The 125,859-nt window shown below is 36.0% G+C and overlaps 3 protein-coding genes and 1 long non-coding RNA gene across 17 annotated transcripts; 3 read left to right on the top strand and 1 right to left on the bottom strand.

The window, feature by feature from the left end:
- Window positions 1-9,155: 9,155 nt before the first annotated feature.
- Window positions 9,156-32,356, top strand: LOC138691457 (gastrula zinc finger protein XlCGF57.1-like). Of its 11 annotated transcripts, none has more exons than XM_069813388.1 (7): window positions 9,162-9,331; window positions 9,660-9,734; window positions 10,375-10,472; window positions 12,327-12,464; window positions 13,937-14,074; window positions 26,582-26,661; window positions 31,502-32,356. In XM_069813388.1, exons 3-7 carry the CDS (start codon window positions 10,380-10,382, stop codon window positions 32,349-32,351), a joined length of 1,299 nt encoding a protein of 432 aa, XP_069669489.1. In that variant the 5' UTR covers window positions 9,162-9,331; window positions 9,660-9,734; window positions 10,375-10,379; the 3' UTR covers window positions 32,352-32,356. The 11 variants fall into 11 exon arrangements, with proteins under 11 accessions (XP_069669487.1, XP_069669495.1, XP_069669494.1 ...); XM_069813387.1 differs by having other exon boundaries at window positions 9,298-9,362; XM_069813386.1 differs by lacking the exon at window positions 10,375-10,472 and having other exon boundaries at window positions 9,156-9,362.
- Window positions 32,357-41,199: 8,843 nt separating this feature from the next.
- Window positions 41,200-59,467, top strand: LOC138691459 (zinc finger protein ZFP2-like). 3 transcript variants are annotated; one of them, XM_069813400.1, is made up of 5 exons: window positions 41,200-41,598; window positions 42,262-42,359; window positions 43,474-43,611; window positions 44,259-44,341; window positions 54,479-59,466. In XM_069813400.1, the coding sequence occupies exons 2-5, from the start codon at window positions 42,267-42,269 to the stop codon at window positions 55,515-55,517; spliced, it is 1,353 nt and encodes a 450-aa protein (XP_069669501.1). In that variant the 5' UTR covers window positions 41,200-41,598; window positions 42,262-42,266; the 3' UTR covers window positions 55,518-59,466. The 3 variants fall into 3 exon arrangements, with proteins under 3 accessions (XP_069669501.1, XP_069669502.1, XP_069669503.1); XM_069813401.1 differs by having other exon boundaries at window positions 41,200-41,361; XM_069813402.1 differs by lacking the exon at window positions 44,259-44,341 and having other exon boundaries at window positions 54,479-59,467.
- Window positions 59,468-69,514: 10,047 nt separating this feature from the next.
- On the bottom strand, window positions 69,515-75,845 carry LOC138691460 (uncharacterized). Of its 2 annotated transcripts, none has more exons than XR_011329872.1 (3): window positions 74,981-75,845; window positions 71,190-71,475; window positions 69,515-70,976 (listed from the first exon to the last, which is right to left on the bottom strand). It is a non-coding gene; the product is annotated as an uncharacterized lncRNA (long non-coding RNA). The 2 variants fall into 2 exon arrangements; XR_011329873.1 differs by lacking the exon at window positions 74,981-75,845 and adding an exon at window positions 71,652-72,469.
- Window positions 75,846-82,358: 6,513 nt separating this feature from the next.
- On the top strand, window positions 82,359-120,914 carry LOC138691461 (zinc finger protein 429-like). The gene is made up of 5 exons (XM_069813403.1): window positions 82,359-82,479; window positions 92,475-92,575; window positions 112,722-112,862; window positions 114,391-114,473; window positions 118,421-120,914. Exons 2-5 carry the CDS (start codon window positions 92,480-92,482, stop codon window positions 119,724-119,726), a joined length of 1,626 nt encoding a protein of 541 aa, XP_069669504.1. The 5' UTR covers window positions 82,359-82,479; window positions 92,475-92,479; the 3' UTR covers window positions 119,727-120,914.
- The last annotated feature ends 4,945 nt before the right edge of the window (window positions 120,915-125,859 follow it).

Raw genomic sequence — 125,859 nt, forward strand, 5'->3', positions numbered from 1 at the left:
CTTGCAGTTTCTTCTGTCTGAGAACTTGCAGGCCTCATTTTCAGAAGTTGTGAAACTACTACGCATAGCTATCACCATATCAATGGCAACTTCCGAACCAGAACGTTGCTTTTCGTGTTTGAAGAGAGTAAAATCACAGTCTACTATATACAGTCGCGAAGCTCAATATGTAGTAAAAATGCAAACATGGGTAGTTGCCCACCACTAGGATCGCTACTATCGCCTCATCATCGCAGATCTCTCGCTCCTAGTAGACGACAAAATATGTTACACTTTCGTTGTGTTCTTTTGGAAAAATTAGTACCTTCGTTCCACTATTGAAAAATTAAATGCATAAAGTTAATTTATTATTTTAATGAAGTATATTAAATTTCACCATAAACTCGAAGATACTTGCAAGAAATAGGTTAATATTATTTTTGTTTGTGCAAAACGAACTGAAATTTACTATAATCGCTTCACTCATTCAAGATTATAGCGATAATTAACTATGAAACCAAAAAATATTAATTTTCATTTTCCTTTACAACAATAATAATGGAAATATGAATTAATGGAGTAACTTACGTGTACCGGTACTTGCAGTGTAGGCTTATGTAGTTAACAAAGTGGGATGAGGTTAAGCAATAATAATCACACCAGAATTGGAAATAAAACGTGATCAATAAATTTTATTGTAACAGACTTTTTCTACGTCTCCAGTAAAGTAACAAATAAAAATAACAACAAAATTAACAGCTATAATTAAAAACATATCCTTTGAAAAAAAAAAGTAGGCCTAAGCAATAATAATCCCACCAGAATTGAAAATAAAACGTGAACAATAAATTTCATTAAAACAAACTTAATTTTTCTACGTCTCTAGTAAAATATTATTATTCCAATTATTGTACTTTAGCCATTAACATTTTCATTACAACCAATGGCGAACATTTCACAAGCATCAATGTGAAATACGCAACGAGCTAGCATTCGATGGAAATACGACAAAGTCCAAAGTCGACCGTGGACAGTCTATTGTTTCTAGTTGCTAACCGCTTGGAGAGCTTTATCACGAGAGTTGCAAAAAAAAAATCACAAGCTTCGCGACTGTATATAGTAGACTGTGGTAAAATCCTATCTTAGAAATACGATGAGAGAAGTGACCGCATTAGCTATGCTTATTGCTTTCCATTGTAAAGATTATTTTAAACGACATACCGGATTTTAATACGGAGATGATTCAAAAGTTTACAACCTACAAGACAAGGCGCATGGAACTAATCTTTAAATAAAATGTTGCTTAGTTTTTTTTTGTATGCAGCCCCCCTTAATTCAATACCCATGAGCCGCCACTGGACATTATCCTGTCGTTTTGTACTTATAAGCATTTCAGTTGTGTTGAAGACTTAATACTGCAATCCTGTGTACATTCTGTCGTCTTAACAAATGGATACAACTCCACGAAAACGGTCTAAAATTATAACATTAGCAGAGCATTCTTCTATGACACAGAGGCAAATTGCTGCAGAATGTCACATCGGTTTGGCTACTGTTAATTCGATCATAAAATGATACAGGGAGACTGGATCCATCACACCCCAGAGAAAAGGAAACTGTGGCCGGAAAAGGAAGACTTCACCTGCAGATGATCGTTTGTCAGGAAAAGTAAATTAAATCCTAGACTAACTGCTGTCGACTTAACCCGCGAGTTAATGGCTACCACTGGGGCGAATATTCACGTCACAACAGTGTGGCGTAGGCTTTTGGAAGCTGGACGAAGGGCTCGTAAGCCAATTAAGAAGTAACTTCTAACCCCTGTTATGTGCAAAAAACGCTTAATGTGGGCAAAATTACATCAACACTGGACAGTGAATGACTGGAAGAATGTACTTTTTTCCGATGAGTCTCATTTCGAAGTCCACGGCTACCGTGTTTCTTACATACGGAAAGGATCCGAAAAAGTAACAGCAGCTCATCTCCAACAAGCACCCAAATACCCCCCTAAAGTAATGTTTTGGGGTTGTTTTACACGTAAAGGGCCTGGAGCATTAATACTTATCAAGGGAATGATGAATTCTGACAAATATATTCACTTATTGGAAACCAGAATCGTACCCCAGCTGCAAAAATCATTTCCGGATGGCAGAGGTGTGTTCCAACAAGACCTGGCACCATGCCATACGTCTCGAAAAACTACAGAATTCTTCAAAAAGAAGAATATTCAGGTACACCCCTGGCCAGGAAACTCACCCGACATCAACCCCATTGAGAACTTGTGGTCAATTTGCAAAAGAAGAATGCAAAAAATGGATTGTTCTACAAAGGAGATGATTTCTGCCCTCATTGGTGTATGGTTTCGCGATGAAGAAATGAAGAATATTTGTGGGAAATTAGTGGAATCCATGCCAAATCATCTCGGAGCTGTTATTAGGAACAAGGGAGGCCACATAGATTACAGAGGTATGTTTTAGATCCTTTTTTTATCCCGTTTGAGTGTTTTTGCATAAGTAATTACGTTGTTCGGATTAATTTGCACGCTACTGTATGTGTCCGTTCCCTTGAACTCCCGACCTGCTAGATCTCTTTGATAGAGGTAGACTCATAAAGGTATTATCTATGTGTCCGTTCCCTTGGGTAGTTGCTTTGGAATCCCGACCTGCTAGAACCTGTTGATCTAGAGGCAGATTCATAAACGGATTACAGTACCTATGTGTCCGTTCCCTTGGGTAGTCCCTTGAACTCCTGACCTGCTAGATCCGTTTGATCTAGAGGCAGACTGCAGTCTCCATCCTTACTGGGGTTAACCTTCGACTTCACAGGCAACTCTAATGCCTGTATCCCTGACACTTTTTGGTTTCTTGTTCCCCATGACATCTAGTGCCCTGTGGTTTCCTTGTACAGACTCTTGCTGCATGTCCCTTTTGTTGACACCTATAACATATTACCTCATTGTTATTGACACGGTCATTACTGATTGCATGGACACCTGGTTCTTGTTTAATTTCGACTCTAGGTCGAGCACCTTGCCAGTTCCTATTGCCAAAACATTTGTTACTTGCAGTAAATTTTGATTGGTTATTAATACGTTGCTTACTGTGAAGTATACTTTCTTCCTGCATAGCAATTTCGCGAAGTGCTTAAATGATTCACCTTTACTTTTTGTTCTAACCATCATTCTTATACGTTCATCATGCACTCCTTGGATATAACATAATTTAATTCACCCAAAATTTCAGTACCACCTTCTTTTCGATCATATGTCCAATCTGATATTGTCCTTAATGCAGCTCTTTGCAAATCACCACCATTGTATCCATACGCACTGCCTATTACTTTACGTTCTCGTTTGGGTGCTGTTTACTTGAAAATAATTTCCCAACATAAAAATTTAAAGTTCTACTATACTTGTGTTTTTTAAAGATGGGACATGACAGGAGCGTTGCGATCGGAAAAACAACTGAATGTCACATAGCGTGGTACGCCTGTTGCTATGGTAACAACGGTTGAGTTGCCAAACTTACCGTTCCCACATGGTGAGTGCTTAATAGCTCTCTTGGCGACATTATTGTTAGCATTGGTACGTTTCGTCTTTGTTTCTCTGTCGATTTTTGTATTGTTTTCTTATCTTTGCGTCAATTGTCAATTAATGTTTTAACGTCAGCCATCTTAACGTCAATTGATACCTTCCATCAGCTGGCAGCGTGGTAGTCCATATTGGCAACATAGCACTGTAGTTCCAAGTTCGGCTGCTTAACTGTCATGTCCCATCTTTCAAAAAACCAAGTATAAGCAAGTAATAATCCTCCAAAATTTGTCTCACTTCAGCCAAAGAGTCATAATCTGTATTAATCAATTTTAATTTTGCATCCCCTTTAACTTTTGAAACTATGTAACTATGTACTATATTTTATTCTATCACTTTGCTAGGCTGTCCCCCGCACTCTCTCCCCTAACCTATAAATATACACACTCATCCATATCCACTGTCTAGGCACATTCTGTCCTCTCTGCCATCTCAGCCAGTTCACTTTTCAAAACTTCACTCTTATTTTTAAAAAATATTCCCCTTTTATTAGGGTGTATTACTGAATTGGCTGCTGCTACATTATCTATGAAGTCTCTTACTTCTTTTGGATCTTCTCCAAAAGAAGCAGGTACTAATTTCATAGCCTGTCCTGTAGATAAATATTCATTTTGGTCATCTTCGACATTAATCTGGTGTTAATTTTCCTGTAGAGTTGCCATAATTGAAGTTTACTGCAAGGATGATTCTTGGTTGCTGATGTAGGTACTCACCAGTTGAAGGACTGAAGGGACTAGATGCGCCCCTAGAGGCCACGCAACTCGGAAAGCCTCTACGAAGCGAATAGTTGTAGAGTTGTGGGGGATTGATCAGGCCACACTGCTTGCTCAGATGTGTCTGCTACTGCATCTAGACGAACGTCAGAATTTCAGCCAAGGATGTCCTTTTAGCCATCGACTAGAGGAAGAGTCACATACTGCAGGGATCAACAAGCTGAGATGAGAAGCCATTCAACTTCGGCCTAAGTTTTCCTGAAGACAAAGACGAAGAAGTACTTGATCTCGTCACTGCATTCCATTGTCAATCAGATTCCTGGTTATTATCCCAAAACGCTGCCTTCAAAAAGATTTTCTGTCATGTAATTGAGATCTTTCAATTACTGAGTTCGGGGATCCCTAAGGATCACTCCAGGATCTGACTGTGATTGAAGTGTAGACTCGTAGATTCCAGTAACAAAATATGAAATTTATTAAGTACAGAAATAGCGTTACAACAGAGTACACATCTGCTCAGTGCGCGTACTGATCCAAGAATCATACAGAGATGGCTTACAAGCTGTTCTTTTATACTATCAAATTGTGTGTGGTAAAAGGAAAAAGGGCTGTGATTCACAGTCACAAAATCTGATGCAATACCATAACACGTTGACATGCTTTGCGTCTATGACCTAATTTCTTTGTCTTACTGGATGACATCATTCCAGCCACCGGCGTGGCTCAGTCGGTTAAGGCGCTTGCCTGCCGGTCTGAAGTTGCGCTCGGGCGCGGGTTCGATCCCCGCTTGGGCTGATTACCTGGTTGGGTTTTTCCGAGGTTTTCCCCAACCGTAAGGTGAATGCCAGGTAATCTATGGCGAATCCTCGGCCCCATTTCGCCAAACACCATCTCGCTATCACCCATCTCATCGACGCTAAATAACCTCGTAGTTGATACAGCGTCGTTAAATAACCAACTATAAAAAAAAAGACATCATTCCATCACTCTAGACCATTGTTCTTCCCCGAACTGCACGTGTTACACATGATGTCATCAACATGTCATAAATTAATAAGAATCAAAACATTTTAGGCAGCAAGAATGAGTCATGCTTTTTAGTGCGTTGTTATCACAGCGCAAAAAATATTAAATACAAGGCGTCCGTTTGGAGCCACATAAATTATATCACACTGTGTGGCCCATGCTCCCCTTTTAACATTTCGACTTTCCTACAGTAAGCGACTCTGAAATTTTTTTGACGAAGAAAATGGGCGAAAACGGTCTAATCTTCGGTGGAATGTGAAGAATTCGTATAGTACATGAGTTGGCTTGAACACATATTAGAAGAATAGCTAAAAATTTGTGGAAAATTTCAATATACGGATTTCTCACTGACAATTATATCTTAGAATATTAAAAAGAGCAGATTTGTCTGCGTTTGTCGAATGAGCATCATCATGCTTACGAAAAGGCAATTCTCAGTGCCAATAATTTATTTTGTGTGCACAAGGTTGGAATTCTGAAGTAAGAGAAAAAGGAAGGAATCTGTGTTCTGAAATTTATCCAAAAATTGGTAAGAACTGATCGGTATACGTAACCTAAAAGTCACTATTTAACACTTCAAATAAACAGGTACCGGTACCTAAAACACATCAAAATGATCGCGAATACGAATATACGTTTGTGAAGATTAACATCTCCAGTTGAGTATGTCATTAGGTCAAACACTAATAGTTTACTATAGTGGAGTTGTATTAAAATAGGCAGCGGCAAGACACGGTACTTGGCAGGTTTGTGTACAGCGTTGCTTACGAGATTACACAAGCTGGCGCATAGAGCTTGAAAAACGAGTCTGAAGTGGTTCCCTCGTAATGCCAATTCCGCCGCTCGGAGCGCTGTTCTGCCCTATATATTCATAGCAGAACACTTAAAAGACATTGACATTTGGGACATTTAAAGGACTCACCATTGCTTATTAAATGCTTCGTACAATATTTTATGGACAATAGACGTAATTTGCAAACTTCCACTCCTCAATTATATTACAATAAAAGGCTGTCATTCTTGATATTAAAACATATTACATATAAACTGAGGGACTGTCTGCTCTGTACTTCAGTTCATACACCAAACATTTCCGGAAATAAATTAACTTGACATCTTACATATACGCACTATAGCCTACCCTTTTCACCTAATATTATTAATATTGTTATTAAATAAGACATTGCAACTAATTAAGGTACTGCATTATCTTTAATTTCCTTGAATTCATAATTAAGCATTTGCAAGAAGGCGTAACTTTTCCCTCTCTTTTAAAAAAATACGAACGTCACAATAATTGAGAAGTATAATTATTACGCGATTTTTTCTTGCAGTGGTGAAAACATTTCTATAGGCCTACTGATTAATCTATTGAGCATAGTAATAGTAAACGCTGTAGTATTCTTTTCTGAAGCCAAGATTTTCGCAAGAACTGAAGTGCGACACATGTAAAGATGAGGAAATGTCCCTCTTTGTTTTGGGAAAACTTGTGAAGCCACTACTGGACAATATTGCCAAAGATATTTCCAGTAAATACGAAGTGATTAGGAAACTTAATCAGAAGCCCCTAAATAGAAAAGTGCTGAAAGTGCAATAAACTGGGCCATTTCTTAATTACATATAGAACACTGGAACTGACTATCTACAAGGACCCTCGTGTTATAAATATTGTGATTATTTCAGATTGTGATACAGTTATAAGCGTACATTCCTAAAATTAAAAAGTAACAATGAGGATGCCCTATGTTATAGGAAAGTTTTAAACGTGTACATTTAACTTTTTTATGAATGATTTCCTGATCAAGATTTTCATTGACTATGTGCCAAACTTTTGAAGTGAAGAGTGCAGTAAGAAACTGTTGGACATCTGATCAGTATTTTAATCATGTGCTGGTTACAGTACATTAGATGTCTTCTTGAATATACCTGATGAGGTATGTATATGAAGTTTGTATCGTCAGTATTCAAGTAGCCTACTTATGTATGTAATTTTTATTATCTGTACAGAAAAAAATTAGCTTACGTGATAGTATGAAGTAATCTCTCACGAAATAACAAGGAAGAGAAAGGTGCTTAAATTTAAATATTGAAAACAGGATGATAAGAAGAAAATAATTTTTACTTCCTTTCAATTATTAATGAAACCTGGCAACTCACCATTCGCAGTTGATTTCTATGGTTACAGGTCTATTCTTCATATTCTGTAGCTTTCAAATAATTTCTAAAATAAATATTACGCCTACTTAGCTCTTGTAAAACGAAATTTTCACTTTCACTTTCAACGAAACACTCACTTATATTCAGTTCTTGTATCTTGCAGTAAATTATCCATTTGTGATCATCTTTCCAATATAACCTCCCATTGAAACGACCACTTAAAATCATGAGCTAGAATTTATTTTTTTTAAAACATTTCCACGTACATACTGTTATAATTGTTATGAACCACAATACAAAAGACAACACTGTGAAATTGGATTAATTTACCAAGATCAACATCAATACCGGTAGTATAAAATCACATATAGGCCTAGGCTATATTATTTCATTACTTTATGGTCTTAATTAGAAGAATTAATTTTGAATAATTTACAAATAAGTATGCTGAAATAATTTATGACACCTCTTGTAGAAATGTAAAAATATGTATGTATATTTTGAAACAATGGGTATAGCACCACTTGAAAATGTTGAGCACTTTAACAGTAACTTGTAAATTGTTCCATCACGTTGTCTATAGTGTTCATTTAATGTAGCACTTTTAGAATGAACGTGGTTCACATACATAAGAAGAAATGACGATGGAATGAGTCGAACACATACAGTTTTCTTTAATTTTTAGCAAATGATGAAGTTGAATATATACTGTTACTTCATATCCTAACATAAGTAGAGTTGCCACCATAGATATAACACCTCTGTAACACCTGAAATGAATATAAAATAAATTAATGTATTGGTAATGATACAAGAATAAAAAGAAATTAGGCTAGACATAACCTCACAAAATTACAAACACATGCTAAAACAAAAAACAAAAAAAAAAAAAAAAAAAAAAACTTTACGTATCCGTATATAATAAAACTAGATATTCTAGATATAATTTGATTCACACGATAACCACCTCAGCCTATTTCGCAGCAGCCATTAGTTACCAGTTTGAGGTGCATTACCTAATCTCATACTAACCTTGTTAAGTTCTCTTACCTAATTCACTGATAATTACGTAACAATACACAGGTCTAAAATACAGACAAATACACATTAATTACCTAATAAGTACAGCATGAAGATAATTCATTACTTTTGTCGGTATTTTCTAAAAGAGAAAGGGAAAACAGTAACAACATTATCTTCAATGTTTACATCACGTCGTTCACATTTTCATTAGGCCTATATCAGTAATGCTTGGTAAGTGAAACAATGCATGAAATTATTTTACATTTCGGGTCACATCATTCGAGATTCGGAAAATGCAATTCGCCACTTTTAACATAGCATTGCTTGTTATATGAGAGAACTTTGACATTTACCTTAACCTATAAATATATGACCTGTTGGTACAGAGTTCTTTACATAGCAAAACACAGACAATTTTCGAATATAACTTAGCTGAACAAACTTCAAATAACACTGTAATATGCTTGGCATATTTGTAATATTCGTACTCAATGAGTAATGCACAATTAATCGAACTATTTTCACGATGCACAATGCTTTGTAATGGTACTATTCATCATTTCATAGGGCAGAGAGGCGAACCTAGCGGCAGAAATTGTCATAACTCACAGAGACCTACTCTCGATCGTGCTATGCGCCAGCTTGTGTAATCACGTAAGCAACGGTGTACAGAATGTCATGCTGTTATCCTCTCTCTTTCTCTCTCACGGTATTTTTTTACTTAAACATATATCACGGCTTCCTTTATCACTTCATCCTGAACATGCAGTAGAGTTTACAATATAATCGCTACTACTTTATAGTAATATTGGACGTGACTAATGCTGCAGACTGTCAGCAGAAACAGGTATATCAATCCATTATATTCTTCCACGAAGGTAAGTATATTGTTGTATTATATTTTATATAAGGATAAGTTGCATGATAAATTCTTCACAAAAAGACATCAGCCCAAACTAATATAGAACTGTTGAAGTAAACAGCATCTACACACTTTCCGCCTGCATTTCAGTCCCTTTGGACAACTGAAAGATGTTTTAACATTTTAAACTTTTATGCTATGCTGTGCTATTGTTTTGAATTATCGTTGAATTGCTAATATAACATAATATTTATTTCGGCATTTAATATCTTTCTGAGAACTTCAATCTTCAAATCTCTGGGTTTGTTTATAGGCCCAAGGTAAATACTGTAACACCCCTAGCATCAACGTGCTCGTTCGTCTGTGTACTTCGGAATTTCTAATGCTAGTAAGTACAGTGGTTTTTTTTTCTTTTCTTTTCTTTTTCTCCACACTGCGGCCAGCGCACGGGGGCTCGTACGCCGGCCACAGCACCTCGGACTCTCATCGAAACTGTTATAATATCCCCGCAACCACTCCACGCTCTCATAGTTATTTATAATTACAATGACAATATCGTGAGAAGTTGGAAATGTTGGCCTCTATCCACTATCCACACATTTCTGGCAGAAAATTAAAACTTAAGACTCGTACATTTATACGCATGGAACAGGAACGAAACAAACTAGACCATGGCCTCATATACGTATGGAACAGAAACGAAACAAACTGATAACACTTGTAACTTAATTAGCACTTAAAACTCATACATTTATACGCATGGAACAGGAACGAAACAAACTAGACATGGCTTTAGTGCGACTGCGATTCACTCACACACTGTTGCGTACCGCAAACCTGCGCAAATCTTATGCACGGGCTGCGGGAGTCCAAGCTGCGGGGATATAACTGTTTCAGCGGGAGTCCAAGCTATTGTGGCCAGCGTGCGAGCTGCCATGCGCTGCCGCAGTATTAAAGAAAAGCACTGTATATCAAAATTGCTGACATGTTGCATGTCAATTTGAGTTTCTTACTATTGTCTCTTTCAGTCGTGATGGATATGATCAAGGTAGAATGTGAGATCGACCCTCTGGCAATAGAAGATAGTAATCACACAGATGTAGAAGAGCAGAAACCTTTATCTGAGGTATCCTATATTGAGAATGGTTACTAATTACTATTTATCTTATAAATTCGTCGTTAATAAGAATATAGCTTATCGTGTGTGGTAGAAAAAGCATCGTATTATGACTCTGGGCATGACAGCCTACAAGGGAGAAAGCCGATCACCCGAATGCTGGCCTCACGTCCGCATACCTCAGTGATGGTGCATTATCGTCCAACCAATACAAGGGTATCTATCTTATAGTTATCATCTGTTTCTCCTGCCAATATAGCTGGTCCGCGGAATCAGATTTTGCCACCTGTTTTAGTTGCTCAGATTCATTAGAATGCCGGGTAGATTGCAGTATCATACAGTGGTTAAAGTTTAATGACAAAATTTCTACCCCTATGACGACTCATCAGCTATTGCACCTGACAAAAATTCAGTTCTTAAACTGGAAGAATAGGTTGTTTGTTAACCCTTCGTACTAGTTTCATCAGCAAGGAGATGTTGCTACTTAAAACATCCACTCATTTATTTATTTATTTGTTTGTTTGTTGCTGTAGTAATATAATGAGAAATGTCAGAGATCGTAGATAATTGCTGCTCGAATCAATATTTAAAAGAACAACTCTGCTGTTTTCTGCCATTGATTCTCAGAAGAAACATGTAGCCTAATGCAATAACTCATTTTAAAACATGTTATGTCATTACTAGGGATGAATTAAGAATCTACTTAAAATGATCAATAAAATGCTCTTAAAATAACAGAAAAATGACATAAAATTAAAAGAAAATGACATTTAAATATTATTCACCATACTCACACCAAAACTTCTTAAAAATTAGTCACCTTGTTTCAATGACTGCCCTGCAAATGTCGGAGAGAAGAGGCAACTTCCTGGAATCAGACTAAGATAAAGGAAAAGAGCATGCAACAAATTGAAAGTTTTAAGGAAAAACTATAGATTTTATTGAGTGATTACAATGTGTTTCAATCAGGTATGTCAGTGCCTTCAATCTTCATCTCCTCCTTCCACTCTTCACTTTTGTTACTAGACCTTCCAGATGAGGAGTGTATATAACAAAATAAATTGTGGGCGCAGCATATATTCTTGCAATCTTGTGTTAAAAATACTGTCTACTGTAGTACATCCCTTCCGAACCATATTTGGGACACAACGTGCTATTGTCCAGGAAACGGTGAAAATTTCCCCCCTTCCAAACATAAATTCTGAAGACACCCTCGTACCAACAAAAGAACAATAGCAGTCAAAGCCCTCACTTAAACTAAGCTGTTGTCAAGCATTTTATATTACTTCTGTTGTGTGAAGTGAAGCCTTCAGTGAAATGAGGGAAGGACTTCAGAATTTGTTCCTAACTATAAAACTCAAACTTCACTGTTATTCATTTATTCACCAGATAATTACTAGTAGGGCCTACTACTCATCTGTTTGTTTAGAAAAAGACTTAACGGGCCTATATGTAAAGAAGGAAGTAAAATGCATTCTAAATTACCTAAAAGTTCTTCAATATATTAAAAATGATAAAAAAAAAACGAAAAAAAAAAATGTAAAATGACGTACTAGTACAAAAACGTCCAGAAATGCAAAAGATACAATACAAGAAATTAATTTTTTTACGTCGATATTAATATAGAAAGGATTTCTGTATTCATAGGTATCGTCCTAATGTGAAAAATAAAAATATGACATTTCATCAACATCCGCCCCCTAGTCATTACTGACTCTGGAGTATGTAGGTACTCCTGCGTTCGTTGATATTAGGATTTAATAATAGTGTGGAGAGACATTAGCAATAGGCACTTGTTTTTTGTGAACAACTGAACAACTACATATTATATATTTCATAATTATTATATTCTGTGTGTTGCAGGAAGGAAATGTATTAGATCTACAAGTGACTGGAATAAAGACAGAATGTGTGGACCACAGCTATGATGTAAAAACCGAGAAGACAGTTGATGAAACTGCTGTGCTAATTGACTTTCCCGTCGTGAAAAGTGAAGTTGAGGTGAGTGCAGTTATGAAGTGTGTTAGTCACTGGATCTCACTGTGTTATTTAGTGGCGGATATGGCTCCTACATTCAGATGACCAGGGGTTACTATGTTTGCTCTCATGTTGTCCATTTCTTCATACCGTATCTTTCGAGAATCTTTGCCACCCTAATTTCATCATACAAATTGCAATGCTGAACATTCACTAAATCACAGAGATTTTGATGATTTGATCACTACTGATAATTTTTATGTCTGCTTTTAATTTCATTGAGAATCCAGGATGGAATGGGGTTCGCTCTCAATTAATCCAGTGGTAGATAGCCTAACTGTTGATTTGCACCTGGTTTAGGAAATACTCTTAATTGTGTGCATTTTAATTTTTCTTTTTAATCCAGTTTATTAACCAAACTCCACATATTTGATACCTATTTCTTGGGGAGAGTTGTTTATAAATCACACAGACTACTTCATAGTTCCTTTTCTACCTTCCTCCATTCTACATTAGCATGCTCACACAGTTACTTGTAGAAGAAGAATTAAGCATGTCTTCGCGTCCAATTCCTTCAATAAAGCAACGCACAGGATTGAGACCTATAAAATCAATCTATAGTCCTGGTCAGCTTATTTCATACCCTAAGGGTGAAACCTAACCATTTTTCCCCCATATGCTAGTGGATTGTTGTGATTTTCTTGTTTGCAGGTTGAATTTTCTTTTGCCAACTTCATTTCGAATTTCGATACTGACAAATACTATAAATAGATAGATAGATAGATATAAATAGATTTTGTAACTGGTATGTTGGCAGCTGAGACTAATATCGACAATATTTGTCGGTACTGGAGTTCAATGAAATTAAAATTGTACTAGATTTCTGAGCAGGTTACTGGAAGCTAGAGAAATTTGAACATACTAATAATTAATTATTAATATCAGTATTAACATTAATATATAATAGTTATTTTATGTGTTGCATTGTGGTTAATGATTCAAGACTATAGTCAGCTAAGTTTTCGGAATTAGTATTAATAATATCATGTGGTCAAACAAAATACATTTTTAGGTTAGTTCTCGTGAGTCAATTGTTTAGTGAAAGCAATGAATTTCGTATTTCCAGACAAAATACTTGACATGTTCATCCCTTTCTCATATAGTTTGTCTATGAAAATATGTTACAAATTATTGAATTATTTAGAATAACCTTCCAACATAAAGTACGGTAAGTAAATAAGTCATTTAGTACGTAGGATCGTGTGATATCTGGTAACAGTTGGCAACACTGACAAGACGGCAATATTTGCTGTTTAGGAATTATTGTTCTTAAGTGACCCTCACTATAGATGAGACACTACAGATTATTTCACTACTGACTCTGTAGGGTATTTACGTGTATTCATTGATGTCAGGATTTAATAATAGTCACTGGTTTTTCGTGAACTCATAAGATATATTAAGTACATATAATTATTTTGATTTTTGTGTTGCAGGAAGGGAATGTATTAGATCTGCACAGGACTGAAATAAAGGCGGAATGTGTGAACCAAAGGTATGATATGAAACCAGAGATCACATTTGTGGAAATTCCTGTGCCAATTGACTGTTCCATCGTGAAAAATGAAGTTCAGGTGAGTGCAGTTTATGAAGTGTGTTGGTTGATAGTTTTCACTGTGTTATTTACTGGCTGATGTGGCTATTAATCAGATGACTAGGGGGTACGATTATTGCTGTCTATTTCTTCATCTTGTAGTCCTTCATGAATTTTCTCCACCCAATTTGTCTGGTAGAGACTGCAATGTCGAACGTTCAGAATTTCTTTGCCATCCTCGTTTGCTTGGCAGTAGCAGTCTCACATTGACTCTTACATGGAGAGGACTCGTTAATTTTGTGTCGAGTCCAAACTTCTCCAATAAACCAACAGACTGTAAATACAATGTTTCCGATTTTGAAAAGTAAACACTTAAAAGACCGTAAGTGAGGTAACAGAAGATAATGGGTGGTATGCATAACGTTAAAGTTTATGCTGTTTCTAGGGTTTTCGTAGTATATACTACGACCTTTGTGTATAAAAACTTCTAGTAAATTCTTTCCTGCGTAGCAGAAAGTTGATCTAGAAGGCCGAGTTTAGCTTATGCCAGAATTGGTAGTATAAACTACTATTTGTATGCATAACAAGATGTATATACTTTTATTTCTAAGTATAAATTAAGAAAAATCGTAGTTTGCCTTGTTTGAGACTTTGTTAGCTTAGCATAAGGGTTTGTACAGTTTAAAATGACAGAATTTATGTAAATTTGCGCTAGAAAATCCTACAAGAAAAGACGAGAACCATCAGAACGCGATTATAAGAAGTTATATCTTAGGTTTTATAAATAAAAAATGTCATATGATCAATTTTTGTAATGGACTACTCAAATAATGATTTTGAGATAACTGGAATTCTGTTGGTTGATTTTTGTTATTATTAAAAATAATATATTTTTAGCAAAATGAGTCTATGATGTAGGTATAATTATAGTACTGGTACATTTAATTTACGTGAAAAAACTCCATGTGCCTACAATATTTAGGTTACACGTCAATTTACTGAATAACATTTTGGATCCGTCCGATTTTGACTTTACTTAATTTTCATGTTACTTATTTTCTTCATAATTCGCTTTTCGTCGATTCTTTTACCACTGTAAACTTTCACCTCAATGTTCATAACCTGGATGGTTTTTTCTCTGTTACTTCTTGCGGCAGGAGTTTGCAATTTGTTGAATAATGCTGGATATTCTTTTAGTAGATTAACAACAGCAGTTGTTCTCCACATCTCTTTTTACAATTCCCATGTCGTCTTAATTGTCCATTTTCTTGTTAAATCAACTAAATTTTATGGACAACAATCAATTTCACCCACCAAAAATTTATCATAAATACATGGAAGGCTAAAACTAACGAATCTTAGTGGATAAACCCTAAGTACTGTCTATAATCAATAATAATTTAATACTGTCAATATTATACAACTGCTGAGTAATACATACTTCGTAGTAGTAGTATCAGGTTTATGTATAGAAAGCGAAGTATATACTTCTCCTTTAAGAATCTTCTACAGTAAAAGCGAAAGATAATACTATAACTTTATGCATACCACCCAATAGAAGGTGGGAGAGTCCACTTCAGTGTTCACACATAAGATAATTTCTTACTTTGTTCTTTACATGAAGCAAATTATTTTCCCTGAATTTTCAAATTATTTTAGAGTTTTACCAACCTAAATTTTTTTTTATTTAGTTGTATGCTTGTTCTAAATCGGAAAAAATATCTGAAATATTTCCAAACTACCGTACCAAAATTTTTCCACTCCTGATTTTACCGTAACAGTTTCATCAGTTGCAAACTTGGTCTTCCTCAATCCTGTACACCTGTGACCAACTCTGAATATGATTGTAGTGTCATTCTTATCATTCTTATTTATTCTTCTAATTGACTTATCATTTATGCAGTTGCCACTTAAATTGGGTTATTTCTTACAAAATGCCATAATATTTTGTTTTTGTATTTTTAAAATTAATTTTCATTCTACACAATGCTTAATTGTTTGCTGGATTAAATAGGATATAAAATCAAGTCTACTACATTTATGGGCAGTTGCAGAAACGTTGATCAAATCAGGTTGTTATCGGAGATTACTTGATATCTTGTTTACTTGACTGACAGATCGAATTGCAGGAATGTTAACATACGATCAGATGGCTGTGGTCAACAGATTGTCGATTTTACTGAGAAGTGCATATGGCAACAGCACCAAGTTAGCTTGCAATACAACCTTCAGCTGTTTCATGGCGGTAAATGAATGTTTCTTTATTATACGCTTTGAGGTTAGAAGATCAAGATGTGCGATTGCAATAAAAAAACCAAGGGGCCCAAATTTTAGCTCCACTGACAGATCTCTGCTATTAAATATAGTGGACGGATATATGCGTAACATCGAGAAAACAGATGCAGTTCGGTCAAAAAAAAAAGCGTAGACAGACATTGCTGTTGATTTTAATAGGTGTTCTTCTGAGGGCATGTGAGAATTATAAAAGAAGAATAAAAAAGGCAGCAGCACACACTAAGGTACGTATGTCTATTTATAATTTGATAAAAATGGTTGTATTGACTAACTGTATTTTCTGCTATTGTTTTCTGTACTGTAGTTATTCAGGTGTAGTAAAACAAAAATTTTATTATTGTGGTCCTAATCAGTGCTCCACTTTGGTGGAAGGATATGAGAATGGTGTATGTAGTGTTATTTGTATTTATTTATTTTCTTTATAGTTTACTGCAGATTACATAAGTCCATCAGAATTACACAAAAACATGGTACGCCCTAGATACACAAAACATTGACCTATATAAATTTACAGAGGCTTGACCTTACTTATTCTATATATTTATTTCTTTATATTTTCAGTCCCATATAAATTTATGGAAGCTTGACATTACTTATTCTGTTTGTTTATTTATTTATTTTAGTTGTTTATTTACTAATGGATTTTAGTTTAAATATTTATAGCTTAAGATGTTATACACCATAGCATATTACACGATATGAAAGAACTGAATGTATAAGACTACTTTTAAGGTTGGAAGAGGTATACTTTTTATGAGAATGCTTAGAGCATTATATAATTTGCACAGTTTCCCAGAGAGAAAACTTATATGTTTAGTACAGGATAAATTGAAATCAATCCATACTCACAAAAATTTTGTGCACTCAACTGGAATTCTGGTTGTCATGATAATGAATAAACACTGTTTTGTCAAAATTAGATCAAGTTTGTTGTCTTAGGGCTTAGAAATTCTTTTGACTATTATCTTCATTTATGTTATTCTAGAGGATATTCTCATTTCCACTTTTGGAAATCATGTTTGTATCATTTGCAAATAGAAGATCATGGAATTGTCCGAGTATTATTCTCTGCTGTGTTTTGCTTGCAGTACTGTTAATGACAGAATAAGGCATTATTAATGGATTTCATTTTTCGGAAACCAAACTGCGAGTTTGAAAATACTGGATTTTCTAGAAAAAACATCAGTCTGCTTTTTATTACTTTTTTTTTTTTTTTTAAGAATTTGGGGAGGACAATAATAGGGATATAGGTCTGCAATTATCCACTTTTGATTTATCACCCTTATTGTGTATTGGAATGATTTCAGCTACGTTAAACACATTTGGGAAGATATGTTCTAGTATACAACAGTTACATGTATCAACGATTGGTTTAACTATGTTTGACATGCAATGTTTTATTAGTGAGTCAGATATTTCATCAAGTTTATTTTTTAGCTCTCAGTTACCTTTACAATTTCATGTTCCATTATAGTGTGCCAGGTAGGCACTAAATCTGCTACCCTTTGTGCCACTCGTCAGATGTAAAGGCATTGAGTTTAGGATGTGAGCCCAGGTGGCCCGGGTTCGAATCCCAGTCGGGGCAAGTTACCTGGTTGAGGTTTTTTCCGGGATTTTCCCTCAACCCAATACGAGCAAATGCTGGGTAACTTTCGGTGCTGGACCCGGACTCATTTCACCGGCATCATCACTATCATATCATTCAGACACTAAATAACGTAGATGTTGATACAGCGTCGTAAAATAACCGAATAAAAAAAAAAGGATGTGAGCGCATTGGAAGCAATAGAATAACAAATGCAAGTTTATAAGAAACAGTGTAATTGACGAAGTGATAAATAAACAATACACAGCTGAATTGATGTGATACATTAATGATGAAGTTAATTAAGAAAATACTGTAACAAATTATAATCTAAGAATATGTGTTGCATACGATGTTCACCAATCCCAATCTGTCTCATTCACTACTCAGAATACACAAGTCCCATATAAGGACATACATGACTGAGCCCTATTCAACCTGATCCACAATTATACGTTCTAAGTTATACATTACTCTCACCATGTGTGAGTCCCATAGATACTAGTATACTATCTCCTAAGAGAAACGTTCTAGCATTGGAAAAGCAACACACGCTCAATTAATATAATAAAATATATAACTAAAAACTAACAGTAATTTCAACTCACAATGACACATCTACACAATATAGTACCCAAAGAGATAAACGCAGAGAGAGAGAGAGAGAGACAGAGACGATCACAGCACTGAAATCATCTACAGCGTATAATCCATTTAGACTGCGAAATGATAAGCCTCAATAGAGATATACTGATTCGACTATTCAATCTTTTTCTTGCGTCTACTAGCCAATTCACAATACAATATATGCTACCCAACATCTGAACAGCATAATAAATTACTTTAGTCTTCAAACCAATAAACACAAATAATGAGCGTAAGAGATAACATTAACTGTACTAATCTTCGCAAGACCAGGTTGCTCAATATACTAACAATGCAATCACTCAAACAACAAATTTTCCAAGTATACTTATTGTCACAACACCGGTCTCCCTGAATTAATTTACGAACTCATCTACCACAGCAACTGCCTAAATATAGTCTCGATATTTGCAGTGCGAGGCCGAACTCCTGAGTATATTCCGATCTTTATTGTCAGATTCCTAAGTCAGTATAATTCCAATGTTTACAGTACAACGACTGGTTCCTGAGTATGGTTCCGATCTTTACTATAAGACGACTGGTTCCTAAGTGAATATAGTTCCCATCTTTCCTATAGAACGATTGGTTCCTGAGTGAGTTATCTATCTTCTCGTGGCTACTGCGAAGCCTCGCTTTCCCTCTCTCTAGCGTATGCCATGACCTAGCCAATCAATAGAAAAATAAACAGGAATTATGGACGAAAAAGATGGCGTTGTCAGCAATATGCCGAGATGCAAACACTGTTGGTGGTGCAGCGAGCTAGTCGAACTGATTAAGACGTCGAGCTCGACTCAATAGGATGAAGGAAAATAGAGCTGCCAACCTCCATTCCATTTTTATAAATATCAGTATGTGGCAAATCTTTCTGTACCAGTACTGAAGTTGTTACATCTCCGATCACATTTATAAAGTTGTTGTTGTCTTTTGGCTATATGGGGAAATGATCCCATTTTATTTCTGACATCCCAGTAGAGCTTGTAGATGTCGATGTTAAGGCTTCTATACAGCATTGGGCACAGTAACAGGTGGCTCCCATCCATAAAAGACCCTGGAGTCTGACATAGTGAACATTCTCTGAACAGGCAGATGTTCATTTTATGGAGCTGCTAAGCAGTCATGACCAGTATTCATCCTGAATCTTGTTGCTGGTTCTTTCGATGTTTACCCTTGCTCTCCTTCCACAAGTTTCCAGTGTTATATAATTTCTTGTTTTCAGCCCGTTTTTTTTTTTTTTTTACTCTGTATCTTTTTATACTGCTTTCCGACCTATCTGTTTTCTCATTGCGCCCATCCCAATTAGTCAATCACTTGTGTGGACTGTAATATCCTTATTTCACAATGTGTTTGCGATCTCATTTCCTTCTAACCCAACATGAGAAGGAACCCACTGGAAAACCACGAATTTCTTGAAGGCACTGAGATATTGCTTGTTGTTAGCAGCTGGTTATTTGAGGATATTGTTTGTATGGTCGCTTGTGAGTCCTTAAAATATTTGCTACTTCGTGTTCGTCATCAATCTTTTTATTATATACCTCTACTGTTTTTATTTTGTCGTTGATCTTTTGTGATTCAGCCATTTCACTTTTGACTACAGTCCATAGGGCTTTCGTTTAATTTTTTAACTTTAGGACTATATTATTGGTATTATTATTATTATTATTATTATTATTATTATTATTATTATTATTATTATTATTATTATTATTATCAGGGGTGGCTCTACAATAAGAACTGTAGAGCTGCAGAACCGCCATTTAAATGGACCTGAAAAAATTATAAATATAAAACGTGCTTTTATGTAAGCTAGTTCATTGTTTCATTTATTTTTCCAATTTATTCTTCTTCGATTCGAGATTTTACTGTCTGTAGGAGCCTTGAACTGCTCGAGAATTTTAGCTGTAGTGTACTTTTCGGATCTGTGATCGGCAGTTCCTGAAGCTTAACGTAGGGTAGTCGGTAGCAGAAAACTGGTTTTCTTCACCGTCCCATAAGACTGCATTAGAGCTGCAACCGAAGCAGCTCTCTCCGAATATATAGTACAAAAGAACCGCCAACACCCTCATCTCTTTATGACCTACGTTAGAACACATAGGCTTCTCGACTACTGTATATCATTACAGTTCCAGAGTATTATAGTACTGTGGGTGGTGTGATGTGATTAGTCAGTGTGTCTAAGGAAATATTTAAAAAATGAATGAAATGAAAACCTAATCGACCAACCCTTTTCGAAATTAAAACAGAAATTGCATGTTAACTTAAGAAATTTACGTCCTTCACAAAATTTAAATATTGAAATTTCTGGAAAAAGTCGAGGAAATCATGTAGCCTACTAGTCATTTTAATACCGAAATGTGTAATGTAAACAATTGGTTTTTTGCTGCCCTCATGAAAACACTTTCTCCCCCACCCGTGTATTCTGTTTAGTGGAGAAAATACATGGACAAACACCGGAGTGAAGGATTTAGTTAATTTGACTTAAAAAACTAGGAAAGCATGTGCGGCACATCTTCACTACGTGACTAGTTGTACCAGGTGGGAGAGGTGTAGCACACGTATGGTTGGAGTACAATTTCGGGTGCACAGTCAACTTCGAGAAGGGGCTGTACTTACACGCATTATCCGATTTAGATGCAATAAACAGCATGCGTTTGCTAAATACACTATTTTTCATGCAGAACTGCCAACCTTTGTAACTGCAGGCCGCTACTTATTATTATTATTATTATTATTATTATTATTATTATTATTATTATTATCTTTTGTTGATGTCGTACAAAATTTTGTCCAACATCCTTTTGAGATGATTAACTCCATATGTAGATAAAATTATTGGGGATCATCAGTGTGGTTTTAGGTGTAATAGGTCAACTATTGATCAGATATTTTGTATTCGACAGATAATGGAGAAAAAATGATAGTATAAGGGTATAGTGCATCGGTTATTCATAGATTTCAAAAAGGCATATGACTCGGTTAAGAGAGAAGTTTTATGTGGTATTCTTATTGAATTTGGTATTCCCAAGAAACTAGTTCGATTAATTAAAACGTATCTCAGTGATACGTACAACAGAGTCCATGTAGGTCAATTTCTGTCAGATGCATTTCCAATTCACTGTGGGCTAAAGCAAGGAGATGCACTATCACCTTTACTTTTTAACTTTGCTCTAGAGTATGCCATTAGGAACGTCCAGGATAACACAGGCTTTGGAATTGAACGGGTTACATCAGCTGCTTGTCTATGCGGATGATGTGAATATATTATGAGAAAATCCACAAACGATTAGGGAAAACACAGGAATCTTACTTGAAGCAAGTAAAGAGATAGGTTTGGAAGTAAATCTCGAAAAGACAAAGTATATGATTATGTCTCGTGATGGGAATATTGTACAAAATGGAAATATAAAAATTGGAAACTTATCTTTTGAAGAGGTGGAAAAATTCAAATACCTGGGAGCAACAGTAACAAATATAAATGATACTCGGGAGGAAATTAAACACAGAATAAATATGGGAAATGCCTGTTATTATTCGGTTGAGAAGCTTTCATCATCCAGTGTGCTGTCAAAAAATCTGTCTGAAAGTTAGAATTTATAACACAGTTATATTACCGGTTGTTCTTTATGGTTGTGAAACTTGGACTCTCACTTTGACAGAGGAACAGAGATTAAGGGTGTTTGAGAATAAGGTGCTTAGGAAAATATTTGGGGCTAAGAGGGATGAAGTTACAGGAGAATGGAGAAAGTTACACAACACAGAACTGCACGCATTGTATTCTTCACCTGACATAATTAGGAACATTAAATCCAGAGTTTGAGTTGGGCAGGGTATGTAGCATGTATGGGCGAATCCAGAAATGCATATAGAGTGTTAGTTGGGAGGCCGGAGGGAAAAAGACCTTTGGGGAGGCCGAGACGTAGATGGGAAGATAATATTAAAATGGATTTGAGGGAGGTGGGATATGATCATAGAGACTGGATTAATCTTGCTCAGGATAGAGACCAATGGGGGCTTATGGATGGATTGGGTTATTTTACGACGCTGTATCAACATCTAGGTTATTTAGCGTCTGAATGATATGAAGGTGATAATGCCGGTGAAATGAGTCCGGGGTCCAACACCGAAAGTTACGTAGTATTTGCTCGTATTGGATTGAGGGAAAACCCTGGAAAAAACCTCAACCAGGTAACTTGCCCCGACCGGGATTCGAACCCGGGCCACCTGGTTTCGCAGCCAGACGCGCTGACCGTTACTCCACAGGTGTGGACATGGGGGCTTATGTGAGGGCGGCAATGAACCCCCTGGTTCCTTAAAAGCCAGTAAGTATTATTATTATTATTATTATTATTATTATTATTATTATTATTATTATTATCATCACCACCACCACCACCATGGTTTTTTTTTTGCACAATATTTCTTACAGTAGGTTTCGTTTAAAAGTCTCAACTTTTGTTGTTTCAAATACTCCGTATAAAGATTTCTTCTGTGGCAGGAGGTGAATTTGCCTTTAGTTATCCAATTAGTCCTTCCATAGTCAATTTATTAATTTTTTCAAGGGGAAAGACGGGTCAAAATGAAATGTAACAAGGCTTATAAATGAGTGTGCCTTTTTTTCAATATCACTTTTGTTTAATACTTCTCCACAATTTATTTTCGTATGACATAATTATATGTCAAAGTGAACCGACATTATTGTTAATACATTTATTTATTTGTCCAATGGCTAGTACATGATATTTACAATCATTGACTGAGGGAAAAACAAGGAAGTGATGAACAAAACTACAAATTAAATAATCAAAAACATTCCGGCTCTAGCTTCCCAGTAGTGGTCGACTACCTTGGAGGATTTCAGAGCAGGGCATTTTGCAAGATGTTGTCTATCCATGTCTTCCTGTTTGCACAAAATGCAGGCTGGTGATGGCAGGATGCCAAGATGATTGAGGTGTTTACCCAGGATGTCATGTTCAGTGTTAAGGCGAAAGCTTGCAACTGCTAGTCTTCTGGGTTCAGAAGGTATATTTTTCAATAATTTCCTACGTTGTTGCGAAATGTTTATGTCCATAGTTAAAGCCAATTTAATTAATAATAACTGGTTTGGTTGCATAATACAGTGGGGGATGGTTAAAAAAAGACAAAAATACTGTGTTTTACATAAAAAAACCAATCTTTTCATGATTTATTAAACCTCAGTATTTAAGTAATTACAATACCTATTTCCATTAGGAGTGTTTAATCAGATATGTTTTAAAAATAAATATGTCGTTTTTGAAACTGTAAACATAACAGTACAACTGACATTGTATACAGGGATTCCACTACAATATTACTACTATTTATTAAAACGTTTTTATTTTATGGTGAACTTATATGTGTTTATTGTATTTTCAGGCTGAGTTGCACAAAACAGACGGGGGATCTTTCAAGAGGAAGTTAGATGTAGATAGGCAGCGACTTATAGCCAAACTCCATCACAACTTCACACCTCTTTGTAATCCATGCGACAGCGATGGTCATTACCAGGTCATTGAAGATGTAGACGCTGATCTAGTTTCTTATGTTAAGTCAGTGAAAACGTATTTTGATGGTTCTCTGCCTGTTATGAGTGTCGAAGAGGTACAGACAGAATCTCATAAAGAGGTGGTAGCCCATGAGACTATTCTATCACCTTCGCAGTCTCCGTCTGTAAATATACCAGAAACGATTGCAACAGCAGTCCTTCAGCAGATGCAGACTACAGTAACAAATAGGCCTACTTCACGACAACACAAGAGAAACAGGATGGAAGACTACACAAGTAGTAAAGTGGACTTTAATGATTTAAGGTGCCGTCTTCTGTTGGAGAAACACAGCATGGAAATGAAGATATTGAAGACGAACCTTGAAGTCGCCAGAGTGGAATTAGAAATAAAAAAAGCTATTTTGGCTAATAAATTAAAAAAATAAAGTTGCATGTTTCAAAATAAACTTGTATTGTTTTTACTTACCTGTCTGCCATTTCTGTGAAGTGTGTATTTATTAAAGCAGTCTTGGCAACATGCCCTCCATTTCCTCTTCCTCTGAATAATGCTTGGTGCCGTTCAGCTTTGGGTAGAATCTTCGTATCAAGTCTTCATCAAGCGGTGGAGGTTCAGTTTCTCTATGCTCTAACAGTAGGTTATGTAGGACAAAACATGCCATAATATATTCGAGTGTTGTTAATTGCTGCCTTCTCAGCTTGAAGCGAAGACCCGTTGACAAGCATGGAAATCTCCTTTTAACAACTCCAATTGCTCTTTCTATACAGTTTCGTGTTCGTATGTGTTGTAGAGTTCCTCTCGTTCAGTCCTTGGGTTAGACAGAGGTGTCAGCAGAAAATTAGAGCAACAATAGCCACCATCACCTAATAGGATTCCATTTCCCACTTCCCCATTCACAAATTGAGCACGTAGCCTGTGCATGAGGAATATTGTGCTGTCATGTGTGGAACCTTGCCAACAGGCCACTACATTCCAGAACCATAATGAAAATGTGCACACAGCCTGCACCTTTACCGAATAGAAACCTTTTCTTTTCCGATAGAGTCCGGCATTATTTCCACCAGGTGATATACTCGTGGAAATTCAGATATTGCTGAAAATTCTCTTTGAATCTCAAGACGTTCTCTTTCAGAATTCGGAGGCTTTATACAGACTGTTGCAAAACTATACTCAAACTTCTGGCAATGGTACAGGAGGCCAAAACAAAGATTTTTCGTTAAATAACCATAAGTCGGAAACCAATAGTTACCTACGACAGTCGTCATCTTCGAATGCAGACAAGAGTTACGTCAGTCACTTTCGAATGCATCGCTGAGTAGAAACAAGCACCTCTGTGCATCACAAACACGTCACAATTAGCAGACTGCACATAGCTTTTACGTGACACATTTGGTGGACCTTGGATTGGCCGGGATGGGCCCATTGCTTGGCCTACTCGATCACTCACCTTACCCGAATCGATTTTTTGTGTGAGGACATTTAAAGAGTTTAGTGTATGAAACGCCAATTGTTTCAGAGGATGACCTCGTTGCTCGGATTCTTGTAGTTGCCAATCACAACATCAACATGGAGTATTTCAACGTATGATAGATGCATTATCATGTCATTGTACATCATGTATTAACGCAGGAGGCCACACATTTGAACAATATCTGTAAAGAAATTGTCACCAAAACATTGTAAATGGTACGACAGTCTCAGTGTCTCAGCAATGTCTGCGTACGACGTAATTATTGCTTTCCGATCTATGGTTATATAACAAAAAATCTTTGTTTTGGGCTCCTCCACCATCCCTAGAAGTTTGAGTATGGAGTTTTGTAACACTCTGTATAAGTATATTAATAAAGCAAGTTCATGCGTAACTTCTCTCATCACTCTGCTAATAGTAGATTTATGCACTCCTACAATATAACCCAAAACTATCTGAAAGGTTCCATTTTTGCATAATACCTTGACGTAATTAAAAGCTGATTCATTGGAGACAGAGGATAGTTTCTGTTAGTCTGTTTACATATATTTCTTTCACTTTTTGAAAATACCAAATAACAAGATTCTTTACTTAACCTAAATCGTTTTTCAAACTCTTTTTCTTCAAACACAAAAATATAACTAGTATCGTCTTTGTATGTTCCGTTGTCTGAACAATATTCCCTACTCATACCTTTCAAAAATTTCTTCATCTGAAGAATCCATAGCACAATATTTATTGGTACCAAAAGAATACCAAATTAATCTATAAATCAACGTATGAAACAAACTTGATCACAGAATCAGTATTTGACCAGCAAAAAATTGCTCATCCAATCTGGTGACAGTTTGATCGCCGATCAAATTCAGATTGTTGTTTGTGCAATAAGAATGTAACTTATTGCTGGTTAGACTCCAGTTAATCATCGATCTAAATCCGATCATAAATGATTAACATTTCTGCAACTGGCCATTACTATCCATTGATTTCTTAACTATTATCGTCCTATAGTTTTTTTTACATAATCTTTTGCAGGACGAGGCATGTGAGTTAGATAAAGTGGAGGAACTCAGACTGGAAGTAACAGCAGAAGAGGACGAAGTCTTAACTGAGGGGTAAGTGAAGAGTGTGAGGCTTTACTATTTTGTTGGTTTCACTGCTTTATTTAAATAATAATGACGAAGAATAGGAATTTGTAATTAGTTTCAACATGACTGTTGTGTAAGTGAACGACTAATATTGTTGTTGTTTTCTAATGCCAGGTGTTTGACAATAAAGTCATTTGATCTCTTGCACTCCAATATTTTTCAAAGATATTATCATGACCAGCCAATGAAGCACAGATTTTGAGGTATTCCGAATCCATTTCTTGGTTTGAGTTGCACAATGGGCAGTTAGGGAACTGATATATTCCAGTTCTATGCAGGTGTTTAGCCAAACAATCATGGCCTGTTGCCAATCTAAATGCAGCTACAGACGATTTTCGTGGTAAATCGGGAATTAAATGTGGATTTTGATGCAGAGAGTTCCATTTTTTCCCTTGGGATTGTGTTATCAAATTTTGTTTGTTGAAGTCTAAGTATGTAGATTTAATAAATCTCTTCACAGAGTAATACGTAGATTTAGTAACAGCTCTGTAAGTAGAAGTGCTGCCCTTCTTTGCTAAAGCATCCGCATTCTCGTTTCCCAGGATTCCACAATGGGATGGTATCCATTGGAATACAATTCTTTTATTGAGTGATATTAATTGAGAGAGCATTTTAGTTATTTCCGCTGTTTGAGATGAAGGTGTGTGTTTAGAGACGATTGATAGAATAGCTGCTTTGGAGTCTGACAATTTAACTGCATTCATAAATTTATTGATGTGGCATAGAAGATTCCTGAGATATTCACTTATTGCAATGATTTCACCATCAAAACTTGTTGTTCCAGATCCTAATTGCTTATTATTGTTAACTAGGCCCTAATATTGTTAATTGGTATGTCTCTGTGTGTTTGTCTATCTATGTCCCTGTGGCTATCTGTCTCTCTTTGTATCTCTCTCTCTATCCGTCCATCCGTTTATCTGTCTTTGTGTCTGTATCTCCTTGCTTCGTCCTCTCCAACAGTATATACATATATCCATCCACCCACGCATCCATCCATCTGAATATTTAAGTCCACCTATGGAAGCAATTTTTGAGAACATCAGCTTCTCTGTAAACGATATGCTCTCCTTTTTCCATTTGCAGTCTCCAAACATTAAGAGTAGATTTGAATAATCTAATTTGTCCAATCTTTACATCAAAGTTTTATAATATATTGTACAACATTATATAATGATTCCATTCCTGGAATGTCTTGGATTAATCCACACAATAAAGATAGCTGTGAAGAACCTATTAATTTGGAAAAACAGTAGTTCTCTCAGATTACAATGCTGCTATTCAAGATGTGTCCTGCCCCAAAGGCCAAGCAAAAAGTAATGCCACAAAATTATATCTATACTACTTAATAATGGTAAATCATTCACCCTTCAAAGCATCCCCTTACACTGTGGTATTTCTTGCAATGAACCTGCATAGGGTAATTGTAAATACTTTTCACTGATATTAAATATATTTCAACATTACACAACCCTCAGTAACGGTAAGCATGACAAAGAAACATTGTGTTATTTTTATATCTTTCTTTTTCCTGAAAATGGAGTCAAAATAATAATGTTGACCTTTTTCATCCCTTAGTTCTTAGTTTATATTTACCCCCCCACCTGTTCACATTTACCCCTTTCAGAGGGGGTAATTATAAATACCATTTTTGCACGAGCTATCAGACACTGAACTATTTTTTCTTCTGTTTCAGAAGAAAGGGTTGTACTTCTTCCAACTTCAATTTTGGTCACTGTTACATTTCGTCCCTTTAACTTATGATATATGGCGATATAGGAACTAGGTACCTCTCCTGAGCTTTACAATAACTGTAGTTACTATTTTTTACATGTGTGACACCCCTCTCTAAATCCTCTACTGTGTAGTTGGGTGGGGTCTCTTTCTAATATAATTTTTGGCATTTTGATTACTGAAAAGTACGAAATTGGAACCATAGTAAAACATGTTTACAATTACACCAAATTCATCTTTACAATTACCCCCAAGCAATTAAAACTATGGGGCAAATGTAAACACGGCATAACTTAATGAAATGATGTTATGAGAGATCTAAAAAACATTGTAATAAATGTTAACTACTATAAATTACTCTTAAAAATAAATATTATTAAAAATGGCAGTGTACGTTTACTTACAAAGCCAAAAATGAAGGTGAAGCAAAATTCTTTCTCAACTTTTTTTATAGACTCTTACAAAACATTCGTTCATAACTAAACAGTTCCTCCAATTTGGCGCTAAACTGCTTTGTAGGTTAGCCTACATGTTAAATTCAATATTCCCCGAATTAAAATTTTTATATTGACGTTTTTATATATTTTCATAGCATTTGTTTCCAATTACTCCCTGTTTACAATTACCCTTGTCTACTCTAAGTGTTTGCCAAAGATGGCTGTCATATTAATCAATAAAATGCAATTCATGTAACTTACATCTCAATTAATCCAGTGCTGGTCGTTAAATGAACATTTTACTAATTATCAAATTTAAATGGCAATGGCACCAAAGTGGAAATAGTTGCTAGTTTGCCCTCTATCGCTGACATTTTAAGTGTTAGCTATTACCTGCGAGAAGAAATTTTCTCTTACAATACATTGTGCTCTGGAGGGAAAATATTTGTCAGACTTATGATGGAATAATTACTCTCATGTTTTTGTAAAGTCAATCGACTTCTAATTCTATTCTCGTTTATTATTTCCATATAAAAATTAGGGAAAAATTGTTCTGGGACCTGTGGCTAAGCATGCCAATGCTCTACTATTGCGCTATCCAGAAACTATACAAGACTCTGGGCCAATTCTTCGCTTCATATATTATCATTCAAATTAGTTTAGAGGAAGCTAAACCTGGAAGCCAGATTCGCATAATATATGTATACCCCTGTTTTTTTAACATGAAACCACAATTGCAAAAAGTCTCACAGTATAGTGTGCACTCTATGTTGGTTCTTTGATGTTTGTCAACCCATTTGAGGTATGTGGACAAAAGGGAAGAATTGGCCTGGGGTATTGTATAGTTCCTGGATAGCTCAGTGGTAGAGAGTTAGCGAGCTTACCCAAAGGTCCTGGGTTCGATACCCGGTTCCGGAACAATTTTTCTCTTTAAAATTATTCAAATCAGCTTAACAGGCAGCTAAACCTAGAAGCCAGATTTTCATTCCTAGACCTTTCCCTGAATGCAGACATTTAGACAGACACCTTCTGTTTTCGTAAAAAAAAAAAAAAAAAAAAAAAAAAAAAAAAAAAAAAAAAAAAAAACTAAATATACCTTTCAATTAGTAAAACCAGTTTAGAAAATAGTTCTGACAAATATTAAAATAGGTATAGACATTCTTTCCTAAGAAACCGCATGTCTTAAGATAAAACATATTATCACTTCAAATCTCCATATCAGATTTCTCAAAAGTTTAACAGCAAGAACCTAATGTTGTGTACCTCACGAAAAATACTGGTTATGCGACCACAGACATCTATATTTAAGACAAAGGGATATCCACCGACAATCTAAAATCACCTAATATAAAGTTATTATTAAGCCAGTAATATCCTATGGCAGTGAAACCTGGACTGTAAATAAACGAGCCGCCAATATAATAAACGCCTTCGAAAGAAATTCTTAAGGAGAATTTATGGCCCAGTTCAAAACAATGGGATTTGGAGAATACGATATAATAATGAATTATATAGTCTATATAAAGTTCAGGACTTTGCCATTACCATCCGACTACAAAGACTACAATGGACAGGGGACGTAAGTAGGATGGGAGACAACCAAATACCCTAGAAAACACTTCAGTAAAATCGAAGGTAGAAGACCTATTGGGAGACCCTGAGATCTCAGGATTGATGTAGTGGCAAAGAATGCCAACAAGTTTCTTGAAACCAGATGGTGGATATCAGCTGCAAAGGATAGGACTATATGGAGGCAGATGTTTAAGGAAGCTAAGGCCGTGTCTCAAAGCTCAAGTCCATACTACACACTAGTGACTAGCAACAAGGTGACTTGTAAACGACACACTAGGAAGCTTTGGGCATGTATGCTTGAAACAGGCCTTCATCATAGATTATTTTTCTAAAAACCATGACATCACGGTGCAGCACTAAATTAATGCAGTTTAATTACGAATTATGTGGAAAAAGATAAAGACTTAATATATTACAATAATGTTTAAAACATTGTACAGGAGGTACTAACAATGCCAATGTTCAAAGTTAACGTGTTATTCTATATTATATTTACATTATTTCACTTCCAAAGCATTTTCAGATTTAATAACCCCAATTGCTGATGAGGTATCCATGTTTGTTTAGTGAACAAGTCAGCAATCGAGCAAGCATTTTCGTTTACTAGCTACTGCGGACTTGATTGCTATGCATTATGTAGCTTTGGATCACAACTTCTGACGTCTTGTCCGGCTATTTTGTCAAAAATCTAGTTCACTTCAGCTGAAAATGTAGCTTTGAGACACGGCCTAATGTTCGATCCCGAACTGTGACACCATGGAAGAAGAAGAAGAAGAAGAAAGTACATATTCTAAACAAAAATAAAACATGAGCATAAATGTAGTAGCCATTCCTCATAACTCAAATGCGTCAGAAATATAGTGTTATGATTTCAGTGTAAGAAGTCATAGAATTTTAACACTATTTATGAGATTCAACTTCAGTAGATTTAAGTACATAGAAATATTTCTCAGGATTGCTTACTATTTACTAAATATAATGCATTTCTGTTGATCGTAGTGTTATTTTTGGTGATTTATTCTGTTCTAGTCTTTATTGCTCAAACTCAAAGCACATTTTCTTCACAGCATTGGATTGTCCGCTTCCTGCAACAGTATTACAAAAGATGAGTGCCTGCAGACATGCGAGAAGACGTATAAATGTGATGTTTGTGGAATGTGCTTTTTCGACTCCACAAGGCTCGAAAGCCATGCTCTTTTACACACGCACCAGAGCCCGTTCATTTGTGATGTTTGTGGAAAGGATTGTTTCCAATTGGATGAACTGAAAAGACACTCGCGCTTACACACAGGGGAGAAGCCATTCAGTTGTGATATATGTGGAAAGAAATTTTCTGAATCGTGTAATCTCAAAAGGCATGTACGCGGACATGCTAGAGAGAAGCAATTCAGTTGTGATGTATGTGGAAAGAAATTTTTGGTTTCCGGTAATTTGAAACAGCATGCAGTCGTACATACAGGCGAAAGGCTATTCCCTTGTGCTATATGTGGAAAGAGATTGTCGCATTCTGGTAGTCTAAAAAAGCATGAACGCGTACACACAGGGGAGAAGCCATTCAGTTGTGATATATGTGGAAAGAAATTTTCGCAATCTGGTAGTCTTAAAATTCATACACTCGTACACACAGGGGAGAAGGCATTCAGTTGTGATATATGTGGAAAGAAATTTTCACAGTCCGGTACTCTTAAAACTCATGCACTCGTGCATACAGGAGAGAAGGCATTTAGTTGTGATGTATGTGGAAAAAAATTTTCGAAATCGAATAATTTAAAAAAGCATGGACTCGTTCACACAGGCGAGAAGCCTTTCAGTTGTAGTATATGTGGAAAGAACTTTACGCAATCACGTCATCTTAAAAGGCACGCTTTCGTACACTCAGGTGTGAAGCCTTTCAGTTCTGATGTATTTGGACAATAAATTTTCGCACTGTACTCACGAGAAGAATCACGAACGCGTGCACACAGGTGAGGAGGTAATCAGTTGTGATATATGTGGAATTTAATATTTCGGAGTCGAGTTCTCCTGGTTTCTGCTCTCCCCTCCCCTCTCTCATACTATCCTCTCCCCCTCCCCCTCAGCTATCCTTTCCTCTTCTCTTTATCCATTTAACCTCTCCCTTTGTGTGTCTTATTAGAGGTGTCCAAAGAGGTGGGATAATTCTGGGGATCACACACAAGACATAGACAATGGAGTAACTCCCCTAGTTAGCGATCATTCGACGCACCAAACGTTTCTAAAGACAACTGTGTCACATAAATGGACAACGGACAGAACATTCAGGATATATTGGAAAATAAATTCTAATCCTGCTATCGCCTTTGAGTATGGGGAAATCCTCGAAATAACTACTCAGTTTGGCCGGCCTCGGAATTTGAACAGGGCTTTCTGAATGCGAGTCTAAGTCGATACTGCCTCGACCACCCTGCTCAGTTCAACAGTTGGACAGTATTAATTATTTCCACTTTAACTTCGCCTTTATTTCCTCATGATGGACAACAAATTAGCAGTTTAATAACGTCATATGAGTTAGCTGTACATTAGACAAAATTGTGTACTAGCATAGGTTATTTGTGAAGGTTTGGTCTATCATGTGGTAATTTAAATGAAGAGTGATGTATGTACGCATCTAAATATGTGCCAATTAAGTAAGTTTGTTGTCCACTTCTGTGGAGTAACGGTTAGCGCGTCTGACCGCTAAACCAGGTGGCCCGGGTTCGATTCCTGGTCGAGGCAGGTTACCTGACTGAGTTTCTTCTGGGGTTTCTCCTAAACCCAATATGAGCAAGTGCTGGGTAACTTTTGGTGCTGGACCCCGGACTCACTTCACCGGCATTATCATCTTTATCTCATTCAGACGCTAAATAACCTAAAATGTTGATAAAGCGTCGTAAAAGTAACCTATTAAAAAGTAAATAAGTTTGTTCATTACTTTTGGTATCGCCTTCGTATGTTCAGCTGGTACATAAATGGAATGAGAAGGAAAATAATGCTCGATTTACTTGTATTTTGTAAGTATGAACCACATGTAGTTATTATTTCTGCAAAACATTTAAACGGAACAAAGGACTTAATTTATGTGTAGCGACAGAGAAATTTAATACCCTTTGCTGGTTAGGTGGGGTTTGTCGAACCCCAACGAAAATACAAACCGTCACTACTTCTTAAAAATGTTACATTTAAGACCTAGAATTAACTGAGCTACCCAGGAACTCCACCCGACAGTTGAGATGGTGTCGGGTGGAGTTCCCGGGTAGCTCAGTTGGGAGAGCGCTGGTATGTTAAACTAGAGGTCCCGGGATCAATACCCGGCCTCGGAACAATTTTTCCCTTGAAATTATTCAAATCTACTTTACAGGAAGCTTCACCTGAATGACTAGATTTGCAAATGGGATAAAGTTAGCCATCAGGAAAAAGGTGGCCATTCGCGCGCACTTATTTAAAAAAATTGAATAATTTCGCGGGCAGGGTGCTTTCTGAAATCACACAGGTTTACGAACTTCGATTTAAGTTAGTCATTTGTTATGAAATGTTTGGCTGGTGAAAATTGCAGGTAATTATCCTCTTAAATTGTATTTGTTTATGTACAAAAAATAAAAGATTTTTTACAGTAATTCGATTATTGAAATAAACAAACTATTAGTACTACTACAATGTGCTACTTAGCAAACATTTCTGTGTTTTAAAATAATTTTTGTAATCTACTTATGAATTTTTTGAGGTTATGTCACACTTTGTTAAGTTCATATTAATTTGTAAATGCTCTAAACAAATAATTAACCCTTTCAGGGAAAAGTTGGCCATGGTTCGTGTTTACAAAAAACAGCAAGGATCATCAGCTCTCTTTAAATATTCAACAACTGCTATGGAATGTGCTGTAGCAGAAGCAAAGAAGGGAATTTTTTCTAATAGGGCTGTTGCAGAAAAATGTCAAGTTCCAAGAGCCATCCTTCAAAATAAAATAAAAGGAAAGCACGTTTTGTTACATGGACATCCAACGGCTCTAAGCCAAGAAGAAGAAAATTCTTTGATTGAGGGACTTTTAGGTTTCAGCTAAGTGGGGTTTCCCACTCACAACAAGAGATGCTTGTGAGATTGTGAAATCATTTTTGGATAGATCTGGGAGAGTGGAGAAACGCTTCAAGGATAACCGCCCAGGATATGACTGGATGTCAGGTTTGTTGAAGAGTCCACCCCGAACTGACACAAAGACTAAGTGCAAATGTAAAGCGAGCAAGGGCCAAAGTTACCAGTGAGATAATTAATTCCTATATCACCAATTTGGAAGAGACCACTAGAGGAGTTCCTGAGACCAATATCATAAACTATGATGAAACCAATTTTACAGATGATCTTGGTAGTATCAAGGTTCTTGTCAGAAGAGGAACACGTCACCCAGAAGGAATCATTGATACATCCAAGACATCTATCAGTGTAATGTTTGCCGTTGCTGGAAATGGCACCATGCTACCTCCATACACTGTGTATAAGGCAAGTCATATCTACCCAACTTGGATAGAAAGAGCGATACAGGGATCCAGATACAACAGAAATACCTCTGGATGGTTTCATATGGAGATCTTCGAAGATTGGTTTCTTAACATTTGTTTCCCATACTGCAAGAAACTTCCAGGAAGGAAGGTAATGATAGGAGACAACCTTGCTAGCCATGTGTCACTTGAAGTCTTGCGTTTATGTGAGCAGAACAATATTGCATTTGTTCTTCCAAGCAACTCCACACATTTAACACAGCCACTTGATGTTGCTGTGTTCCGACCCTTGAAGCTAGCATGGAAATCAGTTCTGGCTGACTGGAAGAAGACGAATCGTGGTGTCTTGCCTAAGGCACAATTTCCGTACATGCTAAAGAAAGCAGTAGAAAAAGTTGGTGACAATCTATCCACAAATATCAAGGCTGGTTTCAGGGCTTGTGGTATCATCCCCTTGGATTGCAGTCAAGTGCTGAAAAAAATTCCACAAATCCAGCGTTCTGAATCCACACAGGAGGCAACATGGACTACAACATTCATTGAGAATCTACAAGCTACAAGAAGAGATGAAGTTGTCACCACTTCTCGTGGCCGCAGGAAGAAAATCAACATCCAACCGGTTAAGAGTGTAGCTGCTAGTGATTTAGTTGAAGAACTGGAAAATGAGGATACAACTCCACCACCAGTTACAGAATCTGCTCCTATGAATCAAGAAAATATCTCCAGGGAAAATTATTTCATTCTCGTCAGAATCCATACTCAAATAGAGCACAAGGAGAAGCTTTACATAGGTAAAATTGTCAATGAACTTGAAGATGATGATTTTGAAGTTAGGTTTTTAAGGAAACAACTGAGCAAGGAAGAACATTACTTTGTTTTCCCATGTGTACCTGACGTAGCAAATGTTGAGAAGAAGAATATTATAAGGACATTATTGGTTAAGGATCTAAGAAGAGGAAGATTTGCTTTTCCGCAATTGGATGTAAAAGATGTGTGCTAAAATGGTCAGAAGAATGTTAATTTGGTCATTTCCTATTTCATACATATCTTATGTCTTTTTTATTGATATTTCACTTTATAGTCTTTTTAAACCTGGCCACAATGTAAAGCCAATAGTGGCCAGCTTTACCCCAGACTATAGGGTAAAGCTAGCCACAGTAAATTAAATAATATCTTTAAATGTATTACTTTAATAATTATGACCTCTACGTAACATGTATGTGAAATAGGTATCAATATATATATATAAATTTTCAAGTGTGAAAGTAAATTATTTCCTATGAAAATACAAAAATATTGGCCAACTTTACCTCAACTGACGGTATTTTACTGATGTCATAATCAGAAGCGTACCGTAGTATAAAATACACAAGAAATGTGGTACAAGTTCTAAAATTTGTCCCTTAGACTTTTTTGAGCAGTGTATTATCTTTATGTATAAATGAGGTGAACTTACGAAATAAATTGTGTATATTGATAAATTATAATGAGAAGGAAACTTAATGTTCGGCTAGGATAATATAATGTACTCAGCACACAGCGTGAGGTTCATTACCACTCTCACATAAGACAACACATCTGTAAAAAAACCTAAAATCTACAATTTCCAACTATTTTTTTTTTTTCAAATTTTTGACCACATATTCAGGTATTACTCGACATACAACATGCAAATTTTTATAACCAAAATCTGAATAGTTTGGGAGATATTTATATTTTTAATTAATTTTAAAAATATTATTATTATCGAACATTCAAAGCACTCCACATAATGGTTATGAATTTTACCTCAGTTTTTTTCTAACTCCGGGATTTTATTATCTAAAAAATATTGTTGGGGTTTTAAAGTATATGAATTATAAAAGTTAAAGAAAATATATGTATGTTTTTACGTGTATGTTCTTTTTCTAATTTTTTTAAAATTGAAGTAAAAATATTTAATTTGGGGAAAACCATTACACACACAAGACCAAGCAGACAAGAAATTGTTGATACACTATTTATGAACACCCAGTGAAATTTGTACTGAGACTGAATAATAATTGTGACATGTGGAGCACTTTGAAGACAAAGAAATGCTGGAAAAATATATTTGACAAAAGTTTTAAAGTTTAACTCTATTGTAATCTACTTTACCAACATCTGATAGAATTAAAACTCTCCAGCTCCATACATTGGGCTTTCTGCTTCTTTCTTCTTGGATTCTTTCACTGGTTTTTTTTTTTTATTTTAAGCATCGTCGTGGTTGTTCCATGACTGTTTTTTTTTTATCCCGACAATGCACTGTGGTACAAGCGATGTTTATCTATTACTACTATTACTACACCAATTTTCTGGCTTGAGTCACTCAGTGTTAATCCTGACACATTTTCTTTCAATTTTCCACTGGTTTCACACTCCATATTGTATTCAGACATGGCTGATTTGACTGTGATTTCCAGTTTATTGTTTTTATATAAACATTTACTTTGGGTATTTGCACCAGATTATACTGTGGAGACACTCAGTTGAATTTTGGATCTTAGCCAAAGTGCATCTCTTCAATAATTCATTGCATGCAAGCCCCTAATAAACTGGCATGATCTTACACACCACTTCTGGAGTGAGTATGGTTGTCATGGTGTTGTTATCATGTTTAAGTATGTCACCTCCAGCAGAAATAGCTCTGTTATAAAAGCACCATGAATTTTCACTACCAGGACATTTGTGATGTTGAGGCCTTTCTTCAGAGGACATACAGTGGTACAGTGAAGCATATATAGCAGATTTCATCTGCTGTACGTTAGGTATGTTTTGTTTTATTGTCTTGCGGTAATAACATAGGTCAACACAGATTTTCCTTTTTTGATTTTGACACTTGTTTCATATTCACTTTGTTCACCTGACTCCAGAAATGTCAACGGTTTTGTCCTATCACATACCAATTTTTAATAATCTCAGTATTTGTGATTATTAAGACATAAAAATACACAATTTGTCTAATTGAATAGGTACACGACTATTTATTTGAGAGTAAACAATCACTCTAATTTTGTTAATTTTGTGTCACTGTGTTATTGGAGGTGACAATATTTTATGATCAGATGGCAGCACTTTCTACTGTTGTAATGGCGGACATTGGAGAAAAGTTACATCAATCAGTTCTGAGAAGTGTATTCTAATGCAGAGTGTTTCTGTGGACTATTTGGTGTGGTTTAGTTTATTTGTTGTGCTATAACCATGAACAGAAGGCAGTGTTTGAACGATCCAAATACATTTTGTTATATTTGTGGACGTTTCATGATTGCAAAACAGAGACACAATATAACTTCATTTGTTAAAAGTGTTTATTTAGCTCATTTTTGAATGAAGCTTGGCGATCAGGATAAACCGTGGGCCCCTCATAAAGTGTGCAGTGTTAAAGGGAAAGAAGAAGATCCTAGTTTTGGAATCCTGACGGTGTGGCGTGAGCCAAAAAAACCATACTGATGACTGCTATTTTTGTACTTGCAAAATAAAAGGCTTCAATACAAAAACGAAAAAGGACTTATACTGATTGCGAATCTGCTATAAGACCTGTACCACATGGTCCTGATATTCCTGTACCAAACCCTCCTAATGACTTTCATATTCAGGATTCTGAAACAAATTCTACACCTTCGAGTCATCTGAAGATTCTGATTGAGCAGACACACAAGGCATGCTCCAACCTTTCACACAAAATGAGCTGAATGATTTGATGAGAGATTTAAATTTTCCAAAGGACGCTTCAGAACTTATAGCTTCAAGGCTGAAAGAGAAAAATCTGCTAGCTCCAGGAACCTATGTAACCTTTTATAGAAATCGAGAGAAAATCTACAACAGTATTTTAACCAAGAAGACTCTTTAGTATATTGCACTGATGTTTCAAACCCCAGAAATAAGTTATGAGCTGAGTACAAAACAAATGAATGGAGGCTCTTCATCGATTCAAGCATGAGAAGTTTAAAAGGTGTGTTGCTACATAATGGTAACCTTCTAGCATCAGTTCCAGTCGCTCCTTCTGTCCATCTTAAGAAAATGTATGAAAATCTTGAGCGGCTACTCGAAAAAGTCAATTACAAGGAACATCAATGAATTGTCTGCGGTGATTTGAAGATTTTGTGCATGTTGTTAGGACAACAACAGTGTTACACGAAGTACCTACTCATGTTACATAATATATGAATGGGACAGTTGACATAGACAGACTCACGGGACAAAACGAGAATGGCCTATAAGACACACACTGATACCAGGTTCCAAGAACATAATGAAGAAGAGCTTAATAAATCCCGAAAAAATTCTGTTACTGCCCCTACATATAAAATTGGGCGTAATGAAGTAATTTACTAAGGCAGTGAATAAAAATGGCAATTGTTTTCAGTACTTAATCCAGTTTCTGCACTTTCAGAAGCAAAAGTGAAAGAAAGTGTCTTCGTAGGGCTGCAGATTAGGGAACTAACTAAAGATAAAACCTTTGAAGAATGTATGACTCCTGAAAGAGAGGCTTGGATTGGTTTCAGAGTAGTTAATAACTGCTTCGGAAATAATAAAGATTCAAACTATGTGCATTTTCTAAGCAACAGTCTAGAAAAGTACGAAGTTTAAGCTGCAACAAGAGTCTGAAATTACACTTTCTTCACTCACATTTAGACCATTTTCCCGAAAATATTGGAAGAAGTGAGTGAAGAACAAGATGAGAGGTTTCACCAGGACATTAAAGAAATGGAGAGGTGTTACCAGGGGCGATGGAATACATCCGTGATAGCCAACTACTGTTGGTTGCTGAAACAGGATGATACTTCTAGAGTGCACAAGAGAACAAGTGGTACAAGAAGTTTTTCATCCAAGTGACAACGATTCTATTGACGGTAGGTCTATTATGTAAGTGAACATTGTAGTGGTTTGTAGTGCTTTTATTTATTTTTTTGTTTTATTGGGTCATTTTACGACACTGTATCAACATCTAGGTTATTTAGGGTCTGAATGAAATGAAGGTGATAATGCCGGTGAAATGAATCCGGGGTCCTGCACCGAAAGTTACCCAGGATTTGCTCGTATTGGGTTGAGGGAAAACCCCGGAAAAAACCTCAACCAAATAACTTGCCCCGACCAGGATTCGAACCCAGGCCACCTGGTTTCGCGGCCAGACGCGCTGACCATTACTCCACAGATGTGGACTAGTACTTTGATTTTCCTTGAAAATTTATATGTCTTAAGTCTTAAGTTAATGTGTTAATGTGTTTCCATACAAATTTTTCTCTTGAACATTATATATTACAGCAGTGGCGTATACTGGTTAAAGGTTTTGGGCTACCGCTGACCCTATTATTACACAAAATATATCTAACAATTACTTTAATTTTAATTACTATGGTAAAACTAATAATACAAAATTATTACATTATGTTATATTATAAACTTTTTCTTTTGTAATTTCCTTGGGCTACCACCGGTAGCCCGCAAAATACGCCCCTGTATTACAGTAAGTCGTAAGTTAATGTGTTAACAATTTTGATGTTCTAATCTGTATTTATATTAAGCAAACAATTGAATGCAATGTGTATTTAATTAGTGTATTATAATTATAATGTTAGTCATATGGTTCACATGTATTGAATATCGTCAATTTAAAACATGTTATAAAGATTTGTATTACATGTAATTTTTTAGAAACCTGATGTGATACAGGAAAATGGAAGTCATTTCTGTAATCCATACAATTTGAATATACAAAATCAGTTATCGGATTTCAAAAAGCTCTCAATTTTTTTTTTTAAGATCTGTGTAATTAGAGTTTAAGTACAAGGTGATTCACGAGAAAAGGTAAAAAATTTGGGAAGTGTATTCTGAAGTCATAGTCTCCTCCTTCAAACTCCCTACTCTTTTGTTTTTATTAAAATGGCAATTTTGATTATCATATTAGTGTTTAGGGTCTACTACTAGTTTTTAACTCCGCATACAGGAATAGTATATCTCTCTCAAAGGCAGAACGTAAGTGCGGTAATTATTTTATTAGGTACGGTATGCTGGAAAAGTATGTAGGCTACATCATAGGTAAATCTAAAATCTGTCAACCCTAGTAAAGGGACAATAACAAATGTTGGTTTTCTATTGTGTAATTTCTTGGACGGGTGCAAGAAATTGGTAAATTTAGTACATTAAGTAAACAAAAAACGTAAGATGTAGTACAGTTTCGTGTGAGATCCGGCACATTATTTGTGGTCAATAACACCGCTGTCACAGCATCCTTGATCAACATTTATGAGTTATAATATTCCATTAAAAGAGGTTACACAATTAGGTTTATTACTCTGTGTCTATTATTCTCTATATTACAGGTTCTTACAACCAACAGTGATAGCTGAAAACATACATATAAATAAATTTAGTTCCTTTCACAAAGAACAGCATATTCTTACATTGTATTCCATATAAGCGTAAGTTACAAGTTCACTGAAGGACGTTGGCTCAAACCAAGATAGAACTTTTGGAGTAAACAAAATCCACATATTCTGCATTGCTTCAGCGCAACTTTCCGTTGAGTGTAGGCCTACGTCGGCCCAAAGTGGAGATATTTATTTCATTCTTTGCATAGTACTGTATATAAATTGGGATTCAAAGTAGAGCATCCACCCGCCACAGCAAACGAATATTTTGAAGAATATTTCAGCTATGTAAGCTATTATTTTGTCTTATTCTTCACTTGGTATAATAACTTATCGATAGGTCGGGGCATAGTGTCTTTGTGACAAACTCAGTCTTTATTGTCCAGCTTATTTGTAAGATATTCTAAACTACCCTTAGAATCAACATGCTTATGACGTGTGCTCATGTAGACATTCTTTTGTGTGTGTGTCCGTGCGTGCGACGCGCGCACACACTACGGAGATGCTAGTATGTAGGCCTATATTCAAATAGCTCACATATTCCATGTAGTCGGTACAGCGCAGGCCTTCTGTGCTCGAAGTTGCGGGTTCGATCTCGGCCTTGGTCGATGGCATTTAAGTGTGCTTAAATGCAACAGGCTCATGTCTAACGGCTTCGAAGCTGGGTACCTGGTTCTAATGAAGTGCACTGGAAGCAATTTAAAACATGGGGGCATGAGATAGTTACTCTGCCTGCCATAAAAATTCACTTCAATTAATCCCCAAGGTAAAAAAAAAGGCTTATGTCAGTAGATTGACTGGCATGTAAAAGAACTCTTGCAGGACAAAATTTCGGCACACTGGCGACGCTGATATAATCTTGGCAGTTGCGAGCGTCGTTAAATAAACCATAATTTCAATTTTTATTCCTTGTAAATTTAAATTTCCCATTAGTTATATTTCCCTTTTCAGTCGTGATGGACGTAATCAAAATGGAACCTGAGGTCGACCCACTGGCTATACAAACAAGTGAGAACACAGATATAGAAGAGAAGAAGCCCATATCTGAGGTAGGCTATATTGAGAGTGATTAGTATTTATTTTCTGAATACGTTATTTATAACAATTATGTGACTGAAAAAATTATCTTATAATCCTGGGAGCGACAGCCTATACAGAGTCGACTGTTGTTCTCACGTGCACGTTCCTGAACAGAGGTGCACGATCATCAAACCACTGTAAGGTTTCGTATGGTTATGATGATGATCTTTGCAACTGTTAATGATGGTTACATAAATCGACATTTTGAACTTCAGAAGTACTTTTTTCCTATTTATACCTATGAAATATCTAGTTTCAAGACATACCTATAAATCACTGTTTGGCATATTATAACGAAAACTGTATGATGCTGAGGTGTGGAAGTACGATCTGCTGTATGGAACAGTCTGATATATTTTTCGTCAGATTTACTGGGCGCAAAAAATATTCCACTGACAACCTTAATATGGTAGCAACAAAGTCGTGGCTGGAAGAGTCACGTTTGTTTAGTAAAGAGCATAAAAGTGACGAATACTGTGCTACATCAGCAGACTGACATATGAGAATGTCTTCACATTAAGCATCCGTCACAAATTAATTTCACAAGTAGAAGCTATGTCTTATGGATAATTTCTATGCAGATGTTGAGAGAATATTATAAACAATTGGCTTATTTTACACCGCAATGTCAACTCTGATGATTATATAACGTCTGGTGAAATCAGTGTAATAATTAGAGCAAAATTAATCCATGGTCCAACGCCAAAAGTTACCCAGCATTTCCTCTTAAATGGGTTGAGGAAAACCTTGGAAGAAAATCTCAACGAGGTAACTTGTTCCAACCAGGATTTCATATAAGAGCCTGAAGTTGCTCGTTTCGCTGTCAGAATGCTAGCCATTACTCCACAGCGGTAAACTGAGAGAAATTGTCAGATTAACTGAAGGAAACTTGAACTTCAATTTATAAGTACTAAAAAGAGAAACAAGGAATGTTGATAGTGCACTGCATAATACTATAGTATTTCACATGTGAATCAAATTGCAATCAATCCTTAGCATGGGAACCAGCTTGTAGGACTTGGAATCACTTTCTTACAACTATTAGGGCCTATATGTTACATATGCATTATGTCTTTTCTGTAGGAAGGGAATTTATTGGATCTCCACATGGCTGGAATAAAGACGGAATGTGTGGACCACAGCTGGGATGTCACATTAGAGACTGAAGTTGAGGAAACTATAGTGCCAACTAATTTTGTTACAGCAAAATATAAAGCTGAGGTAAGTGGACCCCATGGCTCTTGTTCATTCGATATTATTGTTGTATTCTTTTTGTCGCACACGGTTACTATGTCACTGAATTCAGAGACATTTTAGCATATGAGAAAGCCATTAATATTTTCTATAAAAATTATTTAGGCCTTGATTTCAGTATATTCTAAATTTCATGTTTGGTTATATCTCTATATGAATTTTTATTACATTTTATTACCTCATCTCTTACTAATTTACTTTGTAAGGGGTATGTTCTTAGTATCAATGTGCGAAGATGTAGTGGCGAGGGACACATTTTGATTTATATTTTACAATTTAATGGAATGTTTAATGGCAAGAAAGCATTGTGTAATAATACATTATGTGGGGAAGTAATAAAATTCTTGGACATTGTCGAATTGAGTTACATTTTCCTAAATTAGTGATTGGGTAAAGACATTTGCTTGCATTTCTTTCTTATAATAGGAGTTCAAATCTTAATGTATTGGAAACAAAAGATTCTTATGAAATAAGAACTTCAAGGAGTGCCTTTGTGTACTCAATTTTATTCTTGGACTCGACAGTATTTAAATGCAGACCTGTGTCATGAAAAGTTGCTGCATTACTCGTGTCAACTTCCGCCATTTTCTGTTCTGTTTTCTCCTTATTTTTAGGAAGAGTTATGCAATTTAGACACAGTAAAGGACGAGTTGAAACTGGAAGTAACTGTAGAGGAAAATGAGATTCTGCCCGATAGGTGAGTGTGGTGTGGAAAGCTTCACTTGGTCATTTCTTTCATTGCTTCATTAAAATTGACATGTATGATGTTATTTTGCAATCTGTTACGGCATGGATTATTTTGTCCATATAATGAGAATGACCTCGAAAATCATGGAAGGAGGAAGTTATGAAGGCAGCTAGAGAGTTTATTTTATTTTTTTCATAAAAAGAAGACAAATGAAAAGAGCAATCTTGCATGCCCACAAATAATCATATTTTGAATATAATTTAGGATGAATTCCTTCTAATTTTCTTTATAAATATCCCTAGTCCAAACAACCTCCGACCGAAAAGACATAGTGACAGTCCTAGTTAGGAGAAAACCAATGTAATTCAAGTAGTGTTATTAGGATTCGTCATGTACACTCTTGTCAGTGAACCAAATAAAAGTCTATGTCATTCGCCATTTTTGTAATAGGCCTATGTAAATTCTGAGTTCCATATTATCAAATACATATTATATAGATATAGATATAGCTGTTTTACTTACCATTTGAAATATCAATTACATAATATGTGTACATACTTAGTCGAAACAGTTTATAAATAAAGTCAAATGACTTCGATTTTTCGGTACTTGTTACTTCCTTGCATTTGTCTTCCATTATTTCCTTATTTATTCTTTTCCTCCTTTCTCGTTAGCCTGTTTTTGTTTTTCTATGTATGTGTTCCATATGAATTTGCGGGAATGTGTATGTTTTCGGAAGTATTTTATGTTTTATGTGCAGTGAGGGAAAGTGATACAGATAGAATACGATTTATAATATTATAAGTTGGGTTATTTACGTATACAAAAATATATTTTGAGACATGGGAAAATATTTTTTTTCGAAAGGCTTATTGTATGACGTTAAAATATGTACATTTAGCAGCAAAAAGAATGGGCCGGTCGACAATTTCTAAGCTCCAGAGACATAACATAACATTGCGTTCACCAGGTAACACATAATTAAACCATTTAAATTTGCTGTATTTTGTTTAAGAGTCTAAAATATGTAATAAAATCGAATGGTGGGTTGACTCTAGATACATCAAGGCCCTTGAAGAGTGAAATAATAATAAAATTGGTAAATACAAAATCAACCAAAGCAAATATGAACAGGAAAACCACATATTATGCCGAACTTATACTAACAGTCACAGTAGTGTAAGTCGTTACAGCATTGGTCTATTGAACAAGTTGATAGTAGTAGCTCAAGGTTCGAATCTTCCCCAGTCTTCTTTTTTTAATTACAAATTTGCCATCATATGTGTCTCACAAAGCTATAATTATGTGGTGATATTTCTTAGAATATGCCCAAACTCTAATAAATAATAAACCTCCTCTCTCTCTCAAGCAATACTGCTATCTGTTAATACAACGTTCTGTCTCGTCATTATGCTTGAAGATGGCACAGAAACAATAACTCATTGCTCTGGTTCTCATAGGTTATTCTGCGTATGCTACTCTCTGACAGGACTTCAATGGAGAAATGTCATTTTCTCCTGCGAGGTAATTGTCTCCAATAGCAACGATAGTACTGCACTAGTTTATTATATGAATGGCCACCGATATGATGAACGCTTCGCGAGACGAATTATTAACAAGTCGGGTTGCGTGAGGGTTGCGTGTTGGGGTGGATGTCATACGATGAGGCAGGACTTCTGGAACACATCCACGGGCGGTTTACGGCAGAAGTCTACGGACACATTTTGGCAAATGTAATGATCCCTTCCGCCCGAAAACGATATACAGAAGGAACACTTTTCTTCCAGCAAGATAATCATCCGATACACACCGCCAACCAGATTCAAAGATGGTTTACTAGGAGGCATGATGTCGACCCATTAGACTGGCCTCCAAATTCACAGATATGAATCCGATTCAAAATTTCAGGGCTGCAGTCAAAAGGATCCTACACTCTAATTGGGCAGAACAACCACCCATTTGGACACATGAGGAATTGTGGGACAGAGTTCTAGATGCGTGGGAGGAGATGGCCAAGAATTTAGACCTGTTCCATAATCTTGTGAACACCATGCCATGCAGAATGAAGGCAGTTGTTGACGCAGGTGGTTTGTGGACGAGATTCTAGTCCCAATGACAGGCCTTGTTTTGTTAATATATTGAAAAATTGTTTGTTTTTGTTAATTTAATTATTTATTTGTGTTTGTATGCGTCCGGTTTTTTAGGATGTGAAACAAGTAATTTATACAGGTCAGGTCTCACCTATTAATAGCCCAGAGGTGATGGGCAATAATATTTTTACAAGGCAGGCATAACGAAGTTTGTTAACAAATGCCATTTCACATTTAAACTAATAAATTAAGTGAAAGTTAAAATAAATTAATAATTTTATCGTACTGGGAGGCGAACTCACAACCTCTGGTACGGATGTCAGACTTCTTACCACTGGGTCACACACTGCTCGTAAGGTTTACTACATTATAGACGGACGACTTTCAATGAAGAGACACCACAGCAATGCCTTGCAGTGGGTTACATTTATACGAGTGAACCGCGCGATAGAACTTAGCATTTCTATCGACCAAGAATCGGCCCATTCTTTTTGCCGCTAACTGTACCACCTAGCTATCATTGTTTGTTTTGTTGTAATATAATAATTTTATTATTTCCTGCATTTGCTCCTTTATCAGTTTTATTGAAAAACAAACTCCTGAATTTACAGCTCCCATTGAAGGCAAGATAAAATAGTTTCAATAAAAAAAAAAAAAAAGATAATTAAATATTATGTAAAGGATATTGATGTTAAGTTTATCATGTGATACAGATCCTTAAGAATAGAGGTATTGCCTCAGAATTCTAATGGATCCCCTTAGAGGCATAATGACAATTTTACAGATGTTCCTCATGGGTAGATTGAGATTCTTTCACGTATCCGTGAAGTGTTGAAATATGGTATTACGTGTGCCAACCATTAGCCCTAGTAGGTACTTCTGTCTCCTCAAGGCAGTATTTGGATATATAATAGAGAATTGTAGACTCATATCCCTTCCTTTTCTTGTCTCTCCTCTACTGGTTAATCTCTGTGATGTTCGATTCGGTCTGTTAGACCCAAAATAAGTCCTTTTGTGCTATTCTTTTTGGAAGCTATGATGTGTGTATAATAATGGTGGACATTATTCACTACCAGTATGTGTAATTAGCAGCCTGTACATACCTGAAATGCAACATCTTCGGATCATTTAAAAATGCACGAACAACATCAACATAAAGCTTGATCCGTTTACAAAATCTGTGCTACGGTTGAGTTAACTAAAGCCCATAAACCCCACTTCCGATCTCATGTGAAAGCCTTCTGTTAAACCATTGGAAAATATCTTAGTTCATGAGCAACTGCTATTTCTAGGCATCACTGAAATAATTCCTATTTCTTACATTTAACCCAACAGGTCGCATGGTTGTTTATAACGCAAGAGTCATGCATGGTGCTTTCAACCCAGGGTCTTTTTTTTTCTGCTTTCATAGTTATTTCATTTTTATTTTACCAAGTCCTAATATAGAGCCCTAATATGTAATAATAATAATAATAATAATAATAATAATAATAATAATAATAATAATAATAATAAAAACGATAGTAGTGGTGGTGGTAGTGGTAGTAGTGGTAGTGTGGTTGTGGTCGTGGTGGTGGTGGTATTGGTGGTCGTAGTGGTAGAGGTGGAGGTGGTGATGGTTACTAATCATTGTTTCCCCTATTAAAACCCTTTCATTAATAGATCTGATCTTTCCGCTCTTTCTCTGACCATTCACTCCTCTTTTTGTTGCTTGCACTTTCATCTCTCACTTGTCTTCCTTGTCGCTATCCTATCTCATTTCTCCTGCCATATTTGTCCTCACTTTTCCTTGTTTCCATCGATTCACTTAATATTTTATTTGCCTCCTCGAATTTTGTATACAGCACATACTTACACTATTACCAATATCCCCAACTGGTTGCTGGACTTGAATCTTCTACATTTCTCCTTTCTATTATATCTTGGTCTTCTTTTTTGTTTTCTTCATCTACCCCCCCCCCCCTTTCAGCATGTGGACTCGAATAAACACGTATCCCTCCACTCTTGCCACCACATGTACTCTACGATGTGTAGTAGGGTTAGGTATATGAATTCACTTGGCTCATCAGTTATGCGTTGTTTACATGCTGTCTTCCGCACTACTCTCTTTCACATGTTGGGTTCTTGAATTGTGCCGATGTCGCCTTGTTATTGCCCTCTGACGTCAACTGGGTTCCTTTTGTTCACCTATGCATTTTTACTCTCATTCTTCCATCCTCCTTTCCGTTGTTGACTAATGTCAGCCTTTTACCACTTTCTTCTCTATCTTGGTGGTAACCCCTCGTCTTTCGTTCATATATCTACTCTTCTTATTTTTCTTTGTACGTCTATATAAGTTACTTAACTAAAGTGGGGACTTCGCATTGTCATTTATCCGAAACACAGTGTGATTTAAGTTTTTCTGATAGGATTCCAGATCATAAAATTTTCCGTTGATTTTCAGCTTGTCTTTATACATTGTAGCAAAATACTTTTGAGGAACATCGTTTTAAATCATATTATGTCCAAAAAAAAAAAAAAACCAAAAAAAAAAAAACAAAATTTTACAGGAAGATCGAAAAACTAATTGCTCCTAATCTGGGTAATTTCTCACAAATTGAAAAATGTGACGTTATTATGCTTGAGTACTTCAAGGAACTTAAAAAAATTAAATCACTTTTCAATTCTGTTCTTCAAATTGAAGGAAAATGTGTTGGACATAATATGTTTTGATCCAATAATTGTACAGATGTTCGTAATTAGAAACTATTAATGAGGCAAATACATAAAATATCGAATCATTATTACTATTATTAAAGAAAAACATCTGTTAATATAAAATTACAATTTCCACGTTAAAAATTTTGATATACAGAGTGTTCATAACTTCTTTCTGCAGTCATAATGTCTTTTATGAAATTAATGAAAGCAAAAACACTATTATTATTGTTATTGTTATTATTATTATTATTATTATTATTAAATAAAACCTTATTTTGTTGATACAAAAAGAATTATACACAGTAAACAAATGTTTTAAGTATTCCTTTCTGCCATAAGTTACTACAGGTCATGTTAAGAAATGAAAGCGTAATTTTCATTTTAAAAATGTTAGGGTTGTTTTCAGCAGTTCTCCCCATGAATTGGTAAGTACCCTGGTACGTAATAAATAGTTAAAGACCAGAAGATTTGAATGATTCAATTAAATTAAAATTATAGAATTTATGCATTCATTAAAATATTGCCGAGTTGTGATAAATGTTTATAGAGGGTCTCACAATCCCTGCAATCTTCATTAAAATCTGTTTTTACGTACCTTGCCTCAGATTTCAGTTTATGTTCATGTTTTGCTTCTTTCGGCGTCCTCCTAAACTGTTACAATAATTTCTTGTTCCATACTGGTAACGAATTCCATCACACACGGCTCACAAGGAAAAGACTGTATTGTCCGTATTGAATACGTAGCATTGTCGAGTAAAGTGTGCCAGATTGTCAGTATAACTAACATAAGAAAGTAATTAATTTCATTTATATCAATTCTATAACATGAATATTGGACGTAATATGATATGAAACAGACACTATAAAGGACTGAATACGATTTGAAACAACTGCTACTTTTAAACAGTCATTTACACTGTTAATGAATATGATTTGATAGAAACAGATTTCACAGCATGAAAGATCGCTTCCGAAACTATAAGAAAATGTATCAATCTCAATTTTATCCACCAGTGGACATAATATGATTTGAAACGATGCTCCTCTTTTATTCCTTGCTGCCTTCAAGAATGGAAGCAATAGTCTTCTGTTTCTAGTTTCATAGTCAAAATCATATTCCAAACTAATTTTTTTTTCTTCGTCATAATTAGTGCTTTCGTTCTCGTGTTAGTAAATATTACTATAATTGTGCGTTTTATTTCTCTTACTAATGTTTATGTTTCTTCAATGTATCGACTTGCATATAAATTTAATAGTTCCCAACACACGTTGCATACTGTTTCATAAGTATGTATTTCATCTTCACGTCTCAGCTTTTCTATGCCAAAAATCATGATTTTCTTTTTCTTTTATTCCTCTTCAGATTATTTGATTCTATTCTTCATTTGCTTCTTTGCTTGAAATAGTTCTTGAATCTTCTTTTTGTTTCCTTCAATGATTGTTTTTAAGTTATCTGTTGTTGACTGTTGTCTTGTAGCTTGTGTAGACTATACAGGGTGGTTCACGAGGAAAGGTAAAAAATTTAGGATGTGAATTATGAAGTCATTCTGAGACAAAAAGTTAATATGAATATAGGTCCGTTTTCGAACGGTTACGGAGATATGGCTATTAGATTTCACAAACACTTCTAAAATTCCATTGTACTAACTCGCATTTAGAGACAGATAACGGACAAATTTAAAGTTTATATTCATGCATGCATACATACCTAACATTCTAGATGTCGGGTTCGATGTTTTCGCACATTTTCAAAGGTACCTCCTTCTGCTTCAATGCACTGTTGCGCTCGGGAGAGTTGCACTTAACTGTTCTTTATCCCGCATCCAAAATACGGTCGATTAGCGCCTCTCTCGTTTCCCCCTTCCTTTGCTATACCAAGTCTTTCATCCAACCCCATAGACAGTAAGTACTCTTCGATATGATACCCTTCTGTTCGGAAGGCGTCGTTCATATTCAGCGACGGCATGCAAGGAACTTCCATCGCACAAACCATAAACATACACAATATCGGCGTATTCTGTAGTCGAAAATTTATGAGGCATCTTGAAAAACACAACTTAACACTGTACCTGTATAACTACTGTACTGTAGTAGCTGACTGGACTGCTGTGAATTGATGATAGTGTAGGTTATTTATGTTATCTGCGGGTCCTGTGTCATTATATCAGACAAGGGCAGGCGATTGGACATTTGTAATGCCCCACCACCTGGTTTCTTCCTCTTATCTACATCGTTCACAATGCAGATTCCAATGTTACGTCATTCATTGCGACCTTGACCTTGTCTCACGTCAGCAGCATATGGTAACGTCTGATTCACATTGGGACGAGACGTTTTACCAAAAAAAAAAAAAAAAATGCATCTAGCTCCGCCATCGTTCGAAAACAGACTTTTTCACTCAAAATGGCCTAAGATATCGTATCCTAAATTTTTTACCTTTCCTCGTGAATCATCCTGTATATAAATCCCACAAGAGTAGCTGCCCTTCAGTAAGGGTTGCCAAAAGTCACAGCATACTAAACAAATAAAAATAAACATTTGTGTTATGATTATTATTTTCAAATGGAAGCTACTCTAGGGAAAGTACGTTTATTCAATAATTATTAGTAATCAGATAGAATATAAAGAAATTTAAGTGTACAGGTGATTACGTAAAATCTGAACAGAATATTTCATTACGTCTGCAGCAATAATTTTCAAAATATATAAAGGAATTGCAAAAGTCTTAAAACATTCAACTGAGAATTTTGGAATTGTTCCCCTTTCTCCGAACAATAATCCAAATAATTCAATCTGTCCTTGTATATGATAATAATCCCTAAAGTATTCAATTGTAGGGTCATAGATGGTATTCTTTTGTTCATGTACTGCTATAGGTTGTTCAACTGCAGTTTCAAAGCGCATGGTGGGATCGATGATAATTGCTCTGTCATTTTCTCTATCAATGGCAGTGACGTCAACTCGCCGAGAACTTCCATCTTTTGCAAGGCAGTGGACTTTTTGGTGAACCTCGTAGAAGGAAGGAAGACTTTTAGCAATAAGTTCTTGTACTGCATGGTGTCTAGTATTCTGGATGAGAATTCCATGTTGGCAGAATCCCAGGATTTGGGAAAAAACTTGTGTTTTGAGTTATGGCATTTTTATTTCCTGATTTAATATGTCCCACTCTTGACTAATTAAATCGGCGATATTTTTCATTTTCACTGATTAACACTGCACATTCTGTGTATCTTTTAATCGCAGTTCATTGTCCTCACTACCTTACTGCTGAGCTTTCCTTACATGCGACTGTATTCTTTCACCCAATGTTGCTGAAACTAGTTCGATTAATTAAAATGTGTCTCAGTGAAACATACAGCAGAGTCCGTATAGGTCAGTTTTTATCTGATCCTTTTACAATTCACTGCGGGCTAAAGCAGGGAGATGCACTATCACCTTTACTTTTTAACTTCGCTTTAGAATATGCCATTAGGAAAGTTCAGGATAACAGGCAGGGTTTGGAATTGAACGGGCTACATCAGCTTCTTGTCTATGCAGATGACGTGAATATGTTAGGAGAAAATACACAAACGGTTAGGCAAAACACGGAAATTTTACTTGAAGCAAGTAAAGCGATCGGTTTGGAAGTAAATCCCGAAAAGACAAAGTATATGATTATGTCTCGTGACGGGAATATTGTACGAAATGGAAATATAAATATTGGAGATTTATCCTTCGAAGAGGTGGAAAAATTCAAATATCTTGGAGCAACAGTAACAAATATAAATGACACTCGGGAGGAAATTAAACGCAGAATAAATATGGGAAATGCGTGTTATTATTCGGTTGAGAAGCTCTTATCATCCAGTATGCTGTCCAAAAATCTGAAAGTTAGAATTTATAAAACAGTTATATTACCGGTTCTTCTATATGGCTGTGAAACTTGGACTCTCACTCTGAGAGAGGAACATAGGTTAAGGGTGTTTGAGAATAAGGTGCTTAGGAAAATATTTGGGGCTAAGCGGGATGAAGTTACAGGAGAATGGAGAAAGTTACACAACACAGAACTGCACGCATTGTATTCTTCACCTGACATAATTAGGAACTTGAAATCCAGACGTTTGAGATGGGCAGGGCATGTAGCACGTATGGGCGAATCCAGAAATGCATATAGAGTGTTAGTTGGGAGACCGGAGGGAAAAAGACCTTTAGGGAGGCCGAGACGTAGATGGGAGGATAATATTAAAATGGATTTGAGGGAGGTGGGGTATGATGATAGAGACTGGCTTAATCTTGCACAGGATAGGGACCGATGGCGGGCTTATGTGAGGGCGGCAATGAACCTTCGGGTTCCTTAAAAGCCATTTGTATAGTATTGTATAGTATAATGTTGCTGACTGGTTCCGATTTAATATCTACAGTCAACGCTCGATAACTCATACTAAAGGGGGCTGAGATCTGTCCGAGTTATGAAAAGTCCATCTTATCGAAGGGAAATGAAGTTGTACCTTAGGAATGAACACTAACATCATATGTTATATACACAGTAGCAATATTGTACTGAACTTTAATGCAAGAAGGTTATCAATACATACCAGGTAAAACGGAAACACAAGTAACACAGGTAGTGGACAAAGTGCATTAATCATAGTCTACTGTAATTCGATTGATCTATTATAGGGGCATGATGGTAATTGATCTGCCACTTTGTTGTTGTTTTCCGGAACATAACATTTGAAAAAGTTGTCAATCTTCTTTTATATTCTATATTCGAAAAATTTGATCCGAGTTATCCAAAGTCCGATATATTGGGGTCCGAGTTATCGAGCGTTCACTGTATATTGATTGCCGGTCCATCATGATGTAGCACACGGAAAATATATGCATCACGTTGTTGATGTTGAAATGTGCGAGAAATTATATCATAACATGAAGTTCTGAAATTAAAATGCTTTCTTATAATTTAAATAGGAGTAGCATGAAATCTGTTGATTTTATTTCAATATAACTCTTGCAGATTCTTATTTTCGCATTTTCTCATACATCAGAACAAAAACCAATTATTAATTGAATTCTATAGTCATTTTCATTTGTTCCTAGTGAACCGTACCGTAATTTTCAAGGGCCACTTCATATTTTTGGCCTTCAAAGTACACGTGTTGTTATGCGGTTTCTCTAATTACCTCAAAATATCTGTATTTTGCATTAATTTCCTCTCTCACTTCTGACATGAGACCTGTCCGACATTCCCAACCGGATATTCTGTTCAAATCTTTGCATATATGTCACCTTTTTCGACAGTTCACTGCTTTAGTGATGATAATGAAGGCTATTTGTTATAATGATTTTCTTAACTAATGAAGTCTTTTGATTACAGCACTGTTGACAATGAAGGGAATAAAGCACCATTGGTGAAATGCACAAGAGCTGAAAATTCTCTCCCCTCACAATGTTTTATGAGAGAAAATTCTCTCGAACCACAGACATGCGATCATGGGCTTAGAAGAAAGGAAAACGTGGAGTCACAATCAGACAATTACACAGACGAAGGTTCCTTTAGTTCCTTTAAGTGTAATATTTGTGGCAAATTGTTACGGTCCCTGGAAAGTCAGAGAAAGCATTTGCGAACCCACACTGCTGAGAGAAGATTTCAATGCAATAGTTGTGGGAAATACTTTCTACGTTTAGAACATCTTAAAGCCCATTTACCTACGCACACCGGAGAGAAGGCATTCAAGTGCAATGTTTGTGGGAAATGTTTTGCAAGATCTAGTGAACTCACAGTGCATACACGTACTCATTCTGGGGAGAAGCCATTCAGATGCAATGTGTGTGGAAAATGTTTTCTTCATTCCAGTCACCTCACAGTGCACGCACGAATGCATTCTGGGGAGAAACCCTTCAAATGCGATGTTTGTGGGCGAGGTTTTGCAGATTCTAGTTATCTCACAATCCATAAACGTATTCATTCCGGCGAGAAGCCGTTCGTATGCGATGTTTGTGGGAAACGTTTTGTACAGTGTAGTCGACTAACTGTGCATACCCGTACGCATACTGGGCACAAACCGTTTAGATGCCATATTTGTGGAAAATGTTACGCAGATGGGAGTTATCTCTCAGGTCATGTTCGTAAGCATTTTGGAGAAGCGCAGCCATTCAATTGCGATGTTTGTGGGAGATGTTTTGTGAAGTCTAGTGATCTCTCTGTGCATGCACGAACGCATTCCGGCGAAAGACCATTCAAATGCGATGTTTGTGGGCGAGCTTTTGTACAGTCGGGCCATCTCAAAAGACATACACGTACACATTCTCGCGAGAAAGCATTCAAGTGCGATATTTGTGAAAAATGTTTCGTCTACTCAGAAACTCTGAAAGTACACGTACGTAAGCATCATTCTGGCGAGAAGGCATTGTAGCGTGACGTCCGTGGGTAATATTTTGTTGTAAAGTCTTCTGATCTTACTCTGAATGCACGTAATTTATTCTGCTGACACGCCATTCTAGTGCTATTTTTATGGGGGGGTTTTATTTGCTACCTCCTCCAAGGCATGTACGTACGCATTCTTACGAGAAACTATTTAAATTCGATGTTGGTGGGAAATGTTTTGTACAGTTGTTTAGTCTCACAGTGCATACGAATATACAGCGTTTTCAGTTTAGAAAATACTTATAGTCATTATAAAGGACATCCTGTCACTTAGTAATCTAATTTATTTATTACGTGTTTTCTGAAGTAAATATAACAGAAGTAAATCTATTACATTTTGTAGGTTGTTGATAATACAAACATATGTATGTTATAAATAATATAAAGCATTATTTATATTTGAAGGAATGGTTATTTTCTGTGTTTAGATTTACTTCTGCTATTTATATATACTTTAGAAAATACTAAAATAACTCATTTTAGATGTATTAGAAAGATGTGGATGTTCACTAAGAGAAGCAGCCTACATACCCAGTGTTGTTTTCTAAACTCCGAACACACTGAAGAAGTGGAGGAAAATTACACAATACCTAAAAATACTTTTTCATATACTAGAATCAAACAAGGACTTTTAGAGAGCAAATTTGTAGAAATATTTCTACTATTTGGTTCTTTCATCTTAGTCGCTTTTAAACAGATCTATTGAAATATACTGTACAGATTTTTTCGAACTCTTACTGCTTACTAGAGTTGATTCCTGTACTTTAGCCCTGATCTACTTGTTGATGAAAAAAAGAATCTCACCTCTTTTTTCTACATAGTCCTCTAGTAAATTGATGCACTTCTTCTACAGATAATCTAATATTTCCACATCTCCTGGAAGAAGGCTTGTCCAACCCCATTAAATCACTGGTTTACCTACTTCACGACTTCATTATTGAATGAAAATTTCTTCCGATGCAGGTGGTCTTTGAGTTTTGAGAATAGCTTGAAGTTGCTGGGTTCCATATCTGGTCAATAGGATCGATGGTCTATTAATTCAAATGTTGCAGTTGAAATTACAGTCATAGCAACTAAGGACTTCAGTCTTGGAGCATTGTCTTGGTAGAAAACAATCTTTCGCCTCAACTTGCTACAACATTTCTCCTTGATAGCATCCCACAATTTTTCAATTAAATTTGCTTCATAAACATCTTTTATTGTGGCTCCTTTCTGCAAATAGTCTGTCAAAAAAAAAAAAAAAACATCTTGGTTATTCCAAATAATAGAGCAAAACTTTGCCTGCCGAATTTGGCATCTTGAATTTTTTAGAGGTCGGTTAATCCTTAAGTTTCTACGCCATTGAATTTTGTTTTCAGAGTCATGGTGGTGAGCCCATGTCCTACCTGTAGTCACATATCCTTCAAGAATGGTTTGTTTGCTTATTAGTTAAATGCTGTTCGCAGAGCCTGCTCGTCTGCATTAACATTCGAACACCCATCTTGCAGTTATTCTTTCATGCTCAATTCGTTTACCAAAATATTATGCTCACTATTCTATGAGAAGCGTGTTTTCTCTACTATATTTCTGATGGTTCCTCGCCATCTTGCAGTACTAAATCATTCACTTTATTGATACTTTCTGGTGCTATGATAGTTCTCGAATGGCCGCCACCATCCTTCTTTATCTTCACACGATGTTCTCCCACATTTAAACATTCGACACCATAGGAGAAAGTTTTTTCAGCCTATCAGGCCGTGGTCCGTTGGTTGTGACCAAATGTTTCGTTCACTACTGCGGTGAACATCTTCAGTGATGTAGAATACTGGTGCGTCTAGTTCTGCTGTGCTGGCTGCATCGTATTTATAATGTGTGAGGGGGGCGTGGCTTCCTGTTGTCTCCGCGGTCCGCGCTCTGGGTTGTGTTACCCGAATGTTCTTGGCAGACGGGCTTGCTGTTGTCTTCGTGGTCTGCATTCGGGGTTGTTACTCGATTGCGCTTGGCAGGCGGGTTTGATGTTCATTTTTCTTAACAACGGATACCAGGCCTTATTAACCTTGAGGCCTTCCTCGTTGCGATTGAAATTGTTCTTGTTTTTATATATCTCAACCGCCCCTCGATGTGCTATCTCGCATAGAAATGTAGAGTGTTGCTAAGGGTATCGGTGTCCTCAAACCTAATTTTGTTTTCACCTTCCAGATAGGCATGTTCAGCTACGGCCGACTTATCTACGTGGCCAAGGTGACAGTTCCTTCTGCATTCGGAGATCCGAGTCTTGAAACTGTGTCGTCCCTATATAGACTGCCCCACATGAACACGGGATCCTGTAAACCCCAGTAGATGACAATTTGTCGCGTTTGACCTTGGCTGAGCGTAGGCTGTTGCCTTTCTGCTTGGTGGACAGAAAGATATTGTCCACCTTATGCCCATTAACCCTTTCTGGTCGGATTTAAATGTCTTGGCCACTCTGTGCCTGGTCCATTTAAATGACACTCACCAGTGCAAATTGAACTACTATGTTAAACTGCTTGATTTTCTTTTCTGACCTTAGTAAAAGTGAAGAAACTTTGATATATGTGGTTAAAATATTATATGAAAGGTTCACGCATTCGTCTCACCGAATATTAACTGTCTACTATAATTCGTTTTCTACTGTACGGGCTTGCCTTTATGGTCTTTTATGAATTTGAAGCCATGTGCTTGCTCGCGTTTGTCAGATAATAAACTCAAGGCTTATGAAAGTAATATGAACTTAGAGATGTGAAGAGCCTTTTAGGTCGAGATATGCGACATGTAAACACCCAACGTCGTAATCTTTGGTTTATATTCCGCCGTCTTTATAAGACAACACTTCCTTCTGAGCTGGCAGTGGTCAGGTTCGAAGATCTATATTTAGCACTGTAATAGTAAGATAACTGTGAAAGATAAACACATGAGATCTGTAGCCATAGAGAAAACGTGGTAAGAAGATGAATATATACGGATGTCAGTGGCGTATTGTTAGAAGAACATAATTCATAAAATTCATTACTGGAACTTTCATGCCAATATATATTGGCGTATTTTTTCTACGCGTACTTTTGCTAGATATTCTACATGCACATTCCAAATAAATATAAGAACTAATACATACCTATCAATACTTCTTCTCTGTATGGTAAAGGGCGAAACACTTGTTGGGGTAAAGTCCTGGTTTCCTCTCAGATGTATCACAATAAAACGACGTTTCTTTCCTGCCACCTTTTACTTTTCTGTTCGAACAAACTGCACAGTCCTTGATACTGCCCGTGTCTCACGTCCTGAACCGAGAGCTCCCTAGTGCTTATAGCCACGCCTCTTAGGTCTGGTCGGACCAGCAAGGCAGTTGCAGCATGTAGCACGGCAGCATATTACATGAGCTCAAAACATTATCCTATGCCATTGCAGGGGTCTTTACTGTTTATAATACTGGATACTCTAATCGTGGTTACCACTATCGCTATTATCTCTGATGGCTATGGCGATGTAAGTACACACTAGGCCACTCTTCGTTCAGTCTGGACAGTTGCTGAATTATCATAGAGCAGCATTTCTCAAAGTATGTTCCGGGGTTCCGTGAGCCCTATATGATTTTAAATTTTATTTTATACTTTTTTTACTTGGTTATTTAACGACATTGTATCAACTACTTGGTTATTTTGCATCGATGGGATTGATGATAGCGAAATAGTATTTGGCGAGATGAGGTGGGGGATTCGCCAAAGATTACATGACATTCGCCTTACGGTTGGGGAAAACCTCGGGAAAAAATCGAACCAGGTAATCAGCCCAAGAGGGAATCGAACCCGCACCCGAGCGCAATGCTGGATCGATAGGCAAGCGCCTTAGCCGACTGGGCTGCTCTGGTGGCTATTTTATACTTAGTGGATGCTATAAAAATATATAAATGTTACGAAAATATGAATCAATAATAACATGAAACTACCGATAATAATAATAATAATAATAATAATAATAATAATAATAATAATAATAAAGAATATGCGTAATAATAATACTTCAATAAATGCGTAATAACAATAAGTTTAGGCCTAATGAACATCTAAAACGGAAAATACTCATAATTCTTATCACTTTCATCATTGGATTCTCTGCGTTTGTGTCCACTAAAACAAAATACCGAAAAGACAAAATGCAGAAGTATAGCATAAATGAGACTACAACTTTCCGCCACAAAACCAGATTGCAGGCTTAAAAAGCAAATACATTCGTCCCACTGAACAGAATTATTGAGATACTAGCTCTCACTTGTCTGTTAATTATTAAATACTAATAAAATATTACAAGGCTTCCGCAGTTACACTTTAGATTAAAAGGGGTTTCGCGGTGGAAAAACGTTTGAGGAACACTGCCATAGAGGAAAGAGTTTACGGATGTGTACACGTGACAACCGTAATCGCCATTAGGTCGATAGTCTCAAGTAGAGACTGGTATTAGTGTTTAGTTACAGGAATTGATGAGAAGGACATCATTTGTTTTGTGAGGGGACAGCCTATACATTCGCTTGTCCATGGCTGATCTTGCTTCATAGCTGACGAAAGGAATCCTGAAAAGGCCGATGTGTTGAACGTAGGGTAGTAGGCACATGCGGTACCCAGGACCTCCTACTCACCCTCTCTGCGCCCCGCAAAGAAACAGCTCAGGAAGTGAGACACGGGCAGTAACCTTCCTTTTGTGTGCCCGGATCAAGTATAATTTTCCATTGAGACGCTCTTCTGTATCACTGATACTTGGTCTCCTACGTTTTCGAGACATTTTGTTTCTCACATTCCCCACCAATCCTTCGATGATCTTCTTACGAAACTCCAGGTGAGACAAAGCAGGAAGATTTTTTGACTTTTGATTCAAGTTGTATAGGTGGAAGCTGTTTACAAGGAATTCTGAATTATAATTTTTGCCACCATTTCAAACTTTTCTTCAGGAAACCGTAGCTTGAACAGTAGTGGTCTGCTCTGTCGACTCCTCCCATTTTTGAAGTGTAGTCTATAACAGCAACCGGTTTCTGAAAAACCTCCACTTCTTTCGCAGTTTTTCTCGAGACTTTTCTTGTGTCTGGATTATGCCATGTACTTAGAATAGTAACAACTCTCTTGTCTTTCCACGATAATGTCAAATATTTGTCTTCCTTCCTGTAGGCTACTACTTCATTTTTCTTTATTTTCAGGGCTTTCTTCTTCACTTGTTTCGGCAAGCCTTTCCTATTCTGCATTATTGTACCAGTCAAATGAACGTTTGCTTGTAACAGTTCCTGAGCAAGATCCAACTTTGTATAAAATCTGTCTGTGTATAGATGGTATCCTATCTCATTCGTTACACTCTGTACTTTGTTTATAAGTTGAAGAACTATTCTGCTGGTGAATATCAGTTCTGGATGAATCAAACTTTTTGTAGTTATTGATCCATAATAAGGAATCAAACCACAAACATAACCATTTCTCGAATCAGCAATTACATAAATTCGAAGACCCCATTTTGTTGGTTTCTGTGGGTTGTACATCTTGAATACCACACGTCCCTTGAAATTTACAGTAGACTCATCTACACATACATGTTCTGATGGGCTGTAAAATTTCAAAAATTTTGATTCAACGTAATCTATAACGTTTTTTACTTTACTTGCTCGGGACTACATTTGTCTGTCTGGAGTTCCATCTCTAGGAGGGGGAGAGACATGAAGACCCCAGAAATTGCTTTCTTGAAAATATGTGTTTGTAGAACCGTGAACTGTCTAACCATTGTTCCGAGAAAAAGTCTTTGATAGAACTCTTCATACGTCTTCCCATATTCAGTATTATTCCATAAAAAGCCATTAGCTCTTCAGCGGTGACAGCTTCCCAACAGTTCCAAATTGAATGTTTTCGCAAAGGTGTGACTTTTTGTATTTTTTGTCTAACGTACCTGTTGGTTTCGGTAGCTATTTCTTGAAACAGTGTCTGGCTAAAAAAACAGCAAAAAAAAAAAAATGGTGAATCAGGCTTTCGTCCAGTCTGAGGAGGTTTATAAGCTGCTGTTCCACGAAACGGTATATAATGAAACTCATTGTCATTAGCACCCTAATGATCTCAATCATCATTGTCAACATTGTCTATTTTATCATCACCATCATCTTCACCATCACTTGAACTGGACTGATTGTCATCAGAATCGTCACTGTCACTTGAAATGGCTTCACTTACTTTAGAATCAGAGTCATTGTCTTCAGTTAGTTCAATGTCTGACTCATCACTAAAAGTTTCCCAATCCCCATGCAAGTCGTCATGTATCTCATCGTCGCCCAAAGCCTTCTGTTTTTTTTTTTTTTTCACTACGTGTTTAGTTTTCTTGACAACACTCCCGCTCGTAGACGCCATTGTGATAACAAGAACGATAAAACTTTTGCAGCCACTTCTAAAACGTATTTTAGAGCACAGGAAAAAATTCTAATTCACACGAAAATAACACCACCACACAGATCGTAATCTCAATAACATACTGACGCAACATGCATTCCTTGCTCCGAGTTCTGAGTGTTTATAAACATTGCAGGAAATGTGGCGGACTCAGTCTGGTGCAGGACTGCAGCTGACATATTTTAGTGACGGACTGACGCCGACATATGGTTAAGAATCTTGCTTATCCGATCCGTGACTCGCCTGTAATAGGGCAAGAACACCTTGCTTCTCTTCGTATGATCTTGGCCTGGCTCCAGTGATGTCTTCTTCCTTGGTGTCAAGGCTCTTTTTATCTCTGCCATGGCATAACCATTAGCGGTTAGGGCTGATTGTAGGTGGTCGATTTCTTGGTCTATATGTTGGGGGTCAGAAACCTGTATGGTTCGGTTTAAAAGAGTTTTAATCATTGCCCGCTTCTGTCACGGATGATGATTGGATTATTTGTGTAAGTATCTATCCATGTGTGTGGGTTTTCTGTAAACCCTGTGGGCCAGGGCGTCATTTTCTTTTCTGTAAACCAGTATGTCGAGGAAGGGTAACCGGCCATCCTTCTCTATTTCCGTGGTGAACTGTATTTGTTCATTTCAACTGTTTAGAAGTAATAAGAAGGCTCCGAATGTCCGTGTTCCATGTTTCCAGATCACGAAGGTATCGTCCACATACCTCTACCAACAGCTAGGCGTCAGTGTTGCCGATTCCAGGGTTGCCTCCTCAAAAGCTTCCATGTAGAAGTTTGCTACTACAAGACTTAGTGGACTCCCCATGGCCACTCCGTCAGTTTTTTTCATAAAACTTGTGTTGTCACTGAATATGTGTAGTGGTTAGGACGTGTTGGAAAAGTGTCACAATATTTTTGGAAAAGATGTTCCTGGGCAAAGCCATGGTATTGCTGATCGGTATCTTGGTAACCAAAGAGACCACTTCGAAACTCAGGACATTGTCTTGTGGATCGACTACCAGTGTCTTCAATCTCTCAATGAAATGCGTGGAGTCTCTGATGTAGGAGTTGGTCTTGCCTACAAGCGGTTCGAGTAAACTGGTAAGAAATTTGGACAGGGCATAGGTCGGGGAACCGATGCTGTTGATGATGGGCAGAGCGGGACTCCTGGTTTGTGAATCTTCGGTATTCCATATATTCTTGGTGGCAGTGCCTCGAATTTCGCTTCTGATCGGCCAGTATGGATGATTGCATGATGAGATTGTTAGTTTCCTGAGAATCACCGGAGCATACTTTGTATGTGCTTGGATCTAGAAGATCCTCGACCTTTTGATTGTAGTCTTTGGTGTTCAGGATCACCGTGGCGTTGTCTTGTCTGCAGCCAACACAATGAGGTTCTTGTTGTTGTTCAGGGATCTTAAGGCCTGCCTTTCCTTGCCTGTCAGATTGGTATTGGTTGGTTTGGCATCTTGTAGTATCCTGGCCGTCTCTTGTCTGATTTCCTCAGTTTCATCATTAGTTAGTCCTCTTATCCCTGCTTCTATGTTGGAGATGGTATCTTCACTTGAAGGCTGATATGGTGTCATCGCATAATTGCCTCTCTTGGCAAGGACTGCGATTTCCTCTGGAGAAAGTTGAACTTCCGAGAGGTTAAGAACTGTCCTGTTTGTGTCCAACTTCTGAGTAAACTTCTTCTTTGTGGGTAGGTTTGATAACTTTTTCTTGTGTCTGTTGGTACTTTTCAGAAGTTGAGACCGCATGGCGTCATATGTGATCTTGTCAATGTTGTCCCAGTCTGCGTTGTGGACCACACTGCTAAGTTGTAGATGGATAGCGTATAATTTGTTGTCATGTTTGGTCACACAACCAACAGACTACGGTCTGATAGCCTGAAAAACTTTTCTCCTATTGACGCCGGCCGTGAAAGCCTACACTCGAATATTCGACACCATATTTATACTATACCATAAGATACAGTAGATTCTTCCAAGGTACGTGTCATATCTTGGTGAATTAGCGATGGAGACTTTCTCCTCTTTTGTGGGTAGGTATTTAATCGCAGCTCTTTGCTCAACAGAATATATTTCTCTACTGATGTAGCACCTCTGGTTACTCGAACACCTGCTATGAGCCAACGCAGATATGTACAGACTTGCAACTTGGCACGTCACCATAACACATATTTTCAGTCATTTGTGTGCCGCAGCATAGAAATTTTAGTTCAACTAGAAATAGGTCAGGGCTACAGCATAGTGTTCAATCTTCGTAGAATTGGCAATACTACCCTGATGGGAGATTGGATTAACCTGTAAGTAGCCGCGTGGGGTCTGGTAGGCACCCAAGGTTATGAATGTTGATATATAACTGTTTATGTGTTGATTACACTGCTCAGCACTTCAGTTACACTCCAAAACATAGTTTTCAGAATTATAAAGTGTTCGCCTCGAAGATGTTGGGGGGTTTTTCAGGCACTCACGCGACTACTAACGTAACAGTATTACTGTACCACTCTTCTTGTTTTCGATTAATGTTTTACAGTTCATTCGTCTATTACTGTTGGCAAAGGCAGTAAGTGGCTAACAATAAAATGTGTAGTACTGAAGAAGCAGCATAGCTTATGAACGAAGTAGAGACAAGTGATGGTGAAAATGGAGAATCCAATCATGATGAAGTGGATCATCTGAATAAATCAGACCATGATGCAGAAACGGAAGTAAGCGATAGTGATAATGATTATGATGAAAATTAGGCTTCGGGTAATGTTGGGAATTTTATTGTCCGTAAAGATAAAACCACACGCTGTTCATTTACTTGGACCGCTTGGTCTTGCTAGAGAAGCCAAATCGCTTCTATATACCTTTAGTTTGTTCGTAAATTACAAAATCATTATGATTATTGTAATTGACACAAGCATATTATATTAGGATAGAGGGAGTGAATTTCGCCACCAATTTAGTTTTCTAGTATTTTCTGAAGAAGCGAGATGATATAATAATCAGTGATAGTGTAATTAATGCCTAATAAAATGGAAGTTTTTTTTATCTTATTGGGTTATTTTACGACGCTGTATCAACATCTAGGTTAGTTAGCGTCTGAATGAAATGAAGGTGATAATGCCAGTGAAATGAGTCCGGGGTCCAGCACCGAAAGTTACCCAGCATTTGCTCGTATTTATAAAGTGGAAGTAAATGCAGACATTTAGAATATATTATTTAATAATAATAAATAATGTAATGCAAATTTGTCTATGTGGCTAACTTCCCTGACCATGGAGGGAAATTCGCCATACAATTATATTTTGTTTAAACAAAATTAGCATACTTCTTAATATCTTACACTCGTAACAAGATATGCAAATAATTAATAAGATAATCAGTACAGATAACATTAGCCTATTGTTACCCTGTACATGATAGATTAAAAACACATTCACTCCCTTAGTCCAAATCTGAGTTCAAAGAACTAACACATGTCTCATTACACTTCACACATAATCCCCTCATGTTTACAGATCCCCCATCGCAATCTCATGGAACCAAGTTTCGCACATAACGCATTGGTACCATCCACTTTCTTCCCTTTGAAGTTATAATAATCATCCCCACAGTCTCCACAAAATGTGGATTCAAATTTATTTTTTTTTTGGACGCGAGTCCACTACATCCAGGTTGCTGAGGTTCTTCATTCCCAATGTTTCTTTTGTTCTTCGTACGATTTTCTTGACGTTCTTTCTTTTTTGTCTCATGAGGAACTCTTTCTTTCATGGGAGCGGCTTCTTCAGGAGAAAAGAGCTTTCTGGTGACGAGAATTGCAGAGGAATTGAGTGACTTTCTTGCGCCTTTCCTCTAAATTTTCGGAGTCTCCATAATACTATGGAAGGTAACATTGTGACAGTTTCCACTTCCAGATTCACTTGGAGAGGAATCCGCAATCTCTTCCTGTACTTCAATCGGTTTCTCAGAAATAGAACTTGGAGTAAAAGCCTCTTTCGGTATCACTTCCGGATTGAATGGATAAATGCCCGTTGCTCTGAATCCAGAGATGGCATTATTGGGGACTGCAGTCTTCATCCAAGCCTCAGTGAATATAGACAGAAAGTGCATCTTCGATAATGGATGACCAGGATATCGACGTCTGAAATTGTCTACCGCTTGGACGAAAGAAGTTTTTGTCCAGCAGTTGCAGCTCACGGGAACAATGAGCTGGTAGGCACAAAATTTGTATCCCAAATGGTTCTCCGATATCTAGAACTGCCTCATCTAAATGGCTTTTGTGTCCATCCAAAATCAGCAAGGCTTTACCTGGCGGTTGAAATGTTCAATAAATGTGATGTAGGCCTATCCTTTAGGTATCATTTCAATATTGATCCAGGTGACAATTCCTCTCCCCAGATGTCCTTTTGATTCTTCCCTTTGTAAAGAACCATTGCGGGATGAAGCTCGTCCCAGAAGCATTCACACAGGCCAACACATTTACAGTTTCTCCCTTCTCACCATGTGTCGAGACGTATACACGTTTGGAACCTTTTCTCTTGAGGATTCAAAGTAAGTTGAAGACCTGTTTCGTCTACATTATAGATAAGTTGCGGCGATGTTGAAAGCTTTGAAGAATAATACACTTGCCCAAGTAGCTCATAAAATCCTCCAACCCGTTGAGCATTGAACCGCATCAGTCTTCCGTAACTCAAGCTTTCTCCCTTACTTAAAACTATATCTGGATGTCGGGCTTTGAAGTCTTGAAAGCAGAACTTCCCGGCTCGTTCATTTCTAAACATATTTTCGATGTTATTCTAAGCACAAAAGAGGAAAACCATTGATTGAAGCTTCTGTTTACTGATTTCAAAACTAACAGATTGAAGTCTCAGTATACGAGCTACCAGCTCATTATCTTGCTCTCTCGAAAGTATAGGTGGGCTTCCAAAAGGTTTTTTAGGAGATCCCGGATGTTTCACATCGCCCTCAAGAGTTTTTCTAGGAACACTGTCTCCTTTAGCAGCTGAATATACAGACTGGCCATTTCTAACAGCAGCAACGGCTTTTTTCAAATCCTCTTCATTCCATTTACTGTAGGCCCCTTTTGAAACTCTTACCATTTTGGACTGTTGCTATTGTTACCTGCAAATCATATTGTTTTTTTTTTTCGATATAACACTTTCTATAAACTTAAATGTTACTTTTTTACACAATTGAAATATTATTGCAAATAAAGGAATTAAAAGAATTGTTTGCCAATTAAAAATTGTGACATTGCCAAGAATCGAATGTGACACATTAGCTGGACACAAAATATGGGAAATAACCTGCTCATAATGGCAGCAATTGGCCTGTTACTGTACCATTCACATTTTCATGGGAATCATTTTATCAATTTTAGGTATTTTAAAAGATAGTCCTTTATGTAACAGGAATCAAACCTGGAGTCTCGGCTAGGAAATACCCCACTTATAAAGTAGCCAAGTTACCATTCACAATTTCTTCAAATCCAATTTACGGATTTCAGGTATTTAAATTTAAAGTTTGAAATATAATTCTATTGAGATTTGGAATAGAACTCCATATCTTAGGCGCGAAAAATAGTGTTATATTTTACTGCTAACAATAGTACTATTACCATGGAAATGTGTGTGAAACTAAATTTTTGAATTCAATATTTTAATTCTTTTATAAATACATTCCTATAATTACAAGGAAACGAACCTGAAACCTGATCTAACAAGGGAATGGTACCACAGTCTAGTATATACAGTCACGAAGCTCAATACTTACTAAATATGCAAACATAGATAGTTGCTCACCACCAGGACCGCTACTATCACCTCATCACAGACTCTTTCCTAGCGGACTATAAAATGTATTGTACTTCCGATATCGTGTTCTTTTGCAAAAATTAACACCTTCCTTCCACTACTGAAGTATGAAATACATAAGGTTTATATATTATTTTCATAAAATATATATTATATTCTATAAACTCACTTTCCTGGATCTTTCGGAAGAAGGATAACTCTAACCTATTTTTCTTACAATTTATAGTACTACAAACATCTCCTTGTCCCATATTATTATTCAGATTATTGTATTTTAGCCATTTACAGTTATTACAACCAATAGCGAACATTTTACAGTTTACATAGCTTTTCACAAAAAGGCGAAATATGGCAGTCAATGGCTTTTCGATCTAGACCAGGGGCCTATTTCTCAAAACTCATGGACTAGTAATACTAGTCTGTACAGTAGTAATATTAGTTTATTTCACAAATCTGTGTTTCTAGAAAAAAACAAGGGTAAAGTAGTAGTTACCAGTTCACAGACTAGTAATATTGATCGATTTCACCAGTTCATAAGTGATTCTGTTTCTCAAAATGCTAATCTAGTTAATTACACTAGTACTCAGGGGAATATTGCTACAAGACTCTAAAGACTGGTGATTTCTGTATTATCAGTTACCAGTGACAATCTTTCTGAGATAATCAAGACAAAATATATTAGTTAATTTTTTTTTAATATGTGGTCTAGTGATTCCGATTCAAGTGATGAAGAAGTTATTGTAAGAAGAGCTAAACTATATCGAGAAAGAACAGATTATTCTTTTATGGGAGCATTGTATGAATATAATGAATGGTTTAGGTTAAGTGCTGAAAAGTTTGAAGAGTTGTTAAACATAATAGGACCTGTCATAACAAGACAAACAAATAGAAGTCATGCATTATCAGCAAAACTTCAAATACAAATTGCTCTACATTGGTTAGGCACAGGTTGCCAGTTTCACGCTATAGGAGATATGCATGGAGTATCAAAAGCAAGTGTCTGTAGGGCAGTACGTGCTGTTATCAATGCTGTTCTAGATGTGATGTTTGTTAACTGTGTTAAATGGCCTATGGATGTTCAAAGAGTTATTCAGCATTTTTTTTAAATAGGAGGATTCCCAATGTTTTGTGGTTGTATTGATGGTACCCTCATACAAATAGATGCACCGAGAGAAGATGAAGTAGCCTTTGTAGATAGACATGGAAACCATTCTATTAATTGTATGGTAGTGTGTGGTCCTGATTTGACTTTCTATTATTCATATGCAAATTGGGGTGGTTCTACACATGATGCTCGTGTTCTGAGAAATAGTGGACTTTTTCAGAGGATGGAAAGAGGTTGGAGACCCACAGCTGACACTGTTATTCTAGGAGATAGTGGTTACCCTTTGAAGGCATGGCTCATACCTCCCATAGTTCGTGATATACACGCCAGAGGTAACGTTCGTTTTCTACGTGCCCATAAAGTCACAAGGAGAGTTGTTGAAAATTCAATTGGAATATTAGAGGAAAAAATTTCCTTGTCTTAACTACCTCCGTGTTGACCCGGCATTTGCATGCAAGATATTCAACTGTTGTGAAACCTTGTGCAACTTTTCTCGTTATGAAAATGACCATGGTGGTGAAATGAGAAATGAACATGAAGAGATTGATGATAATGTACATGCAGAGGAGCAGGAAGAGGATTTACAGGGAGCAGACAGACTAGATAGGACCCTTAATTATTTCAGGCAATAATTGATAGAAATGCACCAAGTTGTCACAGAAATTATAATTTTAATATTAGGCCCAATTTCATTACAAATATAAGTTTTTGACTTAAGAAACAGATAATGGATATCATTACAAAACACAAATATTGTCGAAATATTAATTTTACTTGTGACTTGACCAATTAAATCATCGGCGTGGACCTCACAGCTATGACAGTTGTTCTCATTTTTTCAAATTCAAAGTGTATATTTTACTATTAAATGTAATTAAGAATTGCAAATAACTCAGTTAATTCTAGATATAATATATGAGGGGGTCAGAACCAAAGAGGTACAAGTGACATTTATAAGAACATGAATTAATTGCATCCAGGGCAAGCTAAAATATTAAAAATTTTAGTGGCAAAGAGATACATCTTTTAACCACACCACACACTAAAATTAAAATAAAAAATTTCACGGAATTTACGAAATCGTAAGTACTTTCAGCCATATTTTCTCACAAATAAGTTAAGTGCACTTATACCCCTTTGGTTCGACCTCCTCATATTAATGTCCGTAATAAACAATTTCGAGATAAAATTGTAACTATCGACGGATTACACTTTAAAAGCACATCACGGGTGACAGTATTTGGACAACGGATTGTGTGTTAAAGTATTAAGATGCAGATTTCTGTGAAGCAGAATAGGATATAATTGTAACAGCAATTTATTTACCTATAAGGCAGAACCTATTAAACACATTGTTAAAAACAAATCAATCTTTTTGTGATATTAAACAAAATTATAATAAGTTTATATCATCATTGGTGTGACATGAAATCCTCATGGGTATGACTAGTCTGATTTGCCTATCAATAATTAAGCAAATACAAGATTTTTTTTAAATGTATTCCAATTACTAATAAATGTTAAGCAGTGCAACACTTTTAAGGTAATTCTTTTTTCATTCTAGTAGCTTTTAAAGTAATTATTACCTATATAAGAAGTTCACATCTTGAAAATAGTCTCATAAACTGTGAAATAATTTACAAAACCACTTATCTCTGGTGAATAATTCTTGAACTGAGGGAAGTTCTCATTACAAATGGACAGGTCCAACAATAAAGGCATGTTCATCACTAAAGATAATGCAGCTGGCTGACGAACAAATATGTCTTACATTTGCCAAGACAATAAGTTTAGTACAGATTCATTAGTTATGGTTACAAAATATACAAAAAAAAAATTAAGAACATGATAAAAAATAAGCTTGTCAGTCTAAAATATAAATAGTTGGATTACTTTAGCCATTATATTGATATTATTAATTATCTTATTTTATTTTTTAACAGCCAGGCTCTTTTTGGCGTGCAATGACTTTCATTCTTCTTCATTGTCTTGTATTTGTAGCTCCCTTTCCAATTTTAAAATTTCCAATCTTATTTTGTAATTTTGTAGTTCCAAATGTTCAACCTGTAATTCTAATTTTCTTTTTTTAAGTTGCTGTTCTTCTTTATAATCAATATGCTGCTCACTGTTTTTGGTTAAGCATCGCTTTCCTGAAAAATTTAATAATATAAAATTAAAGGATTTCATGACAAGCAGGGCAACATACATCCACTTGAAATTCTACATACAAGATAGAAAAGCTTTAAAAGGGGTTTATTATTTCTGATCCATATTTTTTTTTTTTTTTTGCAACTAGATGTGCATGTTTAATAAGAAACCATACATATATTTCTTAATTTGTGAATAATATGGAAGACCAATACCTTACTTTATAGATGTAGATCCTTTTGGTGTTACTGCTGTTCTTCCATTTGGCTGGTCTCCAGCCATTTCCCTTTGGTCTTCTGGATCTCCTGTCTCTTCTACTTCCTTCTCGAATACTGAAGTGGGATGTTGATAATTTCCCAATGCCATCAGGTCTTTCTGTCCTAGACCAGCAACACTTGCACAATTTTTTCTTAATATATCTAATACCATTTCATCAACTGGAGTGAATTTTGCTGGCTTTCCTCCTCCACTCCCAGTTCTTCTGGCATTGTCAACTTTGGCCTATAAATTAAATATAAAACTACACTAATTTACAAAGAGATCAAATGTAAAATTGAAACAAAAATTAGCGACTTTTTCATAAAGTCATAAATGGCATTCATGCCGGTAGTAAACCCACTAGGCTACATCACATGTTCATATTATGATACTAACTGTAAACTTGAATTAGTACTTACCAAAGTTGCTTTCTTAATGTTGGGCCAGTAAGTGTCCCTGACGTATCCATAATCTTTGTTCTGAGGTATTAGTTCCATAGCCTCACACATTACAAATATTTGTGTCCATTCTTTTACTTTATCATTTTTTGTCAGTGTGTTTGAAAAAGAACCGAATAATATATCCTTTGATTCTTTAATCATATTAAGTATAGTTAATTTGCTTTCAATTGGCGGCATTTCAGTCGAAAAGAGAAATCAAAACACAAGCAACTTATCTTTCTAACCTCAAACAACAATACCTACCAATGACTATAAACAAATGAACTGAAACAGCTGACTAGTGAAAAAGGTCATGTGATTAGTGAACAATTGTCACAAGTTACTAGACTCGTAAAATAATTTGAGAAACATAATCTACTAGAGCTTGTGAAATATACTCTGGTAACTAGTAACTAGTGAACTAGTAAACTAGTATTTTTGAGAAACAGGCCCCAGGTGCCTGTTTCTCAAACCTCATGGACTAGTAATACTAGTCTGTACAGTAGTAATATTAGTTTATTTTACAAGTCTGTGTTTCTAGAAACTACAAGGGTAAAGTAGTAGTTACCAGTTCACAGACTAGTAATATTGGTCGATTTCAACAGTTCATAAGTGATTCTGTTTCTCAAAATGCTAATCTAGTTGATTATACTAGTATTCAACAGGAATATTGCTACAAGACTCTAAAGACTGGTGATTCCTATATTATCAGTTACCAGTGACAACCTTTCTCAGATAATAAAACAAAATATTGCGGTTATGTGGTTTCGTGATTCTGATTGAAGTGATGAAGTTGTTATGAGAAGAGCTAAAACTATATAAAGAACAAATATTATTCCTTTAAAGGAGCATTATTTAAATATAATGAAAAGTTTAGGTAAAGTGCTGAAAAGCTTGAAGAGTTGTTAAATGTAGTGGGACCTGTCATAACAAGTCAAACAAATAGAAGTCATACATTATCAGCAAAGCTTCAAATACAAATTGCTCTACAAATCGGGATGTTGATTATTTTCCAATGTCATCAGGTCTTTCTGTCCTAGACCAGCAAAACTTGCAGAATTCTTTACTAATAATCTAATACCAATTCATCAACTGCAGTAATTTTTAAGTCAATAATTTTAAGTCAGTAATTTTTAATTTCAAAGGCATTAAGTATTGACTGAATAGAACTCATTTTTCAGTAATTTTGCTGACTCTTCTCCTCCACTGCCAGTTCTTCTGGTATTGTTAGCTTTAGCCTACAAATTAAATATAGAACGACAATAATAATTATGAATATATCAAATTTAAAACTAAAAAAAAAAAAAAAAAAAAAAAAATAGCGAATTTTTCATCAAGTCATAAGTGGCATTCATGTCGGAAGTAGATCCACTAGTGAATTTGAATTGATACTTACCGAAGTTGCTTTCTTAATGTTGGGCCAGTAAGTGTCCCTAACGTATGCATAATCTTTGTTCTGAGGCATCCGTTCCCTAGCCTCACACATTACAAAATTTCTTGTCATTTCGTTTACTTTATCATTTTTTGTTAATGTGCTTTAAAAAGCACCGAATAGTGTATCCTTTGACTTATTAATCATATTGAGTATAGTTAATTTGCTTTTAATTGATGGAATTTCAACCGAAAAGAGAAATCAAAACCAAAACAAACAACTTAGCTTTCTAACCTCAAATCACAATATCTACCAATGACTATAAACAAAAGAACTCAATCAGCTGACTAATGAAACAGATCATGTGACTAGTGAAAAATTGTCACAAGTTACTAGACTGGTAAAATAGTTTGAGAAACAGAATCTACTAGAGCTGGTGAAATATACTCTGGTAACTAGTAACTGGTGAACTACTAAACTAGTATTTTTGAGAAACTGGCCCCAGGCCGTAATGTTTGTTGGGGTTTTCTATTTCAGTGTATGGAGCTCTGTGAAATATTATATTATAACTTTATTGCGTATCATTGCTAAGCTTTATTTAGTGTAATTTGTTCATCATAAGTTCCGTTTACTTCTTGTTGCATAATATGTTGCAGAAATAATTACAAAACTGTGTTATTTAAATGTGAAGAGAATTTTACATGTTAACATAATCTGTTCACGTCAACATTTTAAGTTTAGAATGGAAGCTATTTTGAGGTTTAATAAAAAAGAATTTATATTGTGATTTCAATTTAGCACATCTACCTTCCTAGATTTTAGACAAAACATTTACCATACCACTCCTATGAAATTAGTGTACGTACAATTGTGTTACTTCGTCTCTTAGGTAGTAGATAAATAAAATAATTCAGTACTCAATTGTAGTATTAAAATACAGACAAATTGAATGTCCGGGGGTTATCATACATGACATTATGCTTAATTATTATAATGTATAATTGCGAATTTAGGAATATAAGTTAAATATAGTAAACATAACCCATAATTTTCATATGAATGGCGAGGCATTGGAGATCTCTAAATTTAGACAAAGGGGCAACTGGTACAGTAAACATAACCTATAATTTCAGCATTGGAGATCACTAAATTCAGATAAAGGGGCAACTGGTACAGTAAACATAACCTGTAATTTCAACATATCTAAATATCCGTGGGGTGCAATTGAAAATTATTGAATCGTGCATAAATGAATGTACAAGAATTTCGCAATATTTAATCGAAATAAAGGCAGGCATTACACATACGAACAACGTAATTTTCACACCATAAATAATATTACACCTTAACTCGCAAGTGAATTATGTCTAAAGTGTCTCATAATCATTGTTTTAAATTTTATTAATGGAATTACACTACATTTTAGAGAAACATATGTTACTGTTTATGCATTCAAACTAATTTATATTGTTGAATCGCCGCCCTTCGTGATCGGATTAAGCGCGTTACATGGTCTGCCTTACGGCCGTATTAGATCACGATGGCTGTGGCATAGTCTAATGTTTCTAGTACTCACAGCGCTCCAAGCGGTTAGCAACTATCGCGAGAATTGCAAAAAATCATCCCAAGCTTCGTGACTGTATATAGTAGACTGTGATGGTATTAAAATAACGTTTGTAACATTAAAAATATATATATATATATATTATTGGAAATGGATTCATTTCAACTCAGTTTATCGATATACAAAAGGGAGTAAATGATAAAATAGGAGGAGGGAAGTTCGCCATAACAACAGGCGAACTTTCCTCCAAATTCACATAGCCGTACGTGATTACGTGAATTGCATTAGTTTTGTAATTTGAAGGATTACGGCATTTCACGTAAAAGTACCCTAGAAACTATGTATTGCAAATAATAACTTTATTTTACTTACTTTTAATGAAAACAACTTCAATCCCAGCAGCTAACAAAATTTCACTCACATCAGACAACGTTCTAACCTCAAATGGCTTCTCTTCAATCGTGACTTTTGCAAATTGTTTTCGGAGCAACCGGAAGAGGTCATTCGATTCGATTTTTTCGATTCAAATGTTTTATTCCGGTAGTATATACAAAGAGTATACATTGCCGGCGGCTGTTTCAGGGACTTATTTGTGTGCCCTCTTCAGCCGTCGTGATTAATACACATGGAATACATGATGACATAATAACAAAGTACATGTTTACGTAACAGCAAGGTGGAACAACAGATGATTAAAATTTGAAAGGATAAACAATGTTTACAATGTGTTTTTTTTTTTTGCCAGTGTTTAATTTTTTGGAACTAGAAATCCCGATGCCTTTCATTATATCGTTTGACTATTGTAGTTTTCTATTTTTCCTATTATGGTTGTCCGCTGGTTCATGTTTTTAGTGCTTAGGGATGTTGGTCACCATCGTCTCTCTCTCTTTATATTGGTTAGCGGCGATACACAGATGAATCAACATGTAGTTGTTTTATGTTTATGCAGGTGTTACTGTGGATGTTGTGGATCGTGGTAGTGTGTGAGTGGTTTTTCTATTGTTGTTCTGTTATTTGTGTCGGGTGGTTGTGTGAAGAGTGTGTGTGTGTATTGAGTGTTGAGTGCGGGGAATGTGTATTTGTCGTTGATGTATTGTAGGTGTGTGAAGAGTGGTGTTGTGTTTGTTGTTTGATATACGGTGCGATTGGTGCTTCGTCTTGGGAGTCCGGAAATTGATCTTAAAATGCGCCTTTCTCTTGCCTCAAATTTGCGTCTGTTGGAGTTGGATGTTTGTACTAGGAATATGGAGGGGTGCATACAAAGGGATCGAACCAGAGCTTTGTAAAGAGGTCACGGAAGTACAAGCATTATATAAAGTAAAATTTAGCCATATTCCCAAAAGATGGCACTCTGTCAAATCGGTTATTTCAAAGAAAGCGTTATTATGGCTAACTTCCCTCCATGGCGAATATCCCTCATCTAACCCTATATAAATAGTATATCCAGTTCCTTCAATCGTAATCCTGATGCCAATCCAACAGATGAACAAGAATTGTGACCCTTCATTGGTCTTCTAATTCTAGCCGGGTCCCTCTGAGCAGGACATCAAAATTACATATTTTTGTTTATTCTATTCTGCAGGTGAATTCATGACATTCAATAACACTTCATGAAATTGATACTAAACCTTTGTGTTGTACTAGTAGACTATATTGTAAATCTCGTCTGTATATGTTTCATATTGACTGTGACTATAAATTAATATTTTATAATAGTATTAAGTTTTTTTACTTGTTCCATATTCTAGCTGTAAGCAATGTATGAATACCATGGAATGTTAATAAATACAATACAATACAATAATAATGACACCCGACCATAGTAAAGTTGGTATTGGTTTGAAAGTAATGCCATGGATGAATATATATAATATCAACGAGTTAGATCTAACTCGTTGTATAATATACAATATATTCATCCATGATATTATTGCTGCGGCCTCATACTTACCATGCCGGCATCATACAATAACGTGCGGTGTGCTTTTAATCCAGATAAGCCTGAAACTTTTTTTACTAGGAATTTCATCATATCCTTATAAAATGTACTTAAAATATTCTTTTATATAGTTTTTTAACAACCACTGTGGAATCATGGCATTGGTATTTGAAATAAGTGGTGTCCTACATATAGGTCGGTAGGATATAGGGAGAACATATGGGCAATATGCATTAGTTGCCCGAAAAATTAGGAGCGAATGCAGATAAAAGGAGTTGTGATCTCAATGTAAATCAAAACTACAATAATATAGTGCAACAATGTAATTTTAGACTGAATACTTTAACTCATTCGTGTGATAATATGTTATAAACTGTAAACACAAATTGTTTTCTCTTATATACTCCTGAAGTGCGCAAAGTAATAATATGAACATTCAGTGTTCTTTACTGTGAATTGGAAGAAAATAAATACACATATATAATTCAGCGGTAAATTGTGCAATATTGTAACTTGAAAATGAAAATTAACTAATCACAGTGATGACATAAATAAACTGACACATAGGGCCTACATGCGAAGTTCTGAATATTTATTACACATTAGTGTGATATACAAGAAAACACTTGACATGTAAGCCAATGGCACACTTCCTTCCTACAAGAAGTCTTCTGATGACACACTCTAAACCTGGTTTGACAGTTCTCTTAGATCACCAAATGTTCGAGCCTGTCGTATCTCGAATCTGCATGTTCCATTCGCGATGCCTTGCTTGGTCCTCTTCTTGTTGAGCGCTTATTTTTCTTCTGAATGCGAGATGATCCAGCTTTCCGTCATTATTTTTGTGGAGAAGCCATGCATTTTGCTCAGCCATGTCAATACACTGCATGATTAAGAGGAAATATCATTTTTTACCACGAATGACAGTTCTATACAATGATATATTCTGATTTGCACGATCAACTCCACCCATGTATTTGTTGTAGATATATATATATATATATATATATATATATATATATATATATATATATATATATATATATATAGACACTTTGCAGTGGGTTCACAGGCACGGCATTTTATGCTACAGTAATGATACTGTTATCGTTCCACTTGCAAACGACAACTTTTGCTTCAGCTGTTTGGAAGTCATATGATCCTCTCTATCTTTTCTTCATCTCAAGAGTAGTCACCAAGGGGCAGTTTGACTTCCTGTTGTCTCGAATTGTAACAGTAGCTCTGATTTTTCGCTTTTCTAGCTCCACAAATGGAGGAATACTGGTGAGAAAGTTGTCGAAGAAAAAGTGATAGGCTGTATCAGGGTGCTCAAACCTTAACACATCAGAATACTGTAACACGATGCTACCTCCCAAGCCGTATTGTTGATAATCTTCTTTTATTGAGGTCGAAGCCCCTTGATATGGTTCAAAACAAATGACGAATCCATTGTCAAAATTGTCAAGCCAAAATTTGAAGCCATATCTGATGGGTTTATTCTTGATAAATTGTTTGCAGCCATGGTGCTCTTGAAAATCTGCTCTCTTATTCACTATGTAACATACATATTGCTAGATTACAGAATTTTAAATATTAAAAAGACAAAATTATTTTAACAGAAATGTACGCGGATCATCCTACCGTCCTACATATAGGTCGCTTCAGTTTAGCCTATTATAAACGCGAAGCATTCACAGTAAATTGCAATCTTACTTAATAATACGTTGTATTCATGTCTTATCAGTGTACAAATAAAATTACAAAGTTGTAGTTCCACTTAAAAGTAAATAAAGTAAATTACACTTACAACAAAATGTTTGTCATGGTAAGACACAGACAACTTCCAAACACAAGTATACTAGGATATGAACACTTGCAACAACGGCTGTCTCCTCAACAACTAAATAGATGTCTGTAACATTAGCAACAGGACTGCCAACTTGTAGGAAGTCAAAGAGATAGATTTAAATTGAGAAAATGTAAGCCGTCCTACATATAGGAGTCATTCCACGTCAAATCGCACAAAATTATACAAATTTTGACCGTCATATTTCTGATTGCGTTTATATTTTTTTTACCAACTCTATGGGTCTAATAAACCAACAAGTGTGTTTTTATTTCCTCCTAAGTCCAAAGGTTTTTAAAATATTGCATGCTAAAATTCGTTAAAAATGTCGCGCAATGCAACATTTAAAGCGTCATATTTCTGAGGATATTGATGTTAAAATTTTTTTTGAAAAAATGCATTTAAAAGCTTAAAGTACTGTCTTTTGTTAAATATTTACTAACTAATTTTAATATAATTATTACAAATATTTTTTTATGGTTCAATTTTTAAAAGTTAGATATCAATGTGAAATAGCCATATTAAAAATCTACAAAAATGCCTACTAGGTGCACTGAAGTATTCTTAATAATTTCAGAAAAAATCACAATGGGATCTCCAATAGTTTAATGAAATTTAATTACTTACGAAACAATGTGTAGCGGCTGGTGCAGCAGCAGTGGACGGGAAGCGTTGAAGCGCGCTGGGAGGTTTATCGGCACTGGATGATTGAGTGAACATTGCAACATTATACCCAGTACGGATCAAGTCACTCGAGAAAACACTGCTAATTGACTTGTTATATCTTCAAATATTTGTATATTATGCTTTTTGAATGTTTGTTTTCATTCACTTTAAATTTTCATTCGCTTACTTTCTTTGTCGAAAGAAAATTGTCGTACTAAATCTTCAGTTTCTAACAACGGAGTGAAAGAATGTAATTTTAATGTACCAGTTATTGGTTTTAGATTGTGGTATCTGGCCTGCAAATTTTCAGTGTGGTTTTTGTGCTTATTCAATGGACAAAATATAAATGACACGTTAGAAATGTTTTTTGTGACCAATCAAACAGTTTTTTTTGTGGTGTTTTTATAGAATCTTGTATAGACTAGCTCTCGTGGCAAATCTTTTAACAGTTCCTCGAATGCCATCACATAGGCCATTACCATGCGATGTTGCAAAGAAGTGTCATTCGGCGCTAATTCCGTAATCGTCTTCATGTAAACATTTATTTTTAAAATTATTTTTGTTTTTGTATTGTGAATTTGATCCATCGAAAAAGTAGATAATTTTTTTCATATCGTTGAATTCTTGGTTTAATAAATTGATTGCTTTGGGTTGAAAAAAGTGAAAGGAATCGGTGTCATGTTTCATGCTTTCTGAGATGACAACAATACTTTTGTGACGAATTTCTTTATCTTCTTTGAAATATACTACGAAAGGATGTATTGTGGCTTGGCATTTGTTCCAATGCACACCTTGTACTGAATCTTGTATTACAAATGAATGATTTTCAGAAAAGTCAGCAATAACTATGTAATTTTCAGGTTGTACATTTACTTTACATTCCGTCAAAAATAAAATATGGCCAGCTTTTGAAGGGATAACGATGCATCTTCTACATGAAAAACTTTACTTTCTAGGGAACTTTTTACTTTTTGAAACTTTTCACGAGGGTATCGTTTTCGTTGTAGTTTTCTTTTCTTGATAAGGGATTCTATTGACATCAAACTCTTGTTTAATTCCTCAATATTACTGATTTCTAGCGCTTTATCGATATAACTGCTAGAAGAAGAACTGGCATAATCACTTTCTCTGTCCGCATTTTCATTTGATTCATGTTTATTAATATCACAAGAACTACCGGCTTCACATATAATTTCACCTGATCTATCCGGAAGTTGATAGATTTTTTAAGGAAAGAATCACATATTTGAACATTCAAAGACTCCTTTCAATTGAGCTTTATCAATAAATCGCGACTTACGCGTCTTAGTGTATTTTTCTTTTTAAAAGTGTGATTAGGAAGGTCAAATGGATTTAAACACTTCTTATATATTACGCGATCTTTGCTGTCACTAATGTTGTATAAAAGTCACGCCACTCCATGAAATTCAAACCCTGACTGATTATTTTTCTCTTCTATAGTTTGTCTCCTGCCATCTGTGTACTGCCATAAAGTTTACTGCCTTACCCAGCCTTGCTATCGTTAAACACTTGGCTATATTACAGTATAAACATATAGCATTGTGAACGGCTCCCCCTCTCAGCTGAGCTGACAATAATAAAATAACTTTAGATAAGATATTTACTGTTCCTTAAGGTATTCATCATTTGATGAATGAATCCATTTGTATTTTAGTGTGGCGTATATGCAAAGAGGGACTTCGTAAAACTCTCAGTGGGCAGCCTTCTAGCCCACGGCCACAAGCAGTTCATTAGCTGGGGGTTCGCGAGCGCGTGCATGCCTCCGGAAAATAAATTGTTACAAATGTATGTGTGCAGATCCCATATTTCTAAATGTAGTAGTTTACAGATAATACATCAGGGAACAAGTCTATATATATATATATATATATATTTTTTTTTTTTTCAGATTTTTAACTTGGCTATATAATATAGTAAATTTGCTTTGAAAAATAAATGATTAAAAAATTAGGCCAAATTTTAAATTTATTTGTGAAAGCCTAAAGTAATAAAAAGTGTTGTATTTAGTCTTTCAAATGCGCCAAACCGCAAATCTCAATTATATGTATACACAGAGTTCCAAGTGAGTTTTTGTAACAGTGCGCGCATAATGTGCGTAATTTCAAATAGTCATAACTACACAAATAATTAATAATTGTGAAAATAAAACAACACGGGTCTCCTTGTTTGATGTCTGGAATTCATGAAAAAAAAAATTCGACCATTTACGAGAAGGTCGTGTTTTATTGGTGTGCGATTTGACGTGGAATGACTCATAGGTCAGTAGGTTTATCTGGGTTCATAATTTTCCCGACCGTTTTTTGCTCTGTTGGTAGGTTACACTCTAAGCGTCACGTTGTCACGCCTACTTCCACGATAATAAGCACTAGTTTGTTATATTGTTATATGGCTATTATTATTATTATTATTATTATTATTATTATTATTATTATTATTATTGTTGTTGTTGTTGTTGTTGTTGTTTCATATACGAGTACGTTGACATTCTTAACTCTTAATAATTTACTCTTTAATAATAATATTAATCACATACTTTAATGTTCGTCCTCAGCACAAGACATTGCAACCTCGCTTTTAGTCCACGTGGATTAGACAAGTAGGTGTCATTTTATAATGGAAGCAGCTTATTGATTGCAACATTGAAATTGAGGAGAGTAATTGGAGCGGCGACACAAGAAATTGAAAACAATAATACAATTAAATTTCAAAGACCTGCCGAATGTTACTCACGAGGCCCCTCAAAGACCTGCCGAATGTTAAGCATGAGACCGCGGCTGTAATAATAATGTCTGCAATATTCTAAAATTATATAAAAAAAAGTGACCAAAAGATTGTTTATAAACCATGCCGTAGGACATTAATTTCTTTTTCTATGCAGTAGTGCTGATACATATTGTGCCTTATATAAAATTGCATTAAACAGTACCAGTATATGTTTATGTATTTGTAATATTCTATTACTTTTCGAAAATCGAGCATAAAATTGTCATTTGCGAAAAAAAAAAAAAAAAAAGTTCTAAACTCGTGGAATGATCGTCCTCCAGAATTCCCACTTCTAGCCAATTAAGTATATCGGCAGAAAATATCTGTTATGGCATTTCATTGCAAAACATTGATTGCAAAGTCATGAAAATTGGTTCCTAAAGTAGCAATTATATTTATGGAAATATATTTCTTTTTTCTCGATACAAAAGATTTCAATTGGAGTCGTTCAGGTTAAATACTTGACACAGTATCACGGCATTCCTGATCGACTTCTTATTGGATATGATGTAATATCAAGTTGCATTATTCTGGCACATTGTGCGATTTCCCTATTATTAAATTTAGTTGCATTGTTCGGAACATTAATTCTTGGTCTGTGCTGTAATATTCAAAAGTAGCTAAAGTTGAAAATAGGTATAAATATATTATTTGCTTCGATGAACTTCGGTATCTCCTCACACTACACACGACAGTGAAAACATACTTAAATCATTAAAAGCTTCTACATTCCTCGGACACGTCACTTAAATAGACCCTCAAGTAATCTTTTCACATACCTCATACTCATGTCACTTAGCTATGCCCTCATTTAACCCATCTAAGTCAAAACGAAACGCAAATCAGACGCCAGTTCCTGTGTTGTGTAGGGAGATATCGAAGATTGGTCTTCCCTTCCACAAAGAGCACTATATTGTTACATTGTACGCCTATACCATATAAGGATAATTTGAGTTTGACTACTGCTTGGGTTTTTTTTTAATAAGACCAATTGTAACAACCCCTGGCAAATTCAGCCGTATAAATCGTAATAACTTATTAATCAAAAGACAATAAAAAAAAGTTCTCATCATTTCCGAAAAATAAAAATCGAAACACTGTTTTCAACTTATAACACTATGCTATAATCAAAGAGCCCTTATTAAAAAAAACCGCTCAGTAGTCAAACTCCATAATTACCACATTATCACTATTTACCGATAGGTTTAGACATTTAAGATAAAATAGACTTTGCCATAGTAAATTGAATTTTTTTTTTCACGATCGTGTTTTTTTGTTGTATTTACAGCTATTATTGTTACGCCTTGAAAGCAGTGGCGGACGGTGGGTTCAAAACTTGGGGAGGCCAGCACGTGATGAAGGGTTACAAATGAACACTATTTAAAAATACATATACCGGTACTCACATTACTTGAACAGCAAATTCACTCGACGATCCTTCTTCTTTGCAAAGCGATCGATCAGGTCATCATTTCATGTGGGTCGACTCTGAAGTTTGTGGAGGATCCCCTTTTCAATAGATATACACGACAATGCTGAGAGCCGTTCTTGAGTCATGGAGTTTCTCAAAAAAGTTTTTACGCGATTCAAACACGAAAAACTCCTTTCCACGGAAGCACTTGTGGAAGGAATTGTGGCTATAAGACAGAAAAGTTTAAAGGCATTGGGAAGAATTTCACTTGTTTCACTTTCAAACATCTTCTTAATCAATTCGCTCAAACTCTTGCCATGGAATGTCTCCTTGTGCAATGGAGAAAACACAGTTTGAAGCTCAACACGCAATTTCACACTGTTAAAATAAGTTTCATAATTCTGAAATAATGGATCTAGTGCTTCAGTAGGAAATTGCTGACTATAAATTGAAAATCGAGTAGTGTCACCTAATTCAAGAAACTTCAATTTCTCAGAATTTGAAATCTTGATTCCAACTGTGTTAAAATATTGTCCAAAATTTCGAAGTACAGTTGCTTATACTTGTAAGGAGCACATTCTTCCATTAATTCATTTCTTCTTAAAGAAGTCAATGAATCTGACCTGGTAGCAGTTTCAGCAGCTTCCATGAATACACTGTATTGCTGATCACTCCTTAAATTTCTTAGCTACAAGACAATCTGAAATTGCATTGATACACATCCGAATATCATTTGTTTTCTTCTGAAGAATATTAAATAATAACTCAGTTTTATTAAATATTTCTTGAAATGTCAAGAGAAGAAAAACAAAATTGAAATCACGTAGGTTGTTTATAAATCCTTCTGCTTCCTTTGCTGAATTACCGTTTGAATCCGGGAAATCTATTATTTCATTGAAAGCTTCGATTAATTTTACCCTTTTTGTTTGCAGTACAGAAATGAGTTTGGTATTAGAATTCCACCTGACATCACTGCTTGTAGGCATACGTTGTTCCACAATTCTGTCGAGAATAGCAGTACGCTTTGAGGACCGATTAAAAAAGGCAGGTATTCCATGAAGTGTCGAGAAAATAATTTTCACAGACTTAATTTTAGAACAACTCTGTTGTAAAACTAAATTCAATCTGTGTGCAAAACAGTGAGTAAATAAAGCTTGTGGAGCAAGCTCATTAACTTTAGCTTTCAAGCCATTCAACTCACCCACCATAACACTTGCGCCATCATAGGTTTGAGCCACTAACTTACTTTGAACATCGTATTTCTGAAGAACATTACACAGTACATTACACAAGCCTTCAGCATTTCTGCTTTCACTAACATCATGAAAACCAAGGAAAAACTCTTGAATATCACCTTCTGTGTCAACTAGCCTAACAGCGATAGAACACTGAGATGTTTCAGTGATGCCAGTCGTCTCGTCAACAATACAGGCAAAGAAAGAGGCCTCATTAATTCTTTTTCCAATGAAATCTTGTATTTCTTCTTGAATGCACTCAATGAGTTCATTCTGAATTGTTTTCGATACCCCTCTAAAGTATCCCATATTCACCCAATGTTTTTTTAATGCCACATCTCTACTTAGAACTAGAAGAAATATAGTTTTAAAATTTCCAGGGTTTAGAAAGCATTCCTTTTCATCATGGCCTCTGAACGCGATTTCTTGCGCAGCCAGAGTACACCTGACATCAATTAAAATTTTGTAAATTTCGCTGTTGAGTTTTACTTCTTCATTTTATCTAATTTTTAACAGTCTATTCTGTTCGCTCAACATTTCCGATATATTAAGGGTTTGTTTACAGAGTCCTTTAAATGCCACGTAACAATTCAAGTGGTCTCTACTTGAGCTATGCCTAACTACAGCCCTAGACAAGTTTTTCATGTCACTGTAGCCTTCATATGACCAGACGCCTTTGTTATTACTTAAAAGTATGCACGGCCAACAAAACAAATACTCCTTCGTACTGCTACCACACAGCCACTTGTGTTGATCGTACCACGAGGATTTAAATGTTCTGGTCTTATTTTTATCATTTTGAAGAAATGAAAATTTCGGAGTAGGTCTACCTTGCTGTAGTATAATTCTTCTGTCGATTTCATTTCGTCGTGAAAAGAGAACCTCCAACAGTGAAACCACAATATCATCACTCACATCCATTGCTACAAGCTCACTGCATCAGACTGAAGCGAGGAGCCTAAGCCAAAACCAACTCCTTTCATGGCGTCTTTTTGGTATGAAGCGCGCGAACAAGAAGTTTCCCTATTGGCTAAACAGCTGTTGTCATGGTTTCCAGGAGCTGAGTTCTGCTTTGCCTACGCAAGGTCTCTAGATGTCACTGTAGTACAGTAACTTCCGTGCTTGTCAACTTCATTTTTGTTTTGTTACCAATAAGCTGCTATAATTTAATGTGTAACACTTTTATTAAGCCGCCAGTGCTTATCTACTATAATAGTCATTTACATGAATAAGATTTTTACATGAACGTTTTCGATACCATTTTTTGTATCATCTTCCACCGTTATTCCAGCTTAGCCACGCAACCGACAAGTACACAACATACAAAACAGCTGAATTGTAAGTTTATTTCCTATTATAAAATATAGTTAAAACTCAAAACATCTAAATTCTAACATTAATTATATTAACACTGTTACAGAGAAGCACTGGCTTCGCTTGAATACAGAGCTCGACATCAAACCAAATTGTAACTCAACCTGTTAGACGATCGAATTTGCATAGGAAATAGTGAACAACAATGAACTCCAAAAGGGTAATGTTAACATGTGGTTACGTGACAAGTAAAAAGTAGATAAGGTTTTATACAACAACAACAACAACACACAGTGCAAAAGTGAAATTAATAATTCGTAAGCTACACCAGTTCACTTCGTAAAAAACCAAGTGATTAAAACAAGTGCTCTACAAATTGCTTCTTACACAACGATTCAGCATTTTAGTATTATGAAGTTTATATAAAAACAAAGAGAGAACAGTCGCCCCATTAAAAGGCAAGACACAACAGAACTGAAAGACAGACTAACAAAAACGACCAAATAAGTGTTCTTTTATAAAAGTTTTTATATTGGTGTTATACTATAAGTTTTATATTGCATTTTAGAAATTGATTGATATTAAGTAAGCTTAGTATTTCTATTAGCACTAATTACTAGTAGACACACAAGTACAAGCGACATCCATAAATGTATCACACACTTAATCACGAAAAGAAGTTCACAGAACACACACACCAATGGCTAGGTTTTCAATCATTTACAAATGTTAATTGTTAATTTTAATTATAATGCATCTGAAGATGATACAAAAAATGGTATCGAAAACGTTCATGTAAAAATCTTATTCATGTAAATGACTATTATAGTAGATAAGCATTGGCGGCTTAATAAAAGTGTTACACATTAAATTCCGTGCTTGTGCTCTGTGTATTCCACCCTATAGTGCTACCTGCAGCTCTTTCTTTTGCTAGCATCACGAATTACATGTTCCTCCCTAAGACTAGAAACACGGTCAGTTTGAATATTGCCATCTCAGCTCATGAGAGCTGGGATAACACACTTTGTGTTGTCTCTGACAAAATATTTAGGGAGGCCAGGCCTCCCTTGCCTCCCCTGAAAATCCGCTGCTGCTTGAAAGTTAGAATTTCCAAACAGAAACTTGTTGCTAGGTAACCATTCCTCATAACATAAAACTATACTGAAATAAATTCGTTAGAATGCACTTATTGTTACTTAGTTAGCATTACAGTGCAGTTTTGCGAAGGCTTTGTTATAATATTGCTCTAAGTTTTCAATACCAAATACGTATAATTGTATTTTCAATTTTAAAACTATGATCGTGCAAAAGTGTTGTAGGTGAATCTGTTGTACCCAGGGACAATTTTTTTAATTTCAAGTTTTTAAATTTTCGTATAAGCTTTCATAACTTATTATTAACAACAGCGTCTTTGAAGTGTAAAGTATCTTAGGAAAAAAAGTTTTCAATGAAATAATTTTTTGTATAGATTTTTAACATTTTCCTAAAGTGCTACATACTGTCCCTAGGTACATAAGGGTGACGTACTGTACTTTGGGACACAGGGTGATGCACCTTGTGACATAGAATGACATATCTTGGGACATGGTTCAACGTAATATTAATGTAATAAATATTTTATTAGGTTTATATTTCTACAAAATACAGACAATATACTGTTTTCTAAATATTATTAACCCTTCATTACTCGCCTTAAATTTCGTAACGCCACAATGGTAATCCACATTTGTTTTTGTTTACAGACAAGGTTTAAACATTGCAATTAGATTTAAATGTTAAGAAATATATTGTTTTCAGTTATTACAGTAATGAGAAGGGATATGTTATATTTTAGTACACAAATTGCATTCAAGTGACATGTTTGCATAATATTTCCACACTGGACGTGTCTTTGAGTCATAATTTATTGTTGCACCATAGTTATGAGTTAGTTCACTATCATCATAATTATGTAGGATATCTAGCATTGTTACTCACTCGCTGTTTGAAGGTCACCTGAACTCTTGATGTAATCTCTCCCGCAGGAAACGCAAGTTCACTACTGCTGACCTTTCTTACGTCATATTTGATAACTAAATACCTCACTCAGGGGTGTAGCAATGAAAAAATTCAGGGATGTAACATTCATTCTCACTTCACTTGTAATATTTTACAGAAGTTTTTGTGTGTTGTAAGAAGGATATTGATGCACTTTCATTTTTATGTATGCTGTTCACACTTTACACACGTGAGACTAATCTACATCTGATTCAATTATCTGAGTAGACCTATGCATTTCTTCTACACAGTTCAAACAAATTACATCTGAATGAGTAGGATAAATTCTCTTCAAGCACTGGAAACAAGATTGTCTTGTGCTCTTGTTTCTTGTTCTACCACACATGTAGCATCTACCAATACCTTCTGGCCGTGTTCCTTCTTCTTGACTTGTTTGTGGAATGCCTAAAAGTTGCTCTCCTCTTCTCTTTATTTCTCTTGAAATTGTCTGTTGGGTGATACGCTCTAAAATTAGTGGCTTCATTAGGTCCAGAGCAAGCGTTTTTAGGAAGTTTTTCAGTAGATTTTTTTTTTTGTTTGCAGAATAAACAACTAGAGCATAGACACCTGCTATGTTTAGTAAGTCAAAGAAAATAGTCAGAGGCCAGCGGGGTGAATTTCTGCTTACATCATAGGCTGAGCATAACTGTTTCAGGACATCCACAGCACATTTAGTTCTATTATAGAATGATATTGTTTCAGGTTTCTGACTTCCTCCCGTTTCCTCATCCATTTCCTTATCATAATGCATGGTTGATAATGCTAACACTGTTTTGTTTTTCTTTGGTACATACGAAATAATTGTGCAGCTTTCATTGAATCCAAACAATGTACTGTTAACTTGCCTGTCTTGAGTAGTTGTGAAATGGGGAGGGATTTCTCTTTTGTTTTTTTCCAAGGTTCCTACAAGTGTAAGTTTGTCATTTTCTAGAAGATCTAAACACAGAGATATGCTCGTGAACCAGTTATCGGTGGTCACATTTCTTTCTGTTCCTTTGATGGGATGAACCAGCCTCTTCACCACTGCATGTGCACTGTTACTTTGGTGAAATGGACAATCTGGTTGAATACCAGCATAAATTTCCAAGTTATGAGTGTAATATGTTTTCACATCCACCATAGCAAAAATTTTGATCCCATATTTTGCTTGTTTTTGTAGGTATATACACTTTCATGGGACATCGTCCTCTCAATGCAACCAACTGCTCTTCTATAGTTACATATTCGCTTGGAATGTAGCACCTTTGTGAATTCTGAACAAATAACTCGAACACTTCACGTACAGCAGCCAGTTTATCAATTTCTTTCCTTTTCTGCCTGTTATGAATGTTATCAAAGTCTAGACGTAACAAAAATTGGAATCTATTGTAGGTCATAGTCAGGTAAATTGACTCTATACCTGTGCCATTTTTATCCCATAGTTCTCTTACGTTCAGTCTTCCCGATTTCAAAGCGCCAGCAAGATACAAAATACCCAAGAGTGCTCGAATTTCAACGTCATTTGTCAATTTGCAATCTCTGTCACGTCCGTAATTACGCTTCACTTTTTCATTATAAATATTAGTACACCTTACAATAATTTCATTGATTATTGTCTGATCAATAAAGCAATCAAAACATTCTGTGTGTGTCCGCGCATTTTTTGCAGCTCTTTTAGGGCCCGGTAAATGAATCACTATATTTTGTACTCTTCTTCTCCCTCGAGCTACTGGTTCTTTCTGCCAAATTGTCGTGTTGTCTCTGCCCGTATAGCAGTCTCCATCATTTATAGACATTAGTGTTTCATCATCATCACCATTATCATCATCCTCCTCCTCATTGTCTTGTTCTGAATTAGAATCGTGAACTTCATTCAAAAGAACTTCTCTGTTGCTTTCATCATCACTTTCATTTTCAATCCCATAATCCAGATCTTCATCTAGCCACTTGCAAATATTGCTTGTATTTTCCGTACCCATTGCATCCAACTACAAAGAGGATGGAACGATATGACACATTTTTTTTTCATAAAGTTACTGCACTGTATCACTCATAACCATATAAAAACAATTTCACTTATCTGATAACGTCAGTACTCGCGTGGATTACAATGGTAATCCACTCGGAAAAATTGTGTATCACTTGATAAAACTCAGTATAACTTTGCAAAGCGTTGCGACAAATACGTCTAAACACCAGTAATGCGTCACTTAGACTGTGACGAGAAATTGCATTGATGCTCAGCTACGCAGTGCTGCAGGCGTAGTAATCCACGCGAGTACTGAAGGGTTAATGATAAATTTTGCCTTAAATTTAATATAATAACAATAGTGATAATGTTGCCAAGTTTTACAATAATTCTCAATTTTCTTGGCAGGAAACAATATTAGGCTCTCGAATTAAATAAATTTCTTATTATCCAAGGGCGTAGTCTTCAAATTACACTTTGAAAACATTTTTCTTAGTGCCCCTTAGGCTGGAACCTTTTCTTTGAGAAGGTGGGGAAGTTTGAACACAATATCGTCTGAAGGAAGATCAACAATTTCTGATTGCTCATCATGTAAAAAAAAATAATAAATTGTCATATTTAGTAAACTTCTTCAAATACTGAACTTCAAATTCTGTTTCACAAATTTTCTTACAAATTCTATCGACAAAAAATTTATAATTAGTCTCTCTTTCCTGCCACACAAATGAGAACAAAATTTTCTTCCCTTATTTCTTCTAAATTCGCTCGAGCAGTGTAATTTACAGTGGCGTAGCATGAAATTTTGAGCAGGGGAAGCTAACTCAAGTTGTCTTTCATGCAATATGAGAGAACGTAATACAAAAATACAGTCTTAAAATAAATAGTAGTCAATGTCAAGTCAGCAGTCGAAGATTGGTTGGAACATCGTAAGTAACACCAATAAGGCATGACCTCAAATGATACATAGTAAAATATGATTTCACGGTTTACACATATCTCTTAACAAATAGACACGTATACATATAATATTAGCTCACTCCCTGTCATACTTAGAGAAATCAAAATATTAGTATCATTACGTAAGTATGCGTCTGCCTTTTGGTTGTGTCCTTCATTGACAGCAAGGGAGTTGGTCATTTGTTTTTTAAATCACACTTTTGTTCGTAAGTCAGTCTTGATAATACAATTGTCCTAAAAAAATTCAAGTAAATTAGTGTCAGGAACTGTTATTTCGCTCATTATTTATTATATCAGCCACAATGCACACTAACACTTCAACTGAACTCAACTGACGAAAAGGGATAACTCGGAAACTACTTATTTTAAATGTTAAAGCTAGCTTCCTGCGAGCCTTGCGACTAGGGTAGTTTAGTTAGGAACGGATGGAAAATCTGAGGGGTGGATTACACAGAAGAAACCAGTCTGCTTGGAAGCTGGTGTGTGCAGGCTTCTTGTTTACTGCTGCATCACAAATCATCCTGAGCTGCCGCATCACAATATTTAACGCGCAAATATAAATTCTATTAAAATTAATAAATAATTTTGTCCATAGACTGCAGGTTTATTATGAAATTATTATTAACTGGGGAAGCTAAGCTTTTTAGCTTACATTGACGCTACGCCACTGGTAATTTACAGTTTAAATGGCATTAAATGGCATCTTCATCATCATTATCATTAGAACTAATACATTCCTCGGCTCATCTGCAGTCTCTTCTGAATTATCTTCTAACAGAACTAGTGGCTTCAACTTCTTCTGTTTCTGAACTTTATTCATCATATTTCTCTTCTCACTCAACTTTCTTTTTTTCTTCTTCTTCTTCTATTTCGGTTTTCTCTGGCGTATCTGTTACAGCCCTTGTCTTTTTTTTTTTTTTTTTTTTTTTTTTTTTTTTTTTTAGGATTATGAGTTATTCTTTTCTTGAGAGGAGTATAATTTAGCGTTGTAGGGGTTTGTCTCTTGATTTTTGATTTGCTACATGGCATTTCCACTATAGCTGAAACTCCATGAAAGTCATTACTAAGCTTAAATACTGTTTTTGATTACTCATCATAAGAGAAACTTATTTACAAAAATATTTAAAATCTAATGAGGTCCACCTGAAGACAGTTGTCCCCAGGTACGCCATTCTTAGGTACATCAGGAATCAGTAAAATATATCTCAGCAAGTTCTCAAGACTGAGGTACCGAAAACAAGCAAATAACCACATGGATTCGTAGCTAGAATAACAGGGTTTAAAAAATGTAGATTTAAGTTTTTATTTGTGTATCTAAAGAATCAATTGAAAATAATTAATTAATTTGACAGTTACTTACTTTTTAGGTTCAAAAACAGATTTTTTTGAATAAAATCTCTTCAGAGTGCTTCAACAAAAAGTAAATCATTCACAGAACAGCTGAATAATGAAATTAAAGTGGTCAACTGCGAAAACAAAAATTCCACCACATAACCTTGAAAATAAAAGAACTGTCCCCAGGTACAACTTGGCCCTAGGTACAACAGCTTCCTCTACATACAATACACGTTTGTGAAGGGCATTACAAAATCTCAGAAATTCAAAACCTCATTCTGCACATCTTTCAAACTTATCCTCGAGTTTGTAAAATGCACTTCCCAACCTCGTATCGTAATATACTGTTGCTCTCTGCTCAGTTTTTTTTCAATTACACAACCTTTCTTTTCAGTTCTAATGGATGTGATTAAGAAAGAACCTGACATTGACCCATTGGACCTACAACTACATGAAAATACATACAATATAGGGGAGAATAACACTTTATCAGAGGTAAACTGAAAAGACTTCATATAAATTTTATTTATTTATTTGTCTAACAGTGTCATAAAAGCATACAATATTTAGTAGACTAAATTAAAGTCCCACGTCGTAGCTGCGTGGTATCACCATGATTTGGACTTATGAAATGCAAGTTGGTTCGTGCGTCCATTTCATATAGGATGGAATTTTCACATGAAGTTCTGCTAGTCTATGGGAATTATCCTGACCTTGCATCATGATCGAGAATTGCAAAGGAACAGTTTGTTGTATAATCAGATCTAAAAAGGTAATTAACCATAATATGCCGTTGCCTTATGTATGCTGCTTTTGTACTCACATGAAAATGTGAAGTTTTTGCACTTTATTCTTTCTTATATCTCCTTATCTCTCTCCTTTTTCCTCCTTCCTCTCTCTCTCTCCCTCTCCCCCTCCGCCTCCCCCCGTGCTCTCTCTCTTTTCAAAACTTCTTTTTCTTGCTAGACCTATTCCTTGCATTCTTTTTCCTTTAACATTTAATTCCAGTACGCATATTGTATGTTACATTTCCTTACATGCAGCTGCTGGGGTTCGATCCTAGAATCTTTCCATTTATAGTCAGATGCTTTAGCACTACATTATGAAGCGATTTCAAAGTTTTACTTTAACATATTTCACTCAATACAGTAAAACTTCATTTAAACGTTTCTATGGGGGTCTGAAGGAAAAAACGTATAACTGAAATGACATTTAATTACATCTAAAATAATATTAATAATTAATAAAATGTGATTATTTTACAGAAAAAAATCAGAAACACATTTGCTTTTCAAATTCATAGGAATTCAAAAAGCAATCAGCAACCTTCTCGTCATACCAGGTTGAGCCTACTGTCAAAATGTTTTCAATATGGAGGGGTGGTAGGATAGTTTTATTTAGTGCAGTCACAGCTTTGGACCTAGTTACACAACGCAGAACTGCACGCATTGTATTTTTCACCTGACAAAATTAGGAATATTAAATCCAAACGTTTGAGATGAGCATGGCATGTAGCACGTATGGGCGAATCCAGAATGCATATAGAGTGTTAATTGGGAAGTCAGAGGGAAAAAGATCTTTGGGGAGGCCGAGACGTAGATGGGAGGATAATAAAAAATGGATTTGAGGGAGGTGAGATATGATTGTAAAGACTGGATTAATCTTGCTCAGGATAGGGACTGATGGTGTGCTTGTTTGAGGGCAGCAATGACCCTCCGAGTTCCTTAAAAGTGATAAGTAACTAAATAAGTAACACTTTATCCTCAGTACTTTTAGTAGGATCTTCCACCTCTGCTGTGGGTAAGTTCGCATAAAACTAGCAGCCAGCTCTTAGACTTTAGCACTGTTAGGAACTTTGCCCCATGGATTATTATTGTTACTACTCAATTGGACTATAAGGGTGCTATGCATAGACATTTCGCTAGTTCACGCTACGAGCCTGCTAAACTAGCCCCGGCTATCGACTGATTACTTGTACAGGATTCATATCATATCATATATATCCTATATCCTATCATATCAATCATATCATATATCATATCATATCATATCATGTAATATATCATATCACATATCATATAATATATCATATCACATATCATATATCATATCATATCTTATATCATATCATATCATAGCATAACATATCATATCATATCATATCATATCATATCATATCATATCATATCATATCATATCATATCATATCATATCATATCATATCATACCATACCATATCATATCATATCATATCATATCATATCATATCATATCATATCATATCATATCATCATATCATATCATATATCATACCATACCATACCATATCGCTAAAACTGGTTTATGAATATGAAAAACATTCGCCGATCATCCACCGGAAGCCCGCGCTAAGAATGTCTATGAATATGGCCCTAGAAGTCCAAAGCTTCCAGTTTTACCACTATGTCATTCTTATGTATTATGAAACATAATACATTTTTTCCTATGTTTTAACTAATACGATATGTAAGTTCTTAAGTAGACAGTTATCTTAAATCAATAGTCACCTAAATAGCTGCTGAGCGAAATATCATTAGTCAGCTGTACTTCTGTTTGTCAGCTCTGTAGCAAACATAGATCAACTTTGGACATCATGTGAGCATTGGTGGATTACATTGACGAGTACTTATTGACAAATAGAACAGTGGCTATAAATAAAAAGGTGGAAGAGCTTAGAATTATATTGTTTATAGATGTGATAATATTGTTGAAGTCCAGTTAATGATACGATTACTAGTAATTGTACACGAGATATATGGGTGGAAATTTAGTTCAATTCGGTAATCTTTCAGAGATTTTAAAAATACTTATAATATCAGAAAATAACCAAGAAGGATATATAATATATGATATGATATGATATGATATGATACGATATATATTTGTCATTAAGCACTTTCTTCCGGTGAGATGGCACTTCACATATTTGTATACAGTGCCATCCACCTTATTACATAGCAAATTTATGCAAGTCGTAACTTACTTCCGCCTCTTTCACTTATGTTCTCTTTCAATGTAGCTTGCAACCTCTCGTTCACCGGCCTATCCATCTATATTTCCCCACTTCTCATTTGCTGACCCCCACACTTATATCCTCCCCTCACTTCACTTCACTTCCTATTGATATCCTTGTCCCACCCCTACTATTTTCTTGTATTTTCCCCCACTACACCAACTTCTTAAATCATGTTTCTTTTTACTATTCGCCTTTATTCCTTCATCACTGCTACCTGAATCCGTTCCATTTTTCCTCACTTGCCTTGTCGTTGTTTTCCCCTGCCTCTGCAACTCACGTACTCGCCTTGGAATCGCCTCACAATGCTGACTGCAGGAATTTTGACGCGTTTGTAGATTTCTGCTACGTGTTGATATTTCCTCCTCAGATGACGTCATAGGCTTTACTCGATCGCTTGAAGTTGCTTCTTTCCGCATTCCATGTCTGTCTGATGAACTCCGTGTCATGCTTGCCTTGCTATTTTCATGAATGTTGTCCGACTTGATATCATTTCCAATGCTCCTCGACACTAATCCCCTAATTTTCTCCTTCAGGACTCTCCTATTCCTCTCCTTTTCTTCCGAACCTACTACCGGCTCCTTGTTGCTTTCGAGACATTCTTCAACACTAAACATCAAATTGTTAATCTTTAATTTATCACCACACAGTCTTGCAAATTGACCACTTTTCCTAGCTTCTTTCAGGAAAGGGACCAAAACTCGTCTTCTGCTCCTTACTTCATAACTCCAATCATTGTCCATTCTGATGGAAGTGTTCCCTAGCAACCTTCTGTTTCTCACGATCTTATCCTTCGTTGTCAAGCTCTTGAATTTCACTAGTATAGGCCTAACTTGATCTGGATTGCGATTTCGATTTCTTCTCCCTATTCTAAATACATCCACAATTTGTCCGTCGCTCAAATCCATTCCAAAACACTCCCAGCACACTCCTATTATCATCTCGTATGATTCACCACTATTTTCCTTTTCCTTTTCTTCTACTCCAAAAAATATCAACTTCTTTCTCCTCTTTTCCTCCTCTAAGTGCTCCCATTTGCTTTTCAAACCTTCATTCAAACCTGGATTACTTCCATCTTCTTCCTCATCTCCGCTATGGTCTCCTTCAATGCTACTAAATCTTGTTTCATTTCAATATACTCCATTTCACTCCAGCTTCTTTCACTTATTACACAGGTCAATGCCTCTGCTACGCTTACTTCCACTGACTTGCACAAATGAACCTCCACACTCAGCTGCTTGCTTAAGACGATATATAATATATAGATTTGAAATGAGGGCCGAGTTCAAGAGTGAGCAAACATTAATGGAATTATTTTCCCATAAATGACAACATTGTTATTGGTAGAGATTTAGAAGGATGAAAATTAGTTATATGCATTTCGTACTTACCTTGCGAAAGCATGTATAAAAATATTGTTAGAATTTTTACCCCTATTATTGACACTTTTAGAAACTTTACACAATACAGATATGGATCTATAAATGTATTCGAGTTTGTTAAAGAGTCTCCTTCACTATAACGGTTTTATTTATTGTATACTGCAGTCTTATCAAGATCACTCGCCACTACGAGAGGGTTGTGTCTCGCATGGCAATTTTATTGTAGCAGCTTTCTTCTGTAAAAATAATTACTACGAACTACAACCTTAGAGTACTTAAAAATGTTACAGTGTTCTTACGTTAAATGTTAAATTTATGATACTGTATGTAAAATCCAGAACTCTGTGTACATTATGTTCCTATTGAAATAGATTCATACAAGCAGTTTACTCCGAGACTGTGTTATTAAACATACTGTACTTATTGAAAAATATTTAATTAGCTAATTACATAATACAGTATATTATTTTCTCCTTCACATAATGTATAATACATTCTAAACTATTTATATTTTTAATGTTCTTAAGTATGGAAAACAGGTTTATAAAAATTCTAGTTTTGAAATAACTGAATTTCAATTATCTCACACTTCAAATATTGCACAAGAAAATGTCTACTTCGTTTGTAAGTATTATAAGGCACGTATTTGTACTTAAAAAATTATCTTTCGGTATTGAAAAATTATCAAGGTTGTACTTTTTGCTTCCAGTAGAAAACTGTATTATAACATTACAGTATGGACAGACCTTGAAAAAAGTAAACTCAATCAATAGTAAAACAAACAAAAAAATACAACTTATGCTATTAGTATGTTTACTAGGACAAGATACTATCAACTTAACTTCGAGCAATCGAACTCTCAGGTGAGCTGTCAATCATCTGGCCACTGTAGAAAAAACGAACCACGGGTATGGCAAATGCCATTCTTGGTATACTGTTATTGTATTGTAAATACAGAGTGTTCAAAATTGATGTATACACTTTTTGAAATAATATTTCACAGCAAAGAAAGGAGATAGAAATACGATATTTGCGGTTTTGACTCAGAAGGTATTGGCAAGCATGGAAAAATGTTCATATGTTTATAAACAAACATGGAGGTGCAATTATCGTTCGATGAACGTAAGTGCATACTGAAATGTTATTGGAAAGTGGAGAATGTTATTGAGGTTCAACGACGTTGGAGGATTGAATTTGGAACACAATTACCAACAAGGTTAACTATCGCAAGAATCCGAGACAAGTTTGAAGTTGACAGAACGGTGCAAGATGTGTTGAAAGGGTGGTGCGGAAGAAAGAGAAATTCCACTGATGACGAGAGTGTTGATGCAGTCATGCAGACTTCTGCACAATCCCCAAAGAAAATGAGGCAGTGTTTTCGTGAGACTGGTATCAGCAAATCCCGTGTTCATCGAATTTTGCGAGCTCAAAAATGGAAGCCTTACATTCCGAGACTTGTCCACGCACTAAATGGGGACGACCCAGAGATGGATAAGACAAAGAGGAAGTGCTGCGGAGTTCCCGCCTTGCTCTCCGGATTTAACCCCTCCAGAATTCTACCTATGGGAAGCTCTAAAGAACGCAGTGTACGCCACAAAACCACAAACATTGGAGGAACTGAAAGTTCAGATTGAACATGGCTGTAATGATATTCTAATAGTAACAATCCAGTCACTCTGTTGTACGTCGTTGTTGGGAGTGTACCGTGGCGGAAGGGGACCATTTGAACATGTAGCAGTAGTAGTATTTATTTATTTAACCTGGTAGGGATGAGGCCAACAGGCCCTCTCTGCCCCTCTACCAAGGGATTACAACTATAATATGAAGAATAAAATTACAATTAATATTAAATTTACAATTACAATTACAATAAAAATTAAAGTACGACAAGATTACCTGATTAATGAAAGCTAGACAATTTATCATAGAAGTTAAGAACAAAGAATATTTTTGTATTTACTGAATTACAAATTAAACCTAGAATAACAAAATTCTATAGTGATGAAATTACCATATATTGAGATATTTTGTGATAGATTAAGAGAACTATTTACAAAAAACCATGTCTGAACGGGTCTCAATTACTAACCAAGTTCCTAGTAAGTTTGCATTTGAATTCAATTTTATTTCGACAGTCCCTGATGCTAGCAGTTAACGAATTCCAGAGTCTTGGCAGGGCTATTGTGAAAGAGGATGAGTATGAGGAGGTGCGATGGGATGGTATTGTTAGTATTGTTTCATGGCAAGAGCGTGTGTTCAGATTGTGGTGGGAAGAAAGGTAAGTGAAGCGAGACAACAGGTATGAAGGAATAGAAGAGTTCAAGATTTCGAAGAGAAGGAGAAGTGAATGTAAATTTCTTTTCTTATCTAGTTTAAGCAAACCTATTGTTTCCAGGGATGGAGTAATATGATAATATTTACGAACATTGCTTACAAAACGTACACACAAATTATGAGCACGTTGAAGTTTCGTTTTGTTGTCGCTGGAAAGGTCAGTCAGTAAAATGTCAGCATAGTAAAAATAGGGAAATACAAGCGTCTGCACAAGGGACATTTTTAAGCAAGAGGGAAGATAAACAGTTATCCTTTTTAGCACATGGATAATAGAATATACTTTTCTGCAGGTTTCTGTGATTTGCATGTCCCAGTTGAGATTATTATCCATGTGAATGCTAAGATTTTTTACCGTAGAACTGAAAGGGATATGCACTGTACTTACTTTAACGGGGGACAATGTCGAGGTGCTTTACAGCATCATGTATGGGCTTAATACAAAACCGCAAAAATTGTATTTCTGTATCATCTCGTTTCAAAATGTGTAGACATGAATTTGAGACACTCTGTATTTGTAGTGAAAAAGATATTATTCCATTGATCCTATGAATCAGTATTGACTTTCTAATGGTGATTGTTTTGAGGGGGAAGAAGCTTAGAGTGTTAAATTTGACATTCATCGCAATATTGTCATGTGGTTTATAAAAGTATATTGAACAAACATGAGAGTGGCTATTTCAGTGTTTGATTCTTTCATGAGCTTTATAATTCCTCTTTTGCTATTTTCCTCAGTAATAAAATATCCTTAATAAAGATATTTGCACAGAAGCCGTAGAATAAAACCAGTTTCTATTACACATTTTAAATTATTTAATTATTTTCAGAAAGATCACCTGGGCCACCAATGTGGTGGCGCTTGCTTGCCGATCTGAAGTTGTGCTCGGGCGCGGGTTCAATCCCCACTTGGGCTGATTACCTGGTTGGTTTTTTCCGAGGTTTTCCCCAACCGTAAGGTGAATGCCAGGTAATCTATGGCGAATCCTCGGGCTCATCTCGCCAAATACCATCTCATCAACACTAAATAACCTCGTAGTTGATACAGGGTCGTTAAATAACAAAAAAAAAGATCATCTGACCTATTCGCAGTCATTTCCTGTGTGTGCCTTAAGGTCTCATTTCTATTCCGTCTAAAATTGTCTTCTCTAATTTCTTTTTTTCTGTGTTGTGAGAGTTGTCTGTAATGCAGAACCAGATTGGCAGCTAGTACAGATAAATCATAATAATTGTTGTTATTATAACAGATATATCCTGTAGGATCAAAAATTAATCTTTAAGTAGATTCTTCACCCAACAGTGCATATTACTGTGGAATCCCGGCCACCAACTCACTCAATTGAGTGTGCTCCTTGTATAATGGCAGTTGACTCAATATATGTTAACGTATATATGTCGAACTTGGAGTCAGGGCACAAAGAGAAAAACACTAGAGAGGGATTCGATCCAGTGCTACGGATTGAATTTCGGCATAGCTCAGTGGTTAGAGCACTTGGTACGTAGAACCCAGGAACGGGGTTCGATCTCCGACGCCAGAGCGAGATTTTTTCCTCTAATGATCATTATTGCCATAACATTTATTCTGTAGGACCAAAAATTAATCCCTACGTAGTACAGATAAAGTCAACTTTAAAATCTATACTAATAATAAATCTGTAGCCAAAATTTTTCTGGTAATTTTCGATTTTCCAAAAATTATTGGTGTTAACATGTATAATTAATCATCCTGAAACCGAAAATCTGTTTTTTGAAATTTTTGTTTGTATGTCTGTCTGTCTGTCTGGATGTTTGTTACCTTCTCACGCAATAATGGCTGAATGGATTTCGATGAAAATTAGAATATAAATCAAGTTCGTTGTAACTGAGATTTTAGGCTATATGACATTCAAAATACTATATTTAAAAGAGGGGCTATAACAGGGCCTGAATTAAATAAATCGAAGTATCTCGCTTATTATTGATTTTTGTGAAATATGTTACATAACAAAAGTTTCATTAAAATGATTTCCGTTAAGTTTTATTCTTTGAAAAATTTTGATAGGACTGATATTTAATGAGATAAATGAGTTTTAAAATTAAAATAGAATTCCATCTAAGGTGGTGTAATGAAATGAAAACAAATGACTTCGTCTATAAGGGGCCTTGGACAACAATAATCGAAAGCTATGAAACATAACCTAGAGAGGATGTTTCTGTGTTTGTATGAAGTAATATCGGAAGTTAAATTAACCGATTTGTATAATGAATTATTATTTCACCATTGGAAAGTGTAGTTTCTCTAGATGGACATAATGCTATAATGTTATTACAGTAACTTCTGAGTGAATCGAGGGAAGGTAAGATTAAAATAGCTTCTTATGCACAGGAAACTTGATAGGCTATTCTGTTCATTCGTTTATTTAAAAGGGCCTGAATTAAATAAATCGAAATATCTTGCTTATTATTGCTTTTTGTGAAAAATGTTACATACGGTAACAAAAGTTTCTTTAAAAATGATTTCCGATAAGTTTTATTGTATGCTAAAATTTGGATAGGACTGATGTTTAAGGATATACAAGACTTTTAAAATAACAGTATAATACATCTTCACTGCTGCCTCAGATTATAGCGTTGTTGTTACTGCAGTAACTCCTATGTGCAAAATATAAAATTTTGAGTAGGAAGAAAAAAAACACATTTATTCATTCCATGGCCATAGTACATAGGAGATCGTGAATTCTTACATTTTCGAAAGAAAAAAATATAATTACATATCACAATATATGCTGTATCACTATTTAAGTTATTTGAAGTGTTCATAACCATAGTGGGCCAAGCGCCATTTACTGAAGACGTAGAAAACAAGAGTTAAAATTAAGTTGTTACCATAATTCAATGGAAACATATAGCAAGTAATATAAAGTTTACACATAAAAACTAAATTATATGTCAATCTTCATTAAACTATGGTTGCATGTAATAACAACCGGTCGAGGTGGGTTCCTCCAGGTGGTGACCGGGGGGTGCAATGGTGGCTCTCGTGCTCTTCTTTTCGGCCATTTTTCGTCCTATCACCAACCACCCCTCTTCGTTCTCTCTTCTTTTTCATCACTATTTCTCTCCACCAGCCGCCATTGCATGCGGAACGCCCACCACATCATCACAGCCATTTTCACTCTCCATCCCCGCTGTTTTTGTTCTTGCCACGTCCGCCACCATGACGGGATTTGTTAACAATGCCTGATGAGGCTTTATTCTTCTTCCCCTTCTAATTCTTATATCTATTATTAGGTTAAGTTTCTTAGGTTTATAACTCCCGTCTCACCAGCGGGGATCTTTCCTATCTCCATGGTCCTGTCCCACGGTTTCGAGCGCGACTTCCAACTTGTGTGGCCCGACAGGGCACCCAGCAACGAAGCAATAGTGGACCCTTCATACTGCCCCTATATGCAAGTCTAGGTGCGGAGCCCGGACCAGTAGTCATGTACACTCACGTAGAACCCCAATGGGGGCCCGGAGTGATTTAAACGTCCCGGTGACCGACTCTGTTCGCCGTGGCGGATATATCGCTCCGAAGTGTTACCGCTGACGTATAGGTGTCGCAGTGTAATCAACCACAAGTCCCCTGAAGCTGCGTGCGGTCTCGGATTGCTCCAGCTTTGGGAGGGTCGGTCGGAGTTAGCCGAAGTAGTCTGGCGCTTGTATTCAGTGTAGAGTGGGGAGCCACGGGCGGTTATTCCCGTGGTAGGGGCATAAAACTGCGTCACGCCTCTGGTGTAAGACTTGCCATTAGGTGTGTAATGACCAGTTTGAAGGGTAACTTGCGTGAAGTGGGTTGCTTGGGATCGGGCTGTGGGGGGTCCCCACGGCCGGAACAGACCGCGAAGAATTCTTAGGTGTCTTTTTCTTTCGCCCCCCCGGTGGCAGGCTGACGCCGACAGTTCCGTAGGGGGGGGGCAGTTCAAAATGGCCTCTTCGCGCTCCTCTTCCCCTCCAGAAAAACACCAACAAAAGAAAATGAAAATAGTAAAAGACAGCGCAACTGAAGTTATTAAGACGAACACTGCAATGGAATTGGACCCTGAGAAGGTAATAATTAAATTGCCGCCTCCAAAGTTTATTAGTATCACGTTGGATGGGACGGAAAAAACAATGGAAAACATTAGTCCATTTTACGTGAGACGCGCGCTCGACGGACTCGTAGGCAAGGTCAGAAATGCAACTCGACTCCGGAATGGCAGTCTCCTTGTTGAGACTGCATCTGCAAAACAGAGTGAAACACTGTTGAGAGCGAAGTTGCTGGGATCATACCCAATCAGAGTAGAGCGACACTCCTCGCTGAACACCACGCGAGGAGTTGTGCATACTGATTCTCTAGATGGTATGTCCGATGAAGAGATCCAATTAGAGCTGGCGGAACAGTCCGTGTCCAAGGCTTACCGTTTACTGCGTAAGCGGGACGGACGGACTGAACCCCTGAGCACAATCTTTCTGACCTTTGAAACGTCTCTCTTGCCAGAATATATCTTTGTTGGGTACGAGCGTGTCCCTGTGCGTGCATATGTGCCGAATCCAATGCGGTGCTTTAGGTGCCAACGGTTCGGACATACTCAAAAACGTTGCACAAACAACATCATATGTGCGAAGTGCGGCGGTACTGACCATGGGGAATCCCCATGTGCCGGCGCCGAGCACTTTGTGAATTGTTCTGGGGACCACGCTCCTAATTCCAAAAATTGCCCGACGTATTTGGTAGAGAAGAATATCCAAGAGCTCCGAGTCCGAGAAAATATTACTTTTTTCGAGGCGCGTAAGCGTATCCTAGACCAACAAAGAAAGGCGACAGAAAAATCTTATTCCTCAGTATTGCAGAAGGCAACAGAGATAATTGATGCATCCACGCAGACGCCACCTCTCGCAAGTATGCCTGGGAAGCGAATTGAGACCGCGACCCAGACATACGTTGACTCTGCGACACAGAATGCCCAGTCAGACGACTCGTGTGGGTTGGATATCAGGCCTTACGTACCTAGAAAGATCTCTGCCGTGACAGCAGAGAAAGATTCTAGGCCTGGTAGAACACCGGAACGTCGCGCTCCTAGTTTGGGTGGCGGATCGAGATCACGCTCTCGATCACGTCCTCGATCAAGATCACGATCAGTAGTGCGACGATCTGCAAGTGAGTCGCCACAGTCCAAGATTAAGCAGTCGCAGACAAAGGCATCAATCCATAGAAAAGAAAAAAAAGAGAAGATCGCCTGTGAAGCCACCATCATGATTTAGCTCCTCGCAATGACAGATATTGTACAGTGGAATGTGAACGGTGTACGCAGCAGATATACAGAACTACAACAATTGATCTATCATGAGAACCCTGCTATTTTATGTCTTCAGGAGACACACCTCCGACCCGAACATTCCCTGAATATTTCAGGATACAATATTTACCGGTACGATCATCTTGCCGGCATTCGGGCCAATGGAGGTTGTGCCATCCTACTCTGTCAAAGTATCTTTTCCTCCATCATCAATATTAACACTCTTCATCAATGTATAGCAGCTAGAATATCTTTATCTAGCATCCAGTTCTCTATAGTTTGTGTCTATATGCCCCCTGATATACCTTACACAGTTAATGACGTGGAACACATTCTATCGCAGGTACCTGCTCCATATTTGTTAGTCGGAGATTTTAATGCATCTCACCACTCTTGGGGCTCTTAATTCTGATGATGACAGAGGAAATAAAATAGCAGAGTTATGTACCCGCCTTAATCTGATTACCCTAAATTCCGGGGAAGCAACACATCTATCCTCGGCTTACGGTACTTTCTCCATGATAGACATCTCCATTTGTAGCCCAGTTTTGTCCACGCATTTCGAATGGTCAGTTATCCATGACCTTCATGGTAGTGACCACTACCCCATTCGGATGCGTATGTCCGCTTTACGTCCTGCGGAAACTCGCTCTTCAAACTGGGTTATTAAAAAGGCGGACTGGGTCGGATTTCCGGAGTCCATATCATTCGATGATATTGGATATGAAAGTGTGGACTCCGTCGTAGAGCAATTTTCAAATGTGGTAATTACGTCTGCGGAATTATCTATCCCCCGGTCGTCCTCCAGGCCAAAACGCTTCCCTGTCCCTTGGTGGACGGACGCCTGTAGAGATGCAATCCGAGACCGTAAACGTGCTTTACGCCAATTTGAGCGCCATCCGACTCAAGAAAACTTTGTCCAGTTTAAACGTCTTCGAGCCATAGCTCGTCGCACTGTGTGCGATCCTAAGAAGGCGTCCTGGACAAATTACGTCAATTCATTGAAAAAGAACGTCCCAGCTAACATCGTGTGGGACAAAGTCCGTCGGATAATGGGGAAACGTAGTTCTGTAATTCCGGGTCTTCTGAACAACGGCGTACCGACCACCAGTCACATAGAAATTGCAGAGATATTCGCTCACTCATTTGCACAGATAAGCAGCTCAAAGAATTATGACCCGGAATATTTAAAAATTAAGGATACTGCGGAGAAACTAACTCTGAACTTTACATCTAATAACACTGAACAATACAATGCACCGTTCACATCCGAGGAGCTGGAGGCGGCACTGGACGCATCCCCTGACACCTCCCCTGGCCCTGATAACATCCATAACCGTATGCTTCGGCATCTTCCGCCAGCTGGAAAATCCTTTCTTCTGGCAATGGTCAACAAGATCTGGACTGAGGGTGTATTTCCATCTGCTTGGCGTTCCGCCATTGTAATCCCAGTTCAGAAACCAGGAAAGGATCCTTCTTTACCCGGCAGTTATAGGCCAATTTGTCTTACCAGCTGCGTATGCAAGGTTATGGAAAAGATGATAAGCAAACGCCTGATGTGGGTACTCGAATCGGAAAACCGATTATCTAATATCCAATGAGGTTTTCGTAAGCACAGATCAGCCGTAGACCATCTCGTTCGACTAGAGACCGCCATTAGAGATGCTTTCCTCAAGAAGGCAAGGCTTTTTAACTTTACCCAGGTTGCATCAGTATATATTGACCAATCAGAACGCAGTCCCCGTGTGACGTATGACGATTCCTGGCACATGGCGACTATCATTTGATAATATTGTGTTGTGCCGAGAAATGTTGAAATAAATTGAAAATAATGCAAAATATCACCCGTGAAACGTTAAAATACATATATAATATATAGAAAATACTTACATATTATGAATTTGTGTTGTTCACTGTTTATTTTTTAATTGATAGTGGTAATGACCAACATCTGTATCTGCAGGACGTTTTCGTGTTTTCCCAATTTTATTCTTGTTATACCTCATTTAATTCACGAGTCAGAGTTTTACGGTGGTTTCACCATGATGTAATGGCATAACCATGTTCTGCCTATATTGCGTGTGAGGGTGTGTAATTTTATTATGAAGCTGCAGAAATTTATTTTTTTAGTTTAAAGACAACATAACCTATAGGCATAACACAAATACGATGTATGTAGTGATCAGCTCGTGTGATAGTTCAGGAAACCATGAAATTAAATTTAAAGTAGTGCAAATTATAACGTGTGATATTTATACGTAGTTATAAAATACTTACGAGTGCATACGTATGTTTGCTCTGTCTAGTTTTCATTGTGGCTTCGAAAATATCCGTAGGAATATCTTTGATGCAGGCCTATAGGAATATATTCAGCTGTCCTTTTTAGTATATTTTTGCCAACCTGAAATTCAGTGATATCATGAAATTCAAGAAAGTGATCTTGAATTTATAATGTTTTAATATAATATGAACATTAATTTTTCAAACGGTTTCTTCTACTCTGTCGTACAAAAATGCTTGTTTAACTACCATAGTACTTAAAAATAATAATACATTAAAATGGCATACAAGTGAATTACTTACTTGTTAATTAATTATTTTCTTGTACTTTTTATTCATCTGTCTCGCTTCTGCATTATCCTGCACTCCTAACCTCTTCCTCTTGTGTGCTTCAGTTTTGGAATTTAGATACTTTATCCTCACGAAAAATATAGTTTTCACAGCTGCTTCAAGTACCTCTGAAGGGATATGTTGTAGGCCTACACTTGAAGCTACGAAATCTGTGGTCCTTTTTAAAACATTTTTCCCCCGTTGAACATTGTCTTTATGGAATAATGTGAATGAGGACAATATTTTTGAATTCTTGTAGCCAGGTTTCAGAAGGTGAAGTAAGGCCTCCGTATGAAAGATGTCTAACCCAGGATGGAACTGTGTAGTTATGTTCTGTGTGAATTTTGTACGTGAAATTTCCCAGATACGGATATTTATCTTTAAACTTCTTGGCCATGTAACCTGCAATATATTCCAAACCATCCTCTTCACTTTGTTGTACAATTTCAGCATGGGAAATTTGTTCATTTTCAATATCTTTAATGTGTAGTTCAGCAGGCAGACAGCTTGATTCAGGTATGGTTATTTGAGCTTTGTTTAGAGCTTTCGCTACTATAAATTCATCCTGGTCAGCATCAGTTGTATTTGTTTGCCTCTGAATAACTCCAGGGTTCTTACCTAAGATAATCATTCTTATTCTGTATATACAGTCCAATGGAGAAGGGTGATCATGTAGTCCACCTCGAGTCCGGATTTGAGAAAAGAAATTTTCTACCAGATCTTGGTTTAGTCTGTGTGTTAAAATGTATTTGATGTTGTGCTTTTCAACCATATCTTGAAACAAGAGGCGAAGGGATTTAATGGAAACAATTACAGCTTTCTGAAAGGCCTGTAAACTATTTTTTCCAGTGCAGAGTGAGTTGGTCATGACTGTTTCCATTTTATTTAAAATTATATTTTGCTGCTCTAGATATGTTCCATAGGGCATTTTAGTTGTAACTGAATGGTTAGGGGTATAAGAATTAAATATGTCATACCATTCATTTACCAGTTCTATGAAGGCTCCTGTTACTTCAGCTAACTTTTTGTCAAGTCCAGGTTTGTAATGTTTCAAAGCAGTGGCTGTAGTGTGAGAGAGTAACTGTGCAGCTAACAGAATATTTTGCCTTTTAGTTTTTTCACATTTCACATGGCTGGCACTTAATTTGTGGCATGAAGTTATTTCTGTGGCAGTACTTTTGATCAATTCTTCCACAGGAACACTACTGATTTGTTCTCCATTTTCCAAAGTAAATCCGTTGTCTAGGAACCAGTTACGAATCAACTTTAAAAGATGGGGGGGCATCAGCAAAAAAGTAGATGGGTTCCTGTGAGACGGGATGCTTGTAGATTGTATTCTGAATTGATATTGACAGCTCCCTCCAGAGACCCATATTCCCTCCACCACAGTCACTAACACAGGCAACTACTTTATAGCCAGTATTATTTAATTTAATGATAATATCATCCAGTATGACCTGAGTGATTTTGCAATCAAAGCCAATATATATTGCCTGCTTCCATTTCGCAAAAAGTCCTCTAGCCATTACAATCTGGAGATAAGAATGAGGTCCCACAACTTCATCCTCTTTCTGGTCATATTCGAGAGTACTGGCTATTTTCATTTCGTCATAGGATAGAACTGTTGTTTTTTCAAAATTATTCATATTCTGTCCTGCAACATCCATTATTTGTATGACATCAGGCAAAACACCTTGTCGCAGTGACAGATTTGAAGCCCACCTTTGAAGCGATGAAATTCCAGGTAAGGGAATATTCATTTTTTCTCTAAGGTATATGTAGCACCTTTTACTAAGGTATCTAATAGTGAAAGCATTAGAAATATCATCAGGTGACCATTTCACATGTTTTTTTTTTGTTCATGATTATGTCTATTCGATTTTTACTAAAAACCCCTGAAAGTACTTCCTGAATTTTGTGATTTAATGCAAGAACTTTCTTCTCATCCATTTCATCAGATATTTTTTTTATTTTTTTTTCCAATTGGCTAATCTGTTTTTTATATCCTTCAACTTCATATCTACTTTGTAAACATTGCTCTTTGAGTTTCTTATTTTCCTCTAGAACTGTGTTATAATTTTTAAGTAGAATTTCATACCTCGCTTCTTCATTCTGTGGCTCAGGTTCTGGTACTGACCCACCCACTTCATTAATTTCAGCATCCTCTTCTAACATATTGTGAACAATAGTTTTTAGATTTCTCTTCTCCATTCTTATATTTCGAGGTGATACTGTCTTCTGAGACTGTTCTGGTGTTAAATTTAATGTTGGAACAGCTGAAAGTAACACAGAATTAATAATTATAATTAATAATAATAATAATACTAATGCCTATCATAATAAGAGTATAAAAAATCAGTCATGTGATAATTTATAGGCAGAGCTTGACAAACGGGACTTTATAATAAACAGGAATATTCAAAATTCATAAGTAGTAAAGGGAGAACACAAGTTATAGATAACTTTCTTCACAACAGACATAATACTTGATATATTTGTTTTTAATTTCTTTACACAAATTTTAAATGTAATTAAATTATTAGCCTTACCAGTTGGTTTTAAAGTCCTTGGTCTTTTTACTTGAATACCAAGTAAACAAGCCCTGAAATCCAATTCAAAATCTTCCTCTTTAAAATGTAGTGAGCATATTCTGCTGGTATCAGGGTTAAATTTATCTTGCCATTTGCACGCTATTATCCATTGTTTCCTGATGTCTTCTCTTTTAGGTATACAAAAAAAAAAAAAAACATGTTCACCTTTGCTTTTGTGGTAAAAGCTTTTGCAGATAGCAACAGCACATCTTTGGCCTGGCATGGCTGAAAATGGACTAGGACATTAGGAGGGAAGAATACTATATATCATTATCGGTATTATTGTTATACATATTATTTTATTAAATACATGGTGCACAAAATTATTGAAATTTAAAAATAATTAATTTACTAATTTTTCCATAATATAACAGCGATAAAATAATAATGGTATTAGATTAAAATACTATAAATTAAAATCGCGCGGGAACGTAAGTTTAATGTTTCCAAACGAGCCGTAATTCATTTAACATTAGTTTAAGTCATTTATAACGCAGGACTTTAAGCAATTATTCAATATTTATAAGGTGAAAACATTTATGCTATTAAGCAATTCCTAAAGATCACTTAGAACACATTTAAATGCCGCTATACGCGGGAAACGTGTGACGTCATTGACGATCCCCGCTCCCCTCAATAACCCTCGTCAGCAAGCTCCATTTTGAGGCAACCTGTAGAGAGTTAAAAAGCCTTGTCAAGAAGGAACATCTTGTGGCGGTCTTCTTTGATCTAGAAAAGGCTTACGATACCACATGGCGGTATGGCATTCTACAAACTCTGCATGATTGGGGACTTCGTGGCAGTCTATCAACATTTATTGCGAAGTTCATGGCAGAGCGGTATTTCCGAGTTCGAGTAGGCACCACACTTTCTAACGAACATCTCCAAGAAAATGGCGTTCCGCAGGGGTCTGTATTAAGAGTTCTTCTTTTCTGCATTGCGATCAATGGAATTGCCCACTGTGTGGGTGGCCGAGTATCTTCTCTCTTGTACGTTGATGACTTCAGTCTATTTTACAGCTCTCGATATCTTCCATCCATCGGTCGACAGTTGCAACTGGTCATCAACGTACTATCAGAGTGGGCTTTTCGCAATGGTTTTAAATTCTCCACTCAGAAGACGCAGTGTGTCCACTTTTACAACCAACGTGGACTACATCCACATCCTGAACTGCGTCTTAATGGAGTGGAGTTGCAATATACAGACACTGCGAAATTTTTGGGCCTTATCTTTGATTATAAATTAACGTGGTAGGCGCATATACGTGTTTTGAGAAGGCGTTGCCAGAAATCCTTAAACATTTTACGCCTTTTGTCAGGGGTTCGCTGGGGTGCAGAACGTACAGTGCTTTTACGTCTTTACCGAGCTCTTATACGATAAAAGCTGGATTATGGCTGTTTTATTTATGGTTCAGCAAATAAATCTAAATTACGTCTTTTAGACACTATCCATCACCATGGGATACGACTCGCTACAGGGGCCTTCCGAACTAGTCGGATAGCGAGTCTTTATTGTGAAGCAGGAGAACCATCACTGTATCGGCGACGTAATGTGTTGTTGTGCTCATATGCTGTTAAGCTCCGCTCGCAGCCTGAGCACAATTCTTACGACTCTTTCTATCATTCGTCTCTTTACGGCCGATACAGTGAAAATCCGCGGAGACTTCGTCCAGCAGGTGTGCGCTTTCGTGAACTGCTCTCTGAGCTGGATATACATCTACCATCAGTTCGCACAGTGGAGTATACCACCACTCCACCGTGGATTATGCGACGTCCCATGTTTGATATAAGTCTGAGCCGCTGTTTTAAGAATTTTACACCAGCTTTTGTTTATAGACTACGTTTTAGTGAACTTTTAACCCGATATCCAAATTATTCATTAGTTTTTACTGACAGATCCCGGATAAATGATTGTGTTGGTTGTTCCTTCGTTACAAATGGAGAGATCTTTAAATACAGACTAAGCCAATATACTAGTGTTTTTACTGCTGAACTCTATGCTTTTTACAGAGTTTTATTGTTTTTAATTAGGCAACCTCGGGGCAGATTTCTTATCTGTTCCGACTCTTTAAGTGCCATCCAGTCCTTGCAGTCTTTTAATTGTGATGATCCGCTTGTCTTAAGAACTCAGCAGCTGTTCCATACTCTCCTTTGCTCTGATTATGAGATTGGAGTAGTGTGGATTCGTGGCCATGTAGGGATTCCAGGAAATGAGGCCGCGGATGCCGCAGCCAGGGCTGGCGCACTGAATGGCTCTCTGGTATATTGGCGCGAGAGGTGGCAGGACATTCGAAACTACTTGAAATATAAAATATGGTGGCAATGGGAAGGAGAATGGTCTGCACAAGAGGGAAACAAATTACGAAATATAAAGAATACTGTTCGAGTTTGGGATTCGTCTACAAGAGCGTCGCGACACGAGGAGGTTTTACTCACCCGGTTGAGGATTGGCCATTGTCATCTGACACACGGCCATCTCCTACGTGGCGAACCTCAGCCGGAGTGCGATATGTGCCATGTTCCACTTACGGTGGAACACTTTTTATTGCGTTGCAGGAAATATGACCATGCACGGAGGCAATATGGAATTCGGCCGACATTACGTGACGCTCTTGGAAATGATTTTAATTGTGCAAATGCAGTTCTGAGATTTTTATCAAATACAGGTTTGGATAAGGTGATTTAGTTTTTTATTGATCCGTTTTACTTATCCTCCGGACCCTTTACATCCGAAGGTTACATTTGTTGTTTTATATTTGATTTTACATTGTTGACATTTCGAACTTTATACATCCGAATATTTTATAAAATTTTATGGTTTTAAAATTTGATTCACAAGTTATCTCTGGTGGCCTTAGTTTTATTGTTTTATTTGTTCGTCTTGAATACCACCTAATGTGGTAGAATTGCTCACTTTTATGATTCTGTAGAAATCACTTTATGTATACTGCATTTGTGTGCCTCGTTTTATCGTGACAACGCTTTTTAGTTCTTTTAGCACTCTGATTATTATATTATTCATGTATTTGTTATATTAAGAATTTTAGATAAGGGCGCAAATAGCCATAGTAGCTGACGCGCCCTTCTTAAACCCTACTAATACTACTGTAATAACAAATAATAAACATGTTAAAGGAATTGTCATTGCACCAAATGAGTGGTCTCTGGATCAAAATGATCGCATTTTAATTATTTAAATTCAATTTAAATTAAGTAACATATTAAACGATTTGTCCTTGTATCAAACACGAATGTTCCCTGGATCAAATGTCCTATTTTAATTATGTAATTGCTTTACATTTATTTCTAGCAAGTGCAGCGGAGGACACGAGTATGGCTAGTAGCTAAATAAATTTATTCACGATGTCTTTATGTTCTGTAGGAAGGGAATTTATCGAATCTAGAAGCAATGGGCATGAAGACAGAATTCATGGACCACAGCAGTGTTATGAAAGCAGAGATAAAGTTTGAAGACACCACTTCAGTGCTTATTAGTCTTCCTAGGGCCAAATCTGAAGTTGATGTAAGTAGTTAGCTATCATTATACACAATATATAGTGTCAGTGCATTTTACATATACCAGAAATGTTAACAATCTGGAATAGTGTTAACAGTTTTCTATTTTTTTTTCAATATATTTAAACTTAGACAACTTTAATTTTTAGATTTAAAATAAAATAATTATTCGGAAACATATTTGTATGCTAGTTAACAGAGAAAGTTCTTGTGTCTAAGAACAGGATTTCATTATAAGTTTACTAAATTTTTATTTTATTCTTATTTATCTAGTAATTACTATGCAAGCAATTGAGCGACAAATTCAAAATAATACAAAGGTTTATTCAAAAGTCACGAAATATTTGAAAGTCCTTCTTCTTTGTTATGAAATAAGTTTGTAGAAAAATATGAACAACACACTTTTGTTTACAAAAAAGTTGTGTTTATTCTGTTATGAACAAATTGCTGAAAATACGCCGCACTGTTAAATAGCTCATCTGCTGTCCCTTCGCAAATTCATTTACCCTTCCTGCTGTATCCCCCATATTCAGATTTTTTTTTAATATCCTGGACTACAGTAATAGAAATCATCATTTACACCATATACGTACTATGGACATTGATTCTTCATAATATGTTTTATCTGCCACGGAATATGTCTCATCAAAAATTTTGCAAGCCTTTACAGTAGCGTTGTCAGACACAGCCTAAACGGAGTGGAGCGCTCCACTATAACTCGTTGCGAGCTCCGACTGGACGTCTCTAGCACCACAACCGGTTTCGGAGCTTACAACTCTGACACTACTGCTTTACAGTGACGACAAATTTCAGGTTCCGTACCTCAATCCATTTCTAGTTATGAATGTTACCAAGCCACCTGAACAATCTGTTATATATTATTTTATAGTAACAGCAAATAAGGCCAATTTGTATGTTTTGAAATAAAAGCTTTATATTCTGCTATCTTTTATTTTTTTTTTTTTTAGTTTATTGAGTATGCTATGTATGTAGGGGCTATATAAGAACACATACATATGATACACAATGTAATTTAAAAAGTCATGAAACTGCAGTCTGTGAAAACAAACAATAACACAAGAATTTATTAAAGAAAGAAAGCAAAATAAGAACAAATAATAAGATGGGCAGAAAGAAGAAAAAGTTTGAAACCATGAAATAAATAAATCAACTGAGAATTAAAATAATTAATAATCTTCCCAAAAACCTATTTTTAAACAATTCTTAAAACACCGGCAATTTGGTAAAATTCTATATTCTAAAGGAAGTTCTTACGTGAAAAGAACAATTCGCATTAGAGAGTTCACATTTTTGAGGAAATGAAACTTCCAGCAAAAATGTATAGCCTACAGCGGAAAGTATTAATGTTTCAGTAAGTAACCTTTCACTGTTTTTTTACCTAAAATATTGTAGCAGTTTGCGGTCATGCATTTTGCAGGACGTCTATACATCACATACGTACACATATTTTCGGGATTGAAATTGATTCCAAATGGTCAATTAAAGCTCTCTTCAATGTTTACAATTTTTTTCAGGAAGATTTGTTCGATCTGCATAGAGTTCATCAGGAACAGAAAATAGATCTATCTTCAGAGGAGGATGAAATGTTTTCTGAGAGGTGAGTGTAGTGTGCTGCATTTGCTTTTCGTTCAGTCTTTGACATCTTCATTTAATGATGATGAAAGATATCAATTTTATAATGTATGATGCTATTTTGTATCTACCAATATTTATGGTGTTAATTATATTTTCGGCTAAATATATTTTTATACTGATATGACATAATAATTTATTAAAATTACCATTACCATGACACATGGGCGGAGAGAGAACCGTTTCCTTGGGGGTGAGAGTAAAAACTATAGAATCCCGATATAACGAGATTATGGGGGACATCGTTTATCTCCTCCCCCTGTTATAGCTTGACCTTGGTACAATATGTCGGAATATGATCATGTAATAAAGGTATTGTAAAATAAAGTAATTGTAACAAAATACGAATATACAGACAATTTTACTTTTTTTTCCCCTTCTAGTACAGAGGAGAGACCCGAAGGCCTGCACTGCAGCCTGAGGCTTATTGTGCTTACCACTCCTATTCTGTGAATGATTGAGTAGCCGAAAGGCCGCGCTCTTGTACAAGTACAGCACTCTGCACCGTGAACTTAACCCAGGCTATTGTATGGATGATGATATGTGAATTAATGAAATGAATTCGAGGTCCAACACCGAAAATTACCCAGCAATTATACTTCAATTGGTTCAGGAAAAACCCCAACCAGAATTTGAACCTGGGTCCACTAGTTTCATGGCCAGACGTGCTAACTATTACTCCACAGCGATGGACCAATTTTACATTTACTTTATCTGTTTATTTAAAAAAAAAGCAAGATATCATATGAAATGTAAATTCTAATTATTTTATTTAACCTCGTCTCTTAAGTTTACACATTATACTGGGACCACTTTTCTTTCTGCATTGTTGTGCAGTATGTTATTCATTTCTCCAAGTGACTGCTTGAACACCTGCAGAGTTCTAACACATCAGTGCAAGCTGTTACAAAAACATTACAGTGCTTGCATTCCTCAAATGAGGTTTAGAAATTCTTATACATTCAGAAATTTAAAATAAATGTTATAGTGCAGAGACATGATCTGAAGACATTAATTCGTCAATTTAAGTACAGAAACTTAATCATAAACAGAAGCAAAAATTATCTTTTGAATTCAATACTTTCTAACGTTAATACAAAAAAAAAAAAAAAAAAAAGAGTTCCACCAAGTTTGGTACGATTTTGTAACAGAGAACATGGCAAAAAGAAGCACGTACAAAAACAATGGGTGCTTTGTAATCTTTCGGAACTCTACAGAAACTTCAAGGACAAACATCCTGGTGTTAAAATTGGATTTTCTAAATTCGCCGAATTAAGGCCACAGCCTTGTATTTTAGCCGGTTCGTGTGGTACATATACTGTTTGCGTTTGCATGCTGCATCAGAATGTAAAGTTAATGATAGATAGTGCAGAACTCCCAGAACTAACCAAAAGTGGAGAATTAGGCGTACCTGTAAAATCCTACCAAGAATGTATTGCAAGAATCATTTGCAATCCACCACAACCATCGTGCTATTTGGTAAGTGTGCTGAGTGTCCTAGAACATTGGATTTAGAAACACAATTACAATCTGTTTTTGATAAAGCTTTGATAGACTCAATTTCGTGTAAACAGTGGGTAGCTACAGACAAAACAACATTAGAAAGCCTGGAAAAGTCTACAGATGAATTTATAAATGTGTTAATTGGAAAGTTAGATGCACTCAAAAAACATTCATTTATTGCGAGGCAACAAAGAATGTTTTATGAAGAAACAAAAATTAATCTAAAGCATTGGGAATTCCTAGTGACACTAGACTTCTCTGAAAATTATGCTTTCTTTATTCAAGATGAAGTACCTGGTTTCCATTGGAACAACAATCAGGCAACGGTACATCTGTTTTTTTGTTTATCATAGGAACAATGACACTGAGAAATGTGACTCTTTTGTAGTTATATCCGATTGCCTGAAACATGATACTGTTGCAGACCACCTCTTTCAAAAACAATTAATTAATTTTTTGAAACAGAAGTATGACAGGGTGGAGAAAATATTTTATTTCCGTGATGGTGCTACTTCTCGATATAAAAACAGAAAGAACTTTATCAGTCTGTGCTACCATGAAGAAGAGTTTGGCATAAAGGCAGAGTGGCACTTCTTTGCTACTTCTCATGGAAAGGGATCGTGTGACGGAATTGGAGGAACAATAAAACGACAGGCAGCCAGAGCCAGTCTCCAACGTCCAATTCATAACCAAATCACCACTCCGTTTGAATTATTTCAGTGGGCAGCAACGAGTGTGATCACAATAACATTCTGCTACGTCAGCAAAGAGGATTATGTAAGGGAGGCTAAGGAACTGGTGCCCAGATTCGAATGCGCACGCACAATACAGGAGACTTTGTCGACACATGCCTGCATTCCTGTCTCCAAGTCAAAACTTGTGACAGAAACATATTCTTCTGCAGAAGGGGACGTGGAAGTCCTCTGCAAGAAATAGTAACAGTTTGTGAGTAAAATAATGTTTGGATGGAGTCTTCTTTCTTCCGTCATTTTACTCCTGTGTTTATGAAAACTTGTGATAAAGCTAGCACAGTCATGCACTGCTAGACGACACTTCTCGTGTTTATGTCTCCTGGCCTTGCTTGCCTCGGCTAGTTTCCGCCTCACAGTCGGCTGCTTAGTTCACGCGCGTACTATTTATTTTCGTTATTTGATATTTTCAATACTTTCTTATCAACGTTCCACCAATAAAAAATATGTGTTTATTTGTAATTTCAGTACGAAATCTAACCATATATTTTTTTAAATATTTGTCCGTAGGCAAAGGCGTCTTAATGAAGAAAAATATAAATTTCTCCATTTCCATAAAAAGTAAAAAAAAAAAACTGTTTATAGTCAATATAAACTTTAACTTCTCAGCATCAAAATAAACCATGATTTTGATCATTGGGTGAAATGGTTTCGGAGCTACAACAGTTTACATTTGCTAATTTTATGAAAATACGATAAATTTATATATTTTTAATTCAAACACTATGAAGTTCTGAAGCCTCAAACTTTGCACAAAGCATTGTATCATAGTTGTCTAAGGACAGAAAAAGTTTCACTGTATTTGAAAATTGCAAGATCAATTTTCTCTATATTTCGGTCGATTTGAGATGGAATAGCCTGTAATGTATGTATGTATGTATGTATGTATGTATGTATGTATGTATGTATGTATGTATGTATGTATGTATGTGTGTATGTGTGTGTGTGTGTGTGTGTGCGTGTATGTGTGTTTGTATGTATGTATGTATGTATTCGAGAAAATGGTGATAATACACATTGACTACTTCATAGTAGTCGTGATAATATTCAATGAGGGTTGCGAGACCTCATATAATGAATATGTCATGTATTAAATGTTAACAGTTTTCACAAACTGTTGAATATGGCCATAAAGTCATTTAAATATGCAGTCCTGCATATATGACTTATAGCCTATATGTCTAAAATGTATGTAGTAGGCTGTAAACATTACAATGAGAGGAGTTCGACCAGCACCGTGGATCATGTCCCGGCGTAGCTCAGTTGGAAAGATCGCTCAGCGCGCAAAGCTGAGAGGTCACGGGTTCGATTCACGGTGCCGAAACGAATTTTTCTCGAATTAATGGTGATAATTCACATTGACTACTTCATAGTAGTCGTGATAATATTCAATGAGGGTGGCGAGACCCCATAAAATCATTATGTAGTGTAGTATTTATTACTTTAAAATAAATAGAACTGGATCTTATTGCTCCCTGACATTATATGAATACAAGTAATAATAAATGTTTAGGTAAAATGTTGATTTATGTCAACGTTAATAAGTGTCCTGTTTTTTTTTATCAGGTCACCCTAACTTACATACATATAGTGCTCAATATATTTTGATCTCACCACAGTGACTATTATGGAGACTGATAAATTTTCATTTTCATTTCAGCATTGAGAATACTGCTGACAAGAGTATGTCACAAGAATGCACTGGCATTGATCGTGAAGAAGACAAATTCACACAGAGTGGTAGCTACAGACTTGACAGTTCAAATATCAGTGACATAAGCCATAATTCTATCAAGTGTAATATATGCAACGAGGTTTTTGTTACACCGCAATCTCTGAATCTTCATTTCCGTATACATGCAATCAAAGAATCATTGAAATGCGATGTCTGTGGTAAGTGTTTCTTGAAATTGAGTGATATAAAGAGGCATGCACTTCTACACAAAGGCGGGATGCCATTTCATTGCGATATCTGTGGAAAAACTTTCAAAAGTTCATGGAATTTCAAGAGACATGCGCGCATACACACTGAGTTGAGGCCATTCAAATGCGATGTATGTGGAGAATGTTTCTCAGAATCAGTAGTTTTAAGCAAACATGCACGAACACACAGGAGCGATAAGCCATACAAATGCGAGATGTGTGGGAAAACCTTCTCAGTATTGGCACATTTAGGTAGCCATGCTTGGATACATACAGACCAACGTCCATTCAAATGCGAGGTGTGTGGAAGGAGTTTCTCACAATCTGGAGCTTTAAACAATCACGTACGCATTCACACTGGCGAAAGGCCATATCAATGTGAGGTGTGTGGAAAGTGTTTTTCGGCATTAGGAAATTTAAACAGTCATGTACGGATTCACACAGGTGAACGGCCATTCAAATGCGAGGTGTGTGGAAAGTCTTTTTCGGTATCGGGACATTTAAAGGAACATGTACGCATTCACACAGGCGAAAGGCCATTCAAATGTGATGAGTGTGGAAAGTATTTCTCGAAATTGGCACATTTAAACAAACATTTACGCATTCATACTGGCGTAAGGCCTTATAAATGTGAGATGTGTGGAAAATGTTTTTCAGAATCATGGAATTTGAACAAACATGTACGTACTCACACAGGCGAACGGCCATGCAAATGTGAAGTCTGTGGAAAGTGTTTTTCGGAATCGGCACAGCTAAACCAACATGTACGCATTCACACAGGCCAACGCCCATTCAAATGTGATGTATGCGGAAAGTGTTTCTCGCAATCTGGTTGCCTAACGAGCCATACCCGCCTACACACAGGCGAGAGACCATTTAAATGCGATGTATGCGGAAGGAGTTTTTCGGAATCGGGTCATTTAAAAAGGCATAAGCTCCTGCACACAGGCGAAAGGCCTTTCAAATGTGATAACTGTGGAAAATCTTTCTCGCGTAAGAATAAGCTAAAAAGTCATATGTGTTTACAAGGAGACGGGCATTAATGTAGTTGTTATAGTCTTATTGCTGTTATTTCCGACGTGATTTCTCTTTGCTTACGTCTTAGGAAGTGGAGGCTGTATAAAGTCTAGGTAGGTAGTATCATTCGCCATTTTTGTTCTTTCGTTGCCGAGCTACCAAACGAGTAATCTATATGCCGCACCATTTAACATCATGTCGTAGCTCCTACGATAATAAAACAAACACGCTGTAATTGAGCAAATAATTCAACGCGAATAATGTCCTCGTGTGCTTTCTGCGAACGCCAACGAAAAAACAAAAGTGGCGGGCGATTATATTAAGTATTTATCGAGCCTTAAGAAGTGCATATCGTCATCAGAAGCGAATGGCAAGACGCACACGTTTAAATGTAGTCGACCTGCGTGATAGGCTGCCAGAAATAAGAGGGACGGGACTATATCTCCCTAACTTTCTGGTTCAAAATGAAAGTTTTAATGCCTATATTCAGTGAGGATTTCGTCAGTTAGTGGTCGGAGAAATGAGATAGTGTCGTCTGGCGTAAAGTTGATATTTTTATTTTAGTATTTATATATATTTATTGAAAGCGTAACATGTTGCTCTATTTAAAATGGATAAAAATAGGCACTAACCTGTCTTACGAGCGAAGTTGAAAATTATGCCTTTCAGCGAAGATTTATTCCCAGCATCTGTTTAGGAAAACTCTTTTTAAACTCTTATAAGTCTCTGGAGTGTGATTTTAGCAAATTCTCGTCTCATGTTTTCTTTTAGGTACTCAATACAAAGAGGGTTAATCAGTTCAAATTTGTTTTTTTTTTTTTTAAGTTCCCCCATAAATAATAAATCGCAACGATTCAGATACGAGCTACAATGTGGTCACAACCCACTACTGATAAGTTTGGTTTATTATATATAATAGATCACAGACACATTACATACAACAATTTTACACAAAGATATATTATAATTTAAATACAATTTCTACGTTTTATCTATTAACATATTTGTTTTGTCTTGCACTAGCTTTCAGTTATTGTGCAAGACTCAACTCATTCTAGAATATTGGTACCATCAGTATTGGTTTACCTTCCTAAGATGTACTTCCCTCTTCACTCTGCAATGTGCAGCTAGCGTATCTAAATCATCTCTAATTCTAGTTTCTTCCATACCTCTTTCCTTACAAAAGTATTTATACAGTTCATACAAGCTCTCTCTCGTAGGTAAGCCTTCATTCCTTAATTTTATTTCATAATATTCTTTTGGCGTACCTTCAAAACTATTAAATTTAGAAATAAAAAAGATAGCCAAATAATTTCTAAGTCAAATATGTTATTATCTGTGAGTCTAGACAAAGCGTACCTTCCAAACTAGAATTTATTAGTCAGCTCAGTAACTGTACTTTCCCTTAATGCTTCCTTCCTTCTATTTTTTAATTTTGCAATCATCTCCGGTATTTTATTTTCCGTGTATTTGTTTATTATTAAGGGATGTTGACTTTCCTCGTATTTCTCCATACATCTACACTTGTTACTTTCTTCCATGCATAATGTTACATCTATAACAAGAAAAAGAAAGAAACATATATACACATACACATACACTACAATTGTTTCACTATTTATTTATATATTTCTTAATTACTTTCGTTCACATCTATTTCCTTTATTCTATCCATTCTAATTTTTTTAACCAAAAAAAGATATAAACCTAATTGCTTTTGCAATTTTATGTTATTAATGTTCATGAGCTTTTTTATAGCTATTTCTTTAATTATTTGAAGGAATTTTTCTTTTATAAATTTCTTACGTATATCTTCAGTATTTTGACACTCAAGAACAATGTGAATGTCATCTTCTCTCCTTCCACACAATGGGCATGTGCCTTGAGGTATATTGCCTCTATTATTTCTTAATTTCCAAATCCCCAGTCTAAACCAAGCTAGTCCAAATCTTTCCTTCATATTCACATTTTCTATATATGTACTCCTTCCCCATATTTTTTTATATTCATTAAAAAATATTAGGGATCGCATTTCATTGTTACTACTGAAATCATTTTGCCTAGTTATATTTTTACATCTTGATTTAATTAGATTTAGGCTTGCTGACATATTTCTTGTAGCTAAACTATTCCATAACCACCCTAGCCCAATTTTAAAGATGTAATTTTTAATATTCATTATTGCTTTATTTGTCATATTATCATTTTGATTTAGTAAATATTGTTTCATCAACTTATTTTGCTCACTTTGGAGTCTTTTAATTAAGTATTTTGTGCTTCTGACTAATATTGTGCTCATGATACTATCCATTCCCATTTCTATTCTAGCAGCATTATTTGAAGAATTTGAACTAATATTTAATACTTTTTTACAATAAGTTGCTCTTATTCTATTTAATTTCATTATAGCTTTATCTTCTAATCCCCATATCTCACATCCATATAATAATCTAGCTTCAACCGTAGTGAAATAAATTCTATTAAGCATATTAACCTTGATGTTGGGCAATTTATACATAGTACAGTCTATAATCTTTACAGTTTCCCTACCAACATTATATATATTATTTATGTGATAAGACCATTCTCCTTTGTAGTTTATATTTATTCCGAGGTATCTTAAGTTCGTCGTCGTTTTTAAGTTAAATTCATTGATAAGTATATTTTCAGACATTGATCGTTTACACCCCTGTTTACATATTAACAGTTTTGTTTTATCATTGTTTAACTTCAGGTCCCAGTTTAAGCAATAATTTTCCATAGTGTTTAATAATTTCCTCATACCTGTTACCGTTGTTGACAATAGAAGTGTATCGTCAACAAATTGCAATGCAGGTGCTTGCACATTCCCAAGAGTAGGCCAGTGCCCACAGTTATTCTCTATGTCGTCAGCTAAATCATTTACGTAACATATATACAGTAAACCGCTGAGTGCTGATCCTTGATTTATTCCATTAGTCATGGGAATTTCACATTCGCTGTCTGCCCCCGTTACCTCATTTATAATAATGCAAGCATTTTCATACATCACCTTTATATTTTTAATGAAACTACTACTCAGACCGATCTTCGCCAATTTAAAAAACAGTTTATTTCTATTTATAAAATCAAAAGCCTTTGATATGTCAACAAGGCAGCAATATAATTTCCCTCTCTTGTATTTAGTGTATTTGTTTATTAATTCATTAACTAATATTAAGCTATCTACAGTCGATGTTCCTTTTTTATATCCGAATTGTAAGTTGTTAATAATATTATGTTTAACCAGCCAGTTTGCAAGTCTCTGTGCAATCAGGCTTATATATAGTTTACTAAGGCTGGATAATATAGAGATACCTCGATAGTTTCCAGGGTTATTCCTATCGCCTGTTCCTTTATAAATTGTAATTATTTTTGCACAAGCCCAATTTGCTGGATAATAGTTAGAATTTTTTATTTTATTAAATAGTTTTAATATCATTTGTTGATATTTGTTTTTTGTCATCATTTTCTTCCAGAAAATTGTTGGTATTTCATCGCTACCCGCCCCTTTGTTCTTTGCTTTTTTTATTACTACTTGTAGTTCTTTAATTTTAAAATCACAATCTAAGTCATTGTTATATTTATTCATTGGTCCTATAAAGCTTAATTCTCTATTTATATCCCCTTTATTATATATATTATAGAAATATTCCCTCCATTTAATCTTATCAATTTTTTTGTTTGAGCTAGCATTTAATTTAGTGCTTTTTAGATATTTCCAAACTTCATTTATGTTATTGTTATTTATCCAATTATTTAATTTTTTGGATTCATTCATAAGGAAACTTTGTTTTTTGTTAATTATCAAGTCTTTATAATTTTTTCTTTTGTCTAGATAGTCCTGTTTGTCCTCTTCTCTTTGTGTCTTTTTCCAACGATTAAATTTTTTAAATAAATTAGTTCTTTCCTCCTTACATTCGTCATCAAACCATGTTTTAATTTTTGCATGCACATACTTTGTTTCGTCTCGAATCATGTCGATGACCGCGTTTTTTACAATTTTATATAATAACTCCATGGCATTTTTTATCTTATTTTTATCACAAAAAAACTCAAAACCCACACTTAATATTTCACATATTTTGCTATTTAACCTAATAAAAAATTTTTTTTCCTTATAATTTTCCCATATATACTGTCGTTTTTTTAGTATTACTTATAATTATCTTCTCCAAGAGATTATTTTTCATTTTGCTAATATTTACTTCATTTAAAATTTCAAATTGCATATTGATAATAAGACTAAGATGGTGACTATAGCTAGTCATATCTAACTTAAAGCTTTCTATTAATTCTAGTATATCATATGAACATAGACCTAAGTCAATTACACTGCTTCCATTTTTAGAAATATATGTGAAGTTATCAGATCTACTGCAGCCGAAATTTCCATTAAGGATATATAAATTATTTTCATTACAGAAATTAATTAATTTCCTACCTTCATTATTTATATGTTTATCCATACTTCTTCTTTCTATATTAATGTTATCAAGTATATTTTCTAGTGGATTATGATAATTACTGTTTAATTCTCCTATGCGCGCGTTAAAATCCCCAAAAATTATATACTTAATGTTTCCTACATTTCCCGCAAATGATTCCATTTCCCGACTTAAATTAGCGAAAATCTCATTATTATGATATTTTGAATTTTGTGGAGGGTTATAAACCACTCCTATCATAATTTTTAGATCGTTCTTACACAAATCAATCTGTAACCATACGACATTCTTTATCTTTGATTTTTTTATAGTAACAATATTTTTCCATTCCTCCTTAATAATTACTGCTATTCCTCCTTGCTCCCTTCCAAATTTATGGTATCTACAACCTTCCACCAACCAGCAACAGTAACCATTTATATGTAATACAAATTTATTGGGAAGCCACGTTTCCACTAGTAATATCAAGTCATTATTACCTAATATATTAACCAATTCTTTTCCTTCAATTTTCTTTCTTAAGCCTTCTACATTGTTGAACAATATTCTCAACGTATGACTACCCACATCTAGCTAGATATTATTCTTTCTGATTGGTGGGAAGTTTAATTGATATTGATGCCTTCCCCTTAATTGATAATTATGATCTGTATTTAGCATAGCCTTGGTTTTTGATTGATCTGTTTTAGCTCTAAGAATTTCTCTATTTGCAAATTTACCTCTTAAGACATCCGCATTGCTAGCACTCTCCTCAGCTGCCGACACACTTCTGGATCTCCCCATAGTAGACTCCACCTGTCCTCTTGATCGCCTCATATCTCCAATCACGCTGCTCCCCTCCATTTGCCCCTCAGCACTGGCTCCTTCGTGTCCTCTTGGCTTGTCAGCTGTTTCCACGTGATGTCTTCCCCCTTCGTTAATATATCTTCCCTCATGAGTAGTGTTGTTCTCGATGTCCGCCTTACTAAAGAAGGCTCTAATATCCCCATCTTTGGATGGCCCAGATAATCTTCTACCGTTGTTTTCCGCCAGCTCACTCCTGCGTGTAGAATCCCCTGCTTGCTCGCTCCTTTCCAAACTTATAGATTTTCTGCCATTTGATATACTTCTACTCCTCCATGTTCGTTGAGGTGATGCAGATCTGTTTCTATATGTCATATTTTTATTTCGACCATGTTCATTATTTTCTTTCATTATATCTTCTACGCTGTGCCGCTTGAAGAATTCCATATCAAATATGTTCCCATTTATCCTCAATTTATCTTTTATCATTACCGCTCTCAAACCTTTTTTCCTCGCCTCTTTTAGTATCGGTATTAATTTCTTTCTAGTATCCCTAATCTCCTTCGTATAATCATTATCAATATTTATTCTTGATCCCCGCAGTCGCTGCGCATTCATAATAATGTGCTCTTTGACAAAATAGCTATTGAATTTCACAACAATCGGGCGATTTCTTCCTCGACCCACCCTGTATGCATTATTTATAGCACTTTCTTCCAAATTTAGTCCAAAATATCTTGTAAGAAACTCCAGCACCAGATAGCACGTATCTAATGCTCTTTCATAATAGTGTTCCTCTATTACTGCAGCCTTTAATATGCATTGCTCCTTGATTACATTACTCAATTTGTTTTCGACCTCCGTGTGTTTGTTAATTAGTGTGTCCACATCAGCAGCTACTTTTCTTAGG

Source organism: Periplaneta americana, chromosome 16 (assembly GCF_040183065.1).
Source record: "Periplaneta americana isolate PAMFEO1 chromosome 16, P.americana_PAMFEO1_priV1, whole genome shotgun sequence".
Classification (NCBI taxonomy): domain Eukaryota; kingdom Metazoa; phylum Arthropoda; class Insecta; order Blattodea; family Blattidae; genus Periplaneta; species Periplaneta americana.

Excerpts from the sequence above, each read along its gene's own strand:
- LOC138691461 (XM_069813403.1), top strand. The coding sequence starts at position 92,480 with ATGGATGTGATTAAGAAAGAACCTGACATTGACCCATTGGACCTACAA. Across the intron at positions 92,576-112,721 it reads AGAATAACACTTTATCAGAG|GAAGGGAATTTATCGAATCT; the intron begins GTAAACTGAAAA and ends TATGTTCTGTAG. Across the intron at positions 112,863-114,390 it reads GGGCCAAATCTGAAGTTGAT|GAAGATTTGTTCGATCTGCA; the intron begins GTAAGTAGTTAG and ends AATTTTTTTCAG.
- LOC138691457 (XM_069813386.1), top strand. The coding sequence starts at position 9,306 with ATGCTGCAGACTGTCAGCAGAAACAGGTATATCAATCCATTATATTCT. Across the intron at positions 9,363-9,659 it reads CATTATATTCTTCCACGAAG|GCCCAAGGTAAATACTGTAA; the intron begins GTAAGTATATTG and ends GTTTGTTTATAG. Across the intron at positions 14,075-26,581 it reads TCGTGAAAAATGAAGTTCAG|GACGAGGCATGTGAGTTAGA; the intron begins GTGAGTGCAGTT and ends AATCTTTTGCAG.
- LOC138691459 (XM_069813400.1), top strand. The coding sequence starts at position 42,267 with ATGGACGTAATCAAAATGGAACCTGAGGTCGACCCACTGGCTATACAA. Across the intron at positions 42,360-43,473 it reads AGAAGAAGCCCATATCTGAG|GAAGGGAATTTATTGGATCT; the intron begins GTAGGCTATATT and ends TCTTTTCTGTAG. Across the intron at positions 44,342-54,478 it reads AATGAGATTCTGCCCGATAG|CACTGTTGACAATGAAGGGA; the intron begins GTGAGTGTGGTG and ends TTTTGATTACAG.